Here is a 119216-nt window from a genome sequence, read left to right as displayed (position 1 = left end):
ACGCTTTGGAGCGATTTTCACGCTTTGCTAAACTCAAGTCCAGTGCAGCTATAGAAACACATTACGTTTGGAGCGATTTTTACGCCCAGCGCAGCTCACTGCAGCTGAAGTGAAAACAATTTCACGCCCAGTGCAGCTCAGTGCAGCTCAGTGTAAACGGGCCTTAAGAAGTTTCCAATCATGGCGTATCTTTACTCAAAAAGGTTATGTATGTGGCTTTTTGACCGTATCTCTCTTTTACGCTTAAAGGCCCGTTTACACTACAGCTACATTGAGCTGAGCAAAGGGTAATTTGCATTTAAATTCCATTGTGGCGAGCGTTTCACGCTTTGCTAAACTCAAGCCCCGTGCAGCAGCTGCAGCTAGCTTAAAAATACGCTTTGTAGCGATTTTCACGCTTTGCTAAACTCAAGCCCAGTGCAGCTATAGAAAAACGTTACGTTTGGAGCGATTTTTACGCCAACCGCAGCTGAGTGCAGCTGTAAAGAAAAAAAATCCACGCCCAGCGCAGCTCAGTGCAGCTGTAGTGTAAACGGGCCTTAAATTACGTGATTGTTTATTGATTTAGGCTGTCAAGATAAAAAGGAGCGAATTATGATTAAACACGCACAACGGCTGGTCAAATTTATCGTTTTACACTTTTATCTTCAGATTTTGTGGTTTACGTCTTCCTAAAATATCTTAAGATTGCCAAAGGGACTCCAGCCATAAAACCGAAAATCAAATTGGCTTCTGCCTCTAAACCAGTGCTTCTTAACCGGTGCGCCATGGAAGGCCGCCAGGTGCGCCGCGAGCAAAATAAAAATAATTTAGTATATAAAACATGTATTTTTTTACTTTCCTATTAAGCTTAGCTTATTAATTCCAAAGTACTTTCATGTGGAAAACACAATAAGACCTACAAAGCAACAATAGGCCTATATGACCTACAAAGCAACAATCAGCAGCGACCTAATAACACCAAATTCGCAGCAATAACCACAACAGACTAAAATATAAAATAGTCTAGATAAGACCTATACATATTAAAATAAGTCCAAAATTAATCGAAATAAGAGTAATTGGACAAAATAAGCCCTAGACTGCAGGGAAAGGGTATGGGATAATTGGAGGACACCTGTCTGGCATTGGCTGTTTGCTGTCGAAATTCGTGCGCCGCTGTTTTGGCCCTGGATTTTTCGCCCCTGTTTGGGCTAATGGGCAGGTTTGTGGCAAATTGGGTTAGGTTTTTTTTTTAGCAATTGGGTTAGGTTTGAAAAATTTGGGGAGTTAGTGTTACTTATAGGTGGGGTTTGGGGTAGATAAAAGGTTAAATAGGCCTTATTTTGGTCATTTAGGTCTGATTCCGATTTCGCGATTATTGCGACTAGTAGGTATTAGTCTTATTTTCGCCTTATTCCTAACTGTCTTTTGTTCCCAACTTGATATTGTTTTTATTTTGGTCTCAAGGTTGAAGTCCCTTTAAAGACATGCAACTATAAAGCCTATATGACAAAAAATTGCCAGCTACTTAAAAGAAATTCAGGTTAACCTAAAAAAAATTTGCGCTCGCTGCTTCGCTTGCAAGTGCGGCGCCATTTTTTTAAAATGTCTCTAGGTGCGCCACCAAGTAAAAGGCTGAGAAACACAGATCTAAAAAATCAATAATAGAAAAAAAATAAATACATTTTTTGCCCATTTTTGAAATCAGCTTCTCAAAGGTATGTAGAAACAATGAAAAAATAAAGTCAAACATAATTTTCAATAAACTTTTGTATGAAGTGTAATTATTTAAATGATGCGCTGCTCAAACTTGGCTGGCTATAAAATAATTTTTCATCCATGGGTTAATATAGGTAACAATATTTGGATTAGGGTGTGGGCCACTGTGGAAAGTAGTGCACCCGCGAGTTTTTTTCTACCTTTCAAAAGTGCACCCCGAAAATTCTAAAATGCAAAAAAAAAAAAAAAATCTGATTCGCACCCCAAATATATAAAACGCTTGTGTGGCATACGTTTACAGTGCAATGTATGCAATATAGAATGCATCGAAATATCATAAAGTGCACCCGAGATGCACTTTTTTGCACCCAGTTACCCAGATTTTTTCTGCCATGCACCCACAAGATCTTGTTTAGATCTGTCTTACTTTTGACACTTGGATGGTGGGTCAGCATTTGGCTTCTGGTAGGTAAAGTGCTATTATAATATTTATTATTCCATATTTATTTCTCCCTTGCAATTTCAATTTTGACAACTAGTTTCAGAACTGTACTTTTAGTTACTGTGTAAATAGGTGGTAGAATTGAAGACCAACGCCGAAAAGTGCATCCCAAACAATCAAATTTGCATCTTTATTTCGCCTACTCACCTGATAAATATTCCAGCAAATTCTGCCATCTCAACACCCTGAACTCTAGAGATTTACATACAATATCTACAAATGTTTATCTGCAAAAAGTAGTGGAAAGCCTGCAAATTGAACTACTAATTTAAAAATGTAATTTTCCCCCTATCCTTTGAAGAATTTGTGATAGAACACTGGAAAATTAGGTTGCTCGTTAGTGACCCCCCTACTTGCTTACCTAAGTGTCAGATGAAAACAAGATATTGTGCAGGGGAGACATTTATGTAGCTTAAAATTGTGCCGCAGTAATAATGTTACTTCTAGAATTTACATGGTTGAAAATGAAGTATCATACCAAAAGTGCCATGAAATACAGACTGGCCATAATATGGTTAACTGTGTAAAGTTTTTCAAGTATACCCGTTTATTTGACAGACCTAATCTGCATACCCCCCAAATTAATTTATATCTAACTTTTATTCAGAATGGCGCAACAAAATGAAGTCTTGCCAATTCTATGTGGGTTGCTTACATATATTGTGCTCTCAAAAATATATGAGGTTCACTATTATGCAAAACAACCACATGGTTTTTAACTTGTTTTCGCATGTAAGATCGATCTTAAAAAATTGTCAAATATCATAAAAAATAAACAAAAAAAACATTACATAACATAATTTATATTTTTTTAATAAAATTAATCATCTTAAAAAAACTCTTTAGTATATATCCTATCCAGGCGATGTCAAAGGCAAATGTTAGGTTACGTTAAACATTTTGTTGGTCAGTTGTTAAATTACTATCCGATTAAAGGAAAGAGTCCTTACCGTTTTCTGCCTCTTTTCTTTTGCTTGGGTGCGTGTATGGAGTGGGTTATGATCAAAATTCCAGCAGCTGGTGCAGGCGAAACATTTTACGACGTTGCAAGAAGAAAACAGTCCGAGCGACTCGCAAAGAGGAATCAACCGGTGGTAATCTACTCTTCAGAAGATCAGTGATAAATCACCTCCCATCAATATTTAATCATCTTTCTAGTAAACAAACTCAAGTAGAGTATATCCTAAATCAGTTAAAAAGTCTAGTGTAAACTGTTGGAGTTGGCAGCTAACCATCATGCCTTATGGTATGACATGGGGGATGTATGGAAAGGTTATGGGTTCATCTTTGCTTGCAATGTTTGCCGGAGCACAGGTTGTTCACCTTTGGTACCGACCCGACCTTTCTATCCCAACAACACCCCCTAAAAAGGGTGAACTACATACCAAGCTCTACACCAAATCAACAAAGAACACTGACGAACAGAAAAGTGAAAATATAATTTAGTAGTTATTATTATATTGTTATTTTTAATTAAAAGTGTTGTGTTAGTTCTCAAAATTTTTAAATTTGGTGATAATTTGAAACACAAAACAAAATGTCCTTGTCCTTCGATAAATGTTAAGCGTGTTGCAGTTTGAGTGAATTGTTTGGTTTTGTAGTCCTGTATTGTAGTGTTCTTTTGGATTTTTTGATTGTCGCAAAAATATGGTAGTAGTATTTCTTTTTTTTCAAGACAGTACTTCTGTTGTATTTGTTCTACAAAATTATTTGTTTGTTGACTTGATTTAAAGGTTTTTATATATATATATGGTTTAATAACGGTAAATATAACCTTGAAATGGCGGATGACCTTGGTGATGATTGGTGGGAGGATAAAAATGAAATTCAACGTGATGAAGATGATATTAAAGAGGATGTTATTGTTTCCAGCGAAGAAGTTGTTCAAGGTAAGCCATTTTTGTTTATCTTAGATGGTTATAAGGCAAAAAAGTGCACTTTGGTAGTACCAAGTTAGGTTTTTTATGTTTTTAGCTTTTTTGTTTATATACAAAAAGTAAATATGTTGTTTTAAAATGAATTTATATATAATATGATTTGTTTTGAGAATCAGGGATTGCCTTTTAAAATTATGTATAATCCTGTGGAAAATTAAGATTTTTAGGTGGTCTAGTATGCTTAAATTATGTTTTTAATTTTGAATTATGATACCCTTAGTACACAGTTGAAATTAATGGTGTAACACCTCTTCTGCATATTTTGTATTTACTTGACACAGGCATAGTTACTTGCTGTAAAAAAAACAAAATAGCATCATTTTTATACAGCACAACAAAATAGTCTTATATTTTTAAGTTTTTAAAAAGTATACTATTCACATTGGTGAGTCTTGAATCTTTTGTAACCTTGAAGGTCCTTGTAAATAGGCTCACTGAGAAATAAATACTGTGAGTTCTGAAAAAAAGTGTGTCCTTTGCGGAATCAAACCCTTTGTTTTGAGGAACTAAATACGTAGTTCCCAGTACACACAGTGTTATCACAATGCCAGTCTTTGTTTTACCGAAATCAATCTCTCAAAAATCAGACTTCACATTTCAGCGTAAACAACAGTGCCGGTGGTATTCAAGTATGTCCAACCCTCTTTTGTGCTGAGCCACTATTAGGCTTGTCCAAGAGCGCTGCATTCAGTTTTATTTTTGCTGTCATTTAACTTGGTGCTTCGTGTCTATTCCAATTCCTCGGTTACAGTCGTGGTGCCGTTCATTCCGTAGCGCATGTCAAACAGCGGGCCAAGCTTTTTGCCTTCCGCTAGGTGTCGCTCGAGCGTCTTCATCTTGTCGTGAAAAGGCTTCTTTCTTTCCAGCGACAGACTGGACATGCTGGTCGCCAGGAAAGAGTTGAGCACAAACACGGCCCTCGGTTGGCGTCGCAGCCACGACAGTGCTAGACAGGCCTGAAAAAGAACAGGTGTCGGTTGCGTTCTAACCTCACCGATAAGCCCGCGTCACTCACATTGCGTGGGGAAACTGAAATGTCACGCAGTGTGAAAAAGGCGCATGTTCCTCTTACTTTATGAGACGGTTTAGTTTGACTCGAGCGCTGTCCTGGGTGTACCATGGTTTATGGCTGAAACAGACAAACGTCTAAATCGACTCTTGGGTCAATAGCGGGTAAACGAGTCTGTGTTTTTCGGCGGATTTTTTCACCTTTACCAGCCAAATCGTTCATAACGAAACAAACGCTAAACTAATTAATGGACCGAGTCGAGTTGCGTCGTCAACCAGTGCTTTGTGAAAGAAAGCGGGGGGCTATAAATTGTTTGTAAACTATAGGCTTTACATCGGGCAACATAATAAGGACTATGGAGCACGCACCAACAGTGGCGCATTGTACTAATAATAACAAATGAAAACGTATGCCTGCTTGTTAAAATAATAACCGATTTCTTGAAAGAAGTAACAACAGCAAAACTTATAGTTAGAAGTTTCACTGGATAGTTTTAATCGTAACATAGCAAAATGATTTAAAAAAAAACATCATTAAGTTGGGATATGTTGGTCATGTCGTTTTTATGACTTTGAAAAATAAGCAACAGTATTCTGTGGTAGGGGCTAAACAAAACAAAACTGAAATGTTTAAGAATAACTGCTAAAGGACTGAAATGGGGTAAATGTATCATCTAATTTAAACGAAAAAAAATGCTAAATCGGACACAAGCTTTTCATCAGTTGACCAAATGAAATCAACAAAACCACCTTAAGGACTGAAATGGGGTAAATGTATCATATAATTTAAAAGTCAAAAAATGCTAAATCGGACACAAGCTTTTCATCAGTTGACCAAATGAAATCAACAAAACCACTTTCGTTGTTCCGCGGTCCTTACCTCGACCAAGTCGCATCCGTCGTAGCACCTGAAATGCTTAAGGGTCGGAGCTTCCTGTAGAACCTGATAGATCCTCTCGCAGTGCGAATTTGCGATGTGTGTAAAGCGATACAGAACTCCCGTGCTCGACGAGTTCACGTAGTACTTTGCAAAAACGAAATAGGTTGGAAAAGCATGAACAATAATTCTTCCCTGTAAAACCCCTTAATTAATTTTTTTGCTTTGCGTGGACCACGGTAGGCAAGAAATTTTTAGAGATGACGTTATAAATTCACAATCACAATACAAATAGACTACAGAAACCCGCTGATTTCGGTCCAAAAAAAAACCGTTTTATTTTTAATTAATTTAATTTTTTTGAAAAATTGAAATTACTTCTTAAATTCTTCATAGACCCCCTAAAACTTGCTCGCGGACCCCCAAGGGGATTATGGACCCCAGTTTAAGAACCCCTGCTTTAAATGGAAGAAAATATTCCTTAGACTTTTCCCTTTATCAAAGTCAGTCGTTTAACAATGTTGTGAGAGAAATCTAATTCGCCGAAACGGGCGTCATCAGTCTCTCGAAATTAACAATACAGAGCAAACATATAGTTTGGCTGTGTAATGCCGATATGTATATTTTTTGGGTTACCTGGTATTTGGAGGGAGTTGCATATGAGTCTCGCTCGCCTCTTGGCTCGTTGTCTTGACCGAGCGTGAAGTCTTTTACTATCACCAGGTAAACCGTGTACAGGGCGTATGGGTGCTTGCCATTCTCGAAAAGACTTCTGCAACAATATTACTTCGTTGTTAGTCGATAAACTTTTCTCTAGTCATCAAGGCATATAAACAAGTTGTGGTTAAAACTCTAATTTTGTTTTCGATTAGAATAACGAAAGATACAACCGTTTATAATCTGCCGAAATGAGTTGTACAAATTCATTTATTGTGTAGGTTTTTATCCCAATGTGTATGCTTGTTTTCAAGAGAAAAGTATGTAAAATCTATTATACTGTTAAAAATGGACTGACAAGTGAGCACATGAAACCGAATAGCGTTAACAAACGTTTAGTAATAATAATAACCAAAAAGCAGTTTAAGTCATAATATTCCATATATAATGCAGTGCAACAAGGGGGTTTGTATTACATTCGCCAGCAATCCATATGTCTATGTTTAGAGTTATAACCCGAAATGAGGGCGTGAGGCTATTGCAGTTCGGCGGAAATTCTTTCGCATTGTTTAGCGAGAATGCCATCTCAATTAACGCTGGGTAACAGTGGATGATGCATTTCCTTCAACCCGGCAACCCACTCGCCCGATAGAATTTGTCTAGCGCTTTATAGAGTTTGCCAATTTAATGATCAGGATTGTATCAGTTTTCGCTATACAATCAAGGCGCTGGCAAATAACCTGCTACGACTGGCGAAACAAAATAACAAAACCTAAAAGCGATACCCTTATTCGACTTTAAATATAGGCAAATAATAAAGGCGAAATATTAAATTGTATTATCCCATGGAGATTACAACCCTTCTGTCTTTATGTCAGTTTGTGCTCTTAATTATGGGCATGATCTCGATGTTCTTTTAAATAATTACGTGTTATCTGATATATGCTATTTAGTTAAATAGCAACTTGCTTAACAAGAACAACCAACTTAAAACGAGTACTTAACGAAATTCTACAAACAATACCTATATATAGTTAATTTTAGAATCACCTTTTCGTGATTTTTCTCCCAATTATTTGTCTATGTTTATGTCCCTATTTTGTGCTCACGAAACTAAAATTCTGCACTTTTGTCTAAACCTGTTAGAAGAGTGGAGAACATGCCAGGCTAATGCATCTTGTTCCAGCCAAGATGGCAACTGGCACTCACGGTTGTCAAATTTGCCGCTTGTTTCGTTGTACTCAGTTACCTGTTTAAAAAAAAAATCGGGTTGAATAAATTCACGGTTGGCTTACTGACCCGAAAAAAAAATTGAAACATGTTTGTTAAGCACTGGGAAGCTTTTTTGTGTGAGGAAGTGATTTCCGTTGTTTCCCTGTTATTATAATTTAAGTTTGTAAACTATTACGCTTAAGTTACAAAGCATTGTGAGTCCTAATAGTAAAACTTTTAACTCAGGTTCTTTGACTTTTTTTTACGGCGGATCCCTAACATTTTTTTGCCTCTCGTGGACCACAGTAGGCAAGAAACTTTTAAAAATTACATCATAAATTGACGTTACAATCATATAGACTTTAGAAATATGCTGATGATGAAATGAAGTCTAAATACATTGCTTGAATGTTTTATTTTTAATTAAACTCTTTTATTTGAAAAGTTGATTACCTAAATATACACTAATATTCAAATTGGGCCTTCATGGACCCCCTAGAATTAGTTCACAGACCCACAACAGGTTCCATGGACCCCAGTTTAAGAACCACTGGTTTAAATGTTGCGATGCTATTCGAGGTTCACATATCACACAAGCAAGCATCGCGTCAGCAATTCGCTCACCTGCCATTTCACGTCGTTCGAGTTGCTCGTTCGCAGCCTGCTGTATATTGGCGGACAGAGACTTTCCGGGTTCAAAATCGACCTAAACATGTCGGGGGTGGATCGTCGCCTTTCCGCAATAAAGGACAGCGTAACAGCTTTTCTGACCTAAATACATATATGTTCATGATCTCAACAGATTTCGAAGCTAACCTGAGTTTACCCCGTCACTTTGATAAAGAGATATTTATACGCATTTAAATTACTATTCGTGGAATTCTGCTTATGTTAGGGACTTCGAGCAGCGGTAAAGTCTGTTTTGCAAACAATCCCCATGAATCCAATATTCAAGGAATATACCTTATTGTCAACACCACAGAAGCTGGTTCGCAATTTTGACATAATAATCTTACCTAAATGTTTAACCATAAACAAAGGCCTTACGCTTTTGTTGACATTTTCTTGAATGTAATGTAATTCTTCAATTTTATTTGCATTATGTTTTCGGTGTCATATATGAGTAAGCATATTTGAGAAGGTATTTCTTCGCCCTATGTATATTTTTGCATTGATCACCTTAAAGTTAAATATTTGCCTACGCAATGTATTACGTCACGTGACGTATTGCATTGCGCGCAATGTTATGTGAGGAAGGATATGCGTTTCGACGAGATTTCCGTTGTCCGGTCATTAGATAAGTTTTTACGTTTGTGGTCGCACTTCTCTAAACGCACTGTACGTGTTTTTATATGCAAAATATGACTTCTTCTGATACTATTTGTATACTGTGATGAAATCCCTGGCGCTTATCGCATGTGTTTTGTTGCAATCTGAAACATGAATTGGGCGAATTAAAATTGGTGCTTGCCGAGAATTGATTTGCTAAACGCCAAAAGAAATATTTTTTGCAATAATTTTTGCGTGTTATCAAAATGTTTTGCCGAAACGCCACAATATAGAGAAACAAACATCTAACGAAGTGTACGCATTGAAAATTGGAGTTGAGTGTCGGATAAACATCATATTTTAACAGAAAAACGCTAAAATTTGTATCATATTTTCTTAAAAATGTAATATTTACATTAACAGACTGCGTCATGTTAAGTTTTACACCGTGGAAAAAATCTAAGAACACTGTACCTCTAATTTCTATATTCGATTTGAACCAATTTATTTTATCTTTAAAAAATTTACTTATTGACATAACCACATCTATATAGCTCGATTGTTTAACGCACAGACGCGAATTTTGTTTTAACAAAAGTGCTCACAATTTTGCGCTGATAATTATGGCACCATAAAACACCCACTGAAAAAATAAGTTTATATATGAATGTGAAAATAGTACCTCAAAATAGTACCCACCAACAAAAAAAATAACTATTTTATAATTTTGCATGAAGATATATCATTGTTTAGGGGTCTGATCACCTTTTATTTTACTAGCGTTGTTCTTGGCACCGTCAACAAACGCGGCGTCCATGGATTACGGTTTATTTTAGTCACGTGAGCAGCGCTTGAAATGGAACTGTGGTGCTGTGTAAACATACTTACCTCGTAGAAGGGTGGGTGCTTGTTCATGTAAAGGTGCGCCAGCGGTGGCAGAAAACTCGGTGTACCCCATCGTATCCACAGTTCGTTGTCGCGCAGTGCTTTCACCAAACTTTCGGCGTCCTGAATCCCTGCAATGTTGTTTTGTTGGTTTCAGTTGCTATTTTTACTTCGCTAGTGTCGCTTCGATAGGAAATTGGCGTTCAACCAAATCCACGTTATCAGGATTCAAAATATCATTTCACAGTTGGCAAATAGGGATGACCGATAATATCGGTTCAGGACTGGTACCCGCGACCAAGTGATAGTAACGGTATCGTCCGATATTAAGGTGGTATCGGTGCCGATCCGATGCCAAATTAATTAAGAAATTTCAGCTACGATCTGCGAGCAAACGTAGCGATTCTACCTTGAAAGGGCAATTTATCAAAAATAGAAGGTTGAAAACCAGGGATAAATAAATTTCTTCATGCTAAAGCAAATTTTGGCCTAATAACATTGAAAAATTACCTTTCGACGTTGCAATTTCTTCTATTTTACTTGTTTAGGTATATTAAAGACGTCATTGGTATTGGTTCGGATCGCGACAGATTTAGTCAAATTATTAGATATTGGACCAGTATCGCCAAACAAAGTTTTGGACATCCCTACTACAAAGACATACATTGTGACCCTAGGCTGTCAAAATATGTTGTTTGCACAGGGAAAGGAAGTATGTCTGCTGGTACACTCGTGTATCGGACCTTTCCCTTAGCGACAATCATATACCCTACTGTGTATAATGACTACCGTCAGAAGACGTGTTATAATGCGTAATAGCTAAGGCTGTGGTCATGTACCAAGTCGTTGTTGTCCATTATTATTTTACTGCGTTGAATCTGTGAGATTGATACGCCATTACTATGATTTACCTTGCATTAACGATCTGGCGTGAGCCGGACTCAAGACGAGCTCGTTCCTATAGCTTCTCAGCTCTTCTGTTCTTTGACAAAACTCGGTGATAATGTTGTCCATTTTCGCATCCACCTTTTGGTACGATATCGATGCTAAAAATACATCATTATTATTTTAATTTCAAGTTTGAGCGCGTTGATTAATGTGGCAATTCATTTATTAATGATATAAAAGTTCATATTAAACAAAAAAGGTCTTTCAAACAGCACTTGTCAACTAAACGACCCTTATATATCCTAAATTTTTACATTTAAATCAATTTCATTTGCGTTGTGTTTAGGGATGTTCAAAGTAGAATCCCAAGGTATTCTAGAATAATAGGTTTCGAATCTAGAATAACGAATCCAGAATAGCGAATCCTAGTATATTTTTATTAAATTATTTAACCTCGATTTTGTTTGGGGAAGGGATTAATCTTAATCTACCCTACAGGGCCCACAATCACAGCAATAAATCGCCCAAACAATTTTCTAACATGTGTACATTATAATTAAAAAACTCTCTCATATGTTTAACATTCTTAACAACTGTCATCTGTCCAGGTTGTGTCCAAAACTTATATTTTTGCCAATAGTGAGAAAATGCAACACTCCACACAGAAGTCTTAAGCAATTCGGTCCTGATTTTGAAAGCATTGTTAAGTCTTATTGCTTCTTTTTTGACTAACATGATCTGTTATGCAGTCAAATAATGTACTGCAAAGAATACAAAGTTACTATTGGCATAACGAATTCTTGACAATTACGTTGTGCATAACTGCATAACTTCCCTGAATATTGGCCTAAAGTTGACCTGAAGTAACCCCATAGCGCATTTTGTGGACGGCCAGCAAGTTTTGCAACGCTATGTTACTTTTGGAACTTAACGCATTTAGGGAAATTGCGAACTCCACACCTGACATTACACGTTAGCCGCTCGCCCAATAACGCTTGATTGACACTTAATTATTAGACGAACGTTATCGCGAGACGCGGTAATTGGTCGTCCGAAAAAACGCTGACACTGCACTACGAGGTTACATTTAAAGCAAGCACTATAAATTGGTCGCCGCGGCGACAGGCCAACTTACCACACGCGTTTGTGCAATTAGGCGCAACAATCCGCGGTAAAACATTAAATTATATCGGTTCCAATTACCCGAAATAAATGGCAGAATTGGATTCGAATCCCATCTGGATTCGAATCCAAGGATTCGATATTCTACTTTGAGCATCCCTAGTTGTGTTGTAGGTTAATGATGTGTTGTAGCGATGGGTTTTGACATTAGCTATGGTTTTAATTTAGCAAGTTCAGCGCCTCATGCAATGCGACGGATTCAGCATTTTTAGTTTGTAATGAAAAATATGACGCTGGTAGCATGAATGCAGTAGGCCGAATTTGTTGTGAGATTTGTTTCAAGAGACTGGAAATAAGAATGACTTGAAAATGTGTGAAATTAGGTCTGTAGAAGCAGCGTTTTGCGAACCTAATTGCGTTCTATTGTCTTGTGAAGCATAAACCTCAGACTTTGTCGTAAAATCTATAGAACGAAGCAATGATTTGTGGTGGTGACAAACTCGTAACCAATTTCTAAAGTTGCGTAAACGGATATCACAAGGCTATCCAACCGATCTCATTTACTTGACTCATAATAATTAGCTTAGTCGCAATTTTCCTTTTGTGGTGTACGACAATGACATGCCAATGACTGTAGGGGTAAAATCCAAGCTGACGCATTTAACTGAATCGCGACATTAACGAGCCTAATGATTTTATTGTTGTGTATATTAAGCCTTAGCGTAACGTTATCTTCAACACGCTGTAACTAACGCCTGGTTTTGCCTTTTGGCTGTTGAAAATTTTAGCTTACATATATTTAGCTTTTGGCGCATTAAAACACTAATTAAACAAAAAATAGTGTTGCGGCACACGATCTACAAAGTGAAGTTGCTTTACAAGCTTGTCCTTCACAGTTTAATAAGGTTGGTGAAAGGGTAATCATAATTACTGCACTGTTTTTTTAGTTATATCAAACCTGCATATTCAAGCTGGTTTGACTCTATTTTACTACATTGTGTCTTCCAGCAGAACCAAATATTACACAACACACCTAAAAATTTATCTTGAGGTATGTCACGCGGTCGGCCGTTTGAGAACAGCTAACTAGGCGTACAGCAACCTGTTTCAACGTTTCAAATATTCTTACGTGGTCCCGGCTTGGCGAACATGTTAATTAGCTGCTGGCGCAGCGTGAATTTGTTTTGGAATTCGTGGAAATCGACAACGTAGAGGCTCTCTTGACCGACTGTCCCCTCTTGATCGCTGAAAGTAGAGGGTGTCAACGATTTGTGGACTTGCCTGATCAGCGTATCTGCATTGCTGTGCTCTGGAACCCTGGTAAAAAGGCCTAACTGTATATTGAGTGGTTGTACGTCCTTAAAATTGCGTATTTTGTACTTAATTCAAGTTTTTTGAACACAACTTTTATTACTTTTTTGCAAACCGTTGCAAATCTTATGAAACGGTTCAGTTTGTAAAACCTAAATGTTTTTATTATATTACCTAAAAATATCTTATATGTATATATATATAACTGTTGGTATATAATTCTCACATACATAATATTAGTTCATAAAAAAAATCTTTAAAAGTCGAAACATCAATAAGCCATTCAACATTTTACATGCTAATTTAGTTTTTTTGTTGGAAAAGTACACGAATTTTTACCAGGTTACCGAAATTTCGGTTTCGTGGTTCTGTGACAATTACCTGAGGTGCACCTTTAGCTCGTAGATTTGCGTTGGGTCAGAGTTGGCCTCGATTTTTTGGTACAGTTTCGTTAATCTCGATTGAATCTTCTTAAATTCCATGACTAGGTTGCTGGTCCTACCCTGGGCCATTCCGTAGATCGCCGTTTCGTTAGAGACAGGTTGAGCACCTGAGCTGTCACCTATATTAAAAACACAGTAGTTTTTTGTTCTATACCGTCGTTATGAGTTCACAACACTTAGAACGCCGCGCTAACCACATGATATTCTGACTATCCACTTGCTTCCTGGTATTCAGACGATCACGTTTCTACAAGGAAGTGTTTTTTTTATTCACTGTATCAACCTTGAAGTAGACAAGCGACTTTACAATTTTGTCGGTGTTGTCCAGACTGTTGTTTAGTGATTTAAAAACAATCAAAACAGCTACATAACTTCATTTCGTTCTTTTGGTGAGATGGATGCGTTTTGCCTACCCGACTGAATATTTCCCCCTGTTGTTCAACCCAAAACTATATTTTAAAGTTTACATTGAAAATTGTTCAAGTAAGATTACTAAACCAAGTAGGACTGAATGGAAATAAGATTTTTGGACAGATTTCTTCTAATACGACACTCGCCAATGGTTCCCAAACTGTGTACAGCGGCATACTACTCGGAAAATTTTTATGAGTACCGCGTAAAGTTTTAAACAAGTTTATAAAAGAACTGATCATATAAGAAGTGAAGAACCCATTTAATCTTATGTAAAATAATGTATTTAATATTGCCTGCAATGAAGTATTTTAAAACAGTTTTTTTAGTGTGCCGTAAGCTTTAAAATTTGCACTAAGCTATCAAGAACCACTGGTAGATCGTGGTCGATAATAATTAGTAGACCAGTGCCCCAAAGCCCATACATGTGTTGCCTAGTACATTTGTATATTTAAAAAAAATCCCTACCCGTACCGGGGGTTCCGTGGGCGTAATGACGAAAAGACTCCGGCGAAGAGTTCATCGCCCTTATTATTCCATCGCCACCACCGCCAACAACTACCTCGCTTTCCCCGGGATGTCTCATGTACTCATTTGTAGCTCTGGCGGTGTCTCTTTCCACAGGATGTCTGCTTACATAGTCGTTCGCAGCTCGGTTGTTTTCCCTGCTTGCGTACTCGTTCGTAGCTCGGTTGTTTTCCCTGCTTACGTAGTCATTCGTAGCTCGGTTGTTTTCCCTGCTTACGTAGTCATTCGTAGCTCGGTTGTTTTCCCTGCTTGTGTAGTCGTTCGTCACTCGGTTGTCTATCGGGACGTCGGGAAAGTACTGGCTGCTGCGCGGCGTATCACGTGGCGACCTGGCCGAGTCGGGCAGTTTACATGTCGTGCCAAAATCATAGCTCCAAATTTTTTGCAAATAATGTGGCCAGCAGTTTGTGTTGCTTAGGATTCCGTCAATACTTTGATGTCTACGTCCTATTTTAGCTGGATTCTACCAACGTTTATACTGTAAATTTTTTTCCATCATTTGTTTTGTTTTTGGGGAAATTTATTCAGCCCATAAGCGCTTAGCATACAGTACGACACGTTGCGTCATGTGACTTATGAGCTGTACAAAGTGCAATTTCTTAAAAAAATATAGTATAAATGGCGTTATTACGAGCAATATGCGAATCTATCTCCTGTGCCTGATTCACCACATTTCAAGTCGAAAGTTTTGGCAATTCTTATACCAAATAAATTTAACTGTTTAGCTTTCTGTCAACAACCTTAAAGATAAACTTTTACTTTCCTCTTTCTTTACCTACTGTGCTGACAAAACGCAAGACATTTAGTTTGTAAAATTATGGAAGCATATTTTGTCACGTTTAACAGTATTTAATAAATTTGAAAATGGCCGTATAATGCCTTTTTGTCGAGAATTTAATACAATTTGTCTTTACATGGTGCCGCCTGATTACCACAGTAGTAAATAGTTTGAACTAAGCCACGTTGCAATGGGTTTGTAATTTAATCTCGTTTTGAACATTGGCAATATGCACAGCTTCCCTCGACTCACCTCGGACCAGGTACAGGGAGGTTCTTGTTGTTTTTCACAATCACCGAATACATGTCGCCGCTTTCCAAGGGTGATTGCGGTAAAGCGGGCAGCGGAGACGACGGCCTGCCTTCCACAGCTCTGCTGTTTGCGTTGATCGGGCGCATAGAGGACTGCGGTTCGTGACGCTCCCCTCTTTTAGTGCGCTGCTGAATGCTGTAGTCTTTCCGCGTCTCTCGCACGGTCGCCGGCCTGCACCGGAGTGGCGTCGGAACCGGAGCCGGTCTCGTCGGAAACGAATCGATGTCGTTTGCGGAGATGTACAGCTCTACGCGGTTAGATAAAACGTTGAAGAAAGTGCTTTTCACGTGTTTGCGGAGACCCAGTTCTACGCGTGGAATAATACAAGCTCCGACTACGTAAAAACTTTGTATGCGTTTGAGTCTTTCGAATGAATGTTTGTAGAAGCCATAACGGAAAAAAGGATTCGTACAGTTCGTTTTGTAAAGCGCTGCTCGGCAGTAAAATAAATGTGAAGTTTGTTTCTAGTTCCGTGTATTACTGCAGTCGATGATTCAACTAAATCAAAGAGAGTTCCACGTTTGAGCGCAAAATTTTATCAACTAAATCAATTAATGATTCGTTGCAAAACTTTGTTTTTGTAGCCGAAAACCCAATGTTAAGTAAAATGAACTGTGTAATTCGGCAAGCTATGGGTTAAACCAAAGTTGTTGTTTTTTACAAAGAATAGAAGTATTTTTTTATTACATACACTATTGTCACGCTATAATTTTGCTGATATTCTCTGTCAGTTTAAAATGCTTAGCAGATTTAAAAAAATTATAAACACTTTACGGGTACCTTCATCTTCGTCTATTTGTTGTGGAGTTGTTGCAATCGACGCAGCCTTGTGCAGATCTGGCCGACTCTGCTCAAACAATGTGTAATTACTCACTACACCAATGAATAACAATACGAAGTCAAAAGCCACGCAAGGGACATTTGGACACTGCACTGAAATTTTAGCTTTAATTGTAATTATCATCAGATTGTTTACGTGTATACTTGGGTACCTCGAAGGTTTATAAATAATCTCCTCTAATATTGGGGTATGCATTAAACAGGGAGCCCAGTAGGCCTACTGCTTAAACAACTTCCGAGTTAAACAAATAAAACAACTCGAAACAGCAGTTACATTTTATGTGCAACCACGCTACTGCTCAAGTCGTTATAAACAAGCATTCAAAGAACAGCTATCAGATTTAGGTGGTTTACTTCCAGCTGACTTTCATAACAAACCAAGCAGTTGATTACATGCTTCCGTGGCTGCAACTGTGGCACCGGAATTAATTTGCGTGTTAAAGCAACTAAGGCAATCAAAATTATGTTTCAGGTGTATTTTATACAATTTTTTTTCACTATATTTGTGAGCTCAGGTTTTTGCAATTTGTAGCACCAACAAAAACGCGGTTTATTATTTTCTTAAAGTTGTTAATTGGTTTGTCAATAAACTAAAAAAAGTTATTTATTGCCCACCGCAGTAAGCCAAGGGGTCGTGTCCTATAGTTAGGTCGAGAGGTGAATTTGGGTCGCACAAGAACGAACAACAGTGGGTTATCAACTTCTTCTAATTAATTGTGATTGTTATACTAATTATTTCTTTACTATATACTGGGGTTGGACAATTGTTATTGAGTCTTACCCCGTTTAGCTTATTAGTATATATTATTTAAATCTCTTCACTGAAAGTTGCAAAAAAATAGGACGACGAATTTATAATTTTTTAAAGTCACGCACTTCGAATTTGGTTGACTTGGTTCTTTTGTGTTTTATTTATGTGTAAAACTTTGCACATTGACTGTTTAGCAAAACCCGAATTGTTTTTACAGAGCTGAGCAATGTGACGTTGGTCACTGACAAAAAAGTTAAAAAACTTTGTGACGTCAGTTTAAATTTGCGTATTCCCAAGCCGGGTGACGCAATTTTATTGTTCTGTCAAAACGGACCGCCTGAGGTAGACGTCTAACTGTAGACTACGTGAACAAAAATAGGCAAACTTTTTATCTTTGTATACGTACCCTCGGGGTAGGAGTTGGTGGGTTTCGTGGCGGTATTTGCGGCGCATAATCCTGCTGTTGGGCACTGCAAAACAGCACGTTACCTTATTAGTGCGTCTACTTTTATAGATTTTACAGCGGCTGTGCGGTGTATGTCCTTGGCATTCACAGGTAGACGCAAATACAGCTCGAGAGCTTGTGTGTTCTGGTCGCATTTTCAGGGTAAAACATCAATAATATTACCAGACTTTGACGAATATTTGTAATATATCAATTTATTATAGAACATGTTTTTTTTGATAAATTTTGCAGACATTGATTCTTTATGTTCCAGTCACTGTATTTAAACTATATATGATCATTAAAGAGGTTAGTATCGCGTAAAATATGTAAAAAAATGTTTTTGTAAATATTGTAGACAGTTCTACTTCATAGCGGCCGTCTACCACACCGTATTGAAACTATACATACTACCATCAAAGACGTTAGTATCGGGTAAAAATGTGAGTCTTTTTAATGAAGCGCTTTAATGAAAAACAGCCTCTCGAAATTCGATTCGAAAAGTTTATTAAGTTCCCAGCAAACTCAAACTCACCCAATGGATGCAAAACTTCTGTCGATAAAGTACTCGTTTTCCGCTTTTCCGTAAGAATGAAACGGTTCGTCAATTGAGGTTTCCCCGACTGTTCTTGCTCTTCGCCGGTTCGCCATGCTTGCTTGCTCAACAAGGCGATATTTTTAACATGGTACTTTTGATTCAGCGTATATTTCCACAGATAAAAACTTTACTTTTTACTAACACAGCGGGGCTACTTTTAAATGGAACTAAAAACAAATAATATTTGATGGAAAATAATAAGGGTTTTATCAGATTTATGTTTTACCGTATTCCTATCTATTTTTCTAAATTTTGTAGTAGGCATGGAGTCAATGAGTTTAGCAGCAACACGACAGTAAAATAAATAAACAAGCCCCCGCTTTAAGTAAACAATACAATCACTCGCGCAATCTGTTGCAGTATGTTACGCAAACACTGCGTTGTAATGTAAACATGTATTTTCTAAGGCCAGCGTGTATAAGCTGTCATCTCAATTGTAATTTGTGAAATTAGCAACGTATTTTTATATACATTTTGCTCTTTTCCGAAAATTAACAAGGCTTAATTTGCCTTTTCGTCACTGCACAAACTTCACTAAGTTTAAGTAAGCTGCAAGTATTTTAAACAAGGGGCAATATATCCTTAATAACCTCGTAATAAAATGCAACCAATAAAAAATACAAATCGGTACAACTGTAGAAATCGGTATTTACGCCTCGATCAAGTCTATACCAGCCTTGCATTCAAGGTAGCACTTTTACCCTCTTGTCCTAATAAGCTTTACTTGCCACTGTAAGCTGCCCTAAAATCCAATGCTTGTAACGATTAACGAATCACATTTACTTCCAACTGATGCCCTTCAAACTATCTTATCTACAGCAAGCTTCCTAAAGGAAATTCTCGAAACATGGACCAACAGTCGATGCACAAGTGGCTCGCGCCTGCTTCTGAAGCGGAAGTTACTTCATGCGCGAGTCACAAGCACCAGTAGGAAATACTATTGTATATTATGCGCTACTCGCAGCAGTGCCGCTGCAGTTTCGCAGCTGACTGTACAATGTCTGTCAGCCACAGCCCTATCCCAACCGTCTTTTTCCCAGTTTTATTCTGATACCATGCCTATCTTACCATCAAAACCGTTATCCTGTGTGGTACAACGAAGAAGCCAACACACCGCCCAACATTTTTGCAAGTTGTCTGAAACAATGTCGTCGCCTTTGACACAGCCTGGTGTGCGATGACGTTAACGTGATTTTCCCGGACGTGCGTCACCTTCACTGTCTTCAGTTCAGCGTCCCAAAGCGAAAGCGCTTTCAAACGAGCAGGAGGTTCGCGAGCTGCGTTTGTTTTCTCGCCCCACTGTTTACCCTTCTCGCGACTTTGTTGGCAACGATCCTAGGTCGCTTCGGATTTTTTTGTAATGCTATTTTCCGTATAACACTTGTACCCAGTTTTCATCAGTTTCTGGTCATTAATAACGTTTATTTTGTATTTACCGAATAAACAAAAAATATATGTGTTTGTGTTGCACTAATCAATCTAGGGCAGCGGTATAGCCAACAGTTGTCTTGACCTAAGTCCTAAATAAGTTTATAAGTTTATTTCGCGAAACAGCCTTTAGAAAACCCACAGGCTCCGCTAGCCAACTCAATATTCTCACTAACAGAGACACCAGCTTTGTTATCTGAGCGTTTCCTGTGATGCTACCCATACATCTGACAGCTGCCTTCCCAAACTGTCACTTCTGTCCCGACTATACCAAACGTTTTAAGACAGACCCGCAGTTCACCAGGGCTACGGCCTGTGCCAAGCAAGAAACAATGTACCCATAGCTTTTGCTTTTTCCACGGTGAGGTAAACGTGCCGCTATGACACAAAAAACGCCTACTCAACGTCCGTCTACCCTGCGACGTGACTTCTTTCTTCTCTGATATAATCCTTAATTGCTTGCAGTCTAGTATAGCCAGAGTTGCTGACGGAAATCTAAAGAGTTTGTACAGCATGTTACAACTTGCAACCATATTTTTTATCGTATGTCTCCTGTTCTGATGTTAGTTCGCTGACAAGGCGTAACGTAACGCTTTTGTTGAACGTTCTGTGGTAACAGTCCGCTGACGAAAATCTTAAGAGTTTGTCCAGAATGTTACAACTTACAACCATATTTTTTATCGTATGTCTCCTGTTCTGATGTTAGTTCGCTGACAATAACGTAACGCTTTTGTTGAACGTTCTGTGGTAACAGTCCGCAAATAACTTAACGCTTTTGTTGAACGTCCTGTGGTCAGAGTCCGGAAAATTTACTTTTGTGCCCACTTAACTACGCACAAAAGTCATATACTGTCATTAGTTTTATGCCCGAGCATTCGTGTCCAATATAACTTAAGCGCTTCTCATTTTTATGATTTTCGCGTTTTAAAAGTACGGTTTGACAGGCCAATTGAACTGATTATGCATTTCCATGAAATAATTTAGAAAGCGTTTCCGGGCACCTTAAACAAAGCCATCAGAGGCTGACCTCTTCTATTTTAAAACAATGACTATTGTAACTCTGCCTCAGATGACCGGTCACTATTTTAAGCCTGCTGCACATGTCATTCTGCCATCGTTTGTGTTTTATTTCCTAAAGGATCAATCACGGTTCATTAAGTGTGTCCTTAGTCAAATGTTAGAAGCTCAACTTGCTAATAATTGATTTAAATTTATCTTCGAGTACCCTTGTAGTATATATAAAATTATGTAGCTTAATCAATAATGTTACGAGATAACCATTTAAACATGGCACATGTTGTTGTGCCTGGTTGTAACTTATTCGTGTCATAATTTTGGGTATTTTTTTAACGTTCTGTTATAAAGCTTATCCTACAGTATCTGTTACATTTTTTAGCAATTTATATTAAAAATGTCCGTGTCCAGAATCCAGATATGCATAGTCTTCAGACAGGAACAAACTTACTTGATTCGATTTTATTCTTTCGCCTTTTAAAGTAAAACGAATCTTTGAACGCGCTCGTGTGCACGGGAACGACGTGCTAAAAAAGTGCAATAAATGTAAGATAGAAGGGATACTAAAGCAGCATACGCGAAGAAAAAAATAGTACGGGTACAGGATGTAACCGAGAGACATTAGCACGCATAAACCTATGAAGTAATGGACGTGAACGGTGCAGTTATTTGAAGAGAATATTGAAGTGAACCTAACGTTTTGCAAGCTGTAAGTTCAACAAGCACAAAGACGTTATTAATTATAAATATTTAAAATTTTATGACGGTTACGGATCAGCAGGTAGTGGCGATTGTCTTAAAACTCATATTTCGCGTATTTCATAACTTACCAACCCGGGCATTAAGCGCTTGGTACATAATTAAACGATGACAAAAATTCGCCAGACAACTTTTCAAGTTTCATAGCCCCATTCCCGTCAAGATCGTTAGCCTTCTATCTCGGGCTGGGCGTTTTGGTGGCGGAACGGGACAGCCTCGTTGTCAGGTTGGGTGAGGCGGTTGAAGAAGGGGGCAAAGGCGACTGGGTATTTCCCCGAAGCTTGGGTATCCTTGTTGGTGAGATTGAAGGGCGTCGCGTTACCTGCACAGCAAGTTTGAGAATTGGTTAAATGACTGGTGGTTTAGCAACCAAATAAAAATGCAAATGTATTTCGAGTAATGTGAGTATTATAATTGAATAGCCGTAAAAAACGACAGAATGAAAGGCATTTAATCACGTAATATTGTGAGTCTTCCATTGGACTATCCAGAAACTAAAGGGTAAATTGCGAATTTTTAACTTAAAAAATTCTACCATTTTTCGTCTAACGTTAAGGGGTAATGGCGTCATAAAATAGTGACGGTAATGATGTCATATAATAATGAATGTAATGACGTCATAAAATACAGTCAATTAACCTCCAGCAAAAGTGAATCTCAGACGCAAAGCGAGCACTTTGTTGAACTGATTCTGTATTCAAACTCTAAAGTTCATACATATAGTAATTAGGAATGGCCGACATTTTAGTTGCCAAACGTAATCCAATTATTATTACAAGGCTAATCACCGCCTTTCCATTTTATTTTGGCCAGTATTTGTTATAAAAAAAACACACGGAATTATAAAAACTCTACCTGAGATGCGATTTTCCCAGTGGTGGTGCGCGCTTTGGAAGACGGCGTAGGATGAACGGTAACTCTGCTGGTTACTTTCTGGCCCGATACTGATTTCGAGCCTGTCTTTGTCCCGGCAGACGTGGGAGGTTTGGTGGACGTTGCTGACTCTAAAAGTAGAAAAATAATTGTGGCTTGGTTGTTTGCAATGCGACGCCTTGTTGAATTTGTGTATTTTAAGATTTTAAGTTGCAACTTTTTTAGTCTTTTAGTCGGAACCAAAGAATTGGAATTAAAACTTTCGGTCGAAACGACTTGCTGGTGATTTTTTTCCCAAAAGCCAAAACCTATTAAAAATAGCACAGAAATATTCGCAATTTGCATTCTTATGAGAATAAATTGCGATTTAACCTAAATTGATTGTGAATAGTTAAATGTAATATTATTTTAGTACAGCAATAGTGGAAAGGAAAATCGAACGGCTCCCAACAGCCCCGCTGTATACCTTTCGGCCTCCCGCCAGTCATCTTGATGTTGATTCCCTTCTTGCTCTCGCTTACGCTAGTCTCGATCTGCGACGATCCGGTCTTGGCGTCGCGAACGATGCGGAACGTCGGTGTGGCGCCACCTGCCGACGGGTCGTGACTTATCGTCATGGAAACGGGAGACTGGCGACCCGGACCGGCTCCCTGCTCGTCGTTGCCCTTCAGGTGGACCAGGATGGTGCCGTTTGCCTTGCTTTGCGTCGTTGCTTGTTGGTGTTGTGAAGCGCTGGACGAGCTGCCTTCCCGTCTTCGCAGTGCGGCCTGTATTTTAGGAAGTTTGGCGTTATTTTGTTAAGTAATATTGTCCAATATAGTACAGCTACAACCTTAAGGTTTTGCCTCTAAAGGCGTTAAACGCGTAGTGGCTCTCGAACATCAAGCTACAACGTAGTTGTTAGAATATAAAAACGCTTTGGTGTCGTCAAACGCTCGGTAAAACGTTCGGAGGTCGATTTCCTGTGATTGGATTAATAAGGATTTTCTTTTTGGAAAACTGGGAAAAACCGACGTAATCCTGCTAATGCCAAACTTGATACTCTCGTACGAACAAATCAGGCATTATTCTACGTTTTTAGGGGGTACATATTCAGGTTCTTGACAAATTGTTTGTTTCTTATCTTTTTATGCCTCTGGGGCTATGTCATTAGTCGTTAGAGAGACTGCTAAAAAGTTCGTTTAATTTTCACCTTTCCCTTCCAATATATATAATTTGGGACATATGTCTATTCATTTCCGTTCGGCACTTCAGAGACTTTTATTGTTTCAAATAGTTCAGTGTGAATAGAAACAGATTTTATAATCAACGCATCTGCGACAGATTTTATAATCAACGCATCTGTTTTCGATAATGTCACATATTAAGGTTTTTTGCAAATCTACAATACATTAATGGTTGTTTCTCGAGCTGTCTAGCTCAGTTGGTAGAGCGACGGTTCCGGTATGGTCGGAGGTCGTAAGCTCGAACCTCACTACAGGCTACTTGTTTTTCTTGCCTGTCTTGCGTGCATCATTGATCGACAGATTCGGTTAGTCTGCGTTGACTTGCGGTGTATATATCAAGATTGAATGTCTTACAAGTAACTAGATTTTAAGTATCTTAGTAGAAACTATATCTTACAGTAGCAGTCGTTGCCGAGTGGTTTCGTGTCGATCTAGCGTCGGTTGACGTTTCCCTACGTATTCCTGATGACGAAACGCGTCGTACAGACGACGAACGCGTAGTGGTGGTCTCGCTAGCTCCCCCACGCGACGAAGTGCTTCGGTGTGTGGCCGCCACACGAGGGCTCGTAGGAATCGGTGATCCGTTGTCCGTGGTCGTTTGCGTGGCAATGTTGGACATCGCGACCCCCTGGATTGTCCGTATGTTTAATTACTTAAGATAGAACAGGGAAAGAAATATCTTTTATGGTAAAACTGCTACAGTGATATTTAAAACCTTAAAAATATTAAAATATCCTGCTTCTTTTTGGAGTCCAACGTTTAAAATGCAGTGTCTTTGTCACTATTACCTAGTATTTAAACCGAGGGCGGAGATGTTTCGAAAACAGATGTTGAAAAAAAGGTGGACTTCTATCATCACAGATTGTTCTTATTGCTCATATTGCGGCGTATAGTTTGGGCTTGTTGGGGCAGATTGCTTAGCTAAAATATGCGTTTTAACTATTCAATATGAAGTCCATGATTATTCATGTCACACACAAGGAACGTACTTTCAAAATAATGTTGTTGTTATTGGTGTTGGTGGACTTCGGTAACTTTTCGCCTTGAAGTCGTTCTTCCAACAAGGCAACTTCTTTCTTGAGATTGTCGTTGGCAATTTCCAAAGTCTAAAAAACAGCCTATGTTAATATTGACGCAATTTTGTTGGTTGATTTAGAGTTCGTACAGATTTAATGTTTTACTAACCGAGGTTTTCTCCTTGAACTCTTCGTACCTTGCAATCGCAACTTGCTCGTTGAGGCCGAGAGAAACCAACTTCTTCAACTTGTCGGTTGAAATCTGGAGCTAAACGCGCAAATTGTTGTAAGATGTTTTGACACAGCAAATGAACTCAACCAAAGAAACTAATTACAGGTTTCAAAACCGGTGTTTGTGTGCTATTTTTCGATTTAGAAGGGTGTTTGGCTAATAATTCGGCACATTTTACATTTCCTACTAATATCAGGTTTACAAATTACAACAACTCTAAAGTCTTATTTGCTTATCAACACTTTTAAGTTAATTACTAAATATTCTAAACCGGTCGAGTATCTTATCCGCACAGGTCAAATTTTTCGCCCAGAAAAGTGTTTTTTCACTTCTACTTAAAATGATTAGGTTTTGCTAGCAGTTATCTGCAAGAAGAAGCAATACCGTATAACGATGCCTTTCCAGTGCGTTGCCTATAGTATAAAGAAAAACACACATCGACAGGGTTAACCTACGTTTGTGTTCGCCTTGTCGTTATTTTGTCGCGCCAGTTTAAGCTCCTTTTCTTTGAGGTCGTTGTCGTCTTCGAGTCGGTCCAGCCTAGTCTTGAGCATAGCAACCTGCTTCTTCAGGTTCACGTTTAGCGCGTCTATTTGGGCCTTCCTCTCCTGCGCATATGGATGTTTTGTCGATACAAGGAATAAAACAAGAACGTTTGATAGAAAATGTTCTAAATTACACGCCGAAAAGACTAAGAAATAATCGGTCCGCTTTTTAAGATTAACATGCTAATGGCAATAACGAAAAAGTCGAAAAATCACTACATTAAGTTAGATTGGGCGCTCTTCAAAATCGAGCCATGGTAAATTTGGAGACCAAAAGCCATTTTGCGTGCTGTGTTTGAAAGGGATCAATATAGTAGAGATAGACCGATATCTCTTTTTCGGGCCAATACCGATAACGATTTTTTTATATACCTGGAAAATAGTTACAATATAAATTAATTAAAAATAAACCGATACATTAGTCTTTCTCTAGTATGTACTTCCAAACAAATCAACTTAGTGTCACTTAGGCACGATAAACATTGGTATCATATTATTACTGCATAGGAGCTCTTTTCGTTCGCAAACCACAAAAAATTGGAACCTTTGCGTGGACTATAAATTAAAAAAAGGCAAATTCTGTTCCAAATATAATCTTATAATAAAAACTTTTTTTTAAGTCCCTTAATAACGACTGCATCACACATAGCGAAATACATGTATTTATTTTAATTTCTATACCTTGGGCATGCATTCAGAATGCAGCTTTTCTAAGGCTTCCAGTCGTTGGCGCAGCTTCTCGATTTCTTCTGACTTCTTTGTGTCGAGCGTTGCGAGCTGCTCTTTCAGTTTCAGCACCTTTTTGCTTTCTTCGATCATTTTCTGCGACACCTTGGTAATCTGGAATTATTCAGAGGTTTTAACTCTTTTGGTTGGTTCCTTTTGCTGTAAATCAAGTACTAATCTAAACTCTTAAAAATGTAAAAAAAATTGAGAAAAAAAGTATATATATATAAATAGAAGGTAAACCAATCCAAAATAACTTATAATGATATTAGATGTGTTGTAAACAAGTCATTTGGAAATAACTTAAGCCCCAGTCAAGTCTTTTTGATTTAATTTCAAGACAAGTCTCAAGTCATAATTAGAGCAAGTCAACTTCAAGTCATGTGATTGACATGAAAGTAAAACTTTAAACTAATAAAACTGGTAAACTAAATAGCGAGCGAATTGCTTTATGTGCAAAAATTATTAAAATAACCCAGTTTTATGAAAAAATTGTTTATTGAAAACACGACATTTAAACCGAAGACATTAACCTGAAAGACGTAACTCAAGCCAAAGCATTAGGCCCAAAGGACTTATCTCAAGTCACGTGATACAAAAACAGTGACTTAAGTGCACTGACTTAAGTCATTACAACACTGCATCTTGGTATGGGACAAGTCGAGTAAGGTCATTCTATCCCCGGCCAGTGCGGCTATACAGCAAAATAAAGTCAAGTAATTTGAATAACAGCGACTTAAGTTTACTGACTTAGTTCATTACAACACTGGGTCTTGGTACACCGAGAGCCATTGCAGACTCACCGAATCTGTCAATCAATGATCCAAGCAGGGCAGGCTAGAAAAATGAGTAGTCTACAGTGAGGTTCGAACTCACGACCTCCGGCCATACCGGGACCGTCGCTCTACCAACTGAGCTACACAGGCTCAGAGAGGAGCGAATCGAAAAGCAACCATGCGCCAATGCTTGCCACATTATGTTAGTAACACTGGATCTTCTATGGGACAAGTCGAGTAAGGCCATTCATCCCCGGTCAGAACAGCTATAAAGCAAAATAACGCACCGTGTCCCGTTCGTCTTCGAGCATTTCGAGGCACTGAGCGCACTTGTCCTTCTCCACACCCAACTTCGTCTCCAGCCTGTCCCTCTCGCTCGTCAGGTCAGCGATGTTCTGCTGCAGCTGCTTCACCTTGCTTTCGCTAAGCTTCAGCGTCTCGTCCGTTTCGTCCATTTTGGCAAAGCGCACCTGGAACTCCTGTGAGGTTTTATACCATGTCAATCATATTTCGCGCTTTGCGAGTGCTGACCAAACGGATATGTTCCCGTTTGTTAGCGATTGATAAACGCTGCTAGTTATGTCCGATAATATCGGATCGGAGGTAATTTCCCGCCTTTCATTAACGTCGTAAAACGCTGCTAGGGTTGCGCCATATTCTACCTATTTTCTTCCAAAAGCCGAACTTGTATGTCAGCAGAAGGGCCGTCTGATTATGACAAAGGCAAAACAAACACAAAACGTAAAGAATGCTTAAGTTGTTTTAATTATGACGTTGAGACAAAAGTCGCTTTAGCATTAGATATTAGACTACTTATAGTTGTAAAATATTATGTTTCGACAAAAATATATTCTTCTTTAAATAATGTTTGCTGCCTTGGACCCCATTAGTTATGCTTACTGAGTTCCTCATAAAATTTGGCAGTTGTACCCAGACTTGGTCAACTAGATCTATTTTAGCCTTTTAAAATTAGATTAGAATTGGATAATGTTGAGTTTTCTCAAATTAGATTAGAATTAGAATTACCGAATTCTTAAAAAAACGAATTTGAACTAGAATTACATTTAATAATTCACAATCAATTTAATTTAAATTGCGATTTTTTCTAATACGAATGTGAATGGTAAATATGTTTGTGATATTTTAATATGCTTTTCAGACCGCAAATTACATACAAGTAGTTCCAACCAAAGAGTAAGAAACTAAAAATAGCATTTTAGGTAAAATCCAAATTAGATTACAACTCGAATAAGAGCCCACAAGCAATTTACAAATTAGATTAGAATTGCCGTGTTTTGCTCTAATTTAGTGAATTAGAAAACTAGTATTATTAATTTATCTAGTTGTCTGAGTATGGTTACACCTAGTATCGCCGAGTCCCGATCTTACGACCTCGTAACAGTTATCGGCTCATCTGGTATTATATGACATCCATAGCGCCGAACGTTGGTGTGCAGTGCGTTTTTAGTTTTATTTTTTTTTGTTTTTTTTCGCGTATGATAACATGCCTTCAACGTTAATCACAAAACCTAAAAAAACATCCCCATAAGTAGGCACACCTCGAGCTGCGCCTTCATCTTGTCAGCCTTCCTGCATTCGGCCACAAGCAACTGCTGCATCTCGTCCAGTCGGAAGTTGGCCTCCTCCACGCACCTTTCCATCTCGGTCTGGTTGCGCGCGTTCTTGCGCAATCGCTCCACCTCACCGCCCAGCGCCTTGGTGTGCGTCAACTCCGACTCGAGCGCGACTCGCAACTCGCGGCACTCGTCCTGGGCCTTGGAAAAAAATTAAGTGCGCTAACTCGCCTGGAAGAGTACGGCGTTGCACCGTAAATAGCGTAATTAACCTATGATCCGCTTGCCCGTGACATGTTGCAAAACTGACGTTTCGCGTATTATTTTTTTTTTTCGAAACGCGTATTTACGGCGTGGTAACGATTGCCAACGGCGTGATTTTAATTAAGCTGAGATTCTAGGCCACCGGCTAACTTAGCCCATCTTGGCTGTGAAGACATGCTGTGGGTTGAGTACAGCATTCTTAGGCGCAATTTTTCAGTTTTGCTCTATCACACCGTTAGAAAAGGCTGTAAACTGATCAGTTTGCCTTTGTATAAACATGGTTTAAGTCCCTAAAAGTGTTGCGAATTTACACCAAAACTGCTATTATTCTATTGGCAGTGCATGAAGGCACATTTTGGGAATTAGGTCAAATTCATTGTTGCAATGTCTGATCCTGTATTCACTCAGGTTTTTAAACTTTGAGTTTTATTGTTGTTACATTGGTGAACAAGCCGAAGATCTTAGTTTTTATGATCCACGTTTAATGTGGTTAAAATGGAAACTATTGTGGTAGGCAAAAAACTACTGCCTGTTGTATGTTAACTTTATGCAATCAGGAAAATTGCTCAGAATGTTACAAAGTTAACTTGGTTGCAGAGCTTTAAATCAATAGAATTTAATTAAAGGACTGCACTTGCCTCAACATGCTTATAATGGATTAAAATCTTGTGGGACTTTTTGTCTGTTTGTTACCTTACATAATTACATTTCTGCAAACCACACATTGGCCACGTCTTCAGCAAAACGTGCAATAAGCATTTTCACTACAACACCGTGTCTTCCCTTTACCTGGACGTATATCTTCTCTGCCTCCTGCATGTCGCTCACTGTGTTCCGGAGGAGCTCGACCTCTTCCAGTAGGTCCTCCTGCCTGTCGTCCTGCTCCAGCTTCTCCTTGATCCTCCAGAGCTGGTCGTCGGTCTTCCGGAGGTTTTTGTCCACGCATTTGAGCTTCTTCATCTGCTTTGTGAGTGTGATAATCTGCGGAAGAATGTTGAACGACGTGTTGTTGTTATATCTGTTACTCGGTAAAATGAGCGTTGAACAAGGTTCAAGGTTCGAAATTCATTTTATATTTGTGCATCTTTGCCAATATTGAAAAAAGGGCTATGTAGCGATTTCGTTCGTTTACAGCAGGGGTGGCAAACCTGTGGCACATGCGCCAACAGTGGGGGCTTACAAGATTCCAAGTGGCGCACTACACACCAAAAATAAATTGTAAAGAAAATATCCGATCGTAAAATATAATAACATCCGATTTATAGAAAATAAGAGGAATTTTATGCAACTGAAGCATAGAAATACTTTTATATTGTTTGTGTTTTTTTTTATTCCGTATGCGTATATTAGTTTCTTCTTCAGACAATAAAAGTTTGTGTGGCGCGTAAGTAAAAGCGAATAAACAATTGCGCATTTTACTACAAGCTTGGCCATCTCTGATGGTTTTTGGTAACTGGTTAAAATTTGTAAGTGACGCGCGGTTTGGACACATGACAGTGAACACACCGACAATGCCTCTTCAGGAAGAGGTTTAACATTCATGGGAAACGTTTTATTACAGAATGCCTTTGTTGTATAATTTGTTTGTGCTTAACAAGATATATGGGCACCTTTTCTTCCAACTGTTGCGTCTTGTTTTCCTCGGCGACAAGCTTGGCGGTTAATTCCTCGTTTTCTCGGTAGAACTTGTTCGACTGTTCCTCAAGTTCGTTTTCCAGCTGTGTCGCGTGATCTTTTTCAGTGGCAGCAAGCTTTTCGGTGTCTTTTACCTTTAAGAAGTGCGTAAAAGTTGAATTAGTAAAATCTTTCTCAACTTATAATATTGAGTCTTTTAGTTAATGGTCAGTCCTCATGAAATTATGAACTAATGCCGATATTTGTCACAAAATTAACTATCATTTTTACTTGGTAAGTGCAAACTGATATCAAAATGTTGAAGACGTAGGTCTGTTCAGATCAAGGCTTTTATTTATACTAATTTGTCGAAAACCATTTTTAAGAACTATAGTTGGTAACCATATGAAGTTGCAATCTAAATTGTTTCGATAGCGTTATTTTTCCAAATGATGTTTTTGCAATTGAAATGGCCTTCAAATAAGAAGAAATGGAAATTCTTGTTATATTCATTATAAAATATGCCCTTTATTATTGATATAGCGACCCTTGAGCATATGTTCGGCTGCTAGCATTCAGCGGAAGTTCTCTATCGTGTTCCTAAACATAAACAAGCATTTACAGCGGACGTTCTTATAGCAGAAGTCAACAAGCATTTGTTTACATTCGAATTTCCCGATCGAATTTAAGTTCTTACACTTCTTTGTTACGTCATTATGGAATGCTCAGGGCGCTCTCGGATTGTTTCTCCCTTTTTCCTTACCTTATCTTCAAGTTCTTGAGCCTGGCGTTGCAGCGTAGAGACCAGCTGTTTCTGCTCGTTGAGTGCCTGCAGCTGTTCCTGTCTCTCTTCAACCAACTCCAGAGACAAGGATTTAAGGCGCGAGAGTTCGTCCTGCCGTTATGGATTAAGATTCGTATGGTTTTAAATGACTTTGATTGGGAACATATCCTGTCTAGCACCTTCATCAATGATGATAGCTAATGCGGTTGGTTTATGGTTTGGCTATTGGTGATAGGGAACTATATATCGCTTAGTAACAGACTGTTTATAATATAAACTTAACGATGCAACCATTTCAAGTAACTACCACAGTGTATTATTCGGAAATTATTTTTCATTATGTTATTATAATATTTATAAATTTACAAGTTAACTCTAATTAAACTCAAAGTTTCGCTAAAAATGCGCCATCTGATAAAGAACAGTTATATTTCATTTAACTATTAAATTTATGTTGTAAGAAAAACGCCATTCACCTTGTTGTCTTTAATCTTGCGAATTAATTCCTTTTCCTTTCGCTCGTGGACTCCTTTTTCCTGTTCCAGAATTTGTTTAAGTCTTTCTCTGTCATGTTCTGTGTTAAATACATGAAATAAATTTAAAAGATGGGTTATCTGTTTTAAATAGTCAATTGGAAACATGTGAGTGTGGCTACGCTGCCAAACTAGGGTTGCTGTTGAGGTGCAGTAGGTAATGCATTTTTTATACTATATTAAACGCATAATTTCACTAAAATTACAATTATTTGCAAAAATACAAGTTTTTAACGCTCCCACGAACAAAGCGTATTTGTGGTGCTTTAAATCAAACGTAAACTCGATGAGAAAAGTTTGGCAACAAATTAAAAGTTTGTACGCCCAGTTCTATTTCTATTACAGATCATGTGTCACTCGACTCCTATATTCACATTATCTAAAAGGGGTTGGATATATAAGAATATTATTTTTGGTTTAAATCCTAGTAACATCCGAAATTCTTTACTATTAACGCAAATTAGTATAAGGATATTATAAATGGTAATTTACTAATAACTATTATTTTGTAAAAGAAAAGCCTATCTTATTCATTGCAATAACGAGAGGATTGCATTATAAGTGATGTAGGTAGCAAAGCTGCACAATTGCATTTAGGAAATATAAAACAGGTGTAAGATGCCTAAATCAGCCAACGCCACGGCTGTTTAACTAACAGCTGTCTATAAAACGCGTGCATAACTTGCGTACATGTTAGCATCTGCGGTCTCGCGCATGGCTTATTTCTCGCGCTGGTCTGAATTTGTAGGTTTCGAAGCTGTACGAGATGTAGTACGACTGTCACAAATGATTTAAAATTGCAGTTTCTCGCGCTCTTTCGTGTTCAGTACATAGTATTCTGTATCCAATAGTTTTGCTCGCGCTTTAGTTGGTGCCAGATACAACCCTGTGAAGATCAGCCACCATTTACCGCTTTCTATTGTTGTTTATGACTTTGGTGGCGCATACTTTATCTCAAATTATTGCCCGAACAAAATTGTGACGCATACGTTATTGCACTCGGCATTTTGTGGTTGTCAAAGAACTTATTTAGTTTACGCTGATGTTGTTAACGGGTTGTGTATAGCTCTGGCTTTAGGAGCAACCCTTGTTTTAAATTATGAAAGCAGATACGACAACTGATAGGACGACAGCAATAGATCCGTTTGACGCCTTGTTATTATCTGTACTCAAGTGCCTGTGACGTTAATGCATTGACTGATAGGCTTAACAGACATTTCGTTAAATGTTTTGGGTAATTTATGTCGTTATTCCGCCGAACGCTTCTACTAATTCGGCGTCAAATTAAAAGGCAACGAATATTAAAATTATAAAACGTCTTATCTTATCAAATGACCTACCCACATGACTTACGATATTTCGATCATTTAGGCTAGGAAGTATTTCCACAAAACATGAATATGCTAGACACTATTAGAGTTACGTCTGTCGAATGGCGCATATGCCGTTTTCGAAAAGCAAACCGTCTTAACCAAGCTTCTACTGCAGTTTTACGAATATTTTCTTTCTATTTTGCGGTTATTGGATCCGTCTAGCCTTCGTAAACTTTTTACAAACATTCCAGAAGCAAACTTACCCAAAAGGTTGACAAAGTCGTCCGACTTTAGCATGTACTCCTGATGCTTCCTTTTTTCTTCTTCCATGTCCACCGACATCCTCTGATACTTGTCTTGCGAGGATAGAAGCAGTTGTTTCAGTCTCTTATAAGACTCTTTTTGGTGCTAAAGAAAATATTGTAATGACTGTTGACAGATATCCACACTTTGTTTAGATATCACTGCTAAACTTTTTGAATTGTGTGGATGAAACTTTTTCTGGAGGATAGTAATTATACTACTAGGTTTGTTCTAAAGATCCCAGGACTTAAATGCTTGACACATCACTGTATTAAGTGCGACTTAAACACAGCAACTCATAAGTCGTTACCTTTTTTTTAAATTAAATTTACTACAATTTGCTGTGTAACTTATATGGCAAACGAACATATTCAACCAATGGTAGCCATAATTGCGTTAAACGTATTCCTCTCCTACAATACGCAAGTTGTTGCTGCACTCAGAAGTTCAACAGCAATCACATAGCCACCTGCACTACATGACCACGAGCGTTATATTGACACTGCATTTCCTTTTTGATCTTTTTACATTCGCATGCAACTGTATACAGCAAGTTAAGAGCATATACCGCCGCTCAGCAGAGCTTGCTTTGTAGGAAGCGGCCGGTTTCGTGCATTGAGTTTTAAGCCAGCATCAGTCTTTCCTGTTCTATTCTGGCGCGCGCTATTGCCGGGATGCACACGCCCCCGTTGCGAGTGTGTGCTGCCTCGGTCCCTATAAAGTGGGTTTCTGTTTCACTCCGAAAACCCGATGAAAGTATGTCGCTTGCTTTATCGAGTTTTTAAGCGCAGGTGTGCGTATAGGATGCCCACCTCGACCGGGGTTCCAGGTACAGTCAGTTTTTGTAGAATTGGCAACAGCGGGCAAAATTCACCCAAATGCCTTGGCCGTGTAAAGTTAAAGAGACCCATTCTAAAGTGTTGCAAGTATAGTTGGCAATTATACTTTGTAAATATTCATGCAAAACTAAAGCGATTTTTCAAACCACCGTCAGCATTAGGTAAAGCTTGCTTAAATTGTTGACCTAAAAAACTTGTAACTATAAATACACCTTGTGAAGCAATAAAAATGAATGACAGAAAAACAGATATTTATGACAGGAGTACAGTGCTCATCGAATAAACTTAGCGGGTTTTGTGCAGTGTCCAAACCAAAACCATTTGTGTATTACTTATAATTATGCTCCCAGTGTACCTCTGAACAACACATTTTACGCTAAGAATCTTTAACGTAAATCTAAACTCCCATATAGAAGATTAAAAAGCAGTACTAAACAAGTCCATTAGTCTAGCTATTGTCTGGTATCATTTACTGAAGCTGACACTCTACACAGAATATACTCCAAAAGCAGAATAAGCAGCGGCCTCTATTTTGCTGTTTGACTCACAGCCTACGCATGTTGACAAAGCATGCGTCGAACTTTCGACTTTTTACACAAAAATCAAGTACAGTGGGGACGCAATGAATCAGTCACGATCAGTTTACAGTTTCGATAACATGCTCTATTTATACTCTGTGTATAACTTTGTTCTGCAAAGTGCGTTTTACAACGAGTTTATGTTCACACTGACTTAATCGTGAACAGTTAACTTCCATTCTTCATAACCGCATTGACCCTATCATGTTGATTGGTTTATCGTGAAAGGCCTTTTGTTTAAAGCATTGGCTTGCGTCACACACAAGCCGTGACTATCACTCTTGGGGATTCTGAATTGTAATCATTTAAACAGTAGGAACAACAGCATTTCGACATTTTTGAATACCTGGATGATTTTTTTAAGTTGTTCCTTTGTTTGCTCACAGACCTCGTCTTGTGACGTCACATCCAGCGTGGCTGCGTCACGTTGGAGCGCTCTCATGGGCTGAGTAGTGAGACCGTACCTTGAAAAGTAACCAAACATCGTTTAGTGCGCAAAATAAATAACAAACAACACCCTTAAATGGATAACTAACATAAGCTTTGAACAAAAAATTACATGGTCAAACTCGTTTACATGGTCAAACACGTTGGGGGATTTTTCACTGAACACAATTCGTTAATTATGCTGTAACGTCGTAGCCCTTTTCTAACTTTTATTTCGAACCAACTTTATCAGAATTAAGATTTTTTGTTAACTTTTGCTACTGGCTAAACCTTTCATGTTTCTCATAATAAATTTCGTGGTTAATACAAACAAAATATTTTTGATATACAATTGAATAAACTATCATTCACTAACCTACAAACCTAAAAGCTTTGACTGATTTGAGCCTAGTTTATTTGAACTATGTCTGGAGCATTTTCTGCGAATCGCGTATTACGTCCAAAATGTTGTCAAATCGGTTAGCTTTAGCCACTTTCAATTGCGAAAACCTTCATGGGAAATTATACATTCATGACTGATGGGGACAAAAAGTGATAACAAAAGGGATTCCAACAGTCGAGGATAACGGCTGATTTTGTAGATTTGCAACTAAGCGACAGCGTTTAAATTATAATAATATAGGTAGAAGCATTTTACTTCGCAATACCATGCACATCTTAACCACCAATCTGATTGTCTAAAAAACAAATGCGCTCACAATAAATCGCTTAACACCTTTGCAACATTACCGATTTAACGGCGAAAAAAACCACAGAAACTCTAATTCATTTTGAAATCGGCAGCGCAAGAATCGGCCAATTTTTGATGACTTAACGCGAAAGCAGCGCGTCAGCAAAACCAACCTCGTTTCCGGGTTTTGCGCGCACTCCGTTTTCAGGATGGCGATGACCTCGTCCCTGGCCTGGAGCTCGCCCTCGAAAACGCTGAGCAGCTTTAGAAGCTCGTCTCTGCTAAGGTTGATGTTGGGTTCGACGCCGCCAGTCAGAGACGACTTGAGGCCGGAGTTATCCTCCTGTTCACGACTTTGCTTGTAGCGCGAAGCCAAGCTGCTGTTTTTGTGCTGCTGATCGTTGTCCGCGTCGCTGTGGTTGTCTGTCCTGTCCCGTGCACGGTCCGAATCTGCCGGAGAGAGAGATTGTTTGAGTGTACGAAAAATAAAACTGAATTTTGGAGCATAATGGTTGGAGGTTGTAGTAAGACGTAATAAGAATTTCAAAGCCCATAAAGAAGTAGGTATCATTTTGGACGTTTCGAATTCATTTTTAAATAAAGAGTTGTTCAAAATGTTCAAAATGATACCTAACTGTATGGACTTTGATATTTTTATAAAGCTGAATTTCTTTAGGATGTTTAAGTAGAGATAGAACGATATATCGGTTTACCGATAATATCGGCCGATATTTGGCTTCTACCGGTTTTTTAACAAAAAAAAATGGGTTTTAGAATCACACCAAGTTAATATGCAAAATATTAGTTTAATAATTAATAAAGGTATATAATCTAAAACGTTATTTGGATTTTATTTTCAATTAATTCAAATTTTGAACATTTCTAAGGTATATAAAAAAAATCGGTATCGGGTATCGGGTATCGGTTGACAAAATTGTAAAAAATCGGGTATCGGTATCGGTCCAAAAAAGTGCTATCGATCGACCCCTAGTTTTAACCCCCGCTGATAAATTGAATTGCATTTTTAACGCTCATAAAACTTTTAGCAAAGGTGGTAATCCGCATCTAAATAAACAGATAAGCCAAATCGAAAACCTGCAAACTATAGCACGGGTGACATTATTGACCAGATTAACCCGTTCTACTTTTTAAAGCCCCTCCTTAATCTTAAACTGGCATAGCGGTGAAGCATAACTCATTAATAGTCATGAAAAGACTATTTTTGCTTATTTGTAGAATCAAAGCACCACACTTAACTTGTAGTGAGATGTTAAAGCTCTGCTGAGCGTACTGCATTTGTCAAATCGAAATACATTTTACAGTTTGTTTACCAACACAAACGATCATAGATTTTCAACATAACTGCAATTTCAGCGTCTGTAACCTACCTCAACACTATGCCGGGTTCCCTAAATTAAGCCTATCAATTAAATACTCCGAGCGAATGTATAACGTCCTTCGGCGTCGGCTGCGGCGTTTGATTGTGTTGGCATATCTCTAGCTGCGATGCGGCGCACTCTGTTATGGCCGGTGTTCCGTTTCAAATTGTACCCTTTTTCCGGGAAACATTTGTATGACCCGGCCCCTTAAAACAAACACCCGCGCGGCGTTGTGTTTCGATTGCCGTCCGATGCGAGTGTTTAATCGCAGTGCGGTGGCTTCATTGTACCCTATACTTGCGCAATTTCCATTCGCCTTTGTTTCGCCAGCGATATTCGACGCTCGGTTTTGCTATTACGTTTAAATGGCGAAACTGCTCGCGCCGCTTCCTTGAAGGTTAAGGTTTAAAAAAAACGTCGAGCAGGCGTTACCTGAGTCGGCATGCTTCTTCTTGTGCTTGCGGACCGTTCCTGTGTCGATCTCGTTTGGAACCTAAAGGCAAACGAGTCAAACAACTGATATTGATAGAAACGCAAGAGTTTGACGTTAAAATGCCGTGCAAAGCGTAACAGCATACCCCTTCTGTTATATGATCAGTTCAGGTTGTTGTTACATCTTTACACATGTCAAATGAGCTACGTATAATATTTATAATATCACGAAGAGCTTAAACTTGAAATATTCAAAATTAACTATAAGCATGTGCGCTGCAATCGTATTGTTCGTGTAATAAAGTACACTGACCAAATTACTGAATTCTCGCTCAGTTTGCTCTAAAGTTTGCGACATTTTTGTAAAGGAAAATAGCGTCACTGATCTTGTGAGATCAGTTTCCTTTCAGTAAATGTCAACGTTTGACATTCTAATGCAGCTGACTCGGATGAATACTGCAGTTTTCAACACTAGAAAAAAACCCGCGCAAGGTTTTTATTACTATTTAACTCTTGGAACGCAAACTTTTTTTTTACCCATACTGGTGTGGTTATTTTAACTTGTTTAAGGACTTTAACGCACATGGCACTAAGTTATCTTTGGTTTGCACTCATCCTTGGTTTGCACCTATAAGTAATACCTTTAAATTTTTTTATATAAAACTGCGAGAAAATCGATGTTCTTAAAGTATATTTTATTTCTCGTTAAAAAATAGTTTAGATTTTCGCCTTTGACTGTGAATAAATATTGAGGGCAAAACATCTTTTACATTTTTTTCAGCTTCTAAATTTCACGGATCCGATATCCCAGGAGCACTTTAGCTTGTAAACACATCTCTTAAATACAGTAGCTAACAACTTGAAATTTCTGCCGCAAACATTTTCAAGCGAACCTTGGCGACTCCGTTATTACAATTGTCGTCTTTGTCGCGAAATTCGCGCGAATAGCGGTTTCCACACATGATGCTCCCTGTTGCTTCGCTAAACCGCATATATTTTTTCTTTGTCCGTTACAACAGCGAAATTTACAAATCCAGTGCAACTCAAAAAATTTCTCGGCCTATTTTCTTTCGCGCTTTAGGAGCCTGCCCTTTGACGTAATCCGCTATCGTCCGGTCGGCCTGGGTGTAACATTTAAATGTGGCGATAGCTGTGCGGTTGCAATGCGTACGTTAATACCGCGGCCTGCAGTATTGTATCAACCGAGACTCTGTTAGTCTCAACCGCAGGAATAATCCAGCGCATAAGGAAGAGGTCATACAGGCGACTCTAATTGCATTCCAACCGTTTCTTTTTTCTCCCCGACCTCCTGGCTATATTTATAGGCACCCAGTCACCCGGGAGATATTCGAACCGTTTCAGGACTGTTGGGCGTCCCTTTAAATCTGGCCATAACCACCTTGAAATAATTCGATTTGTAGTATTTTAGTAATATGCATCGGCCATCTGTTTTGAACTCCATTAGCGTTGACAACAGAAAATTTTAAAGGGTGTTGGCGAAAGTTTTTGTCGTCACTTTTTAGGGGTATTTTCTTATTCATACAAAATGTATATCAAGCACAATCGACTGAATGTTATTTTTTGTGCTTTTTCGATAGTTTACCAAGAAGTCCAGTTGGAAACATTTAAGCAATATAAACAACATCTCTACGGTTTTTAAACTTGCAGTTTTTCAAAATTGCTAATACAGAAAGACCTGACCAATGGTCTACATAGTGATTTAAAAAAGTCAAAAATTGAACATTTTGTATACTATATGTATACTGGTTAACTTACCATAAAACTAAAGTCAATGTCTTCAAAACAGTCATCCATTATTATGCCAATAAAGGTATTGTTTTCTTACATTTCTTTATTAACTCCTGGTTGTTCAGTCAAACTTATTATGGGACGCTTTTATTTCAAGTACAACATTGATTATAAAGGGTTTTTTTAACTTATGACTATGATAATACAAACTATGATAGTTTGGTTGACAATAGTTTAAATGAATGCAGTGTACACATGTGGGCGCATTGCACAATATATATGTGCGTGGACCGTATGAGCATTTCTTTATTGTATCTCCCACTTTTTTATTATTGGCTCATTATACTTATCTGGACTACACTTCCTTTGCGATTAAACTGTTGAAAAAAAAATGTTTTAAATGAATGCTGCACTTCAAACTTTGTAACTTGAAACCCATTCAAGGTTGGTGGAAAACACCTTGAATCAGCAAATAAATTAACCTTGGTCCACCAATTTTACTTTCTCTCCTGTAGAGTGAAAATCTAAGGAGCATACAATCTGCATTGCTAAGCAAACTAGTTTACACCTGTATATGTGTTAGGAATGTCTGCACTTCAATCTACACTTTTGTAGCTTACAATCATTGAAATATAAAGTGCTTGCACAGCGCGCCGGCGAGATATGATGCAAGTGATTGCAATTTGCGCGCGCGCAGTCCCAAATGACTAATTGCCGATCTACGATACTATGGTGCCCGCTTTCCCGATTATTACCTGGAAATTGGAAAAGAACCGCGCTCCATGGAAATTACTCGCCTTGTTCGATCGAAACGCTATAACTGATAGCGCTCTTTACTGAATTCGCGATCGAAAATACTCTATTCCCGTGCGTGCGTGTAGGGCCGTATGTTTACACGAAAATATACATTTGAACGCACGATACTGTACTTCATGTAAAGTGGCAGTTGTTTACGTTTGAAATCTGTCAGCCAACAATTTCTACGCTGGCTGGTTCCACTTTTTACAGCACACACACACACACACACACACACACACACACACACTTCGTCACGTCGCTATATGACATAAACTGAACTTCTTACACTACACATTTCCACTTTGTCGAAATGAACGAACTATTGCCTCACACTTTGGAGCATAATGATTGGGGGTTGTAGTAAGACGTAGTTAGAATATCACAGCCCATTCAGAAGTAGGTAGCATTTTAAACCTTTCGAATATCTCTGTTTCATTTTCAACTTCAGATGTCTACCTACTTTTGTTGTATGGGCTTTTATATTCTTACTGTGTATTGTCTAATGGTGTTTAGTGTCACCGCCACTAACCTCAAACGAACAAAACTTGTGTAAACCTGAACCCCTTTAGCAACCTGGAACTGTTACAAAACGATCAGATACTTCCAATTAGCACATTCAGCCTATGGTTAGATTAGAGCTGATCTCTCCGCTGCAATTGGATCCCGTCGGGTATGGCTTACCGCTTGTAAACTGTTGACCTAATCAGATTATCGTGATTCGTCCACGCGCTTATCAAAGCAGCCGGTGGCAAACTCTAAAGAATTGATATCCGGAAGAAATAAAACCTTGAATGGGTATTTCCAAAACGGAACTTTTTCTTGACCTGGAGCGCACAACGGAAGATAAAATTTGTTTGTTTCAGTCTTGCCGTTGTGTGGACCAACCACAGGACATTGGTTTGCATAGCTAATCTGCCTACTAACGTATCGTAATCCTCCATGTTACCGGTAAAACAAGAATCCTTGAAACAAGAAACGCGCTAGGTTCTCAACATTACTTAGATTCGCCAGCACACAACACAAACATCTTGCCAAATGCTACCAAAACTTGAGTGCTGTCACTGCTTCTTTTGCCATGCGACTCTCACAGCAGACAGGCACATCGCTCGCCCAAGAACAGCAGTTACGTCAAGGCCGCGCGGTTCAGACGCCCCTTGCCAATTCCAAAACATGTGGTGGTCGCCTGTTAATTCAAAGCAGCAGTGGCAGCCAGTCGCCTATCTCCCACACTGATAGACGAGCCGTGGAGGCTAAGTGCTGCCTTACCGCTTTTGCTTATTGACTGTGGCGTCGACTGAGGCAGGCAAAGCCTACGAATGCCTGTCGTGGCCCAATGGCGTCATTTCTAAATGTCGGCGACTCTTACGAATTGCACCGACGCTCGCATTTGTTTTGTTCTTGGCCTTATACGCAGTCTGGTCACGGCCTTTTTAATTGCCTGTTGTATCCTGTTTTGTTTTCGACGATAGCTTCATAGTTTTTTTGGCGAGACAAATTTACTACCTCTTGAAGGTTTCGTTTAATAGCAAGGAAAAAATGCAACCTAAAATTAAATTGCGCTAGGTAGCCAAACACTGGGTAATTATTTCAGTTGCCCCGAGTTCAACTTTTGACAAACAAACAGTTCACATTATACGTTATTGAACTTGTATTTTTTCAAGTACTGTGTTAAATGAATTTGAAAGCCTTTGTTTCCTCACAGGAGGCCAACGTCCAGCATCAGCACACCACATGCCCGTATTTGACCGCTCACAAAAGTCCACAGAATACAGAAATGTTTGCTGTTGATTTAGCTGCATTGTGGTGTTTTGTGCACCGACGACCAAGGCTTATGGACGGTTATGAGTGGCCACCGAGCCACTATCACCACGCTTGTCTCAAGTGCCGACTCATAAACCTAATAAAATCGACCGCTAACCAAATTAAAGGTTCTGTTTTTTTGGTGTACAATATTTGACAGAATCCTTTGAGTTATAATTCAATTGTTGTGGCGGCGTAGACTACCAAGTTGTGATAAGTTACTGGGCGGCAAATAGCGTTGTTTAAAATATTTATCTTTGATACTGTAAATACACCATACACATCTCCTATCGTATTGTAAAATTGGTTCAGTATTTCCAAAACCGACAAACAATATCCCTGCTACTTACTTAATTTTATACCAAGAAAGCAGTAATGATGATGACACCGCACCATTACCAAACGACTATTCGTTTCCAAAACAATTATTTTCTTGTAAATCGGTTGCTTTATTGTGCCTATGGGATTTGAAGCATATTGTAGTAAGTTGCCCTTGGTAATAACATCAGCTAATTGTTTTCATATAAAACATTGCCTTAACGACTTCTAATGATACTACGTCGGAACTTGCTCATTGTAGGATCATTGGTTAACTGTTAATTTTCTAAACAGTCACCCACAACATTAACAAAATTTGACCAAAGATTGTTTAAGAAGCATGAAAATCGTTTGAAATTGCGTTTTTCGAATGGCTTTAAATAGCAGTTGCACATCAGCTTTTTTACGCAAATTTCCCTGTTAAAAGTTCGGGACTTATTTAGCTGTATTTAACGATAAAAAGGTTGATTCAGAACGAAACACCTATATACGCAAAGTAGAATATTTTATCTTGATGCTGGCCCGGTGTGGCAAATACAGTTGAGTGATTTATATACACACAACCTCAAAACCGTTACTCCCAGTCGAATACAACTTTGTTGGCAACTTTGTGTGGTAGCATTTGGTTTGCAGTTTCGATAAAACGTTTGCAATAAAACCCCGTAGAGATTTTCGCGCAGTCTAGACGCGAGGCCCTGCGAACGCTTAACCGACCGACGACTGCTTGCTGGAGCAGCATGAGTCGGCGAACGTGAACTTATCTCTTCGACTTTGGTGGCAGCGACGTGGGGTGGCCGTCATGGGCCCGACAAAAGTAGGTGGCCCACCGCCGATCGAACTCCGACTGGGCATCAATTATTAAAGGCCAGCCCCTGTTCGAATTCTTGCCCGGTGCCTTGATGATAGCTCGCGCAAACTGCTTAAGCAGGCCACCTGCGATCTAAAGTGATGTGTTCCCATCACAGGGCATTTCGCTTATTCACCAATAAATTGTTTTTTTTAGTTAAATCGTGCCAAAGTTTATGGCTGGTTATATTGAAAAAAAATTAACCGTTTGCAAAAAAAAAACTGGAAAAAAAAACTAACCGCTCTTGACCAGAAGTCTTTTGTTTATAAATTACGGATAAATCACATTGTTGGTCAGCAGAATTGCCGTTGTTATGCTGACCTGGCATGTAGCCTTGATTTTAAATTATTTAAATTAATACTCGGTAAATACCAATGTTCGGCATATTTTGCAAAGGTCGAAACTAAAGTAGGCCAATGTTGGCGCTATAGGCCACACTCTCCAAATTGTTGCCACCAAACAAAGAGTGGATTTTACAAACTTTTTTCTTATGAGTGTAAGGCTGTGAGTATTAAATGTTATTGCCACAGCGCAACTTAAAACTGCAGATTTCTGTTTAAATTTGTAGTTTCTGTTAAAGCAAATCTCTTCCCCATATTATGCAAATATTGTCATGGTAGTCAAGTATAATAAAACACTATATGTCTGTCTATATTTGTTCAAGTGCAAGCTTGCCTATACGAAACAGTTACGACCGCACTATTAACTTTTATTTTGTCGGATTGTCTAAGCTAAGGCGTCTATATAGTTGGTTTCAATACTACCACTTTATACATTTACAAACAAAGTAACAAATAAACCAACACTTACCAGCGGAATTTTTTTCGAACACAGCATTTTTTCTTGTTTATTTCCTGTTAAATCCCATTCATACTTTTCCGGTCTCGCAAAACAGTAATCCAAATTGGCAGAGGCGGCCAGCAATGTCCTAAGCAGTCTGCTACCGACAAGCGAATTGCATTATCAGGCGTGCGAACGTCCAATCTGTAAAAGGAAAACGCATTTGCAAAAGGTGATATGCTTCTAATGGAATTTGCAGGCTATATGTGGGACACCAATCTCTCCGGCCGCTTTACGGTTCAGCAGAATTTCATTGCTGTTATACTACCCCAGAAATCATAGCCCTTTACTGACTGCATGGTAGTTCTTTGACACAAACGACCCAAAAGCAACTGGTTTGAAAGAGCCACCACGAATTAAACATGTTTAAATGCCGAGAACCATTTACTTCGTTCTATTATAATATATGTTCTCGACTTTCCTGTCTCAACCAAAGTCAGTCATTTGTAAGTTCTTCAAAGAAATTTATTTCACTACAAAACAATGCATTATTTGCTAGTCACTAAAAATAAACAAAACAATGCGGACAAGTAAGCTGATTGAGAGCAAGTACAAATATATGTTTATGTTTTATGATGACGGATATATATTATGATTAAGACAAAAATACGTGACTCGGTCGCAATGTCGTGTATGCGAAAATGTTTAATTTCTGTGTGGCTAACTACAGTTTAATCTTTCCTTCTCGCTCGCTACAATTTCCACTTAAAATAATCGAGGCTTTTGGGCGTATGTTGTATGTTGGAATATCCAAAGGTTTAAATGTAAAAAAATATTTTAAAGGATTTAGCACCACAATTATGAGGACTTAACTTGTCTTTAAATAATTTTGGAAGGTCGCCATAATTGAAAATGTGTTATACGTATTAAGTTGACAAACTATACTGCTGTACAACCGATGATGTTGTGGGCTACAATAGACACGTTTGTAGACTTAAAAAGAAGTCAACCATGCTTACAATTACCATTGCCCTAAAGCAGAGGCGTGCAACATACGGCCCGCGGGCCACAGCACGGCCCGCTGTACCTATTTACGTGGCCCGCACATACTTCGTCAGGTAGCCCATTAATTTTAAATACTTTTCACTGTTGGAAAAGTTATTTGTAACGGAGTTATTGGCATTTTTCAACTTGTATTACGTCACACTGACCAAACATCCATTATTGCGTCATAGTGTGCATTGTAGTCAAACTGTTTGTTCTGCTGGTAATGATTCAGTAACATGGTCGTGATCTTACTATGTAGGTGCAGTGTTTAAAATATTTATTATTATTTCACGTTGTTTTAATGAAAAAATTGTTCAAAAAATGTATATGTTGTTCGATTGTCTGGCCCGCAGCACCATCATAACTATATATTATAGCCCGTTGCGATAAACAGTTGCACGCCCCTGCCCTAAAGTTTCATCGAAAAGAAAACATTTTGACAAATAATAAAAAAGTGTTGCCTTGGGGTTTCTTATTGCCAGTCACGTTTAAACGCCTGCTCAAGTGTACTGCTCAAGTGCGGGCGTATATAAACATGGTTGGCACTGAGTCTATTAATTTTTAAAAGTCTCTGAAGTCTGAATGTCTTTAAATTTAGACATTGTTATTAAACAACAGTATTTGAAAACCCACTTTTTTCCCAAACGTCTTTGAATTTATATTATGTCGAGTGCCGTTGGAATGTCTTTTTTAATTGTGTTGACCATAGCATTTATACTGTTTTGTTTTCGAATCTTATTTTAAAAAGAAATCTTATTTAACAAACGTCGATCTCTCCAATTTTAGGTCTCTAAAAAAAACTACTAATTTTCTTTGAAAAGTCTTAGAATTTGTTTCATAAAATTGTGTGGCAACCATGTCAATATGTATATAGAATACGAGACTAATTCCTAAACATTTCCTAAACCTCGCTTAAGCCACCATTCGTATCGCACAACAAACAGCAAAGCCTCGATTACCACTGCCCGGGTCGATGATATACGGCCTGTCGGAGACCCGCGCCCCTTGCATTTAAACATTCATTAGCCCCCATATCCTACGTGGCTTTATCGCGCCTGCATGGACGGCTCGGACGATGGATTGCGTCGCTTTATGGCTCCCTCTGGTCTCGTTTGAATCTGTGGCCTTTCCCGTTGATATCTCGCTGTATTCTTAGGTTAAAAGCTGCTGGGACAGTATGTTCGTTTTATTGTATAACTAAAATTTAGAAAATGTCGACAGAAATAAGCTGCTGATGCCAACGTAACTAAGGCAAATAAATAAATAACTCCCACAATGCTTCACAAACATAATACTACATTGTTAACATTAAATTTCGCTTTAACAGCCTATTTTATCAGAAAAAAAAAGGTAAAATAAACAGTTGTGTGTACCCCCAAAGACACTTCCACAGTGTATAAAAACAGTTCTGTCCTAACTACAGGAACAGCTGTAAGACAAGTATCTTACAACTGACACATTTCATAGGCAATGAAAACGCACGGCCTGTTACAGGCTAACGTATATTATCTAATTTCCCACGCTCTAAGAAGTCTACACTTCACTTGGAAAACGAATCTCTTCAGTTAAAATTCGACGAGCTCGCTAGAATAGGAAATTCTGCATCAATACATTATGTAACAACATCTTAGCTTCTGCTGTGCATTCAAAAGTAAAATTTCAAACTCTATGCTGCTTTTATGGTAGACGATCCTCGGAAGTTAAATCAGTATCTTTAATTCCCCGAGCCTGAAACTCTTAAGTTTAAGAAATAGTTTCCGACCAAATTTCTCATCTACACACCAGTCAGCCTAACTAACAGCCCATTATCTGCACAGCTATATAATTCATCGCCATATGATTCACCACTGAACTCTTTCCGACAATATTGATTAGGCCCTAATTTCTCCATTTCTGTTTCATACGGCTGGGTGAAAATCGGCTCTCCGTCGAAACTAATTCGGCAGCACTTGGCACCCGCTCGCTAACGCAAATGTCGCGTTTAGTTTCTCGGTATTGGAGGCGACCAGGCGTGCTTTGAAAAAACGCAGCTCGGGCGAAAGCGAAACGAAATGCAATCAGTTAAAGCTGTAGCGTGCTGTCGCGCGCGCGCGTGTCGCATTGATCGAGGGCGACAATTAAATCAGAGGCGCGCGACACTTTACGACCTTTGCGACACGCTCGAAAACCCGGCGAGACTTCCTACTCTGTTGCGATATACACGTTAACGGCGTTGACGAAATAGTACGAGTATTGTTAAAGTGTGCCTTCGGAAAGACACTGTTTTTCAACGTTTCTTCTGCTGTGGACCCCGTAGCTGATATTCAAAACAAATTACTCTGGAAAACCTATTTTGTAAAGAGCACAGTTTTACAACCTATACAGTTTACACTTGTGTGCAGTGTACACTACGAAAATTATACAACCTAAAAAAATCGTTTTCGACTTCCCTAAGTCGGTAACGGGTGTTGGCAAGACGTATTGCGTTAAGCAGTTCCTAAAACGCGAGCAATTGTTGCTACATGATGGTTCTAATGGAAAATAACAAGTATCTTGAATTCAACATGGACGGCGGACGCCTATAATACTCCTACAGTGACCTAAACACGTTTTCGCAAGATCGATGTATTATAAGTTTTCTTATGAAATACTTGTTTATTGCCTGTTCCATTATGTAACCCCCAGCGACATCAACATCAGTTACATTTCTGAAGGTAGTGGGTCTTAGTTGAAAAAAGGTAAAACATTAGCTCTTTCGTCAATTTTTAAGACCCTAACACAAACGGTTTTGCGCTGAAAAACCAAGGATTGATTATAATTATTATGCTAGTAATATTATTTTGTGTTAGACGAAATGTTTTGTTCTTTACTTTATCCTAACAGAAGCCTGCAATACAAACATTCCTCCATTCAGTAATTGTTTCAATATCGACTGAATTTGATCCTTCATTAACAAATCACACTCGTTAGAAGCGTACTAAGGTGCATTTGTAATCAAGTTCAAAACGTTGTCATTTAATTACGCATGAAATACCATCAATTATTGATGTTCGCTTTTTCAGGTCGTTGTTTATTCGTTTTCTAGGGCTCTCTATTGATTGTAGCATCTTACCGCAGTGGCATTGAACGTCAATAATTGCATCGTAGCGAAAAACAAACCCAATATAGAGCTTATAGATAGAGCCTTGTACGTGTATTAAAAAACAGTGTTTTACGCCCGAAGCTGTCAACTGGCCGAAACTTGCCTTTAAAATTTTATTTACGCTAATAAATCGGGTTGAAGCTTTGCAATTTTGTCGCAATTTATGTTTACCCGGTCCATACAGGGGTTATATTTCAACAGCATTCTTGTAAGCGTAAGCTCAAAACACAACCCATTTGTCCTGTAAATTGCTGATCGTTTTACGTGACGAATAAAATAACAAACGAAACGGAATAGGAACTTAAAGTCTTGTACTTTTATTGTCTCTCTAAAGGGGCCATGAATTAAAAAAGATTTAAAACCAGTATACCAAGAAATTCAAGCTAAATTTGGAAACGCCTCGCTCTTCAGAGCAGGAAAGTTATAATTGACGGAATCTTGTTCGTTCTCATGGGGTCAATCTTAAATTTCCTCTAAAATAACATAATGAAAACCCTCTTGATTCAGGAAAACGTAAATCGCTCCTTAATTTATTTTTTAATATTATTTCTAGATGCAAAGGAAGACCAGCAGGACCAAACGGAACAAGCGACTAAACGCAGTGCTTCCGAACCTCTTACCGGTAGCGGTGAACCTATAGTTCCACCCAAAAAGAAACGTCGACGAAAGGTAAGACGCTGCTCAGTGTTTTATTTTCTGAATTCGAGGATGATATAGCGCAGTGGTTTTCAACCGGGTGTATTGCAGTGTTGTAAACAAGTCATTTAAGTCCCAGTCCAGTCATTTGAAAAATAACTTAGGTCCAAGTCAAGTCTTTTTGCATATATTACCCAAGTCCCAGTCCAACTCATCCGTTGCCCAAGTCAAGTCCCAGTCATGTCATGTCATTATGAGAGCAAGTCAATTTCAAATCATGTCATGGACATAAAAGTCAACTTTTAAACTAATAAAATTGGTATACTTGTCCGATTATAAGCACCAATTTAACTAATAAATAACACAAACGTAATATACAGTAATAAAAGTGTTAAATGTGCAAAACTTGAGATACATTTCAATTAAGTACCTTTAAATTAATCTGATGTTATTTAAAAAAAATTCTTAAGTCTAAGACAAGTCAGTTGTCCTTACGTCAAGTCAAGTCAAGTCAAGTCAAGTCATTTGAAATCAGTGACTTAAGTTGACTTAATGACAAGTCATTACAACACTGGTGTATTGTATACCCCAGGATCTACCAGAATTGTTAAAGGGTGCACATTGATGGAGTGTACTGGGGTTTATAAGATACCGCAGGACAATTAGCCTATGATCAGGTATCATAATTAATAAAAACAGGTTTAATACCAGGCTGGAGTGTAAAATACATCGCACAACATGTATTTAAGCGTAGCCTTGATAGCTTGTGAGATATTTTATTTGTGACATCCTACCCAATTATTTCTCTTGATAATCGTTATTGTGAGGTACTAAGTAGTTCTTCATAACGGTTAATAGTTATTTTTGCAGCACAACAGGGTGTATGCTTCCATAATTTAGTGCATTTCGTGGACTGGGGACAAACACTGATATAGCGCACGCTAAAAATCGTTTGCAAAGGTAATCAAATGCACTTAATAAAATGAAATTGATTTGCACTTGGCAGCGGATCAGTTACTTTGATCCATTTGCAACACAGAACGCTAACTTGCTGTTCCACAATATCCAGGGTTACCATCTCCGAAGACCGTACAACAAGCACGGTAATATCTAAGACATAGCAGTTCACCTCCCGTAAATATTCAATGCAAACTTTTACTTATTCCTCTTGACAAGTTCTTTGCGAGTTTGCTTAGTTGTTCAAAATCATCCACAGCAATACAATAAAGGCAAACTAAGCACACAACCGAGAAATAAGCAGAAATCGTAAAAAAGCATGAATGGTAAACCGGACTTTAACCTTCGCTAACACAGCTAACTTGAAAGGTATTTAGGGTCCCTCGTTGTGCCGGTCATGATGAGGATGAGGTTTTGTTTTGCGTTCGCCGTATTTGGTTTATTTTTCCTTATCCATATGTGTAGCAAATCAACTCACCACTACTATATATCCTAATCTAATCTAAATTTCCTTCTGACAGTTTTGTTTACTAAAATTTAGAAAATGTCGACAGAAATAAGCTGCTGATGCCAACGTTACTAAGACCAACAAATAAATAACTCCCCAAATGCTTCACAAACATAATACTACATTGTTAACATTAAATTTCGCTTTAACAGCCCGAAAAATTGTAAAATGATGACTTGTGTAAGTACCCCCAAAAACACTTCGACAGTGTATACAAAATAGCCGTGACCGCTCTAAACAGTTCTGTCCTAACTACAGGAACAGCTGTAAGAAAAGTATCTTACAACTGACACAATTTATATGGCAATAAAAACGCACGGCCTGTTCCAGGTTAACGTATATTTTGTCATATCGGTGCGTGTAAGGCTTCTGGTTAAAGATTTTTATTGTAGGAAGCTTTTTATTACTTCATTAGTATGCTATTTCAACTACCCCTAGCCGTTTGTAACATGACGCTTCCCGTAAGTGAGGTGGTACCAGTTAATCATTACACACGTGCACTTTCGCAATCACTCAAATCACCTAGATATATGGGTGTATAAACTTCCGCCTCATAACGAAATAATTTTACCATAATTCTACCCGTATTTTCGTTACTAACAATAATACAAACAATAGGAGAAGTTTACTCATGTGCATTTCTCTACAAAACGGCCTGATTCGATTGACTGTTATTAAGTTTGCTGTTTAAATAACTCCCATTCTAATTAGATTTTTACTAAAAAAGTGTCCATTTCTCAGTGTAGAACAAGATGCGGGATCTTTAACATCAGATAACAACGTTCTATTGAAAAAATATTAGGTTCTTTAGTTTTTTTGTTTAACCAATGTGGCACTGTTTGCAACGTTAGCTACAGCTTATAACGTTTGTTGGAAATATTTTTCAGTTTTAACATTTTTTTGTGGACGAACATCTTACTGCCGAAACTTCGTAGCGGTATTTTCGATAACACAAGAAATACATAACACTTTTAAATACTAATAGTGCACGCACAACTTGCATGCGCTAAACATTATATGCAACATATTATCCTGTCCCAAATGCTTTATTTTTAAAAACATACGTTGCTCTTTAAATGTCTTAATTTTGTCATGTGTAATTTAAACCAACTTTATTCAATTTAACAACCGATTGAGACTTAATTTATTTTGTTACATTTCTTCATAGGTCAACAAAAAGTTTGTAATAGTAGCTATGGCTTAGTGTTTTTTAGTAAAGGAAACTAAAACCCATTATTGTGCCAAGAAATGCAAAAAAAATTCGACATAAATCCCCGCGTATATTAAGGCGATTCTATTCTTCCGTGATTTATTGATCGCAACGGTTTAACTTAAGCGAGCGTGACAGCCAGTGACAATTTTTGACTGAATGTAGCAACTGTAACAAACCCCGTTCGGATTTGGGCCGAAAAGACAACAAAACTCAGGCGATAACACTGCCCTATCGTTTAACCTATAATATATATTTGCCCTTTGTCCAGCACAACACCCACTCGACCTTAATTCGCAAAGCGAACTGTCTTGTTGTGACAGCTAGGTTATATCTCGAGCGTATAGGTGAATTTGCCTGACCTATTCTGTGCGTTACCGCCAATCGCACTGTGTTCAGTACAGACCTCCAGATAAGGCACCTTGTACAGCGCGCACTGTTTGCTGATAAGAGTCGTGTTTACGTGTTCTGTGCGACAAAACGGTCGAACGTCCTTACGGTAACGCACAGTAAAAGTGCGGTCTTCTGAATGTCAATCCTGTACAATGTACATGGATTTTACCGCCGGGATGTATCGTTGCTACTGAGCTGTTTTAGGCCGATTTACTTAACCCAGTATTTCTCAACCTTTTTTCGTGGCGTCCCAAGTACAACAGCAAAGCTTTGGCGACCCAATTTCATTACTGAAAAAGGGAACAAGGCCTAAGAGAAAATAAATAAAATTCGAAATCTAGTAATGATGAAAGATGTCTTCGCATCTGTTCTAGAGTTTTCTTAAATTTTTGAGAAATATCGGGCGAAACTCTAATCGCAATAAATCTAACCATGTGAACTACTGTAGTCGGCGAGCCAACCAAATCAAAGGGCGAACCAATTTCGGGCCGCGACCCATAGGTTGAGAAACACTGTTTTAATTCATGAAACCCTATAACTAGCTTTTTTCCTTTTGTTGCCATATAGGAACTGCGTGTGTATACGTTTAACGTGTGAACATAAGTTGGATTCCTTTTCGTCGTTGGCACACAAACGAGTTAAGAGCAGCAGTAATACTGTAGTCCTTTTAGCTGGCCAAAATCGTTTTTCAGTGTACAAACCACCGACCGCTATAAGACGAACAATCAGTCAACCTTAATACCTGGTTTTTAGCCTGTAAAACGACATTGGTTGTTCTTGCTGAAAAGAACTAAAAGCAAAGAGTCAAAATATAGTCGACAACATCACAGCTATTAAATATAGCCACATGCTGCACGCCTGTGCAACTAGAGGTTCCACCTACTAGTCAAATAGCTACCTCGCAGCTATTACAACTCGCAGGTTGCTGGCGTACTTCGGTTTACCGTAATGATATGACATGTTTCAAAAAAATAATATTGTTCAGCGCTTCGCAAACGCATTCGTCTAAATTTCTGAAACTATATGGAAAAGCTTCATGTTCGGTATATTTGCCGACAAAACCAAGGCTATATAGGACAAATAAATAAAACCCCAAATATAATGTGAAACTAGTTAAATCTGACTGCTAATAAATAAAGCCTCCAGATACAGCAAGTCTGGTCTACTAGAAGAACTGCCACCCACGCGTAATAAAGTCATACGCGCTACCTCCCAGCTGCAGCAAGTCAATTTCAAAGTCACTGTAGTACTTTTCAGCGTAATTTCTGTTAAAGGAGTTGTATCTCCCAAAACGATTTTTCAACGCTCGTTAAACGCAGCTGTCCTCATTTCTGCAACTAAATGGCAAAGCTTTGTAGGCGTTTACGAGCCTCACAATGAAGCGCCTCTGTCCATCGAACGCCGTCACCGCACGATCTTCCGTAACGCGCCTGAAACGTAACGCGCTGTGTCGACTCAATTATAAATAACCTCTACGGGAGCCCAAAGCGCGATCGCTTTTGAGGCTTTTTAAAGGAAACTGGCTGTTTCCTGCCCGCCTATGCTCTACTCTATGCTGCTGACACTGGCTACAGCGCTTGCAGTTTGTTGTCGTCGTAGGCTGCTGCGTGCATTGTACGTTAGCGCTAGTCCCGGACCCGTTTTGTTTACGCGATGCTCCTGCAATGCCTGGCGGTAGCGCGCGCTGCTCGCCGATTATTTGTCCAAATGACGTGGAGTGCGTCCCTTAATTTGTAACCGGGGGCCTCTTGGTTGATTTGATTGCACGTCGCCTCTCTACTTGAACTCGTATAGCGAATGGAACTTGCCTTTTTGGTAAGTTGCTCGGTACGATGATCAAGGTTGCTTAAACCGTCGGTTGGTGGGCACGCTGTATACCAGTGGTACACAGTCGTTTTACGTCTTGGGTTATACATTGTTTGTAGTAATAATCTTGGCTGTTGATGAAAATAAAGACTGTTGATGAAAACTGGTATAAAACAAAATCGTTTCTTAAAATTTTACAAAAATATAAATTTCGCCTTATAAATAGGCATCATCAGTTTCTGTTCAAAAAGCAAACATGTGTAAAATTGCAATATTTGTAATAAAATATAAAAAAAAAAAAAATATTTTAAGAAATGAATTTATGTTTTATACCTGTTTTCATAAACAGTCATAAGATCATCTGATACGAAAGCCAAAATCTTTCTTTTACATTTTATGGTCTGCGGTAGATACCTTAGTTCCGAAAGTGTTTCAGCTTAGATCGTAGCATGTAGTTGTGGGGGACCTTGTAATTGTTGGTTGGTTATTCACCACACAATCTACTGTATATTCAATTAAAAAACAGCTCCTCTGGTACTTGTTTGATTAATAATATGCCTGGTAACAATAGCTTATGTACTGTATAGTTGTAACAACACCAGGGTAACCTTTGTAGGTCACAGTGAGCCACGGGTCGGACATAATTGCAAAATGAAGCAGTAAACTCTCAGATATATCCCTGTTCTAAACATTTGGTTAATGTTGCCCTCCGCATGACAATGTTTTAAAGCGTTGTTTTTGTAAGCGAAAATCGTGATGTGGTCCTGTTCCTCATTATAGAGAATTACGGATGAGGTCGTTTCGCAAAAAGGCGGAGACCCGGACACGCTTCGTTCCGCAATTAACCGACATTACAAAGCGTTATCTGCCATAGAAGAAGAAGACCTCGCATTAAAAGGTTCGTTTAACTTAATTCGTAACCTTCCTGTCTTGCGGTTCTTTGGGAATACGTTTTGATTTACAGATTACGTTTTACTTTGATTCGTGTCCATTGTTTTTTTGTTTGAAAGGGTGAACAAGTACATTATATTAAAAAAAGCTTAAAAATTGTGAATTAATTCGTTTTTTATATCTTGCTACAGATGTACATTTTTATACTTGCAACGTCGACAAAGGACACACAATAGTATCCTATTTAAAACAAGGTTTGTAGCTTTTTGAATTTTATATGTTTTGATGGTTGGTTATAATTTACTTGCTAACAACTCTTGCTTAAGTGACACTGGAATACAAAAAGTTTTTTTGTGCGTCCATAATTTTTATGAACTAACCAAGAGTATTTCCATAATACTTGGATGGTTACGTTATTAACAAATATTTTTAACTAGTTTTTTTAATTAAATTTTAAAGTTTGTCATCTGCCTCCACTGTAATAGAAGAAGCCTAACATTTATTGTTAAACGTCCTTACATATATTGCAAGCTGATTTGGTGCGTTGGATTTACCTTGTCGACTTGTTTTCCCAAGCACATACTCACACCGCGTAAACTCTTTTGCTTATCAGTTCTACCCAAGTGGCGGAAATTTTCTTTGAATCACACTCACAAGATGTCGCCGTTGGTCCTCATAGTTTGTGGAAATGCCTTGCGAGCCTCAAACCTAAACACAGATACACAAGCGTTTAAAGGCAAAGAATGCAGGTAGGAGTTGAATTGCCTTTAAAAATTGCAAGTGTTTGAAATCTAATAACTCAACACGTTCCTAGTATTGGTTATTTGCTTTGTTCAGTCCTAATTGTAAATTATTAAAAAACAAAATTGTTTTAACACATTCCGAATTTAGTTGGAATGTTGATTCACTTGATGCGGGAGTTTTAGTTTTATTTTAAAGTAAACAGTTTGGTAATGCCATTCCACATTCCGGTGTGCAGTTCGGCATCCTGCACATTGCAACACTTATATTTGGACCAGAGATTCTAAACCTTGGGTGATTAGCCGTAGGGCGTAATTTGGAAGTCCCAAGGGGGGATTTGGAATTTGACCAAAAAAGCTCGTTTTATTTGGGGTCAAAGGATGCGCTCTCTGTTTTCCCTTTATTCACTGTACGAATACATAACGCTGTTTTTATCTAAATATCCTTGACCAAAGTCATTACTAATAAGTTGGTACTGATATATAGGCTGAAAGACTTGCAATTTTAAAGCGATTATACATTCTCTAATTTACAGGTGCTGTTTTTTTCTTGTGGAAATTGAATTTGAATAATGTCTAAAGGGTCCACGCGATAGAAAAGGTTTAGAAACATTGCTTTTGACTAAACAACTAAGTTAGCGCCCTTCTGCTTTTCTGTCACCTAAGCGTATTACTTAGTTTTATTTTATGAATAAAAAAAATTTAAAGCGGTACATGTTATAAAAAAAACATCGATCGAGTAAATGGCGTATATTTAATTAACATGTAAACAATTTTCAAAACAAATTACTCAAATTTTGAACGAGTTTTCGGGTCTACTGATGGTTTGACAGGGAATTCTAAATAATTCGGTTCCCGTTGGTGAAAATCCAACTTAACCAAGTTCAATACTCGACTAAACTATAGTCTATTATGCCGTTAAATCACCTGCGTTCAGAGTACCATTGTACTGTCGTCTCGAAGTTCGTCACAAGTGTGGCCGAATTCTCCTTGACCCTTTTTCAAGTCGACTTGAACTTCTCAATTCAATCGTTTTGTCGGCAATCCAGGTCCTTAAAGCTCTTCTCGCGACACATGAAGATAGAAGAGCAAGCCAAGGCACTCCGAAAAAACGTGACGCATCTTGCGGTGGGAACTCCTGCCAGGATCAAGGCCCTTTTACAACAAGGTATCGACTTTATATTTTGAAAATCTTTCATTTAGGAAAAATCTCTATAAAATGGAAAATCTTCTTCCGGTTGATCAAGTGTTGATTTTAAAACCATATTTAAACTAACGCAACAACAAGGTATCGACTTTATGTTTTGTAATACAACGATGACATGCAGTCTTTCATTTAGGAAAAATCTTTATAAAGTGGAAAATCTTCTGCCAGTTGATCAACTGTTGATTTTAAAACCAATTTGAACTAAGGCAAATTTTTACCTTTAAAATATGTGTTTACCTGTGAAAATGAAACGACTATTCGAATAATAACTTTCCGCTATTTGCGAAATAAAAAATAAATTACAGGGTTTTGCAAATTGAGTTTTAAATTATTCAATCAGGTACTCGTCACGACTTTGCCCAGCGTATTGTATGCATGGCTGCCTGTTCGTTCTGCCGATATGATAAATCATGGTTATACAATAGGGTTGTTAAAAAAAACACTTTTTTGTAAAATTTCAGTGGGGATCCCCTGGAATTGTTAGGTTTCGTCTAAAAATCTGACAAAACAAATCTAAGCACGTTTGGTTCAGTATTGACCGTGCTACGTCAATTTGAAAATTCAGATTTAGGCTAAAATTTTTGAAAAAAATAAATTATTCTCCCCCTGAAAAAAATTTTTTTCTACTTTTTTGCATTGCTTTGCAATTGAATAGCTATGAATAAACCTGTTTTACAGTAAAAAAGTGAGTAGTCATGGTACAAATGTCCCGTTTTAACAACATTTGTTAGGCTGTTTTGTACGAAAAATGGCTTTTTAGCACGTTTTTTTGAACTTTAGATAAGTAATTGATATAATTGTGTGAAGACTAAATGCACTATTTGGTTTGTGGGGTTTTTAGACGCAACCTAATAATTCTAGGGGTTCCCCACTGAAATTAAACAAAAAAGTGTTTTTTTGAACATCTTGTTTGTTTGTCGGTCTGTTTTGCAAAAAAGAGAGCGTAATTGCCATACTGAAACGCGAATCTTTAGCAAAAAAAATGAGCAATTGTGTTTTCTGTATTACAGCACGTTATGGTCGGCCATATACAGCCTGATCATTTGCGCAAATTTGTTTTTTATATGCTTGATATACTAAACGGATGAATTAACATTGCCTGGTCAGTAACGACGCGTATAGGGCGAAGGTGGCATTTTAGTTGCTCTAATCATGCCATAAAACACTTAGAATACAAGAGTGACCTTCCTATGGCCTCAATACAAGGCGATACGATTTGACATTAATACAATTACGCTTTGATCGATTAATTAATAGACCTTTGTCGTATTCTTTGCTTGTTATCCACTTTGTATAAATTGTTCACAAACTGGTATAAAAATATAATTAGTTTGACGCATGATTTATGTATATCTATGTTTGCAAGCCTGCTGGTCACCATCTCTTTCGATAGAACCCAACTAAATTCGATCTAAATGAAAAAAACATTTAAAGCAAAGGAACTACTCGCGCTTCTGTAAAACTACATTAATCGTGTTGATATTGCCACGATAACCCTTGTTTTAACCAATGTCGAAAAAAGTTGTTACCGTAATTAACCCCTAATAAATACTTTGGTATTTTTAATTTCGACAATACTATTATCGTGTTTCTATCGTGTCACTTAATAGAGGCCTTTCTCAAAATTCCCGGTTTTTAAAGTGTTTAACTTTCAAACTATGGATGTCAACATATAAAATTATGGACGTAAATTTTACGAAATACGTTTAAAACCATTAGTGGGGATAAGTTTTTGTGTTAGGCAGACATTTAGTGTCGATGACGTAACGACAAACCCAAATTATCAAGTTTTTTGCGTCTGTTAAGCACACGGGTCTATAAAAAGGCAGTCAAGGTCCCAAACTCAAAAGCCTGTGTGTGAGTATTTTTTATTCATAAAAGTTAACTAATTTTCCATTTTATACGAACTGAAAAATATTTCATTGAATAGTTTTAACTCATAACGGTTTTGCTCGTTGTTTTGCTCTTTCAGCATGTACCGAAAACAAATGTATCACAATAAGTAAGGTTTTTTTGATTTTTTGACCTGGGGCTATTTACGTGGCTATAGCAATGTCCAGTATGTTGGCATGCATTTTTATTCACCTATATGCAACCGGATCTATTGGATTAATACAAGTAGCTGATATTATGTCAAATACGCCGACCTTAAATAAATACTCACATATTGTATCATAGTACAGTCAATCGTGCAGCCGAACTTATTAGTATTTATTATTTTTCTTCTTGTTGTCCTTAAAGTGGTTTGATAAACTCCCGTTGGTTTCTTATATAGTTGAAGTTAAAATCGAAATGTATTGGAAATATCATAAGGGAATTAGACATTATTTAGATTATGTGAAAGTTAACCGCTAGCGTTTCTTTCAACGTCATGAAAACACGCTTTTTAAAATATCCTTTCCCTTCGGAGCCTAATGGTTGAAGGTTGTAGTAAAACGTAATAAGAAGATCAAAGCCCATACTAAAATATGAAAGCCAATACATTCTTCCCCGTTGTTTTCAAATGTTCGCTCCTGTATATGATATGTCGTCATTGATGTGCAACATTACCACGTCGTTTGCAGAAATTTACATTGTTTTCGCCACGCGTTGTCAAACTTGAAATCATACGGCTTACACCCACCTCGAACTGTTCGAAACAAGATTCCGCGTGGTGATATCGCCGCTAAGTTTAACACCGAATTCAATTCGAATTTCTTCACAAGTAAAAAGGCGAAGCGCTTTGATCGTTTGGTCAACAAATCCTTCCTCTTCGTGTTACTTTCGTTTGATGTGGCTCCCGGGAGTAAATAAGCTTGTAATTTGCTGTAACTCGGCACGGCAAGGCTGTTCAGGGCCTCGCGCCCATTCTTGCCTTATTTAGAGCCGGAGATATAGCGGGACGTTTGCGAGTTTTAAGCGAAAAACAATAGAGTTTAAGCATGCGAGGTGATGTAGCGCAATTTCGCGACCCCGCCAGTTTGATATTGTTGAAGTAACCGGATTGCTATGTCAAGGGTTACCTGTGGATCAAAACCTTTTTGGTTGTTATTAACATTGACTTAAATTCAACGTATCAAGTTCTTTACCACATGAAAAAAAAAACAGTTTAAAAGGGATGTTTAACTATTTTTTTAATTATAAAACTTTAAAAATCTGTTGATGCAGGTCCCCAACCAATATTGTAAAACGAAAAAAACTTATTGTTGTTATCGTTACAAAGATACATCGTGTTGTTTTATTTATTTTGCATATACGAGCGTATGTTTTGTAACTCACAGAAAGCTCTTAAATATTGCTTAGTTAGTTGGTGGTTAGTTTTTTAGTCTTTATTGTTGAGTTCGTGGTGATATCTATTATTCGACGCACAAAATTAATACTTTTCACCACAACAGAGTGTTTCTTGTTAATGATCACTTGCACAAATTAGTTGACCTAAAGCCAAATAAAATATAATAATTGCAAACATTATTTTTTTGTAAGTAAGCTTACTAAAATCTTATGATTAACATCCACTTACTCCGCTATGCGCTGTTTGCCGAAATATTACCAAACACCAGCGTCAAGCAAACCTTATCCGGAAGCAAAAAAATCAGACTCGGGGTTTGCCAAGAAATATATTCATCGTCAGAAATACAAACTCGAACCCCATTTTAAGGACATTAACCCCGGAACCTCAGGAAAACGCGTCATTGATGACGTCAACAAACAATGACGCCCTCAAAAAATGATTCATGAAATGCGAAACTGTCTTTTAAGTTGGCATCCTCTCGAGTTAACATGATGAAAGCGCAAATCCAGTTAAAAAAACTTTATCCGACTTTATACCTAGAAATCCGTTTCCTTTTTTTTCTTCGTCCCCGCGCTATTTTTGGGCGTTTTTCGCACGGCAATCGTGTATCGCATTTGAGTGGATTCTCCTTCAGATTTGCGTTGGCGTTGGCCCAACCACATATTGCTTTTTAGTGCCGCTAACATTTCCAATTTGGAACAGGCCTTGCGTGAAAATATAATTTTATTTTACTAACCAAGATTGTTTTTTTTATATAACCAAGGTTATTTCCACACTATTAAGATTATGTCATTAACGAATTGATTTTATACCTCCACTTATCACCACTGTAATATAAGACGCCTAACGTCTTACATTTATTGTAAACAAATTAGGAGCACTGGGTTAAACTCGTCTACTCATTTCCTCAAGCACCGTACTCTCACCGGGTAAACCCTTTCCCCCATCAGTTCTACCCAAGTGGGGAATATTTTTCTTAAATTACACTTTTTTAGTAACATAGTAGCAATATCGAATTAGGCTGCAGTCGTATTTGTTTTTTACGTAGTAGGAAATATCTAAACCAATGTAGAAGTGTAAGTGTCTTTTTTTTTAAGTTTCGTAACTCCTTATTCATTTTCAACACCAGCTTTTAAATTGCTTTTCTGTAACTCCTATATACGGTAATAAGGGTGGTTATTTACAGTTATGGCATCAACAATTTGGTTTTAGATGGAATACGTATGGACAACAAGGATCTGGTTTAAAAAAATAAGATACCATTTTTTGTGTGTGTTTTTCTACGTAATTTAGCCTGCGTAGAGGAAATGTTACCAACACGAGTCTTCATTATCAACTATATTGAGGAGAAATTTTATGGCATCAATTGGGCAAAATATATTTTCTACGCCTAGCTGGCGTTTTTAAAATGCCTATTTTTGCGTTGGTGGTTCGAATATGTTTGATGTGTTGCGTCATAATAAGACAAACTCGACCAGCGCCCAATTCGATACGACATCAAAGAGCGCCGCGCGTAAGGTCACCTGAGTTCGAACTTTGTGTTTCGTCGAATCGGAATTGTTTTGAACGGAAGACATTCACATCCATTTGTGAGCATTTAAGTCACCGCTTTTCCGCATCGCATAAGGGTTATTTAAGGTAATATCTTTGTTTAAAGGCTATTACAAACAACGTGCTTTTACCCTAGCCTTTTAAGCACCAAAACTAGAAGCATTTTCATAAAAAGGCGCAGACAGATGTTATTAATGCGTGTGTGTTTTTCGAATAACTGATATTCGCAAAAATCCTCTATATTACCTCATTCTTGTTAACTTTGGTGACCCGAAAGCAATGACCGTTAACGGTCTCTTGTTAATTTTACACTAAAAAATATGTTACACAGGGACAACATGCCAACAAGCAAAGTTATAACGTTATCTTACTAATTTTCCGCTGTAATTATCATAAATAATATGAATTTTCTCCCTTTAAAAGAAATTATAATCTTCAAAATCGGAGAGTAAAGCACATTTGTCCAGCTTTTAAATGCAAACAGACCATGATCACGTTCTTTGTAATTCCGCAAGGACCATAATCGTCCAGAAAGACTGAAATACTAAGGGCGTGGTTTTCTACACGTGTTCCCGTAATGTTCGCAAATTGTACCGGCAACGCATTTCGGAAACGAGAATCGCTGTCGTCCACGTTTTGTGCATTTACACGCTGCTCAGTAACAACCCCGCTTTCGCACTTTCCCCAAATAGCTATGGCATAGGCAACTTTTTTCTCGAAAGGTTTCAAAGACCAGAGATTTCTTGCGAAAAAAACTTATGTCATGCCGAACGACATTGCATTCGGGAGAATTATGTCCTGTGTAGGACATGCAGCATCGAAAAAACATGCAAGGGCAGTCCGGCCATTGTATGCCACAAGTGTTGTTTAAATGCTCTGACGCTGCCTTGTCAATTAAAGGACTGTGGCGTGTTGTTTTGGTTGGTCGAGCTTTCCTTAAGGTCCCATTAGCGATCGTTTTGAATTAGGTAATTGACGACTTGCAGATTTGTTGCCTTGATAACATTTGGTAAACGACAGAATGTTGCGTAACCAGCACTAAAAGGACTGCTGTTGCTTGCCTTAAATGTATGTTATTCCTATTTTCGCAACAAAACGTGTACTGACGATAAAATAAAAATAATTTGCTGGTTTGCATTTTGCATAGCGGTCTTCTGTTATTATTTCTTTTAGGAACTATACGCATACATTCGAAAACAGTACAGCACATGCTGCATTATTTCTCGGTATAGTATCATCCAAATGCTATGACATATAAAGTTTTTGCGTTTGCTCAGAACGGGGTAATTAACGTGCATGATACACTGACATGCTTAAAGACTGCAATTCAAGCAATAAAACTGTTTATGGTTAAACAGGACATAGTAAGAATATGAAAGTCCATGCAAAAGTAGGTATCATTTTTAAGAGGTAGGTATCAACATTTTGAATAACTCTTCATTCAGTAATGTTGAAAATGAACAAAGAGTTGTTAGAAACGTCTAAAATGTTACCTATTGTCTAGGCTTTGGTGTTCTTACTACGTCTTACTGCATTCTCAAACCATTATGCTCGATGGTTTGTTAATATTTTGTATGATTATAGCTATAGTGTTGTTTTTGATTGAACATGGTTAGAAGTTTAACAAAGAAATAGATTTTGCCAAATTTAGGTGACAATCACACCAGGTCGATTTCAGCTAAAACCGCGTGAGGTTGTGCACTGGTCAGACAATTTCGGTGGAAAGTCTTGCGTAAGACAATTTCCAAAACGTAATTCCTTCTTTGTACAACACAACACGCATGTTTGCGTCACCTATGTCCGTCAGTTTAGCAGTATTCTTAAAATGTTCGATTTTCGAAACCGGAACAGAAAAACGAAAGTTCAGTAAGTCACGTTTCCTATAAAGGTTCAGCTGAGTTTGTGGGTAACCGTTCTCAGCACAGTGTATTTTTTTCACGAATCTTTGCACATCTAACATATGAGACAAGAGAATGGTAATTGTGGATATAGGTTGCAAATATGGTTCATATCTTCTACGCGTGGTCGGCAGTATTATAAAAAGAAAAGAATATGCAAACCTGATCAATTGGGTATATAACCTTATGGTGTAGATTTTTCTTTAAATACCGTTAAAGTATATAACAAAAATGATTCAGCTTTATTTTAAATTTAAGGCACCAATATACAACAAATAATGAATACTTTGACCTAAAGTCAATTTGTTTTATGATTTTTTGGAATTATGATTTGTTAATTCTTGCTAATGATGAAGCTGTGGCTCCCATGGCATATAACGCCAAACACGATCACATAGTAAGAATATCAAAGCCCATACGAAAGTATAGGCGGAATTTTGAAGATTTCGCTCTTGATTTATTTTCAACGTATTCTATGAGTCGAAACTATGTTGAAAAAAAACGTACTACGTCGTACTGCAACCTCCAACCATTATGCTGAAAAAACGATCACATATGTTTGTTAATTACTTGCAGTCCGGCTTATATTTCATTTTGACATCCCAATATCGGCTTTCGCGGCATGTACGATTAGCAAGGTAAAGGCGGCGATCCACTGAAAAGGAAAGTGCGTCTAAAACCCAAAACCCGCGCGTTCTAAACTTTAAAGCGAGAGACACTTGCGCCAGTTAGAAGACCTTCAACGCAAATTTGTTGTGCCTCAGACGTTAATTGTCGGAAAGACGGATAACTTACCTTTATACCCCTTCGCTTTACTTTCTCATTTAATTATTTCCCTCGAACGTTTGCTGTAAGTTATAATCAATGCGGGTGGTCGTGCCCAATTAATACAGTATATACCCAATGCAATAGTTTTACCTCCATATTTGTGTCTAGCAAAATATGATTGCATATTTAATGAGCTGTTTTCGTGTTTTATTTGTGTAAAACACGTTTTTGTTTAACAACTTTATTCTACATGATTTTCTTAAATTTAGAGTATATTTTTTTCAATTCAGAGAAAAATACATTTACAGGCCGTGCGTACAGCAAAGGAATGGCCACTGAGAATAGCAAAATAACTTAATTTCCAAAATGTACTGCGTTCCGTGGTGTACGCAGTATATCCAACTTCAGTGATGCATTGCAGCAAACAATCTTAATAACTCCATGTACGTTACCTTTTATTGCGCACTAGCACAAGGTAAAGCAGTTTAATGTGCATAAGCTAAAACATGCCGTGATCTTGAAAATATAGAGTTTGGCTTCTCTATGTTGCAAATAGCAAGTGAACACTTGATCACAATTAAAAAAAAATCGCCGATAATATTTCTTCTATAGAAGGAGGAAATCAGATTTGATACTAAAGAAACTATTTTATTTTTTTATAGTGTTTGTTTGTTTAATAGCAATTTCAAGTAAAAATCTTCAGCGGTCGGATTTGGTAAACTGTTTCAGTCATTTGAACTACTTGCCAAAAAATGTTGCAAATTGAAACGCATACTGCTGGAAACAAAAAAACTCGTTAGTTTGTTTCGCATTAAATTTTGTGGCCGCTCCATTAAGCAAGTGCAAAGCCACGGGCGACCGCCGAAGACCAATGAAATGCCGTCCGCAGCGGCGCATATAATGACCAGATGTCCTCAAGTCCTTAATAATGCACGGGCCCAGTACCCCCGACCGCGACTTCAGGCGCCCTTAATCTGCCGCCGCCATATAAACACATTGTTAACCCGCTAACGAATGGTCGCCCGTCGAAATCTGCTGTTATTGCCTTCGTTCGTCGTTCTGCGGCAAATCCCACTCGAGATTCCTCGTGGAATTCACTTTATGTGTTCTCCTTATGATTTTTGACTGACCTGAATTGGGTTTTTACAGTTGTAAAAACGTAAAACGGAAAAAACTTTCTGGTTTGGAATGTGATGTCGATTTATCTCTTAAATGGTTTGTAGAAATCACGAGAATCGCGCACACCTTTTTTGTATAGCCTCATTCGAAAACATGTCGTTAACTAAAACACAAGCATATAATAAAACCATAGCAAAAATGGCGTATTTTTTCGTTTTCCACAACGTTTGCTGATATAGGACGAACCAATGAGCGATGGAAATATAGTATTACAGTACTTTAGCGATATATTATTGTTTGTACTTGAGTGCTCTATTTATTTCTAAATTAACAATTTTTTTGTCGGTTTGTAATTTTCCGGAAACCCGAAATAACGGTAAACCTATACCAGCCTAGCATGCTCTTCTATTTACGCGCGTGCGAAGTTCAACGACTTCACTTAATCCGCCAAAAGTCGGTCGCCCGGCAAAGGAAAAGGTGTCGCCGACCTTGCTTCGCGCCCAACGAGCGGCGTTTCAGGTTTTAGAAGGCAAGGCAGTCCAAAACGGCCGGAATCTGGCGTTTTTCTCTCGGCACAGGGCGACTTCTCTCCTGTCGCGTGCCGCCAAAGCGCTTTATTTGCTGCTGCGGCGACACGACGCACATCAGTCGCGCGTTGGATGCTGCGCGGGAAATTTGCGGCGGCCCGTTTCGAGTTTATTTGCGATTTGGACGCCGTGTCTCCCCGGGGTAGTGCCGTGAGCTGGTTTGCCGTCGGCATCCTGTCTTAATTGTGATCTGTGCGTGGGAATTGTGACGCGTTTGCAAGTTGTAGCGCACTTTATAGGATTGCGGTATACTTTTACTTTTGGACTATACGTCCCGTTATAGTTTTGTGCTTTGCTATCAGAGTCAGGGAAGCGCATATATCTATAATTTATAGCCGAAACAATAAAAGATGAAAATTGCTTAAGGTCAGCAGAACCCAATCAGGTAAGGTCAAACGAGGTGAAAAAAAACGCCAATTTAGTTCAATTTAGGGAAGCGCGTATATGAAAAATTCTAGCCGCAACGATAGAACAATTTTTTTTTCTTAGATCAGTAGTAGCCAAACATGCCTAATAGGGTATTACAAGTACGATGCGAGGTTATTGGTCACGCACAGACGTTTTCCAGAACTCAGTTTCAATGTAAAATTATTCATTTGCGTAAAGAGCAGGTTAAGCGAAAGACCAAGTTAAAGTCTGGTTCAGCATGCAGATATTGTTGTCAGCAAATGTTGATCCGCCCTTCTAATTGCCTCCACTGTTTGCGTTCGACATCTAAGTGTAATATTACGAGATGAGAACAAATTGAATCAGGACCTAGGTGCAACAAACGATTATCTTTTATTGAGCCTTCATAGCGTTCAAGTCTTAAGAAAAAAATGATTGAGTTGCTTAAGCTAAAGTCAAACGAGTATATATAGCGTATGCGGTTAGGGCAGTTGCTATAGTTTGTTTATTGATTCTATACGAGCTTGTAAGGTAGAAAGCCTGAAGTTTGCCAAGAACGGTTTATTCATATGTACATCTGAACTTCGTATTACGAAACCAGCGTCATGCTGGGGTATATTAAAAAGGATTCATAGCATTACTGTTGAAAGGGTGAAATATAGGCTTCCGGTCTTTCGAATTGATAAAGACCGCGTAGTATGTAGATTGTGCCACATGCAGATTTACAAAATAAGTTTTTTTAAATCGCCTATAATTGCGTTGTTATCCGTTGCGACTCTGGAATCAACCCATTGTTTTTCTCTCGAATTTGCATGTACAGAGATAAGTTTATTTTTTGTTGTTGCCCAACAAGCAAAGACAAACGAAGAAAATTAAAGCAAAGAAAAATTAAATTAGCTGAAAAAAATTTCAAACGCACAGAAAACCGAGAACAACTGAAAATCATTACAAACCAATATCTGGGTTGCACTTGAACGGAATTTTCAGCGAAACAAAATAAACCTTTCGTTGATCGACTTCAAAATGAAAACGACGGCATTCTGCGCCATTGTGACCTGCATGGTCTCCTGTCTATGTGTTCCCACCATGGCTGAAGTAAGGTGGTGCCGGCCGACACTTTACGACCCCGCGATAGCCCCCGACGGTTGGGTTCAATTTGACGACTCGACCCAGTCCTGCGTCGAATGTTCCAGAAGCTCGGTGACCCTCCTTTCCCTAAGCAAGGCGGCCAAGTCGGAATGCTGCGGCGGTGTTCTGCGGGCCAAGGGAAACTGCAGTCCGGTCAGCGGCGCCGACAACTCGACCACCTGCGCCGCCGGAATTAAGGTAAACCTATATAAAGCTAATTTTCGCCGTGTTCAGATACAACAGTGTTTCTCATTGTATGCGCCACCACCGTAAAATAAGTCGCTGTTTGATTTAGTTAGAGCGACGACTGTAGTAGTTTTACATGGTGGAATGTATTGCGATTGGTTATGAGCAAGATTTTCGCAATACTTAAAAAAATAGTTTGTTATTTTCGTTTCATACGTTTTTACTAATATAACAAACCAGCGCTGATTATCTCTATCGCACTCTTGCATTTCGATCTGTTTCCCAAGTCTGAAAAACAACTGCATAGAAAAATATTTTAGGGTCCGTCGCGTTATGTCAGGTAATATTTATCCGATGGCTTGCGTTAATATGAATATAATCGTTTAAAAACTAACCGCCTAGTACGTTTTTTTGTGAAAAATTTTACTATCCTTTTAGTTTTCTTCTAGTCTTACACGTCCAAACTATGCCCGTGGGACCCGCGTAATGGTTCGAGACATTCCGTGCAATACACCACGACATGCTACTATAATAAACGAGTAGGATTACGTGTCACCAACGCGACAGAACAAGTTTTGCTTTTAGTGCCAAATGGTCTCTTTTGTAATCCTCTCAAATTGTCTCACAACTATAAGCCAAGCGGTATTTGATGTTTTCACAAGGTTTTAACTTAATCCAATGTACTTATACGGATTTAAATAGTTTACAATGTAAAACAAATGTTTCGACAATTCCTGTAATAAGCAGCAGATTCATTTGACGACGTTTTAAAGTAAATAAAAGCGTGAATATAAAACGAAAAAGTAACGTAAAGCAATGTAGTCTTGGTCAACATATTTAAGGCAACGTGCTGTTTCTATTAAATATGACGTATAATTAACACAATATGTTCTATACAGAGCATTTACTAGTAAATAAAATACTTCTTAACTGAAGGCTCTAACCTTCGCACTGATGGGTTTTATTTGCGTATAATTTAAAATTACAAAGTTGATTAAAAACCAGTAAACGAAAAAAAAATCTTTGCAATTTAGTGCGACGGAGTGAACCAGTGTCCGGATGGTAGTGATGAACTGGGATGCCGGGATTGTCAAAACACCAGCCAGTTTTCCTGCCTGCATCACGCCGATTCAAAGCCGTGCATTTCTCAGCAAAAGGTAAGCCATCTTACAGGAAAGTATTTCGAAAGACGTTCGGGAAAAAGCAAAAGGTTTCATCGCTATAAACTCTTCTTTCAAAATTATAAGGTTTACTCTGCTTAAGCCAAAATGTTGAGCTACCCAATTAAGCCAAAATCTTTACCTGGCGAATTTGTAAATATTGCGCGACTTGTGTTTTGATATTGCTTAAATGTTTGAATTTTTGTGCTGCTTATTTATTCGCGACTGGACTCTAAACGCCGCTGTCCGTTAATTAAATATTGATGCGCTTCCACTGTTTACTGCCCACAACCTGTCGCCCTTGACCATAACCACATTATTTATGAACGCCGTAAATGCGCTTTCGCGATTTTCACCAACCATTCTCTGCTACATTAAAAATAAGAAAGCCTTGTGTATAATGTATATACATTGCACCCAATATACCTGATTTCAAGTCATTTCTCCAGGCTAAGTTATCTGGGTTTTTTTTCAATGACACAAATTTACCTCTATCAATTCTTAGTTAAATTCTTATGAAAATACACTTTTGAAAATCATATATGAATGTCAAACATCGCTAACTTATTATCGTTGATAATTAATAGGTCGCAATCAATGTAGATGCAGCCAAAGAGTAGTAGCAATAAAGGGCACAATTTAAGTTACTCTTTGATTGTGGGAACTTACCATAGTTTCAAAATACCGAACAGTGCTTTAACGTTAAATCGCTTTGTTCCTAATAGATAGGGGAAATATTGATAAACAAACCTTTTTAGTATTGGATCAAACAGCTAGGTACTTTTTTTGCAAAAATAGTTTTTCGGTTTCGGAATTATTTAAATCTTTGTCGTTTAAACGAGGAGGGCTTCGTATCGTTGCATGTGTTATATCCTTATATTCGCATGTGGCGTTTGAAACACACCGCTGACGCTCATATCTTACGCACTTGCCCTTTGACAGGTGTGCGACGGCCAAAAGGACTGCGCACTGGGACTTGACGAGACGGGCTGCAGCTGGCACAGAGGCTGGTGCGACGGATTTCGATGCGGCAAGCCACATGAACGATGCATTCCCAAGTCACAGGTAAGCATGATGTAACATCTTGCTGCCATTTAGATTCGGCCTCCATCACAACCTTATAGTGTATGGTTTGAGTGATGGACGCTGTTTGGGAATTTTCACAATTATTGGAATGCTTTATTTCTGGCCGATAAATTGTTGGTCATTTTTGGCATGACATCATATACCGTTGATCATGTGCTGGGACTCTGGGAGCTTAGGCTGTAAGTTCGAATCTTATCGTAACTTATGAGGCATCGGGGGTCTGCATTTGCTGTATATTTTGTGACTCGATATACTGATGTGAATGGCATATCGTTGTTCACTAAAGCGTCTGAAAAGCCTTATCGCGGTATATTATACAAAGGCTTAAGTTTATCGAGTTAACTGCAGATATTACTTTTGGGGGAGTACACCTGTTTACAACTGTATTGTGCCATTTTTTCTCACGAAAGCGCCCCAGAACTCCTGGCATAACAGTTGTAAAATACTTTGCTTACATTAAAATACACTTATGGGATCACCAGAGGTCTGCATGATAAACGTACACACATGGGAAAAAGTAACATCCAACAGTTTACGCAATCCAACGCTCTACGGTCAGCAGCGTATAGCTTGTACGACCCCATTAATGCAATCCGGCACTTACAAAAGCAAATCCCACGTTTGATCCATATGCAAGGACCCACTTAGCTGGCCCACATTTTCGCTCGGACAATACGTCAATAAAGTAATTACCCCGGGCCATTAAGGTCGACGACGCCTAATTCTCGTCTAAGCTTTTCGAGTTGGCCTGCTTAACTCTGCCGGTCTGCTTTCCCCGGCCAATCGCGGGGAATTAAAGTGTTTTATTAGCTGTAAATAGAATGCAACAGTCGCCTGGGGATTATAAACTGTCGTGACGGTAGCAATGCGATGAAATTGAGTTCTTTGCGTTTGTGTTTTAGTGTGTTATATGCGTTTTCATTTTGGTTGAACTCAGGCAGGGCTTTACCGGCGTGCAACATTTGCCATCTTTTTTTCGTGCAACATTTGCCATCGTGATTTGTTTGTGAAATTTATTCGCCCTTAAGAAATTCTAAATTTGCATTAGCCAAGCATGAAGCAAAGGCCTACTTCGGACAATCGCTAAGTTGACCGACTTCAAAATGTCTAGAAGAATTTTTGTAAAGAACTGTCATCGGTGCATTTTTCTTTGGCCTTTGAGGCGTCAAATGTCGACCTTTGTTATTCAGACTCGCAATTGCATGTAATTGTAAATGTTACGCCAAAGTTTCAGAACGTTCTACTTCACGGCCTGTCGGATCTCCGAACACTGCACGAGACTTATCAGTGTTGTATATAATATAGGGCGATAGGTGAACTAACATGTAAAACAAAAAACAATGGAAGCGCGTAACAGATTGAAATAGGGCGTAAACGACGACGATCTAAACAGGTGGTTGTCCCAGCATTGCCCAACCTGACTGTCGACTACCATAAAGCTTTTCAAAACTATACGTCATTCAAAAAAAGTGTGATGGCTACACTAACTACAGACAAAAAGGCGTTAACAACAAACATGGTAAGATAAGGTATAAGCCAGTGAAGGTGGGGTGCAGAAGTGAAGGGGCACGAAAAGTTAAGTGATTCACAACGCAATAGTTAACACAATGCGAAAACAACACGCAACAAACGATAAAACAACTCGTACAAAATAAATACATGTTCAAAGAGTTGTTATGCAAAAAATTAACAATGAATTCCAACTTGCAGACAAAAATACTGTTCTGGTCGTTACCCCAATTTCGCCTTTACGTGCCTATAACTCGTGATCATTTTATCATCTTAGGCAGGGGTGTCCAACAAGCGGCACGTGGCACGCGACCAAATAAAAAATGGCACGCAAGCCCCCCTAAATTAGTTAATTTGCTATTCAGCCAATTGTAAAAAAAATACCTATTTTTTTATACAGTAAATTTTCATTGTTTATTCACAATAACATTTCGCTGCCATCACGACAAAACATTCGCTGCCATCACGACAATTAACAATTACTTCTAATACTATAACATTATATTGTAGTGGAGGCTATAGCATTCACATAACTATAAAGTTTGGTGTGAAGAAACAAAAAGCAAAAGTCAGCTCACCGACGGACATTTAGATGCAGTAATGCGCACTGCTAACTACATGTTTTTATTGTTTGTAAAAAAACGCTTTTATTATTAGAAAGAATTATATTACTAAACTTTGGCACGGGATGAAGTTATAGGATAAAAATCAGCACGCCGGCATGTTTGAGTTGGACATCCCTGATCTAAGGCTTGTGTTTAACCTTTATCGAGTACAAACAAATGTCAACCGGTTTAAGGACTCCGTCCTGTGGATTTAGTTTATTAGTTATGTTAATTTTAGCGGTAGACGTTAATTAAACCGTCTGGGCATAATCTGTTATGGCCTAAAGTATGTGGTTTTGGTATAGTTCAAGATGTGCGTCTATGTATCAACTTAAAATAAAGTAAAAACAATAATAACTCTTGTGCAATGTGTAAATTGGTCACCAAACTTTTTTCATAAAGGGCCCTATAAATGTAATTCCCTGCAATGACGGCCCCGATATAAAGTCAGTGTCAAATTAACTTAGTCATTGTTAAACGAAAGAAATATAAATAACTCCGAAAACCGAAGTCAGATTTTTTTGAAAGTGTCGTTCAGTTCATAATTTCACCCATATTTAGTTCGAAATCTCATCCTGCAACATTTCAACTGTGTTTTATTTATCTTCAGCAGAATAGTCTCGCAAAGCTAGTAATTCAAGTCTGACAATATTTGTAAATTTTAAAATAAATAAATATTTTTGGCAGGCACAAGGCATCATCAATATATCTTATTCAAATGGTACTGACGATGCCTTTGCCAGCAAAATATATATATATATATCTTTTATCGCCTATAAATATAGCGTCTGACCCGAATTACTAGCTTTTCTAGACTATTCTGCTGCTACTGATCATAGTGATCAGGAATTGAGGTCGATATTTATCTTCCACGGCTCGAGGGGATTTTGCACTTATCTTCATTATTATGCGCGGGCCGGACTTGGTTCACCGGCCGTATTTTGGTGACCCTTGGCTTAGCCTTATACGCAAACGCGCACCACTAACCTATTCCATCCGCTCGATTTGTCCTTTCAGGTATGCGACGGCACCAAACAGTGCCTGGACGGCTCTGACGAGTCCAACTGTCGCTACTGCCTCATGCAGTTCCGCTGCTCGGTCTACCAGCGCACCGACGTCGCCCCTGAAGTACTGCTGGCCCACGCCGGCGCCAACACCACCACGGCGCAGTGCATCGGCAACTTTCGCGTGTGCGACGGCATCCGCGACTGCAATAACTCGCTCGACGAACAGAACTGCTATCGTTGGATGGAGTGGGCCGGGTGGAGCACCTGCTACCCGCCATATGTCTGCACCAGGACCAGGTAAGATTTTTACCCAACTGTCATCTCGATTGTTTAATTAAAAAGTGCTTATAGCTGATAGCTAGGCAACCCCAAGTGGCATGTTGCCATTTGGAAGGAGGCCTATGATGTCCATTGATACCATCGGCCGGAGATTTCCTTACCGAATGTTCCATCAGCAGCATGTTTGAGCCATCACTGACCCCTTGCGCTACATAGAGCCTAAGCTTGTTATACTTGGTTTTATTACTGTTTATGGACAATAATTTTGGGGTTTTAAGCAGGCTGTTGTAAGTACGATAAAAATGAATGACAAGGCATAAATATATTGCTTTGGGAATAACATTCTTCACTTGATGTAACAACATTCACTCGGTTAAATAAGAGACAAGATTAGCGCTGGCCCGATATGGCTAATGGTCGTTTTTCTTTAAAAAAAAAAAACGGCGCAGTCCCCGGTTCGCAGACACCTATGCATTTTGCGTCGACGCCATTGCTTCGTTTGGGGGCAATTGCTGAAACAACGCCCTCATCTCACGTTTGTGTGCTTCATCCATGAAAAGTAACAGGCGCGTTTTTGCCGGATTAACGCGTCGCTGACTCGAACACGTCTAATTATGGAAAACTTTCGCACGGGCCGGAGTCTTACACGTGCCATTACAACGCAATTGCATTATCGTGTACTCTATTTGGGGCGCCCTTGGTAGGGCAATTATCGTTAAGTGCTGGTATGCAAATGCGTGTTTCTATTTTTGTTTAGCGTGCCCGTATGTCGATATTAAAAAGATTAAGGGCTGTTGAAAATAAACTAAAAGTCATTTTGTAACACAAAGACGCCCGGAAAGCGTTTATTTTCAGTTTTGGTCTTGCCTAATCTCAATATTTCCTAGCTCTTGTAACTTGCATGAAACTGGCCTTCCTTTAATATATGGTGGTAAAGAACTACTTTTGTCTGTGTCTTGTTAATTTCCGCAAAATCAAACCTAAATTTGGGGTTAAGCGAAACAAACAGAACTGTTTCATCGCTTAACGTTTTACCTTTAAATGGTTTAGTGCATTCTACCTGAAAGGTAAATAAAAAAAGAGTTTGGTTAACAACCGGACGTAACTAACTTTAATTTGCTAAACCAAGATTTGGAGACAGTTCACCGAATTTAATCGTTGCCACCAAAGTATATGCTTTTAAATGCAATGCCGAAATGGGAAACCCAAGTTGAAACTAAGGTTCCGTGTTACAAAAACTGAAGTTTAGTCAAATTTACTCTTACGTTCTCAGGCAGACAAAGTTTTTATCGATAGGTTGCTTATCGGTATGATTGCACACATCTGTTAAAAGCATAAAGAACAAAAAAACTAAAAGATGACCATCCGACTATACTTTTGCATTGCAGAGTGCGCACGTGCGTCAACAAGTTCGGCTCGGAAGTCTTTCCTGCCAGTTGTCGACACGTGGAGGATTACGAGCATCCCAACGGCGATCCGGGAAGGGAGACCGAGACCGAGGTGTGTCCCCCCTGCCTCCCGACCACCTCTGTTGCCCCGGAAACGTCGCCCACGACCGTGGAAAGCACGCCAAGTGAAACCACGCTTGGCGAGTTCACCACAAGGGTGATTTCAACCTTGTCCACCCTTCTACAATACACTTCCACTATCACCGTCCCGCTGGTTGGCGAAACCACTCAAACCGAAACCTCGCAACCTCAAACGACGACTACGTCAGAGATGGTGACGTCACAACCCGTCCCGTCACAACCCATCACGTCACAACCCATTACGTCACAACCCATTACGTCACAACCCATCACGTCACAACCCATCACGTCGTATCCCGCTACGTCACAGTCCGCCGCCACCTCGACATCTTTTGATTCTGAAACTTCGAGCGCCGGTGCAACTACCTCAACCGTGCCACAAAGCACCTATGACGTCGCTACAACGTCCGTTGAATACGTCACCAGTGATGTCGTCACTAGTGATGTCGTCACAAGTGACCCGTCGACTAAAACTTCCCCGGGTCTGACAACGGCGGCAGCGGTTTCTGTTACGACGCAAACTATCAAAAACGCAACCGAAAAACTTGGTAAGTTGAATTTTGAATCGTGTATTCCTCATTTAATAACAAAGGTACACATTTTTTCGCCATTCCTGCATACAACATTTTTCAATAAATTTTACCTAAAGAGCTGCACAAAATGTAATACTTTAACATTAATAAGCCTATATAGCTTAAGCCTATACAACCCACACCAAGGGTTCAACCAATATCATATCAGTCATACAATTTTGTCGAACGCCTTCTAACCTTCTGTTCGTTGCTGCACAGGAAGCACGCCCTTCCCCTTCACCACTTCCAACGTCAACCTCACCGGTAACAGCACCCACTGGGGCAACGTGACCGACCCCGGCCCGGCCCCACGGGAACCCCGCATTGCTGTAATCAGCCTCACCCTCATTATTGCGCTCGCCGTGGTCGCAGCTCTTATTCTTTTGGCGGTTATTTTGACGATGGTGTTCTGCTGTTCCGAGCGACGAAGAAAAACAGGTGAGATTCTTGTTAATCAGTGATAGGGTTCTAGCTGCTCTATTCGATGTCTGGTCAAACTTTTAAGTTTGGATCTTTACGAGGCCTTCGCGAAATCGCACAACTTGTTTTTTTTTCGGAATAGTCGAGCGACGTTTTGTAAAAAAGTAAAACATTTGATTTATACACATTAGCAAAACACTTTTCTTGTGACATAATAAATTCGTTTGACGTAAGGTCAAACTGACATTGTTGCAAAGATAAGAAAGTCGTGGCGACTAGCTTTTCCATATTTCCTAGAGACTCACTTCTACCCGCAATGCACATTGCGTCATTACATATATTAGCATCATCGCATTCACTATCTAATTTTATCATTTGAAAATAATGCTACCCTAGCTTGTACTCTAATAGCATTATTTTGAAAACGAAAAAATTCTCGATGTTTTTGAACTGACGTTTCCATGCCGTAGATGACAAGTAGGGTTTGCATAAAACATATAATTCTTCCTGTTTTTTTTTGCGTGCATACCTTTTATATAATGCCGCTTGTTTTAAAATCGTGCTGCATGCCATTTAAACGCAAAACATTCCATAAATACGTAATAATTTTCCTTCAGGCAAATGGGTTCCGAGACGAAAGTACCGCGAGCGCCAACCAGTGTCTGTTCCTCAAATGTACCACGACGTTTCTCTCGACGACATCAGAGTCGCAAATGAAGCCGGAAAAGAACCAGCCAGCGTAAGTAGCCTATTTCTGCTACCACACAATCCGTCTCCTTAGAGCAGTGGTTTCCAACCTTTTTCAGTAGGGGACACTTTTTGAAAAAAATTTAAGCTCACCGTCCCTTAAGATTTGCAAAACTAACCCGAACTAATAACTTTGGAAAACCACGCTTACATAATTTATACTAACGATCGTTAAACGCTATATTTTGATCAAATTAAACAAACAAGTTTAAACGCCTTCGTATGTAAGGAAACTATAAAAACATATCTTGAAAAACGTGTTTTTTGCTTTTATTAAACAGTCTAAAGATTGAGTTCAGAATTCTATGAAATACTATAGCGACCTAAAAATCTTAAAAAAAAAATACGTGATTAGGCTTTTTATGTAAACAAAGTTTTCCACGATAAATCATTACTTTATCGTAAGGTTGGTCGAACCCATTTATAATTTTGTAACAATTTGAGGCCTTAAAGGTATTCTAATAAAATCACTTCTATAGCGTGATACAGTTTTTTAAATAAATAATGGGTTTGTATCGACAATAATAAATGATAAAACTATGTGTTTTACATACAGTCAATCACATCAAGCCCAAACTCGCACACGCTCAAATCGCTTCCGGGTGTGACGACATCGGGCGTGGACAGCGGAATCGACGAGGCCCAATCGACCACGTCATCACTAGACAACAACAACAGAGGTCAAAGGGCGGACAGTGGGTCGTCCCGGGACAGTCCAACTCTTTCTAGTTCCGGTTCGGAGTCGACCCGCCTGGAAAACCGGTCTCAACCGGTTCGATCTCCCTCAGACCTGCCACCACCACCGCCACACTTGCAACACAACGGATTGATTTAATTTGCTTTCACGTTTTATAATACTATGTGTGTAAGGCAACTATTTGCTCCGTGGAGTCGGCTCCAAGGCATCAAGAACGTTTTTTTGCGCCCGAAGTCTCCGAAGAGCTTGTACTATTTGTGTAAGGCAATTATTTGCTCCATGTGAACGCGGCAAGTACGTCTTTTTGTACCCCAAGTCTTCGAAGAGCTTGCTAGGAACACCAGCTTACTCGATTTCGCTAGTTGTTGTTTTTTTGCAGATCAAGAGTTCCGCCTTTGGATTCCAGCGAAATAAAACTTTGATTCTCAGCGGTGTCACTCACCAGCCCAAGGTTTTAACCTGCAGAAGTTTGAATTAGCTCTTCTGTTTTTGCTTTTCGGCTTTTTAAAACTGCTTTCAATGCTCAATATGAAGAAACTTTGCGCTGATACGGTGCTCACCACTGCCAACTCACCCGAACCATTACCCTATATTTAATTATGTTTAATCGCTTTTATTATATTTCTCTCGTTTATTCTTCGTCGCCTGTAAAAAGCATGACAAACCTGAGTACATACAAGTTTTTCGTTTTGTGTATGCGCAGTGTTTCGATACTTCAACTTACCTGTTTGTTTTTTTGCGCGTCGCATGTCCGAGTGGATCTTGGCTTCCTGTAAATTGATTGCCGTTAGCGCTTTGCTCGTTTTTTGCTCATGTTTTGCGAATAAAATTGTTGTCAAATACCGTTTAAATCCATTCAACGGATTTCAATTGGGACTGTTAGTTAACCTACTTCGTAGGTTACAAGATAAAACAGTTTTTTGTCGCATTTTGCATTCCGAGAGTTTCAGATCAAAAAAAGTGTTTTCTATGAAAATTAGACAACATTAAGTTCATAATATTGAACATTTTGATTATTGGCCTTCTGTATTGCGTAGAAAACAAAATAATATATATATTTTTTTACCATTAGTATACTAGTAAGTGATAAGTGTTTTATTAAAGCAATATATTGATACTTTCTTTACCTTTAAAAATCCAAACCATATTGAATTGGCAACACGCCAAACCCTGTTTAAAACCCCAATGTGACATACTAACCTACTTTGTACAGCAATATTGGCTCCAAACATGACTAGTATTTCGTCTCAACACAAGCCATTTTTTATTTGTTTTAAAATTTGACATTTTCATTATCTTGCAAATACCTAGCATTGCTAACTAAATTGTATCCGATTTTGTTAGCAAACGGTATTAATAGAAATTATTTTTCGTTAGAAATGCTTTCACTGGAACACACGCGAGCTTTCGTCATCGATTGGAATTGGTGTGACGTCAAACGCAAAACCATCATGGACGTACCCGAGGTAATTTTCGCGACACTGCCCAAGCGCTACAATTAGGTTATTGTTTTAAAGAAAATGACCGGTTGTATTGTCCAATGTTGTCAGATCTGAACAATGCACGTTGTCAAGTGGGATTTTTGGTGCGTCTTAGTATTTTGTGGTATCGGTAAATCGTAAACCAGACTGTAGTCGACATCTGGGCCATAGCTTGCAATCCAAAGCAGCCTTTTCCACCGGAAAAGCTATATTTACAAAAACATAGGAAATCCACACTTAAAGTAAACAAGCTTTCCAAAGCTAAAGCAAATCACCTAATTTTTAGAAATTAGTGCATTTCTAAGCAAAAAGGTCTACGACAATTAGGGCATCCAAGGGCAAAAAATTCTGACCTTGAGGTCGTGGCAATGCACTAGTTTGGACCTTTTAATACTCGCTGTGAATTCACAAAAGATAGCAAAAAATGTGAGATGTGGTTATTAACACCTGACCCACCAGAACCCAAACGCTAACCCAAATAATGTGCATTAATTTAATAAATATTTGAACGCTGGGAAAAAACCCAAACTCGGGTGGGCATAAGATAGTTCCTCATCCATTGTATATAGGATTGTTACGTAACAAATTGAGGTATTGGGGTCTTAAACGTTTATGTCTTTATTAAATCAACGCACATTATTTGGGATAGGGTGCTGGTAACCTTTGGGTTTGTGTGGATCAAGTATTGTTAAACTTAAACTTCTTATGCACATTTGTTAAGTCAAATTAGTGTATTTTCCAAGACCTCAAAATTTAAAAGTCGGACTTTTTGATTCTTTGGATGCACTAATTGTCTTAGACATTTTTGCTTAGAACTGCAATTTCAAAAATTCCAATTTAACCATATGCCTAAGGGCGGTTTCAGGATTTTTGATAGGGTAGGAGGAATATTGTCAAATATAACCTTATAAAGTTACATCAAAACATTGCCGTATACGAAGTTACTTTAAAACGATACGTTATAAAGAATGAGATATCTTTTGAAATTTGGTGTCTGGGGTGTGCAATTAAAATCTAACATAACGTAACGGAATTCTTATATTTTAGGCTAACAATTGTCAGGGTTTATTTCCAGATATGCATTACACATACAGTGCATTTATTTTGTAAAAGTTAAGTTCCAATACGTTGAAAGTAAGTTTAAATGTCATATTATTAGGACGTTATCGAAGAGGTACGATTGGATTAAATTGGCTGAAATTGCTTTTTGCAAAAAGTCACAGGATAGCCTATACATATTTTCTAATGGGATAAGACTAGATAGTCAACCTGTAAACAGTTTGCTTTAACATAGTCATGATAGGCAAAAATACAGTTTGGAACAATGGAATATACAGTACGGTATTATTGGCGAAAGAAAATCCAGTTGAAAATGACTAAATTAAACAACCGCCTCATTCTACACTTGGTCCTCATTCTACACTTGGTCCTCATTCTACACTTGGCTGCTTTGCTTTTGGTTATTTGCAATTGTTATAGCGATTTTGCAATATTGCAGCCTACTCTATTACATAATTTAAACAGCTATAGGTTTTTTTAGGGTTGTTCTCATTTGAAGCAGACAAAGCGGCTGTTTTACTGTTCCCCGCTAACCTTTTCCTACAAATATCGTTATACTTCAATATTATTAGTACCTTCTAGCTGTAGCATTTAACAAATATATGCTTTATTTCAGGTGCGCAAGTCATTGATGGAACTATTAAAAGATCACGTCATACCTGCATGCAAAAATCTTTCTCTAAAAGTCGGCCTATTCTGATGTTTATTGAAATTCTAAACGTCAAAAAAACAAGCGGAAGTTTTCAAACTTCACACTAACATTCAAATATGCATGATATGTTTATTGAAGCACATAATGGTTACACATCGTTAAAATACCAGACGAAAAGGCATATCTCTTCGGAAATTGCGTCACAAGCAAAAGCATACGCTATGGGGAAACTTACATGCGCTATTAAACAAATCACAGTTTTTTACTGTTAATTAAATAATTCACTGTACGTGTCGGCTCAGTAAGCACGCGGTGCACATTTTGTTTCAAGCCTCCTTTACACCAATACATTCTTGGGTTTTAAAGCGTATTTTAACATAGTGGTAAATTGTGTCATTATCCCTTTAAATAAACTTTTCAAAGCTGATGTATGAACTGGTTTTACTTTATGCACCATCACGTCGATTGTGTATTCCAAAAGGTCTGCCCAAAATGAAAAGTCGATCACACAAAAGCCGATCAATTATCGGTGACAAATAACCCTTAAGCAGTAGTTTGTCGTTATAAATTTAAGCTTATATATGTCGTTATATAAGCTTAAACAACTACTTGGAATGTCGACTTTGTTACAGCACGATTAGACCTCGTTGCGGTCTTGGCGTAGCTAGAAGTCAATGCAACTGCCCAACACGGGAACCTTGTCACGAAAGAGAAACGAAGCTCGGTTTAACATATGTACAACATTTCCCAAGACGCAAATATAGCGCCGGCTAGATCAGGGGTCACCAAACTTTTTTCGGAAAACTATTCTTGCCGAACTTTAATACCTTAATCATCGTTAAACGAAGTAAATACAAACAACATTCAAACTTTAGTTCATCTTCATCAAAAAGATAAGCATCAAGCCGGAATATTTGACCCGACAGGTTGGATCTGGCCCGCGGGCCGTAGTTTGGTGACCCCTGGGCTAGATGAATGACCGATGCGAAAGTTGACTGGCGAATAGTTGACTAGGTTTCGGGACTATAGTGTCGAGATGCGCGTTGGCTCCCGCGCGGAGTTACGCAAAGACGACAAAGGAGCGTTGTCCCTGCTGACCCCGAATCGGCATGCTGTGGATGCCGTTGCGCAGGCTTGCCCGGTACATACGTTGCGGGTCGGTTTTGAGAACTTTCACCAAACCTCCTTGTGCTGAAAACGATTAAAAAGTAGCGTGGTAACATGTTGCAGACCAACTTGTGTTTTGCGCTGTACGAGTCGCTTATATCACCCCATTTTTTCCACCAGTTTGAGAATAAACAAACTTTGTAGTTTAGTTAATAATTTGCTAGCATTTTTATTAAATTAATTTTTCCGGGTTCAATGTGAAAAAATCTCCATACATACACAGATCGGAATTCGTTCGATTTGGCTTATTCCATCATTAAGTGTGGCCTGTTATTTTTTGCTTAAACCGACAAGATTAAAAAATCTTATAGAAACATTACAGGCACCAACGATTGAAACCACTGCTGCAACTTGAGCTCTTACCTGTTATAGTTCCGTTGTGTATAGCGGCCGTACAGATCAACGAGAATTCAAAGTAGTTTTCCGTGCCCCAAACCTCGTAGTTGTTTTCGCAGCCACTCGGACAGATCACCCCAAACTCTTCGCTTTCAATCGAGACTGCCATCGTTTTGCACGAGACTGAAAGGAACATACAAAACCATGTTTTCTAACCGGGTTTAAACAACTTGTTATTTGGAGCATTTTAGTCCACTAAAACGTATTAAGAGCAATCGTAGTGCGAAATACATTGGCAATCATTTGACTTAGATCAAACTGTCATACTTACTTGTGAACGTGGAGGTTCGGTGTTGCAATACATCTGAAATAACAAGAAAATGTAGTTGCAAACAGGTTTAGAAGAAAGCGTACAATGATCACTGTGGTCTGATAAATTAGGCCTACAATGGTAATTCTGTAGTTCTTATTGTTGGACCGTACAAAGCTAACTTATAGATCTTTGTCAACATCGCTACCCGTTGCACGTGGCAGGCTATATTCTAAATTCTAGCTTTATTAGGCCTATGTTGAGAAATCTTACTCTGAAAAACAAAAGATGTCATCCAGGGATGATCTTTAGACTGGCTTGTAATTCCATTCTCTTCCGTTCCGATGTAGGCATCGAGGCCTGGAGTTTTTCGTAGGGCTACCGCTCCACCACGTCTCCCTGTGGAACACGTACACAATAGCCTACATTATTTTGCAATACAGTCGGTAACATTTTTGCAAGCTCCTAATAAAGTATTTTACACAAAAAAGGACATTTCTCCTACAATATTGTTTCCATAAAGTAAGGTCAACAATTCAATGTAGATCTTGCCATTATTATCGCATATAAAAAAATGACTGAAATCCCGTTTAAGTATAATTAAACCACTGACGACAATCTAAATCAGGGGGGGTGGGCAACTTACGGCCCGCGGGCCAGATCCGGCCCGCGACCTATTTTACAACTGGGCACGAGGTCATTCTTCATATTTTTTAGCTATTTTAACTACGAAAAAGCAAATATTTTTTGCGCTTTGCGTTAATCTTGTTCCTCCATCTAGTGTAAATTGTAAAATACCCTAGCTTTATCCCTAATTAACTGTCGTTGCAGTGATAATAAGATGCGTAAAGTCTACAAAGTTGACATATTACGGCCCGCGGAGACCTTTTTTAGATTGGTTTTGGCCCACGACTAGAAAAAGTTGCTCACCCCTGATCTAAATCATTAAAAATAAATGGTGTCGAATATAAAGAGAAGAACATAAACGAAAACATATAGCAAGCGTAGGCCTACTGTTTTACATACAAATCTCAGCTAAATAATCCATTTTGCTGTTATGAAAAACATTTCAGCTGTGATGAAAAGCATTTTAATTGTTATAAAAACATTTCAGTTAAACTTCCGTCGCAATAACTTAAATCCAAACCCAATCATTTGTTCGAAGAACCTTGTCGTGTCGTTTCAACCCCAAAATTCTTGCAATTAAGTTATTTTATTTCACAACAGTTACTCCATTCAATACAACATAAGAGTGCTAATTTTCAAAACCGAAAGTAAAACGAAAGAACTGAAGCGCCTAATTGTAACTCACAATCGATTCTACCGTCGTGGACGGCAGCCAGGCACAGACTGGAGTCGTCGGAGTAAACTCCAGTTCCCCAAAGCGTGTTTCCGCTGCATCCCGGAGGACAGATTGCCGTGTACACGTCGCTGTTGACGAACGCAACCGTTGTTTCGCACCCGACTGAAACCAAAAGGTTGTTTTAAAAACGGCTCGCGTCGACTTCAAGTTTGCAAAATGAATAAAAATTTACCTGAAAGCACCTTTTCTTCCGGGAAGCTCTTGTCTGCAAAAATAAGTTAAAAGAAAATTGTAGTTTTTTAAATGACAAAGATTGTTTAAAACGACTGGCTGTAGCCTACTAGTAAATTGATAAAGATATTTGCGAAAATTCATTTAAATTTTATTGTACCAGCCTTAGTAAATAAATCCAACTATTTAGCCTATAAATGGGTCTTTGTTTTTTTTCTTTTTTAACAAATCATTCACGTGTGAGTCAGTTTATAAGGTTCAAGATAGCTAATATGTACATAGAAACTAGTTACACCAACCTTGAATTAGGTAGTGTCCCTGACTTGGGTTACGCACTAGGCCACTCTCGCTGGTGACGTATTTCTCGAATTCGCCAGTGTATTTGATGCCACCCGAGGTTCTTCTTATAGAAATCTGCTTTCCAGCCCATTGGTGGCCTAAACATAATATTTTGTTTTGGTGAAACAAACAACTGTTTCTACAATGCTTATAGTTTAGCGAGGCAGACTGGTAAAATCTAATAGCAGCCTTCAGTAACTTATTGCAAAACGAAAATCAGTAGATAAAATCTTCTTAAACTTCTTAATAAAATTATACTGAGAAACCTCGATATGGATTTGCATATGGTTGTTGGTGACGTTAGTCTATATGTGATGTTGAACAGAGTGTCAAATAAATCGTGCGCACTTAGAGACTTGCATACTAACATTGAAAACCAAAATTATTAAACAGAAAAAACACAGCAACCCCTCAAAATCCAGCAAATAGACCAAATTGTCGCATAATGCTTCCGTTAACAATGAACTGAAAAAGTCTTGCTTCCCATTTGGTAAATACCTTTAAAATAATGGTGTTCAAAACTAGTAACTTTTCGTTAATTGCTATACAGTTGGCTCGAAATGCTCACTTATAAGGCATATTGGAGTTGTGGCCGAGTAGAGACCCTGGTTTGACCTGTCCATCCAATCCTCAGGGGGCGCCCGAGTGCAACCGTGCTCGCAGACAATCGTGAATTCAAGGTCGATAACATAGGAAGCAGCAAACTTGCAGGATACTGCAAACATGTTCCGTAAAAATGGAGTTAATATACCGCTACTCGCAATTGATTAATTCGTGAATTTTGCTTTGCAATGCCTATATGTTTTTCTCATTTTAAATGGGTTGTAAGCGTAACCTTTGTTTGCTAATCAATACGAAAATGTGCTTAGAACATCTCAAGTGATCTTAAGACTGTTTATTTATTAAAACAGATAAAACATAAAATAATTTCTTAAAATCTTACAGAAATATATATATTACGCCTATAAGGCATCATCAGTTTCTGTACAAAAAACAAACATGTAAAAATGCCAATATGGGTCGTTAAAAAGTAAAATATATAAAATTAAAAAGAGTAGGATAGCGTATAGGTCTAAAATCATAAAACACCTGCAGATGTCAGATGCAAAAGCAACAACTAGACCCATATTGGCATTTTTACATGTTTGTTTTTTGTACAGAAACTGATGATGCCTTATAGGCGTAATATATATATTTCTGTAAGATTTTAAGAAATGATTTTATGTTTTATCTGTTTTAATAAATAAACAGTCTTAAGATCTTTGGATACGAAGACAAGAATCTTTCTTTTACATTTTATTGTCCGCGAAAGATCCTTTTACTTTCTGAAGTGTTTCAACATCTTAAGTGGTTGTTTCAAAAGGTAATATTAAATAGGCAACATGTGACGTTTGGTGGCACAGCAAGTGGATTACCAAACTTACTAAAATACGTTCAGTATAACCTTGAATTAATTGTGCTAATTTTAAGTCCATGTGCTCCTTATGCTGCCATTCTTGATCATACTCGCAAAGTTTCACAAATATTTCAGCAATGGTTTTAAATCACATAAATCAATGTTAAACTATATAATTGAGTAGAAATGCCTTTTATAGTTCAAAGGTGTGATGCTAAACAAGTTATCCACAAAACGACAATAAATTTCACAAAATAAAGTAAAAACGTTCAAAGAAAAAATGACACACTCACCCCTCAGTTCGGTTTTGACTTCTTCAAGGTATCCTATAAAGTAAAAGCGTTTCATTAACAGGCAAGAGTAATATTTCTCCCTTTCTTGATCTTAATATTCGCAACTGATAATTTGTGCGTTTGTTTGCTACGGTACAAAGCGAACACGTCAGCCTATCAATATTTTGTATAATGAGAGATTTTACGATAAGGCGCGTTCATATCAATTACAGGCAAATCGGGACTATACTGTAAACCAGTGGTTCTCAACCTGGGTGCCGCGGCACACCGGGGTTCCATTTCTAATGCTCAAGGGTGCCGAGAGATATTTAAGAACTTCGAGAATCTGATTTTTGCTTAACAACTTTTTGTGTAGGATTAGAGTGGAGTAAATCCAATTATAACTTCTTACTTGTGAAGAGTCTATGTGTGTTGTTCCAGTTCCGTTTATTGTGACATTCTAGTGAACTACATACGAAAAAATATTATAGGGGTGCCGCAATCTATTTATTATTTCTTAGGGGTGCCGCTAGCCATAAAAGGCTGAGAAACACTGCTGTAGACCGGTTTGAACATACGTCTTACGTAAAGCAAATAATAAACAACGATTACCGTACGCGCATGAAATTTAAATTGCAAGGTATAGCCTGTAGCGTGTTTGGATTCGGTGCACAATTGTCTTGATACGATTTTAAATACAAGCAATTCTCTGTAAAAGTTATGTTTACCTCCAAAGGTAAATGCCTCTCCATTAGTGCTCCACTCCAGACTTTCAATCTGGTTTTCCGTGGTACCGTTGAACCAGTCTTGCTTGCCTATCTTTCGCACGGTAACAGGGCCGCCATTTTGATCTGTGAAAGAAAAAAAAAACATAATTTAAATTAGTGACGCGCTTTATAGACGCCTCTCAAACAATGCATTTTGTTGGTTTGTTTAAATGGGGAAAGCCTTAAGAGTGGCCAAAGAGCGTCTATAGTTTTGTTTAGATGCAAAGAAAATGGTGTACAAAAAAAGGTTTCATAAATACGCTCATGAGGCGTTTTACTGGGCCTTGTACATATTGAAATACATCCGCAGCTGATTGCGATAAGGAGGCAGACAAAAGCAAGATAATATTCAAATTCATTGAAAACGTAAAATAAGTTTAACGTGCACTTCAGCAAAAACGTGTAAACGCTAGGTTATCTAGTAAACGTTATGCAGTATGCATCAACAGTATAGGGTGTCACAACTAGCTTATCCAAATATGCCCCTTTTTAGTAAATCGCGGAGTTTATCAATTTTGTAATTACTTAAGTCGATAACATGAATTTAGTTCAGTTAAGTTACTGTTTTTTTGTAATGACTTGACTGGACTTGACTTCGTTTTTGTAAAATTAGTTGACTTGACTTTAGTCTTTCAGCCGGGGAAACCGATGACTTTGATTTAGACATGACTTGTTAAAAATAAAACTCACTTGTACCTAAGTCATTTCACAGACGACCTGATTGGGTCCTAATTTCAAACTGACTTTCGCACAACACTAAAGTTTACACAAAGTTTTCGCAGAATCGACTCAACAATGAGTACAAATGTGTTTAGGTGTAATTTGACGCTGTGTCCTCGAAAACAGACGGACGCTAAACCTGAAATAATTCCGGCGTGTAAAGCGGCGAAGCAGATCTTGCTGCTGGTGGTGTACGTCTTGCTGCCGTACACTGCACCTTGCCACGAGTGGAACATGCATCCACGCGGACACTCTACAACGAAGCTATCTTCCGCCAGCATATCGGCTGTCGTGTCGCAAGAAACTGGAATAACAAGAATTGTAATTGTCAATCTATTACAAGGTTACATTTGAAGAAATGTTTTGTGAGCATAATATAATGGCTGGAGATTGCAGTTAGACGAAGAACATGTTTTGTTTTCAATAAAATTCGTGATTAATTGTAACAACAGGACAGCTAAACAACAAATGCATTTATTCATTGTGTTACGGCTGAAAATGAATGATTGTTCTAGCAATGTGACGTATTTTTTTTGCACCGTTTTATTATTGTGAGGTAATCGAAACTCCCAAACCGTTTAGAACAGGGGTTCTTAAACTTGGGTCCATAGACCCCTTGCGGGTCCGTGAACTAGTTTTAGGGGCTTCATGAAGGCCTAATTGAAATGTGTTTAGTGTATATTTAAGAAGTAATCAATTTTTCAAAGACAAGAGTTTAAATAAAAATAAAACGTTTTTGCACTGAATGCATTTGCGCTCCATTTCACTTACATATTTTTTGAACCGAAATAACCAGATTTCGAAAATTACTCGTATTTTGGCGTCAATTTATAACGTCATCTCTGAAAATTTTTCGCCTACCGTGGTCAACGCGAAGCAAGAAAGTATATTAGGGGTCTGCGGTAAAACAGTTTAAGAACCCCTGGTTTAGAAACTGATAAATCATTGTTTCGGTCAACGACACTTTATTTAACGTAAATGGAGGGCATAACTTGCATAAAAACGTACCTCGGAGGAGATTGGGACGCCTCTTCAGGGCTCCTGAAAATGTAGAAATTTTAATTAGGTACCTTTCTTAAGGTTTTAAATTAATATTTTAATGTTTCCAATTAAGGCATTTGCTTTAAATGTAACCAAGTGTTTACCTCCGACGACGAAAGATGCCTTGTTCGTTTCCGCTTGCGAAGTGACACCGTTGCGCTTGCTTCCAAAGTAATTAGACAGAACTGCGTGTTTTTGCACGGTCACTCGCCCTCCCAGAGCACCTAATTACGAATAGGAATTAAATGCAAAGCAATCTATTATTATACGGGTCAGCAACTTTTTTTTCTATGTGTTATTGGCTCGTCAACTCTTAGTGATAATGCTTCTTGAACTTGAATTGGGGGTGGCTGCTCTACCGAGACTTATATTACTATACTGCAGACCTTTTAATCAATAAACCACTTGAATGGTTTAAACCGAATAACGTAAAATATTTAATTTTTATCGCCACTCTAGATATTATTCCAGGCTGTTTTACGTCAAAAATTAGATGACAAAAACCAAACTAAAAAAATGTTTTTGTTAAAGTCAGTGTAGTGCCAATTTTTTTAAATGGCACTGACGAAACTATTTACATCAATCCTTAAAACTGCAACCTAAGACAAGCTATTCGTAAAATAGGGGAACTGTCAAAAGTTGGTGTTTGTATAGTAGCAAATTACACAAACTCAAATGGACAGCAACCAAACGAAAACCTCTTATCAAATTTTGTACATCATCCGCTCCTTAAAGTGGGACTATATAGTGATTAAAGTTTTGTACAAAAATAAACAAACCCCATATACCTTCTATAAGTCCATTGTGTACTGCGGCGCCGCACACGTGCGAGTTCTCGGCATAGGGGCCTTCCCCATACACGTCACTGTTGTCTTCTCCACATCGAGTCGGACAGATCACGGTGAAAAAATCCTCGAGCACCCGGTCGGCGCGAAAGCTGCATCCGACTGGGAAACGAATTGAGCAATTTTTTTGGAGGAAATTTTTGGATTTAATATATCGAGACTTTTACAATGGGTCTTTAAAGTCGGATGACAATTGGGAAGGAATACTAAACAATCAACAATAATTGAAGTTTAGACATTTTACTCTTTGCGAAATCGGGATTCCTATGGTTTGAAAGCTGTAACATATATTTCCCTCGTTATCAAGACTTTTCACTGGTTATAAACGATAAACCATAGTATTCAACTTGATTTTGACTTTTTTACAAGGCCTTTTTGTTTCTAATAAACGCCTTCAGCTTTTTTGTTTCTAATAAACGACAAACTCCAGTATTGGGTAACCAAAATTATAAATAGAGCCTAAATTTAAAGCGAACACGATTTCGAAAAACAATTACGGTAGCGACATTTCGAGATAATCCTTAAATCATAAATCGAAATTTATCCATTCGTTCAATTTGCGTTAGTACTCTGCACTAAGTGCACTATACCGCAACAGCCCATTAAGCGTTTAGTTTAATTAAAGGCTTCTGCCTAAGAGGTTACCATTCGGGTAAGGGTTACAGGATTAAGTACAAATTATGCTAAAGCAGGTGCGATATTCTGGGTTGATACAGGAACGCTTCCGTCGTACGCCTTAATGAATTACGTATGGGTAGCATTTATAGTTGGATATTTATATTTAACACTATCAAAAGGTTCAGTCAAGCCTTGACCATTTAAGCATAAACACGCACTTGTTTTAAGTAAAATCTAAAAAAAACTAATTATTTTTAAATCACGTAAGAAATGTTTTACCTGATAAAACTGCCGACAGATTCTGTGGACATTCTGAAATAAAACAAAGAAAATATCAGAATCCGTATATAACATAATTAATAATTTGGCATACTTTAAGTACTGAAACTTAATTCTGCCATGAATACCCTGCATATTTAGTTCAGTAAAATCCGGCAGTTGAGAACTTCTGAAAACGGACCAAGATATGTACATTTTTTTGCCATCATGGAAAAATACACGTGTAGGACGTGTTGGTCAATGGTGTTTGTAGCGCTATACACAAAGTGAGTTGGTGTATGGCAAACAGACTTTACAATCATGCGCTGTAAATATTTATTCCTCGCCGGACGGAATTGGTGATTCGCTAACATTGCACGATTATATCACGAACAGGTTTAAATCCGTACCTACTTTCGCCGAGCCCGTTGCGGTTAGGTTGAACAAGACAAGCCACCGTTAATCAGCGCGCAGTTGGATTACATTTTAACGGATTACATGGTTACTTATAGCGTGTTTCTCCATGTCCAATACATTAAATGCAATGCGGTACGTCGATTTTTATTCACAGAAGAATTATAATCAATTAAGTCAGTGTTTGTCAACCTTATTTACGTCATGGCGCACCTGTAAACGTTTTTGTAAGTTTTTAATACATTCACATTAACGTCCATTATCTTCAAAGTACTGTTTGTCCAAAGAGCTAAGCCAAAATTAAAAAGTAAAGATCAGGAATTAAGGTCTACTTTTATCTTGCAGGGGTAAGGGTGATTTATATAATCACATATTCAGTGCAACGTAAAAAGTAAAGAATTACGTTTATATTTTTGAATATTTTTTCGATTTGCCTGCGGCGCACCTGGTAACCTTTCTTAGCGCACCGGTTAGGAAGCGCTGAATGAAGTTACGAACTGATGTCACACACACGCGTCTGTGAGCAAAACAGTTTCTCAATAAGTTCCACTCCAAATATTTGCATGTTATGAAATGAAGCAGGTTATGTAATGACATTTACACCAGAAAAACACTCGCTCAAGGAAAACGCGTAAAGACAGCTCAAATTTCTATAAAGCTTGGGCGACTTTGTTTTTAACTACACAACGAAGAGACATCATCCAGTTAGATTTTCGCGATAAAATCATCGGCACCGATTGTAGCGAAACACTGACAGACTGACATTTGTGTTTAGGCAAAATAAGCTTCGCCCAATTACATTTCGCCGTAAAATCATGTGCACATTACTGAAGAATTTCTTAAATCGGTGGTTCTAAACCGAGGGCTTCTAACATTTGCAGGGTAGCGCAAACTTTTTCAAAATATCTTATTTTTGTAGTGACTTAACATGTCCGCATGCCTGCCTTAACGCTGTCCTTAACCTAAGAAACATCGACTGTGTAGTTAAGTTACTATTACACGTGATACAAATGCAATGTGCCATTGTGGCAACTATTGAAAATATTTGCCAGTCGGTCACTTTGAGTGTATGAAAAGTATGTTTAATACGCTTTCCGCGAAGAGGGCTTCTAATATTAGTGTTGCGGTGTTTGAGTTCCCTTTGGAGTGAAGTTAAAACATTTAAACGAACATTTTGGGCAAATTCTATTTAAAACCATCTACAGATGACTTTCTTTCACTTTTTTAGGAGATTAACGTCGCGGAAAAAATAAGATTCGTTAAAAGTGCCGTCAAATTTCGCTGATGCGTATTCCACAAAGTAGTTATTCTGTCTGGTGGACACTCATGACTGAAATAGGTTCAAAAGTGGACAATCATTAATTAATTATCCATGAGGCGTGATAGAATAAAAGTTAAGAACCACCATCCTTAATTAAGTTTTCAAGCTTCGCACCACGCATGTCACGTGTTGTTTATTCGTTTATGTATATTCTGCTACCACGCCTTGGCTTTGGTATCCTAAGTTTAAAATCATAGCCTGATTAAATCTTTAACCGGTACTGAAAGGTGCAGGACAGCGCATACGTGAGATTCGCGCTTTTGCGGATTGCTAAAATATCAGTCCACGTATAACTGCAGACCTAATGACGTGTTTTGTGGCAAAATTTGCGTTGGTGGCGACCTTACAGACGCCCCAAGCATTTAAACATGGAATCTCCAAGTTTCCATATGGGCTGCTTTATACCTTAACGAAGGCGGGTACATGAAGTTAGCGAGCAGAAATCATATGCCCTTTGCATTGTTTAAGTGTTCATAAATTTCACTCAGAGAAATGGAACATTTAAGCGAATAAACGATTTGTCTTGTATTGTTCGAGTTTTAGGCATGAACTACTTTTTGTAATTTATATGTGAACTCCTAAGATAAACACGCAAATGTGCTTCAATTCTTAGACCAAAAAAAAAATATATATATACCAAAATAAGATTCGATTTTTTTAGCAGAATGGAAAAAATAACTTCATTTTAGGAAATCGGATAATCCCTTGACAAACTGACATTTACATTGCTTAAATCGTACACAGGTGTTTCCCCATCTAGAGTATATTTTGTTTTTGAGGGTTTCCCCGCCAACCTTTTAATTAAGATACAAGTACGAGACTTCGCAAGGTGCGTTTATGTCTCGGGCGCATTTAATTATCGCAGGTGGTTCTAAGGTTCGGCGGAAGGCTTTTTAGTCCCAGGTGTTGTTGTTAATTAGTCTGTGGCAACAAACAGGAAACGGTCCTTGATATGTTGAGCCACTCCTATACCTACCTGTAGTTGGCGGGTGGTTGGTTTGGCCTTACAAATTAACTGCAGGATATTTTCTTTATTGTACCGCGAAAGTTTTTTGTACTTGACACAATTCGAAAGGTGGAGAACGCGTTATTTCCGTCAAGATGTTTTGCTTCTCGTTCTAACGATATTACAATATGGTTTTTGAGTCTTTTAAATCTTCATAAATATGCAAAGACTCGGTTGTAATGTGTTCCTTCAATACAACACACTTAACGACGATCTTTAGATGTGTTTTGTTTGGCAGACCGCGGCAAAACTGGATGGTACTTGATAAGTTAGATAATTTTGTTTTACATGAACTAATTGGCGTGGTAAAATTTAAATGTTACTTTAGGACCAAGCGTCGGGAGTGTTATGTAAGTAGCTGCGCTCTATCACAAGTAGTCCATTATGTGTCATAAACCGCAAGACAAAGGGCGTTATGACGCAGCTAATCGACGCACATTCGCCGAAGATGAGCTTTGCCAATAAAGCCGGGATTTTCCATTAGGACAGCAGTCGACGGTTAATCTAAATTTCGTTCGGGGAGATCTTTGTTGAGACATATATAAACGAAATCTTAATGGTGCCTAATCCAACATCCTGTTTTAAAAATAAACGTATACTCTTTATAACTTTGAAAATAGTTAATGTGACTAATTAATTGATGATGATACAAGAATACTTATCGAAACGTCTTTATCAAGATGTTGTCGATTGACTCGACCTTTTTGGCTTTATTCGTGCATAATGTACCCAGATATAGCTTTCATATAAATTTCAAAAATTTAGTTGAGCGAACTTCTCTGGTTTTGCAATTTCAGTTTTGAGGTAAAGCGTTAGCTCTAAAGTACCGCTAAGTTTAAATTCGTACGGTGTAAGTCGACAATAAAAATCACGTGCCTTCCATTTCGTAGGAGATCTGTCCAATAGAAAGAGACTGCGACGTTATTCCGTTTTGCGTGGATCCGTTAAAGCTGCTCTGCCAAGGCCTCTTCACGACGGCAATTCGACCACCCTTTTCAGCTAAAAAAAAGAAAAAAAAAACATTTTTATACACTTTGTCCAGATGGTTTTATCGCATTCCAATTATTCGTCATTCAACCAATACTGTTCTTGCTTGGAAGGTTGAAATAGGTACAAACTCGCGTTATATTAGGGTTTGATGGTTAGAGAACAAAACATACATATTGTAACACATTTAAATTTCGTCTTGAAGCTAAAATATGAAGAGAGGTTGGACTTTTCCCAGAATTAAGCCATTTACCAGAATAGAGGGTGTAATATTTCTGTAAGTGTTAAGTCAACCAACTCGAAAAAAACAAACCTGGGAATTTTCCGCCGTGAATGGCGGCCGCGCACAAATAGGAGCTGCCCGAATATTTCCCTGTGCCCCAGACCGCGTTATCACTGACCATGTCGCATCCGGCAGGACAAATAGCCAGGTATCGGTCCTCGCTGGTAAAGTCGGCTTTGGCGAAGCAAGAAACTGAAAAACAGGTTGAGTTTGAACCCATTGCACGTAACAAACATTGCAATAAACTGCCATTTGTTTAATCAATGAATTTAAGTCAAAGAATGTCGCCGTCGTGTTAGAAATAAAATCTTAAACTTATACCTTTGTTGGACAGTTATATGTGGTGGTTTAAAGGCACATAAACGACTGACGTTACTTTTTTATTTTTTATTGTTACGGTTAACGTGATTTGTGACGTCAATATTATAACAATCGCTGCTCGATACTGTTTATATTATACATAACTGCGGATGAGGTGATAATCACGGCAGAAACGCCTGCGGGCGGTTACTATTCTTAACTCTTTGCTAAATTGCCCTAAAAATTAAATAAACCAAACATCTCTATACTTAACGTCTATTTCAGTTGCTCAAAATTCTCGGACGCGGGGGATTTCGTTTAAAACAATGTGGCGTGAAAAGCAAAACAACGCCTAAATTAACGTTTCAACATCGATGTGTGAATAAGAAGAAAGAAACATGCGCAGCGGACAACAACTCACCTGCGTACAAGTTCTCTTTCGCCTCAGCCGCATCTGTGAAAACATTTTTAGCTTGTTAAATTTGATTCGATGTAAACAAAACGAAGCGCGACGAATAGGGCAAATTTTCCCAACACGCCGGGCTTTTGCGAAACAAACAAAAGGGTCAAAGCTGCGCGAATTCTTGATAACGGTGCTGTGGTGATTTATTGATGTTTAAGGCAGCATTGAGTTAATTTTCTTGTGGCTACGTAGGAGATTAATAAGAACTAGCGATAGCACAGCTTAGGGCGTTTGAAATGCTTATCTTCGATCGCCCGTTCTTAAAAGCGGTATAGATAATGAAGTACGTTTTTCACTTCACTTAACAAAGAGTATAATGCCGCGTACCTTGGAAGACCAATGTACGATTTCCGCTTTCAGAAGCCCTGCTGAAGATTCCATTCGACCACCTTCCTTTGTAACTGGGGCGTCCAGCAATTTTGCGAACAGTCACGGTGCCACCCTTGTTTGCTGTCAGAAGGCAATTACAACAATTTTTATCTGTATAGTTGCGGTGGGGTCGATGTTGTGCTTTATTCTAAGGATTCCTTAAGGCTTAAGCCCATTTCAAAGAGTTGGCAAAAAATTAAGTAATCGTCGTGCTTTATGTGGATCAAAATGTTCAACGACAAAGATGTTTTAGAGTTTCATGACACAATTCTAATGTTGCTTCTTTCATTGACAGAAAGTAGGCAAACTCGTAAAATCGTAATCTCCAATATTTTGTGCGTCTACTCAAAATATGCAATACATCCTGATGTAGTTAATTTCGTTAATTTCAACGTGTTAGGTAAGATGGTGTGAAAGATAATTCGATCAATAATTTGGTCAACAAACTGACGCTTCGAAAATGGCGGTTACAAAGGCTCGACTTTTACTAAGTTCATCGGTGGGTTATGTCTAGTTCAAAGACTGTATACTTAACGTTTTAAATTTGGTCTGTTTTGCGACTTGGGCGTGATGAAACAACAGATCTGAGATTAAATCATTTTGTGTGCAAGTTCGCCATCATCATTGTCGGGCGTAAATTTTTACCTTCGATTCTGCCGTTGTGTATGGCGGCTGCGCAGATGTAGCTGTCGGCCCTGTAGTACTGGTCGCCCCACAGTTTTTCGGTGACGTTTTGGCAGTCGGAAGGACACGTCAAGGTCAAGACCTCGCCTTCCAAGTCGCTCCCCGTGATGTAACAGGAAACTGAAATTGGAGTGAAGAAATTAGAGGCAAAAGGTTAGCTAAATGCATTCCATTCGGAGGTAGTATTCGTTAATAATGGCTAAACACACTTTTTATGCTGAGTCGAACCGTCTCACGACGACTAAACGCACTTGCGTTTCTCTGATTCGTCAGCAAGACCTAAAGTTGTCGAAATTAGCCAATCCATCCTATTATTTTCGACGTCGAAAAAAAAAATTCCAAGCATTTTTCGTTTATTTTTGGTCATGATTAAATTAAAAAGGATATCTGAAATCTAAACAAGCTTGCGAAAAAAATGCTGTTTCTGTCTCGTTCATTTAAATTATTACTTTCCCGACCTGCTATTTTGACAGATAGTGGTTCGCTACAAACCATTGGGGAAAATGTTTATTCATGTTTTTTTTTAAGATATACGGTTTATTTTTGTTGCTTAAACGATTACTTTAGCACGACACATTTTAAATACGAAAGGCCAAGAGACAAATATAAAAGCTTGGCCGTCACGTTTTAACGATTGCTTTAACTTTCGTGCGTGATAAATATTGGACCCAAGTATCATTTAATTAGTTTTACGCTTTGGGGTGTAATCTCGATCAGCGACTGGTAACTTAATGAACTACGTTTTCATTTTTTTGAAGAAATTAAGTTTTAAAATGAATGCGAATACGGCCGCGAAGTTTGAAACCGCACACTTCCCGCATACAAGAAAAGGAATCTAAATCCGCCGACGATACAATGCAATACGCGTAAATGTCGATAATTCCGGTTGTCAGAACGCAAAGTCAATGACAACTAGTTTTATTTACACTAAAACGGACAAAAGCGGATTTGGCCGACAACGGAATCGTGTCGCAAATTCGACAATGCATTAAAGTTGGATTCGCGCAGAGACAAGGGAATTTTTGTGACACGAAAACCGACACGCTTAAACAAGGAAAGTCGAGAACTTGGAACGTAAGTTGGAATTGTCAGATTAAATCTACAAAGACAAGGTGAAGTGGGCTCATCTCTCTTGACGCGGTGTCGCGTTAAAACCGCTTGTTTTTCGCGAGCGATCGAGCTGACAGACGTCTTAATTGTTACGCACGTGGAAGGCGGCCAGAATAATCCCCCGATTTAAGGTGATGTCATTTCGAAGCGTGTCGGACGAAATTGCGTTTCGACACACTGCCTCGGGTGTGAATTTTTTGGCGAAAACAAGTGGCATCTATTGCTAGCCGGCAAAAGTAACTTCAGGAAAGGTTGTTTAATTTTTCAACTTTTTACATGAATTTTCAATAGAAAACGATTAATATGCTGTTTCTACCAGGCATAGTATACTTTTTTCTCCAACTGTTCAGCTATACCTATACCGGGAGCCTTCATCAGGGAATAAAACAACACCACGCAAAATTAAACGACAAACATAAAAAAGCTCTAACCTATACAAAATTTTAACCAAAAGTCAAGGGCCCACATAAAAACCAACGATGTAATTGCTTTGGGATTGTAAGTATTTACCTATTTCCAAAAACATTTCCTTGAATTGATATATCACAAGAGACCGCAGTACTATATTACACAGATGAAAAATCTCTGTTTGGCCGGAATACTATTCACACATAGGCTATCTATTTTTACGTTGTTTTTACCAACTATAAACGTCTCAAGCAACAGCAAAGAACGTTTTACACAATTACAAATAGGAAACATGTTATCCTTTAAGTGGGTAAACTAGTAAACGCACTTCGCAGGGATTTCCTAATCAATCTTGTAAAGTAAAAAGTTTCCGCAAAACTACAACGAGTTTAAGTAAAACGCCTCGGTGTACTTCATTCTAATGTTCCCTGCAGCAAAACTAGTTTGTCCGGTTCCAAACTGTTATGTCGATGACGAAATCAACGCACAATGCGGACTGAACATTGTTGCAGGCGCCTAAAACAAACAAAGCACGGGTTTGGCGAATTTGGCGACGACCTACCTGCTAGGTTGGTGACGACTTCACTCACAAGATCTGAAATAAAAAGTAGCCAACGTCAAACGAAATCATATAGTTGTGGAATATTTCGAGGATATATGCTTGTAGCAAACGTTAAACATATAGTAAGATGTAAGACAAAAAGCAAATACAATACGTTATATTCAACTGAGAAGTCTATTCCTTGTTAATGAGCAATTGTCCGCAAATGAACGAACACCTTATACAGCGAAAAACATGAAAAGTAGCGACATATTATCAAAATTTGTACTCAACAGGCTTTACAAATTTCTACATTTTTTAAAATAAAACGTGACGCGTTTCAGTGGCCCGATAAACACTCTCGTAAACATTTCAGACTTCACATTCCTTTATTTTTGCATTTCCGTTATTTCTTATACACTACATGCAAATCAATTTACTTACGTGGATTCTCATTGTCTACGGTTGTCAGAAGTTTAAGGTCGTCCCCCAGGCCCGCAGCAGATACCTTTAATAAAAAATATATTTTGTTTATCTCTCGTTCTGCGAAAAACAATTTAAACAGGCCCACGCTTGCGAGAAATGTGAACCGTGCAGCTGTCAATCTTATCAATTTCCCAACACGTTGGTCACTGTGATTTGTTTATAGTGTAAACTTAAAATACTGCGAAGCGGCGTTTAAGCCGAAGCCAAAGAATAGACCGGCGGCGTACAAAGGCGCGATAAAAATCTTGCCCATAGAACGTTTTTATTAAAGTTCCATTTTAGCCCTTTTACTGAAACGATCACGGGAAAGGTCCTACCGTCCAAAATTAAACAAAATTGTACTACAATTTGTTTTGTTCCAAGCGAGGTCGATAACTTTATTTTGTGAAGCGTACATCTTATTGCGCTATGCGGTGGTGACTATTGGTAAAACGAAATAATTTCTTTACTACAAGGCCAACCTAGGTTTAATTATTGCAAGTTTTCTATGATCTGTTATACAATGTATTTCGTAGGGACTGGTGCTTTTCCTTAATTAGAAAATATAGTATTCACTTTTTGTTTAAGTAATTACCGTTTGTATTCATTTAAAATATAAGCATGCTAATTGCAGTGCATTGCATTATTTTACTTATACCTTTTCCACGTAACTTGCACTTAATAGTAGCTGAATCCCGACAAATATTACACTAACTTGCTTCATTTTTTAAGTTTAACTATACGACCGTTCAGCAAAGTTCTAAATAACGAATAAAATAAATGGTGCTAAAACCTATTTCCTCTTTTTTTCATTTATCGCTGCGGGCTAATTAAATTTTCCGCTTGGTGGAGCTAAATTCTAATCATATAATCGTAAACTCAGTTCCAGTAACTTTGTGCGAAAATAACTCAGTGGATTTGTGTGTGAAATGCAATTGCGTTTCATGCAAAATACTATAGGGAAAGGCTAGCTAGAAGTTTGCAATTAAGCGAATATCCCGTGGACTGTCGGAAACGATTGCTAAAACGTGCCGTCACCCTAATCGCATCCAAATGTCAATGCTCACAAAGACTAAATATGGCCCAAAAACTTGACGGCTGACGGCGTAATTCGTGTTTGATACCCAGCATGCGGACTTTGCGTGGCCAATCGGGTGTATTCTTGACAAGCTTATTTTGCTGTCGATTGCTGTACTGTCACGACAAACGCATAGCAGCGTCGTGTCAAAATAATAAACTCTTTGCCCGACTATAGTCTTAACAAGCATAATTCTAAACCTTAATATCGTGAGTGTTGTGTTTGTGTGAAATTTGGTGACAGCAATTTAACAAATAATTTTAGAAAATTGCCGAGATCCCGTGTAACAAGGCCAACCCGCGAAAATGGCCAACCCGCGAAATCAATTTGGCTAAAATAAAAATAAAAAATAATGGTTTTATCTTTAATTATTTGGAGCTTAGGACGTTTTACAAGTGCGATGGTTAGATTTTCATTTCGTTATTGTTATATACCCTTTTTCAACTTTAAGATTTTTGGACGTTTCTATTGTTAAGACCAGGGGTGGGCAATTATTTTTTACCGCGATTCGCATGAGAAACTTAAATGTTGTGGCTAGCCGGGAGAAAATAGGATATCTAATACACGCAATATGACGTCAAACTCTGACACTATAAAACAAATAAGCTAACGAACTTGTTATTACGTTTGGAGTTGGGCGAAAATGTGCAATTTAAGTCTACGCATAGAGAATAGACAAACAACGGTCATTGCTTGACCTATTCGCGATTATTAAGTTGTTGGGCGCGTTGACCTAAAAGTTATGGTTAAAATACGTAAATAATTCGCACAAAAAAATTACAATGTTTTTTATTTTCTTATTGAAGCCTTAAGTTACCCATATTGCAAAAAAACTGTATAAATCGGGAGAAACACACAGCAAGGCATTAAGCAAAGTAAGTTGACAAAATTTAAATCGGTATTTAGAAAACGGTCGGTATTTCGTTCATATTTTAAAAACGGAATACATTTGACCGAAGCGCAAAAAATATATAAATATTAGGCTAAGTTTGTTAAATTTTCGTTGAAGAGAGTGCCACAGATCACAGTGCAGAGGACGTTTTATGTTTGTAAATGCCAAAACATCGCGCGAAACATACAAGAAAGACAGAAGAATTCGCGCGAAGCCCCAAAACAATTTCCATTTTACTATTTAAAACAGGCTAACCGCGGACCGGATTAAATTGCTTGGCGGGGCGTACGTTGCCCAGGTCAGGTTAAGACTATACGAACACTTATTCTTGCTGTTATGTTAGCATTTTTACAACATTTCAATAGATTAGGTAATGTGTCGTGAGCAGAAGAGGGATAAATGAAACAGTTGTTTTGGTTTTTGCTTATGCGCGTCTTTAGTAAATTTTTTAAACAACTTATTTTTAGGGGTTCGAAAAAAAAATCTGCAAAATCTGCATAGGCATTCTAAGGCGTTAACAGGTCATCGCTATAACTAGACCTAATAAAACAATCGCCTTTATATTCCATTTACCTTTATATTTCCATTACTTGTTTGTGACATTTACCGAAATAATAAAAAGCACATGCGATACAGCCAATTGAGCATGCATATTTTTAAAACCGCGTTTGCGATCGAAATTTAGAACAACTTTACGTCTTTGATCACGCGAATCCGTAATCGTCCTTGTTCCACTATAAATAATATCTGGCGTGCTTTCCGCAAGCCGAAACGCATAAATAACAGAAGCGCGTAAGTTCGATTTGACTGCCACGTTTGTTCGATCAACCTCTTGGCAGTGGCCGTTTCTTCAAAAATCGACTTTCTCCGAACGCAGCTATTTTTAATCCGCGCACGTGCAAAAAGCGGCAAATTATCGCGTAATGACAAGGCTTGTTTCGACGAATTTCAGTCTGGCCTGAAACCGAAAGGCGTGAAGAACAAGGTTATTTGCTAACTCACGTTCGTTAAGCGTATTGTAACTAAAAGTTTAAATAAAAATCCCACACGACGTACCATATGTACGTGTGTACTAATAACGAGATTATAGAACTATTCTAAGCGAGTTTTATTGCTTTTATCAATTTAAAATTTCATTTCGAAAACGCGGTTAGCTCATCCTAGGACACATTGTTAAAACACAAATGATATTTCAAATTAAAAAGGATTTTACACTCTATTTCTCAAATATTTTACTTATTTAAAACTACAGACAATGAGCAAAAATAGTTGACCCATTTTACGTTTTAGGCTGTAGACTGTACCTCCATAGTTTTTTTTTATCGTATTGTTTTTATTTCAGCTTGTAAACAATTATGGAAAGGTTTTAAACCGAATTGTAAAATTTTACTCTTTTGCCAACTGCACAAAATTCATTTTTATTTGTCACTTCACAATGTTATGTTCAATTTTTTTAATGTTTTTGTAATTTTGTGGTATGACTGACGCGTATATTATGGTGTGGTATGAACTGACGGGGGACACACGAGAAACAAAAAATATCGGGAGAGTCGTGTTACAACGGGATCTCAACCAAACATAATATAAATTAATTCCTTAAAAATAAAAATAGCGGTAAATATCTTTATTTTGACAAGCTGGTAAAAGTATACGGATAGGTGAAGATGTCTTACAAGTGCTACTTGTTTAATTGAATAAAGGCGTATATGTTAGCTTAAACAAGTTTTATGGAAAATGCCCGAAGTCGAAATAAAATCCTTGGTGAGCCGGACTTGTCCCGTGGGCCGTTGTTGGCCCATAGGTCTGCTCATGGTGGTATTCCGAGCAAACTTACCATTCCGAATGCTAACAGAAGAAGCGCAGCCGATGTTTGATATTTGGTCGACATCTTTTTTGCAAAGTAACAGTAGCTTACATAAACAAAATAAATATCAACTGCTGTCAGTAGTGCCTATGCAAAAAACATTAATAAACGTTGTTTCAAATTCAATTTACTGAAACTATACGAGTTAAAAAAATATGCGGCAATTTGGCCGGCTATACCCAAATGGACGCTTTTGCGGTGCATTTAATTATGGAATACCTTATTCGTGCCATAAATGAATAATATATACTATAAAAATAAAAACGTACATGTCTGGACTTTCGCTATAAATTTCACTTTAAATATAATTTGATTTTTAGTTTATTTTTCTCTATAACCCATCCTGAGATTCTCCATACATGGTCTCAAAAGATCATTTCGCTATTCTTAATGCGTGCTTTTCTAACTGAGCATGTAAAACGACCTAACGAAATCCGTTAAGCAAACTTTCCGACTGCCAGTGTTTAGCCAAATTTACTCCGATATTATTCAACAGTACCTGGAAATTGTATAACCGTGACGTTTCTGGGCGCTTGTTCAACTAATTTCCCTAAGCATGTCTCTAACAGTCTGCATGAAAAAACAAATAGTATAGTCTTGAAGCATGTTCTGCTAATGTGTACATGCTTAACGATCACGACTGAAAAATGAATTTGGACATTTCGGGCTTATATTGTGCAATAATTTCGCAATAAAGCATGGTCATACGTCTTTAACGAAGCTATATACGAAAGTCGTTTTACGACTTGCTGATTTATAGGCAAATTAACGTACGCCTACCCTACGTTGCAAGGTCGTGTCACAGGACGATTTTACGTCACGAAAAATATTGTGACGTCGGTGTCTTAATTTTGTTGACGACCAAAAGGCACGATGATTAGCAAAGAGTTTCCTCCAAGACCGAAAATCGCGCTAATGTTAAGTAGCGATTACGCTTACGATGAAAAACAGCGCGAGATTGATCGCACTTGTCAGGTTCCAATGAACACCGCAAATGTGCGAGTCGGCTGTTGTTCAGTCGCATTTTATATTGACAAAGGTCGTTAAGTTTTATTAATTTTCTCAACTTCTTGGAATCGAGACATGAATTTTGTCTGACCGAAAATGCGAAATGGCGCCGAGTTTGGCTTTTTAACGACCCTGGCATGATATGTTTTTCGTCGAGGTCTGTTATCAACGAAAACACCCGCAAACCTGATGCCGCAGTTCCATCTGTTTGCAAAATTCTCGGAAATTTGCAAACTTTACAGTCGCTAATGTCGGACTTCAGTTCCGCCTGCCAAAATTTATATAGCGGGGGTTGGGGAATGGAAAATTCCTTAGCGTGTCTCTATCACGATGCCATTAGCTCTATCTCGTTTCGCGTTTCCGGACGAATTTCTTCGCAACGTCGACGGCAAACCTAAATGCCCGGGTCGTAAAGCACAGGATATGGGTTCGGCAAAAGTTGGCTTATATTTATTTTGGCGAATAGGGGTGGCTTACAGTATCCGTATGTAATTTTTCGCCTCGTTTCGAATTCGGTTTTCGGAGGAACGTTTCCCAAGTGCGAGAAGCAAAAAAAAAACATTTGATCAGGCCTATTCATTTTTGTTTTTAGGTTTAGTAAAATACATTATTCCGAAAGTAATTAAAACATGGAACAAACTGAAGCTGAAAACAACGCCTGACAATTAAACTCAAGCTAAAAAACAACGCCTGACAATTAAATTCAAGCTGAAAAACAAGATTTTTTCAACTGCAATCAATTTTTTTCAACTGCAATTTTTTCAACTGCAATAAAGCCATATTTAAGATATCTGTATAACACGATTTTACCTTTCTTACGCTCTTTGACATAAGTTTCTCAATTTATAAGTCTGTATTGTTCCTAATGTTTTTCCGTTGAGTATTAAAATGTCAAACAAGTTATCTAACCTTATTCTAAAATTAATTAAATAAAAAATAACCTCGAAACTTGATTTTAAGTCGGAAAGGAAGTTTATTTCTTTACCTGCGGACAAGATGCTCTAATCCAGGGGTTCTTGAAAGGTTTGTAAGAAGGGCGCAAAGGACTTTCCGAGAAAAAAAAGGTTTGGCAAACACGAATATCTCCTTTTACCCAGAATACTTACCATATACACTGTGTAGTGCTGTCAGGGGGAATAGTGCCAGCTTCCAGGCCATTCCTTTAATCTAATTTTTTGCCAATTTACTCGATCAAATCGAAAAAAATTACGAATTTATTTCTTATTTCAAAACAAGTTTTTGTTAACAGAAAGGCGCGATTCACACTATCACATACTATATGTTGGGCTATGTAAAATTATATTCTCTTAAATAGCAATGAATTTACACCTATAGTATAGTGAGGATACTCGGATAGCTCTCCGTCACACAATTCGTAATTGTGACATAACAAACAACTTGAGGGTTTGTTGCTGACTTATATAATTACATTTATAATGTATGTAAACTATAACCTTTAGCTCAGTGTTTCCCAAACTTTTTTTCTCGCGTACCATTTTGAGCTTTTGTACAGTGTTCATGTACCACCTAAGTTACATCTGACTAGAATATCTCAAACTATAGCTATTTTAGCATATAGATAAGAAAATGAGCATGTAGCTGTATTAGAGTTTAACAACTTCATTCCAGGAAGACTTAAAAGCCATAAATTAAGCAAAACACAGCAAATAGTTTTAATGCGATGGATGTAGTTGTTTTTTTCTCCACCAGCTGGTTGAGATGTCGTCGGGAGTATGCTTGGTTTCATAGCTGAATTAGCAAGCGCCTTCATACAAACAACATATTGCGGAACAGCTTCTATTTGTTCAATAGCTATAAACCCGTAGTTTATGTAGCCTAAGTCTGGCTGTACTTTCGTTTAGACATGTTCCTAGTATGGTTAAATTAAACAAAATTAAATTCTCACACTATTCCTCTATTTTAAAAGAAATTACAGTAGTTCAATATGACTGAAATATCATTATACATATGGCAATACTACACTGCTGCTCTTCAGTTTATTACTACTTACATATTAAACCAGCTAACAATTAACGTTTTATTATCTTCAACAAGTTAAGTGTTACGTCATAAACGTGCGAAACCTCAAATTAAAGGTAATTAAAACGCAACATTGCAAATACCCAATCTGAAAGTTTTAAAAGTTGAAAGTTTTCGCAAGTTTATACATATGCTTCAAAACTTTTTTTTTAAGTTTTCGCAGATTTATACGTAGTCGCGTACCACCTGAAAGACTCTCGCGTACCACCGGTGGTACGCGTACCACAGTTTGGGAACCACTGCTTTAGCTTAAGAAAACCACATGTTGTTATCACACAACTTTCGCATAATTTGCAGGTTTTACTATTCAACTGAAAACACTGCCGGTATATTGCTGATCATTCAAACTATAAAACATATAAATCGCATAGGGGGCAAAAGTTTGGATAAGTTGTGTCAAGGGGGGTGCAGCCTAAAATAAATCCCTGCTTTAATCTAAGGACATGACCTGGCAACTTTCTTCAAAGTTGATTTATTTCCAGATGCTGGTCGCGTAAGACTTTGCTTTCTGCAACTGAATAAAACTAACTTATTAAAATAACATGTAGGCCTAGTTTTCTTTATTATTGAAATGACATTATAAATTTGCAGTCTATAAGGCGTCGTGTTATAAGATGATTGAAGCCCAACAACAGTCTTTTTTCGCGCAAATCACTTTCTTACACGAAGACAATAGGCTAGTTGAGTAATTGATAATTATTAGCTTTATAGCCTAGAATCCCTAGATAGAAGAGGCCGGTCGAGGACTTTATTTGAGGAGGGTCAAATTTTTAGGGATTACTTCACAAAGTTACTTTATAAGGGTACGTGACGCTTTAGGCCAGGGGTCGGCAACCTTTTTCTAGTCGCGGGCCAAAACCAAACTTAGAAAGGTCTCTGCGGGCCGCACAAAATGATAATTAAGAATTGTGTTATTAAAATCTTAGAGCAACTGTCAATCAGGCGGGCCTCGGATATTTTTTGCACTTAAAAACGTTTTAATTACATTTACAGAGGTGTAGAAGCCATTTTGTCATATTGTGTTTACACAGAGAATTTTGTTTTTAATCGATGTGTCGTAACGGAAAATTTTCAGTAAAAATCTATGGCCTAAATTCCTTGCAACCACATTGAAATGTTTGCGATATGTTGCAACGAATGCCTTGTTACACCAATTTTTATGCGTCAGAGCTGAATGTGGTGTTACGTATATCCGTTTAATGTGAGCGCTTTGTTTTAAAATTCGCCTTTTGTCAACAATCCATTATTTTTAGAATCCAACGCCAGTTACGTCGCAATGTAGATCGAAGCGCTTTTGTTCAAGCCATATTGGGACAAAAATATTATTTCCGTCTATAAGAGTCGAGAGAAAAAGGTTTAGACCACGCCTTGTTATCACGTGATATTTTGTTAAGTATTATAAGAATTAATGACGTAAATCTTTCTTTATCGCAGAAATTTTCTTAACTGATTCTCGTCTATAAATAGCGTGTTCAATCAATATAAAAGAGAGAGGGAGAGAGAGAGAGGCTTTTTATAGCTACTACTCAGACAGCAAACTCGAGTGCTTTTGTGACTGAACCAGATAGAGGCTACTCACCCGAACCGCAGCAAGCGGACAGAACAGGGTTTGTACGCCGAGAACCAGAGTTCTCGCCAATCAGTTCTGCAAGCTCAGATTCAAGCAGAAATTCTCCTGTCCAGAAGGTACGTAAACCCTTCGTTAATCTTGATAGACTTCAAGCATCTACTTCAGCAGCTGCTAATCATACAGCGAAAATACAATTGAGCAAGCCATCTCGAGGTCCAAGAACTCCACCTTTGATTAGACGAATTTCAGGATCCAGATCGCCCATAAGATCTAGATCACCATCAAGCAGAAGATCACAATCAAGCAGAAGATCACCACCAATAAGAAGATATCCATCGGAAAGAAGAAACAATTACAGAAGAAATAGCCACGAACGTTCCCCGGAATCCGAAGATTCTTACGAACTGTATCTCCCGCCAGCTCCAAGACCTTCGTGGCGAATCCACGTCCCGTTTAGTGCAGGCACATCAAGAGAGCAAATTGCTTCCGATCGGCTACTTGAAAATCAGGAATCTTGCCCTTTTGTCGATTCTTATTTCAAAGCTCGTGCAGTAACTACCCAACAAATCAGACTTCAAAACGGATCTTTTGAGGCCATTATCAAGAGGACGGCCTTTGACCATTTTGCTATTCCTAGCATCAGAGAATTCCGGCATATCAGCAATATAGACAATCTTGGAATTGTGGCTGTGCATTCTCTGCAAGCCAACAACGAACCAGGAGACGTGTTCGTGTGGCGATCAAGTCATACTCCAACATCTATTGAAGGCAAGGTCTTAACAGAGACGTTCTTGGCATTAAGAATATTCCTTAGTGTTCCATTACGTCTTGTAACAAGTCTTGTTTCTTCAGAGGCAGTAAAGTGTTGACGTAAAGCGCGAAAAAAGCGTTCGTTTGGTTTAAAATTCGAGTTCACACGTCGTCATCCGTACTACTAATGAAAAGTGTAATAAAACTACTTTGACGGAACGCGATAACATTTAAAGTTAATGTACCTCAGCGTTTTTATGAACATTCGCGCGAAGCTCGAACATGTTTCGCAATTACGTAGTTAAAATAATCAAAAAGCATGTGAAATAGACTCGTGTCTAAGAGACGGCGGTCCGTAGGTTGCCGACCACTGCTTTAGGCACATCTACTATATAAATTGGAAAGTTTGTCGGCCGTTCGCACGCGTTTTAAGGAGACAGAGAGAGCAAAGTCGCTCATACTTCTCCCTTTTAAGCGAGTCACCGGGCGAGTGCGTAAAATAGAAAGAAAGTCGTGTGCTCCCAGACAGAAAAAAACTGTTTCTTTCTATGAGAGAAAGTCGCGCATCTCAAGCGAGTACCGTCGCAAACCGGTCTGTTACGTGACAGGTTACGTAACACTCACGTACGCAAGATGTATATGGTACTTGCTTGTGGTTGTATTAAATAAATTAATATCTCGCCTGCTCAGCTGCGTCGAGACGGTTGCCCTAAAGCTAAATCTGGCGAACAATTCCTTTGGGATTGCCAGCCTTGTATAAAATATTCGCACATTAGCCTTCTTGAAATAACAGCCATTATAATTTAATTTTACAAAAAATTGCACTTTATAGAGTTAGTGAGTTATTATTGCTTAAAATTATATTACTTCATATTTAGTAACTCAGACTTACTAAGTTACTCATAGAATAATATTGACTTGTATATAAATTTCTACTGATATAAAATCGTATATACATATTATTATCGTAGGTACCAGTACTGAAGTTAAATTATGTACATATATTTTTATTTTTATTTCAATCAAATATTAATCAATTAAAGCGATTTTACATTCTACTTATTTTAAGTAAAATACACATTTAGTTATTTGCTTTCAATTTATTAATGCAAAAAATTGTTATAAAAATAAATCTTACATACACAACTAAAATTGCACAATTTAACACACGAAAAACACAGTTTAAAATCATAATTGAGGACCAATGAAAGATTAACTAACTCTCAATAATCTCAAGTTAATAAAAATTGTACGCACTTTGTGCCAAATTGCAATCAACAAAAAACAGGTTACATTGGTTCTACCAAAAGAGCAGCAATGTTTTTTATAACTTTAGATTTTATTTATTCTAATAAATAATTTAGGTGGGTAAAAATTGTTACATGACAATGTGGGTGAAATTATGTGAAAGCAAAGTTTGTGAAATAAACAATTTGATTGCATGAAAAATTCATAATCTCCAAAACCTTTCCTCCAAAGCCTTCGTGTAGGAATCAAGTTTGTAGGAGGCTTGCTCCAAAGCGAGTACCGACTGCTCTATGCTCTCGATCTGGTCTAAGTAAGGTTGTAGGTCGACAAATCTCTGGTTGATGGAACGTAGAGAGTCCCCAACTTGCTTGGCTGTTTGAAACATTCCAGCATACTTTGCCGTGGTGGCTTTGTTCATCCTCTCCAGAAGTGCATAGTCCTCTACCGTGCTCTCCACCTCACCGTGAAGATAGACAGTCATTTTTTGCAGCATGTTGACACAAAGGCCTTGCAAGCGTTCAGTTTCTGGATTTTGGTTACCTTTATTTTTGGAGGGGGTAGTAGTAGAAGTAGTACCAGTAACTTTTCTTTTATTTTCTAAAGACATACTTTCTTGCGTTTCTATTGATAAATTTTTAATTTCTTGGTCAACTGTGATATTCTCTTCTTCAAAATGTGCAGCAGGATTTGCTTCTGTATTCAGACCATAAGTGTCTAACACAGCGTTATTGTCTGTTGCAGCTTTTCCTTCAAATGCAGTATTTTCATCCAATGTGTTATCATCATTACATGGACCATCAGTGCATTTTTCTTCTACAAGAATATCTTGATCCACTGGCGTTTTTGTTGTTGTTACTGCTGTGTGGTTGTCGCCACCACTGACTGCTATCACGTTCTCTGATGAATTAACTTTATCTATAGTTTCAGTTGGCATTACTGCTTTTGGTTCATCACTTGGCACTCCATCTTCTTCCATACTATAAGGTTATTTAATCCTCTGTGGTTGAAACACAAAAATCTTGATGTAATTTTATAAAAGTTATGAGAAAATTGAATAACAAAAAATATTAGACTTAAAAATAAAGCTTTTTACACATAACAGGATTTATTAAGTTTTAATGAAAAAACACAGTTACTACACAGCAAATATACATGTTTCAAAATAATTTAACTTGTTTAATTTTAGTATAAACATGGTACAGTCAAACACTATTAAACGTAACAAAGTTTAGTTATTTTCCAAGCTAATTTAAATATAAATACGGATACAGGTCAGCCAATTCATGGCGACGGATCTTTCTGGTTTTTGGTTCTGATTATGTCTTCCAGTTTTTCAAATTGCTCATCTGAGGCCTTGTCAGCTTCATCTTTCACCTCCTCAACTGTTTGCACCTCCGGGATGTAAAACTTGAGCATGTTTTCTATCCCGCTCTTCAGGGTCACGGATGAGCTGGGGCAATTGCTGCACGAGCCTTGTAGTTTTAGCTGCACATTACCAGTGTCAGGATTGAAACCCATATAAACAATATCACCCCCATCCTCCATCACTGTGGGCCGGATCCGGGTGTCAATCAGCTCTTTGATCATCATCACGACCTCATCATCATCCTCATCCACGTGAGTGTCGGATGCAGGACCTTCGTCGGTCATCACTGGCATGTTACCGATGGTAAAAAAGTCCATTATCACTTCGTAGACCTCGGGTTTCAGCACCTGCCACTGCGTTTCTTCGCTCTGTCGTGTGACAGTGAGAAAATCAGGACCCAAAAACACGGCTTTTACCCCTTCAACTCCAAAAAGTCGCTTGGCAAGGGGTGACCTGTGGGACGTGGTCCAATCGGGGAAGTCTGCCGTCCCCATGCCCATAACATCAACCCCAGGAACAAATTTTAATGAGTTTGGGTTCGGGGTGTCAAAGGTTTGGATAAACATGCTTCGGTGAACTTGGGTAACCGGGGAGCGTACATGCAAAATTGCGGACGTATTGTTTAAAAAGACTGTTGACACATTTTGTTTGGAAACAGATGATCTGTATTGAGTTTGAAGTAATATTGGATTTCTTGTTGCAAGAAATGTGGAAGCTTGTACATTTTTTAAATAGTTTGCACAATTTATCAATGTTTTAACCCTTTTCATCTTTCTGATTTTAGCTAAAATTAGTACAAGTGACTCCTAAAAAAAAGTATAGATGAAACACCAAAAAATGTGTACTAATTTCTAGTTGAAGTGCAATTCTATTGGAATGCTGCAATTCCTTAGCTTCAATACTTTAAATAAAAGCAAATGGGGGTAGTAATAGCAACCACGTTTTCTCGATACAAACTCAAGGTCAAAAAAATTACGCACCACAGCAAAATTACATAAAATAATTATTGATAAACTCAAAGGACTAAATATATGGCTTCTGATGTCGCTAGACTCTAAACAGCATTCAAATAATTTAAACAGACTTGAGGAAAAACGAGTGTGTCAATTTTAAACACTACAATTTCTCTCCAACATTTTCTCGCCAAACAATTTCTCTCCAACTCCGTGAAAACTCTGAAAAGCTGTGCAAATTATGAATAGGTTTAACTCTTAAAATATAAATTGTGGTGTCATGCTGGAGTGAACCGCTTTTTTGACAGGTTGTTAAAATGTTACTAAGAACAGTTCACTGAATTCTGGTTCTATTGTGGTTTGCTGGCCTATAGTTTCAGCGGTATAAGTTTTCTCAGTTGTTAAAATATAAGCAATTGGCAACAAGTCAACTAGCGTGTTACTAAAATAAATACAATAAGTTAATATTATATCAAAACAATACAGGAAAACACGAAAGTTTTCTGCAAAAATTCACCCGATCCGTTAGAAATTAGTGCATTTCTAAGCAAAAAGGTCTACGACAATTAGGGCATCCAATGGCAGAAAAGTCTAAACTTATAGACCTTGAGGTCCTGGCAATGCACTAATTTGGACCTTTAGGTAAACTCCCGGCGTAGTTAAATTGAAAATATTCGTTAAACATTCACAAAAGATTACAAAACGTGTGAAATAGCATTAATAACACTTGACCCACCCTAACCCAAATAATGTGCGTTAATGTAATAATTATTTGAATGCTTGTGAAAAAGCCCAAACTCGGGTGGGCATAAGATAGTTTCTCGTCTATGGTACCATAGGATTGTTACGTCACAAATTGAGGTATTGGAGCCTAAAGCGTTTATGTAATTATTAATTCAATCCACATTATTTGGGTTAGGGTGCTGGTTAGCGTTTGGGTTTAGGTAGGTCAAGTATTATTAAACTTAATCTTTTGAAGCACAATGTTAAGTCAAATTAGTGCGTTGTCCGAGACCTCAAAGTCTAAAAGTCGGAATTTTGTGATCCTTTGGATGCACTAATTGTCGTAGACCTTTTTGCTTAGAAATGCACTAATTTCTAACGGATCGGGTGAAAAATTTATATATTTGCCATTATATTGTAAGATTTCTATTTTAGCGTCAAGCGACAACTACAGTATTAAACGTCACGCGACAGGCATAGTTTTGTGTTTAGAAAGGAAACGATGGACAGACAGTAAATGCTGACGGTTCTTGGTCACAGGCACTGATCTCTATAAAGCTATGAGGTTATAAGATTTTATAGAGATCAGTGGTCAGGATTGCCGGCGCCGCGCCGTTTTTTACGACGGATCTAGTTTTTTTTTAATTTATCTAGGTTTCTGTTTTTTTAATCTAAATGAGTTTTTGTGGGTAACACTAATTTACGGAATGATGAATGGTCGGAACGCTCACAGTATTATTATTAAATATAATAACACTTGACCCACCTTAACCCAAACGCTAACCCCCACCCTAACCCAAATATTGTGCATTGGTTTAATAATTGTTTTAACGGGGAACACTTAAATTAGTGAGCGTTCCGACCATTGATCATTCCGTAAATTAGTGTTACCCGTTTTTGTGAAATAAATGTTTAACAATAGCTTTGTATATTGAATATTTTAGAATATTCCACATTAAAGGACATGTAAAAACTATAGTGTAATTATATACTTTGATTTATCAATTATTTAAACGCTGCTAATAAGCTCAAACTCTATAGTGGGCATGAAAGATTTGTTCAGGGGGATTTATAACATTGTTTTGTCACACTTTGATACATTACGTAGGCCCAGCGCATTTAACTAATTGTTCAGCCCATATTATTTGGGTTAGTGTTTTTTGGTAACTATTAATATTATTTTAAGTATTCTTCCAGATATATTCTCCTTTGCAATTAAAAATTTTCGAAACTCGTTTGGTGTCCAGTTTTGTTTTGAAAAGGGGTTACACGCCACGGTTTCCCATTCAAAAAACATTTCTCGTTGAACAAGTTTTATTTTTTTTTAGCAAAGGTTTTTTTTCTTATCTGTTTTTTTTTAGGAAACTTTTTAAATGCTATAGCAGTATTTTAGGGATTTTTTGTGAGATATTGAACTATTTTTATATCAACTGTTATATTTTTGAGCTAAAGACTTCAAACTGCATTGAAAACTGTTGACCTATTTTTTGACAAGACGGCTTAAAAATGTTTCAAAGTAAAAAGAAAATTATTTATACAAATATATAAAATGATTTGAGGATGACAATTTTAAACATTGGCTAGGACAAAGCACTGAACAATGATTCAGTTGTGTTATGTGATATATAAAAGCTAATTAATTTAAATAAGCCAGTGATGTTTAATAAATGATGAATGTACTTTATAGTTTACCTTGAAAGGGTGGAAAGTGAGAAATACTTTCAATAATAAAATAATGAGTATATATGTTTTCTAGGTCCGTTCTTCAAAATATAGTTTAATTAAATTAAGTTATGTGTGCGTTTATTAATGAATCACACAAATAATGAAATATATTTTAATTATGTTTGGATGTTTCAACATGAAGCTTAAAATAGCTAAATTTTTAACCAAAAAATTATAATACTTAAAAAAAGCTCTCTGTGTCGGAGTAGGTATTGTTGAATAAGCTCCCTAGTATAACATATGTGAAATCTGGGGCATCTATTTTGATTTGCTGGAGTGCAATTTTAGTCTTTTGCAAAAACATAACTCATTGATAACATTTCCATAGTTATTCAACAATGGCTGAAAGTACTAAATGTAATTAAACAGTTTATTGTTTAAGTGTAAGTTCAAAAACTAAGCGAGAAACTTATTTTCATTTCTGTTTGCAAATGTAAAGTAATTTTTTTATTGGTAAGTTGCTTTGGTCCCAACTGTTGGATGTTGAAATAATGGCGTCACCTCTATTGCATTCTTATGAACAACAGTTCTCAACACTGACATCTGAAATAACTCAGAAAATCGGAACCATTCCAGATCACCATGGAGGTACATTTAACATTACAGTTTTTCGACCGTGCCCTTTACTGTGTCTACGGGTATTATATGGATGTGCCATTTACTTTGGGAGATGCAATTTGCATGCACGCCTGGGTGCTGCTTTAAAAATTTGCACTAAAAGACTCTGCAAAATACACCTTATATATCTGGGTACCAAACTGCTTTAACAATAAATTTTATGTTAATGTTGCAATACTATGTGCAAATTCTAAGTTCAGTACCATGTTAAAATAAATACATTTTTTTCTAAATAAAAAAACAAACAAGAACATGGTTTCTACTTAGCATCCATATATTTATATTGTAAATACCACATATTTTTTGTTGTAGAGAATAGGTTAGCAGTTTGGTTAAGGTGCTATTGCACAATATTTGGCGTAAGCTGCTGGTTAGTATGTATGTTTGGGTAGCATAGTAGTAAGTAAATTTATTAAATTAATCCCCCCCCTAGTTTATGAATTTTTTGATGATCGAACACTTATTTCTAATCCATAAAATTTTATATTAATGCCTACTAAAATACTATTTTATAAAGCTTTGACACATTCCAAGTACAGGGGACACCAATCAGTGTTTTCACATCCTGTACTCTTTGTTGTTAACTTTTTGTTTGGTTCAATAAATTTTAAAGTTGTTTCAGTTTTAACTACTGAGTTGCGAATTATTTTTCTAGCCGTGAATGACATTTTTAATATTTTTTGTTTATTACAGCTGACAAAAAGTCACTTATCAGCAACATTGAAAGGCAGTTGGATGAAGCACAAGAATTGGTAATTTATAATATTTTAAACAACTGTTATGCTTTTAAATTTTTTTACTAATATCTTTTTGTTTAAATTATTAATTTGAAGTTTGCTTAAAAGAATACCACCACGAAAGCTGTTATAGTTCAAACTAAGATTCACTACACCAATAAAAAATCCTATATATACATTTAAATCGCATTCAAGCATTTTATTTATTCTGTTTTCTAATTTTATATTTCTTTGGTTGTTTCGGCCTTTGAGCGGAGGTTTAGCAAGGGTAAGAGTTTCTTAAACTACCTAGGCACACTTCAATGATGTTTATATGAAGTTATAGTGGTGGCCTGGTGGAGCATAAACAGCAGTTTAAATCTATAGCAGTATATATATACATATATATGTGTGTCAATGGTTGTTGTACATTAAATGGCCCACATGGCCTCAACAGTAAAGTAATTCACACTGTGGGAAACAAGTTTCATAGTGTTGGTGTAAGTGCTCTTCAAATTTTACAGTGTTGCATCCTAATCTACTGAAAATGTGCTTAAGTCCACTACAGCCCATCGGTTGTGTATAATTAAACATTAGAAATGGACCTGGCACACATTTAGATATATATATTAGATATATATTTGATGATTTTGGTTTAAACGGCAGTCTATCAGCACAGTAATTATGGGTCAGTTAAGCCAATACAAAGGTGATCCACACTTCAATGATTCGCTTAAAAAGCGGAAAAAAGCTATGACTGTTGGTATATACATAACTCTTAATTAATTAAAGATCCTTAGTATGGTAATTGGCAAAAGGCAGCGCAAACTCATGAAAATGCCTTACTGTATTCCAGCTGGAACAAATGGACTTGGAAGTAAGAGAATTGCCCAATGCAGAAAGAGGAAAACTTATGGGAAGGTTAAAAAGTTACCAGACTGAATTTAACAGACTTGAGTCCCAAATTGTAAGTGGTTACATTATGTATCTTACCGTTTAAATTTAGCACTAAATTCACACACACATGCTTGTATCTCCGGTATATTTCCGTTCTCTTACAGAGGCTGTGCTTGATCTTTTACTATTAATACGCTAAAATAGGCTTAAAATTCAAAAATGTTGTTTAATATTAAAGCTTGTATATATTATTATTGACAAATATTTTATACTAATATTGACAAATATTTCAAGAAAAAGGCAAAAACTAATTCTGTGAGAAAAACCAATCAAATGAGAGAGGAACTTCTTGCCATGGAGGAAAATGGAACAGACGACCAGGTTTAATACTGTTTAATTGTAATTTGTTTCAAACATTTGCCGATTTAATGATCAAATGTACAAGAAAGTGTGTAAAGCTCATTTGTGTAATTTTTTTTCTTTGTAGTTAAAATTGGCTTATTGCCCATTCATTATTTAAACGTCATTATTGAACTTGCTGCTTTGCTGTAAGTGTCCTAATTATGTAGACGGTATATTTATAATGTTTATTTGTGTGCATTATAGTGTAAGCTTAAAAACTACAAAGGATAGTGCTTGTCCTAACAAAGTATTTATCAAGATAAAACACAACTAGGTTTTTCATCAGTCTATACAAACACTGGCGATAAAAAATACAAGAATACATTTTTTTACACAAAATCCCCTTTCAGGGTGTATTACACCCAGTTAAGAACCTCTTGAATATATTAGGTCAAAGACAAAATTGCTAAAAAAAGAATTACTATGATTTCAGAGAGCCCGTCTTTTGGACAACACAGAGCGGTTAGAAAACTCTACAAGGAGGTTAGAAATTGGATATCGGGTTGCTACCGAAACGGAAAAGATCGGTCAAGATATTTTGGATAATTTACAACGAGACAGAGAAACTATTTCCAGAACACGCCAAAGGGTAAATAGAATGAGATAAACCTGACTAACTTGACATGTGCTTTAAGGAAACAGAATTTTGAATAATATGGTTTAACATCGTACTTGGTTGCAAATCTTAAGTTAGACAAATGTCTCCAGGTACTTGATTTAGTATGGTTTGTCATGTTATACAAAATAAAAACAAGTTTTACACTTTATTTATTTTCAGCTGAGAGAGGGAGATGCAAATCTTGGCAAAAGTTCGAGGGTTTTAAGCAGTATGGCTCGAAGGTAAGTTATCGCTTATGTCTTGTAATACACCAGTAGCAATTATCAAACTTGTCTTGTTTTTTGTGTAACTTCCTCTATAATAAAAAGTGCATTCTCACTTTTTCCTAGAAAGTTTAGAAATCGGATATTTTTTGTTGAAAAATATTAGAGCTATTTTCCCCTGCTAAGACACTTCCCTTTCAGAATCATCCAAAATCGCATCCTGACGCTTGCCATCATCGTCATTATGATAATAGTTATCGTGGTGGTCATATACTTCGCCGCCAACAGACACAAAAGCACGTGACGAAGGCACCGCCCAACGCAAGTCGATGTCATTGCACTAGTCGAGCGTCCTGTAAACGACACTCCAGAAACAATGAAACTGAGAGGAAACATATTCTGAACGGTTACTGTTGAGTGGAATGTTTTGCTAGGTGGTATTCACGTTTTATCAGAAGACAGCAATTTGCTAGCTCCAGTATGTTGCTAAATTAAAGGCAAGATACGCCTTGTACGCAAAATCCTGCCGATTTCGGCAATTTCACTCCATTGCTTTAAATCAGAAGAAAACCGATCGTTATTATCCGGAATGGACACACAGGCGATGCATCAAGCTCATCTATAAGAAAAATCGATGTTTCGTGCGACTTGCATTCCACGCACGTCACTTCGAGATATTTTCGCTTTTCGCTCTTGGCATTTCCGCCGCTATTCAATTCACCGTGGGACCCTCTACGGTTAACTGCAACCGAAACTCGGTGGCCGACTGTCACATTTGCCTTGTTCTTGCCAGCTGTTTACGTTTTCCGAAGGACAACGTTTGCATGTGTGTTACTAAAAAGAACCTTGAACCACCAGCGACCGTTACTATAACCCACAGTGGCGTTGAAGGTTACTGGACACGATTGTACTACTTTGTCTTTGGACACGATTGTACTACTTTGTCTGGCCGTAAACGACACGTCAAACGGTTAATACGTATATATAAGTCTAGTACCCGCGTAACCCGTTGCCATACACTTTGAATAAATTTATTTTTTTACCCAGCTCGGCTTAATTCCCTTACGTCGGTCAGTTTTGTTTGCGAGCATCTGCAATGTGCGATAAAATCGATCAACGCCTAGCAATAGGCTCGGACATCGAACGCTGTCCAGTTTAGATTTGACGAAACACCTGAAAAACGAAATCTCGCCGCGGTTAATTGGCAATTTATTACTTGTTGTGCGATGGCGTGCTTAAAATCGCAGATGGCTGTGTAGGCATCATCGATCTAGAAAACGCTCACCAACGTCACGTTTTTATAGTTCCGGGTTTCACATCTTGGCATCTCGAATCCTATATGTATGAGCTTTTTATAGACAATTTAAAAGGCGTTTGGTCGATTTTGCTTGCAATGTCTATTCCAGATGTCAGCAACAATATTAATTTGGGTATGATTATCTTCGATTTTTTTGTCCAAACCTAAAACTACAATCAACTTTGCAATTCAGACGGCGCGAAATTGGTTTGGCCAGTGGGGTTTGTTTCAATTACTGCATTCCTGACATGGCCAGAAGTATCGATTCACAGCCTTAGCCTGTTACCCGGGGTTACGGATTCGCCTGACAATTACGACACCCTACCAACACCAACTTTTTGAAACGCAACAGTGAAAGTCAAGGCTTTGACGACTGAAACGCTTGAAGTGCGCTGTTAACGTAAGGCCGATTGAGTTGTTGTTAGGCACATCGCGTGGTATCCGTTTTAAATAGGACGTCCTGTTTAATATGCAATATCACGTTAATCTAATTTCCCATTTAGGCAACAAAAATGTGCTATCCTAGATATAGTGCTCATGTACACTTATCTCCAATCATTTATATAGGTAAAGTTTAAAAAAATTAGCACTGGCTTTATTTGGTGTTTTTCAATCCCTTTCAGTTTTGCAAGCCCTGTTGAAGATCCGGTAAAGCAACAACCCAGAACAGGTTCAATCCCTTTGCTTTCACATATACGCGGGCTAAGCCGTATAGTCGGCGAAAAATTATCTCGGTTGTAAAGCCGCCGCTGCCATAGCAACCACGTCGCAAGGGGTGCGTGCCTTGTTGACGCGGACACGGGAAACGTCAGGCCAGTCGATCGATATTTAATGACCTCTATCCCGAAATAGTCCTTGGCGAGCTGTTCGTTATTGGCTGGTCTGATCTTGCTTGTGTCAAATCCGTCGTTCTATCGTCGTATAATATTTAACGTCGCCATGGGTGTCTCGGCGAAAGGGCGTCCAAAAACAGTATCATGTAATATC

General features: G+C 38.0%; 10 protein-coding genes and 1 non-coding gene across 12 annotated transcripts; 5 read left to right on the top strand and 6 right to left on the bottom strand.

Moving 5' to 3' along the window:
• The first annotated feature begins 2786 nt into the window (after positions 1–2786).
• On the top strand, positions 2787–3324 carry LOC146138368 (ubiquinol-cytochrome c reductase complex assembly factor 5-like). Its single transcript, XM_083394888.1, has one exon. It carries the CDS (start codon positions 3082–3084, stop codon positions 3322–3324), a length of 243 nt encoding a protein of 80 aa, XP_083251014.1. The 5' UTR covers positions 2787–3081.
• A 115-nt stretch (positions 3325–3439) lies between these two features.
• On the top strand, positions 3440–3936 carry LOC146138367 (ubiquinol-cytochrome-c reductase complex assembly factor 6-like). Its single transcript, XM_083393658.1, has one exon. The coding sequence runs from the start codon at positions 3440–3442 to the stop codon at positions 3647–3649; it is 210 nt and encodes a 69-aa protein (XP_083249784.1). The 3' UTR covers positions 3650–3936.
• A 5-nt stretch (positions 3937–3941) lies between these two features.
• Positions 3942–80727, top strand: LOC146138362 (protein CMSS1-like). Its single transcript, XM_083394887.1, has 8 exons — positions 3942–4092; positions 48814–48929; positions 54551–54668; positions 54853–54915; positions 55275–55410; positions 56451–56569; positions 78492–78580; positions 80271–80727. Exons 1-8 carry the CDS (start codon positions 3984–3986, stop codon positions 80352–80354), a joined length of 834 nt encoding a protein of 277 aa, XP_083251013.1. The 5' UTR covers positions 3942–3983; the 3' UTR covers positions 80355–80727.
• Positions 4400–18630, bottom strand: LOC146138366 (uncharacterized). Of its 2 annotated transcripts, none has more exons than XM_083393869.1 (14): positions 18413–18630; positions 17839–17902; positions 16622–16688; positions 15782–16088; positions 14692–15080; positions 13751–13931; positions 13188–13375; positions 10960–11094; positions 10052–10179; positions 8519–8665; positions 7822–7931; positions 6662–6797; positions 6029–6172; positions 4400–5096 (listed from the first exon to the last, which is right to left on the bottom strand). In XM_083393869.1, exons 1-14 carry the CDS (start codon positions 18526–18528, stop codon positions 4869–4871), a joined length of 2340 nt encoding a protein of 779 aa, XP_083249995.1. In that variant the 5' UTR covers positions 18529–18630; the 3' UTR covers positions 4400–4868. The 2 variants fall into 2 exon arrangements, with proteins under 2 accessions (XP_083249995.1, XP_083249996.1); XM_083393870.1 differs by having other exon boundaries at positions 14698–15080.
• On the bottom strand, positions 21385–40575 carry LOC146138364 (uncharacterized). The gene is made up of 19 exons (XM_083393572.1): positions 39577–40575; positions 37801–37861; positions 36163–36439; positions 35219–35336; positions 33416–33560; positions 31783–31880; positions 31286–31417; positions 30519–30677; positions 29698–29889; positions 28630–28845; positions 27358–27549; positions 26250–26408; positions 25479–25631; positions 24961–25059; positions 24765–24881; positions 24173–24403; positions 23016–23316; positions 22532–22680; positions 21385–21998 (listed from the first exon to the last, which is right to left on the bottom strand). The coding sequence occupies exons 1-19, from the start codon at positions 39613–39615 to the stop codon at positions 21852–21854; spliced, it is 2985 nt and encodes a 994-aa protein (XP_083249698.1). The 5' UTR covers positions 39616–40575; the 3' UTR covers positions 21385–21851.
• Positions 27146–27220, bottom strand: Trnat-ggu (transfer RNA threonine (anticodon GGU)). The gene has a single exon. It is a non-coding gene; the product is annotated as a tRNA-Thr (tRNA).
• On the top strand, positions 66698–77850 carry LOC146138363 (uncharacterized). The gene is made up of 8 exons (XM_083394100.1): positions 66698–67515; positions 68538–68660; positions 69606–69728; positions 72881–73167; positions 74538–75226; positions 75470–75688; positions 76288–76409; positions 76974–77850. Exons 1-8 carry the CDS (start codon positions 67213–67215, stop codon positions 77250–77252), a joined length of 2145 nt encoding a protein of 714 aa, XP_083250226.1. The 5' UTR covers positions 66698–67212; the 3' UTR covers positions 77253–77850.
• LOC146138361 (uncharacterized) lies at positions 80399–99025 on the bottom strand. Its single transcript, XM_083394578.1, has 23 exons — positions 98919–99025; positions 98240–98303; positions 97817–97849; positions 95698–95856; positions 95011–95133; positions 94642–94674; positions 93951–94112; positions 93527–93649; positions 89931–89963; positions 88977–89135; positions 88293–88412; positions 88156–88188; positions 87287–87451; positions 86389–86511; positions 85682–85714; positions 84561–84707; positions 83953–84090; positions 83655–83687; positions 83432–83584; positions 82393–82518; positions 82141–82173; positions 81837–81992; positions 80399–81497 (listed from the first exon to the last, which is right to left on the bottom strand). The coding sequence occupies exons 1-23, from the start codon at positions 98982–98984 to the stop codon at positions 81367–81369; spliced, it is 2346 nt and encodes a 781-aa protein (XP_083250704.1). The 5' UTR covers positions 98985–99025; the 3' UTR covers positions 80399–81366.
• A 9619-nt stretch (positions 99026–108644) lies between these two features.
• LOC146138360 (uncharacterized) lies at positions 108645–109686 on the bottom strand. Its single transcript, XM_083393437.1, has one exon. It carries the CDS (start codon positions 109684–109686, stop codon positions 108913–108915), a length of 774 nt encoding a protein of 257 aa, XP_083249563.1. The 3' UTR covers positions 108645–108912.
• Positions 109687–109727: 41 nt separating this feature from the next.
• Positions 109728–111304, bottom strand: LOC146138359 (NFU1 iron-sulfur cluster scaffold homolog, mitochondrial-like). The gene has a single exon (XM_083393436.1). It carries the CDS (start codon positions 110844–110846, stop codon positions 109992–109994), a length of 855 nt encoding a protein of 284 aa, XP_083249562.1. The 5' UTR covers positions 110847–111304; the 3' UTR covers positions 109728–109991.
• Positions 111305–113866: 2562 nt separating this feature from the next.
• On the top strand, positions 113867–117846 carry LOC146138358 (vesicle transport through interaction with t-SNAREs homolog 1A-like). Its single transcript, XM_083393326.1, has 7 exons — positions 113867–114065; positions 114789–114847; positions 115668–115778; positions 116003–116089; positions 116544–116699; positions 116889–116950; positions 117134–117846. The coding sequence occupies exons 1-7, from the start codon at positions 113969–113971 to the stop codon at positions 117234–117236; spliced, it is 675 nt and encodes a 224-aa protein (XP_083249452.1). The 5' UTR covers positions 113867–113968; the 3' UTR covers positions 117237–117846.
• The last annotated feature ends 1370 nt before the right edge of the window (positions 117847–119216 follow it).

The sequence above is a fragment of the Ascidiella aspersa genome, chromosome 7 (genome assembly GCF_963924565.1).
Source record: "Ascidiella aspersa chromosome 7, kaAscAspe10.2, whole genome shotgun sequence".
Lineage (NCBI taxonomy): Eukaryota > Metazoa > Chordata > Ascidiacea > Phlebobranchia > Ascidiidae > Ascidiella > Ascidiella aspersa.
This window is presented reverse-complemented; position numbering and strand designations above follow the sequence as displayed.

Coding starts and splice junctions, on each gene's coding strand:
- LOC146138368 (XM_083394888.1), top strand. CDS start 3,082: ATGTTAGGTTACGTTAAACATTTTGTTGGTCAGTTGTTAAATTACTAT.
- LOC146138367 (XM_083393658.1), top strand. CDS start 3,440: ATGCCTTATGGTATGACATGGGGGATGTATGGAAAGGTTATGGGTTCA.
- LOC146138362 (XM_083394887.1), top strand. CDS start 3,984: ATGGCGGATGACCTTGGTGATGATTGGTGGGAGGATAAAAATGAAATT. Junction 48,930..54,550: donor AAAAGAAACGTCGACGAAAG/GTAAGACGCTGC, acceptor TCCTCATTATAG/AGAATTACGGATGAGGTCGT. Junction 54,916..55,274: donor AGTATCCTATTTAAAACAAG/GTTTGTAGCTTT, acceptor TTTGCTTATCAG/TTCTACCCAAGTGGCGGAAA.
- LOC146138366 (XM_083393869.1), bottom strand. CDS start 18,528: ATGGCGAACCGGCGAAGAGCAAGAACAGTCGGGGAAACCTCAATTGAC. Junction 16,689..17,838: donor CACCAACTCCTACCCCGAGG/GTACGTATACAA, acceptor TTGTTTGAGCAG/AGTCGGCCAGATCTGCACAA. Junction 10,180..10,959: donor CGCCAGATCGTTAATGCAAG/GTAAATCATAGT, acceptor ACAACATTGCAG/GGATTCAGGACGCCGAAAGT.
- LOC146138364 (XM_083393572.1), bottom strand. CDS start 39,615: ATGGATGACTGTTTTGAAGACATTGACTTTAGTTTTATG. Junction 30,678..31,285: donor CTCAAGAACTTGAAGATAAG/GTAAGGAAAAAG, acceptor CACTTCTTAAAG/GTAAAAGACACCGAAAAGCT. Junction 25,632..26,249: donor ATTCTGAATGCATGCCCAAG/GTATAGAAATTA, acceptor CCATATGCGCAG/GAGAGGAAGGCCCAAATAGA.
- LOC146138363 (XM_083394100.1), top strand. CDS start 67,213: ATGAAAACGACGGCATTCTGCGCCATTGTGACCTGCATGGTCTCCTGT. Junction 67,516..68,537: donor CCTGCGCCGCCGGAATTAAG/GTAAACCTATAT, acceptor TTTGCAATTTAG/TGCGACGGAGTGAACCAGTG. Junction 69,729..72,880: donor GATGCATTCCCAAGTCACAG/GTAAGCATGATG, acceptor TTGTCCTTTCAG/GTATGCGACGGCACCAAACA.
- LOC146138361 (XM_083394578.1), bottom strand. CDS start 98,984: ATGAAGCAAGTTAGTGTAATATTTGTCGGGATTCAGCTACTATTAAGT. Junction 85,715..86,388: donor AGAGGCATTTACCTTTGGAG/GTAAACATAACT, acceptor TTTACTTTATAG/GATACCTTGAAGAAGTCAAA. Junction 82,519..83,431: donor CCACGACGGTAGAATCGATT/GTGAGTTACAAT, acceptor CGTGTTCCACAG/GGAGACGTGGTGGAGCGGTA.
- LOC146138360 (XM_083393437.1), bottom strand. CDS start 109,686: ATGGAAGAAGATGGAGTGCCAAGTGATGAACCAAAAGCAGTAATGCCA.
- LOC146138359 (XM_083393436.1), bottom strand. CDS start 110,846: ATGAAAAGGGTTAAAACATTGATAAATTGTGCAAACTATTTAAAAAAT.
- LOC146138358 (XM_083393326.1), top strand. CDS start 113,969: ATGGCGTCACCTCTATTGCATTCTTATGAACAACAGTTCTCAACACTG. Junction 114,848..115,667: donor TGGATGAAGCACAAGAATTG/GTAATTTATAAT, acceptor ACTGTATTCCAG/CTGGAACAAATGGACTTGGA. Junction 116,090..116,543: donor AAAATGGAACAGACGACCAG/GTTTAATACTGT, acceptor CTATGATTTCAG/AGAGCCCGTCTTTTGGACAA.